The sequence below is a fragment of the Triturus cristatus genome, chromosome 7 (assembly GCF_964204655.1).
Source record: "Triturus cristatus chromosome 7, aTriCri1.1, whole genome shotgun sequence".
Lineage (NCBI taxonomy): Eukaryota > Metazoa > Chordata > Amphibia > Caudata > Salamandridae > Triturus > Triturus cristatus.
In genome coordinates, this window is record NC_140590.1 from 1,127,481,998 (window position 1) to 1,127,626,176 (window position 144,179).

The following is a 144,179-nucleotide window of genomic DNA, read 5'->3' on the forward strand; positions in this document are numbered from 1 at the left end:
AGAGTACCAGCGCCCTAGTGAGACAATATTGAAAAAAATGGATGGAAAAGCCTCACCCACAGAATCATGACATGCTTCATCAGAGGCGATTGCATCCCACATTGTTGATATATTGCCACCAATCTGGTCTCAACCTCGAGTTGAGGGAGATCAAAAAGGTTTTTTAGATAAGTGTAGGCTCAAAGTAGTACAATAAAACTACATAGGTGTAACCCAAAGAGTATCTCTTTACATTGTGGGTACATTAGGCAGGGTTAAAAACAATAGTGGTATGTGTCTAGAGATATCAGGTCTCAGTCATCTTTCCTACCAACATGTTTTGGCCTCTTTCATATCCAAATCATAGATTAGTAGACACACAGCCTCAGCCAGTACGTTTTGTTTGAACATCGAACTTCATCAGGGCATTTTATGTTCAAGCAATCTATTCTTGTCCTCCATTTAATACAATAGGTGGCATAGAGGTTCCAATATGGTTAAATTTCATAATCGCATTAAATTCAGTTGTAACGTCTCATATTCAGATTCCATATTCTTCAATATTTATCTATATGTTTTGGTTTTGAGGAGCATCATGGAATGACACCAATGACACCAGAATCTGTGTCAATAACAGGCTCATTCACTGAGGGTGTGAGTGTGCTACTTCTCAGGTCTACCAGCAGTGGTAAGTCTGGGAATGAGCCAAAATCCATGGGTGGATGCGCCAGAACACTCATGCTCTACCCATGGAATGCCTCCCTGAGGCAGAGTAACGCAATTCAGCAATTTGCGCTGTATTGCATTACTCTATATTTATAGGTGGCCTTGCGTGGCTTGATAAATCGAACTTGAGTTGCGTTGCTCTTGCCCCCATCTGCATAGCGCAAGGGTGACGAAAGTCTTCGATAAATATGCCTTTAAGATTATAGGCAAGTCGGGGAATTTCTAAAGCATTTGGTATCAACAAATACAGAATCGAAGAGGAGCTCAATTAGGATCAGAAGAAAAGCTCTTGCAAACATCTAAGCAAGCAGAAACATTAGGAGAATTAGCCTCACGAGATGAGGGAAGACTTCCGCCTGCAAAAGTGACCATGGGCAAGGGCTCTCAACTAACTAACAAGCTTTGTGCAGTTAAAACACAACAATCTCATCTAAAAGTTACAATCCTTAGTTTCCCACCAAGGAATGACCTATCATACCCCAGTGTTCTCCCTGTGCCTGTTGTTGGCCTCCTTCTCATTGAATATTACAATGCCAACTCTTTCTTCCACTGTGACCTTTAGGTTAGCACACAAAGGAGTATTCACTCCTTACCTTTCTTATCTGCTGCAGGTGTTAGGGTTTTTGTCCAAACCAGCTAATCACTAGAATACAACCTTCAAAGTGCGAGCTAGCAAAGAATGACATTTTAATGAGCACACAATGCCTTGGTATCTGAAACAGAAAATATTATACACAGCAAGAAGAAATACAACATTTAATTCAACATGTAGTGGAGCACCTAGGCCCTCTAATGCTAACTTTAAATGCACTTTGGATAAATTAATCAAACTGTGTGTATATTGAACATTCTACTAAATGTAAAGTGAATAACATGAGGCTAATAAATGACCTTATTATAGTACTTAATGGCTATATCATGGGTAAACCATGTAGGCCATCTTTGAACCGGGTTAGAGGTTAACATATTATCCAAGGGCAAATAAGCTAAATCGATTTCCCCCATCAAAACTCAAGAACACGGAGTGCATTGAAAACAATATGATTTAAGGGATACTAAACAGTCACACCCTGTTCCTCTCCCCTCACGATGTAAACATATGTATTTATTGTTTTGTTTGGACACCCTGGCTTTTTGGCGTTCAGGGGTGGCAGGGGGAAATACAATAGAATACATCTTCTTTACTGTTTCAGATTACTTGAAATCATTACAAACAGTTAAATCTATTTCATTAGGTCGATCTCTGGCTGATATTCCCTGTGAAGTAGTATTTGCTTATCATGTCTTCCATAAATTAAGCAAAATGCTAAACTGTCCCTAAAAAGGTGACATCATCTAGTGATTCATACAGTATCCTATTACAACTCGATAATTGTCTCTGAGCATATATATCATAAAGATAAAATTATTGAAAATCTTACATCTGATAAATACAATGTTTACAAGAAGCAATCATTTTGGGAAATAATATATTTTGATGACCAACTAGCCTTCGAACATAGGGCATTTGTAACCTCCCTATTTAGAAAGTTAGGTGACAAGATTTCAAGTCCACCATGCTTCGGCACACTAGATTGCCACTGTGCAACATGCTGTAGCGAAATATCTCTGGAAAGTCTAGGATACCGTGCCAAATACAGACCTTAAATGTGTAGTTTATAGAAGGGGGATGTTAAGGGCCTCCCTTCCTAATACTATATCGCAATGGTATGTGTTAATGTTTTGCGACCAAATGTGGTCATAAAATATTTGCATTTTACGTCCTACTTCAAGATGGTGGCAACCCATTTGCAAACGGTATGGGGACCCCAAGGGACCCCCTTCCCCTTTGTGAATGAGTGTAAAAACATTTTTTAAGAGCAAGCAGTATTTCCACAGACCACTGCCTACTCTTAAATAGTTAAAAGAAAACCTTTAATTTTTATTTTTTGAAAAGCATCCTGTTTTCCTTTAGGGAAAACAGGCTGCATTTCAGAAACCCCCCACAATAATTGCTTTATTTAAAAGCAGTCACAGACATGGCCACCGTCCCTATGATTTTAGCGATTCCCCATGAGTTGCAAACCGAGACATACCTCATGAATATTAATGAAGTATGTCTATTTGCTACCCACTGAGATTCTCAAAATGTGTGAAACACACACATTAGTAGTAGTACATGGGTAATTGCGATCCCCAAAACGCTAATCACAAAATTTGCTATTTGGCAATTGCAAAACCAGACTTATGTACATCTGACCCTAGATACTTACTTTACAAAAGCGTCATTTTTAAACCTGTGCATCGTTTTGAACTTGTACAGAAGGAGCATTTCAGTGATTAACAGCAATGTTATGTGCTTGTTGTCTATCTTTAATATCTTTAATAGACCATGTCAAATATTAATATGCATAATCACATACTACCCGACCTTGCAACTGCCTCTTTGCTGCCATCAAAGCCTATCCACATTTGTTTTGAAACAGGGTGAGTCTCCTCTGCAGCACAGAACAGAGTACAATGACTTGCCATATTTTGGCCATTGCATACATGAGGGTTCATACTGTCCCATGGATGCATGGCTATTTTTCAGAAGTCCAAAAGGCCTTTCAAATAGATCTTGCGTCCAAACAAATAACACTGAAGCATTACAGTGAGCAGCCAAATATTCAATGGGCACGTACTGCAAATTATTGGTTACAAAACACAAAGCAATAATGAGAGATTACTCCAACTGACAAACTGAGAATAGTCTAGGAAATTCTATAGCTCAAGGTCAAAGGTTCAACCAATAACACAAACAGTCCTGTAGCATCACAGATCTGCTCCAAGATGAACAATGAGGTAGACTACCATATCTATTTATTGTTACTGAGATATCTATTTATTTTACACAGCACGCACATCATAAACCTAGGGCTTTAGAGTGCTTTGCAAAGAAGCAGTTAGAAAGCAGTTCTGTTGAACAAATACAAACAAAAAGCATGGGTTGGCAAGATAGAATCCATGATCACCTGCTGATGGAACATGAGGGTGGTACTAGTAAAAAATCAATCTATAACTCAGCGCCCCATGATCATCCATAAGAGGATACTCCACCCCATTGTATGCGGCACATAATGTCAGTGTCTAGCTTTCACAGATGGACAGGTGTCACCAGGGACACCATCTCCAAGTCCAGCTGTTGACTTTTACTCTCGGTGACAAGCTCTCTTTCACTTCAATTGATATAATTTGACTTAAGCACCGAATGACAGTAGTGCATTTTAATGTCGGACACACGACCTTTGTTTGTTTGTGGTCTATCAAAGTTTTTATCATGGACTTGGTCCATTAGAACAAAAAGGCTTGAACAAAACGTTTAATATGTATTTTAAAGTTTATGGTCAAATTGTGTTTAAATATCGTCTATTTAACCTAATTTTATGTAAACAGCTTTTTAAACCTGTCTCTGTATATATGTGTAAATGCAATTTTTTACAATGTGATGCTTTTAAGATATGTTTACTATCGAATAAAGCCTTATTACTAGTAGTGTGTAAAAGTAAAGCTCGGGTTCATAACACTGTATCATTGCTGAAGCACAGTGATTTTATAGCACCATTGTGTACCATGATAAACCTCGAAACCCAAACCTACACCTCCATGAATTTATATATCCTAACTTGACGCAAGCATAAATATCACTGCTGTTAGGTTTGTAGGTTAATCAGTGAGATTCAGGGTGTGTGAATCATAAATCCCCACTAAAAATCCAGAGGGTAAAAGTGTGAACTGATTTGCTTTAGTTTGGTGAACAAGTAATCTGTTGCAATGGTGACAGAGTACCCTGTCCATCAAAAACTCAAGGTCTGCCTGCCCAATTTTGCGTCAGGCGGACAGCAAGTTTTACAGTGACGGTATGAAATGTTCTCTGTCATTGTAAAACTTCCTTCGACAGCCCAACAGAGTAGGTAACATCAGAAGTAAGGTTCTGACACTACTACCGATTTAGATGGATGGTTAGATGCCCTTTTTTTTTACTGTCCATCACTGCCGGGTATATACTGGCCATGAGAGAAAACTGGTAGGGGTTTATTAGCGTTTTTTGTTTTTTTTAAACACACTCTGCTTTGGGAGTTTGTATTTGAAAAAATTTAAGAAATGGAAAGGTTTGACAACCAGCCTATCATATTTGATTGAACCATCTACTAAACTTTTTTCTAATGTGACAGGAACTGTATTGAAGGTGGTTCCTGCCGATGTAAAGAGATGTACATCAGGCTGGCAGACATCTCTTAATTCGGAGGACAGAGTAAATGAAGTAAAATCCTCCACCACTCTGTCTGCCTTTACTCTGTCTACCAAATACTAACTCAGGTATTCTGTCTAGAATGGTATAGTGGGCAAAAAACAATGGTTTGTAATGATAGCGCTAGGATTGCCAGTGGTAAAACTATTTGCAAACATTTGTTGCACTGCCTTTTGGGTATTTTGATTGCTTGCCATTAGTGTGCCTAGAAAACTGATACTGGTGTAGCTTTTCAAGTTTACAACTACCAATGTTTGTGAATTCGAAGAAGTAGTAAAGTTGCATGCATTCAATGAGTACTTTGGGTGCAGAATTGCTACTTTTTTGGTATACCCATCACTAAGGAGCATATTTACAAATAAGTGGTGCAATATAGTGCAGCAAGAAAGCTGCTGCTCTGTATTGAGTAACCTGAAGAGAGCAGCACACATCATCACTTTAAAGAAATAGTGCAGTTCTGCTCTCTCCATGAGCCTGGCCACTTTGGGCTGACTTGCCCTAATGCAGGCCCCCTTGCACCTCCCAACCGCTTCCATGCAATCATGGAACCGTTTTCCTATTCCAATTTCCTGCCCAGGCAGTAGCGACATCACGATTTGTGTGTCATCAGCGTAGGAGGTGAGGCATAAGCCAAAGGAGTCAATAAGGGGGGCCAAGGTGGACACATACACATTGAAGAGTGTGGGACTCATCGATGATCCTGTGGGACTCCACAGGGCAGACAAAATGGTGTGGCACAAAATTCACCTAATGAGACAGTTTGTGATCTGTCCGATAGAAAGGACTTCAATAGTTTCCAATCTTTACCCTGGACTCCGCAATTCTGCAACCGGTCCACCAACAAATCGTGATAGACCGTGTCGGAGGCTGCATAGAGATCCAGCATAATCAAGGCAGCCTTACCTCCCCGATCCAGGGCTATGCTGATCTCATTCATAGATTTTATCAGTGCAGACTCCATGCTGTGCTCCAAAGCCATATTGGGTGGGATCCAAAGCTTGAGTATCTCGCAGATAAGTACTCAATTGAGCATTCATTATTTTCTCAACCAATTTTGCCGGAAAATGGAGACCTGAGATAGGACGAAAATTGTTTGGATCCTTAGGATCCAGACTAGGCTTTTTAAGGAGTGGCAATATTGATGCATTTTTCCAGGCTCCAGGAAAGTACCCCTCTCTGAGAACATTGCATTAAACAGAGAGGTGAGTGTCAGGGCAATAGGTACACTGTTACCAGACATGGGTCATAAGGGGATCCTGATTTGGTGGACATAAGCAAATTATAAGTGTCCAAGGCAGATAGTGGTGCAAACTTGTCGAGAATAGGCCGTGGGCTAGAAACTAGCTTATGACATTTTCTTGGGTCCAGTGTGTCCTTCGTAGTTGAGCCTTTGAACGTAGAACAGATGGCCTTGACTTTTTCCAGGAAAAACCTGGCGATTTTGTCACATTAAGATGTTTGCTGGGCGAGGGTGTGTCAAACTAGTTACTTTTTTGAACAGCTCTTTGTCTGAATTTTTAAGCTAGGTTAATTCGATTGGTGAAGAACTCCTGTTTAGTCTTGAAAAGTAGTTGTTTATAAATCCTAAGGCTTTGGTTATAGATACTTTTTTCTGATTCTTTGCACTCTTTCCAACAATTTCTCTCCAACCGTTTACAACACACTTTCTGGTCTTTGGGTTCCTGCGTGTACCATGGAGCGGAGGGTTGTGCCCTATTTAGAGACAGGATTTTCTTTGGTGCTAATTTATTACAGGCTGCCTCCAACCAGTTAGTATATAGCGTAGGGTCTTCCTCCACGTCTGGGAGCATTAGGTGTGCAGTGGCGGTGAATACTTCTACTAACCCCGAACCTACCACTTTATTCCACGCTCTGTATTCCCTCTGTCTCTTGGGGGATCTACCAGTCACACGATGGTCTAAAATGGCCCACTCGAATAGCACTGCCACGTGGTCTGACCACTCTAAGGGCAACAGACCCATAAATGCAAGGGATGGATGGTTAGGAAAAAATGCCCTCCAGAGTATGGCCTGCCACATGTGTTGGCCCAATTACTTTTTGCCCAAGGTCGGCACTGTTCATCAAGTCTATAAGGGTCATCGTATCTGGATCCGTATGCGCCTCAAGATGAAAGTTAAAATCTCCCAGTATAGTATAGGAGTTTGCGCACATCCCCTCTTCTAGCAGATTTCCCAATGATGTTACAAAGCCGCTCCTAGGACCCGAAGGTCTATATATTAGGGTGCCTTTAAAAGTGTAGTGTGAGGCAAAGGAGAGGCTAAAAATACAATGCCTCACACACTGTATTTGAGGCCATGTGAAAGGCTGCATTAATTGAGTCATGGTAAATTACAGCTAGTCCCCCCCATTTCCTGTCTCGCCTTTTCACGGTATGGCAAAGATATCCAGGGGCATCGTCTGTCTAAGTTTCAGGAATGAATGCCACCTTTATTTCCTCATCCACGATAAGTGAACAACATTCAATGCTGTGTATCACCAAAGATCTTGAATTCAGCAGTGTGCACTTTGATGTGTGCTTCACTTGATCGACTTCAGCTGACTTTCACTGTTTTCATGGTTCAATGAACCCATACACTAGTTCTGGAAGGATGGTATTACAATTGGGACAGATCATTAAGCCGGAGGGGGGCCTTCTATTAAAAGTAAAACATAAGCACCCAATAACTTTACCCGCAAAACTTCTATGAATTGTCCCGTAAACGTCCAAATCCATATTAGAAAATCTGCAAAGAGACTGCAATGCTTTCTATTTAAAAAATTATATATGAATATTCCCCGAATATTTCCAACTTGATCTCATTGCAGCTGCTTGGAGACCAATTCACAAAGGCATGTGGGAGTATTTAAAATAATATTACAGAAGGACCACTTTACATACTCCAAAATGCCTTTGTGAATAGGCACCAATATGTGCTAACCCAGGAACATCATACTTGAAATCTTTAAAATGAGACCAGAGAAGCAGATTTACCTCACATTAATGGAGGAGAAGTTTTGATTCCAGCATATCTTGGAAGCACCAAGAGGTACAGGTTTCTTTTTGCTGTGGTCAATAGCATCGACTAACTCGTGCAGGAAAACCCAGCATTAACAATGTGCATTTTTAAGAAAGAAATTGCATGTCAGTGAACAGGTAATCTGGCATTATTACAGGACCTATTGTAAAATGTGGCAAATAATGCAAGCAAATGTGGCCACTTTTCATTGGTATGAACCTAAAACACAAAATAAAGGATGTAGAGTACTTACAGATGAACAGAAGAGCAGTAATTATGTTCATTTTGGCACGTGAGGCAATCTTACACATCCAGGTTTGCTCTATCTACATTACCAATCATTTTTCTCTTTTACAGCAAGTGATGTGAAGCAAGGTTAGTTGCCATAAGTAATCTACAGAAGACCTTGATTTTACTATGAATCTGTGGGAGCCGGCACACATTCACTCACAACTTTTTTCATACTAAAGCTATTGCATTCCGCCAATGCACCTGCTGTATATAGATGCTTTTGCTCATACTACAGCCAGTACCTGCTGACACTGCTTCCCTCTTTCTATTCGTACTTGAATTACTCTGAAAATACCCAAACACACACCCTCTTCAACCTCATTGATACACTCAATATGGTACAGTGTGTCACACATACAACACATGCCAAATGCCACATCCTCTGCCCTGTCTTCTCAAGGGGCCACATACCAACATAACATCACCAACAATCCAATGCAAACCATGCATACATCTGGACTAGACCAACTACTTTCCCATCCCTATCTCCATGCCTTTGTCCTATCAACAAACCTAGGTCAACAAAAAAGAGAAGACCAAGCTTTAAGAGCCTTCAAAGACTTTTCCATAGACAACCAAGTGTTTGAACTCATCTCTCCCCTTATCAACTCACCGTCCGATGCCAACACCCTTCTAAACAACTTCAACAATGTTTTAGGAAGCAATATAAACATCCACACCCCAATTACACCAAGAAAGTGCAAAATAAAGCCTTCAGCAACCTGATTTGCTAAAGACCTCGCTGACAGTAAACAATCCATCGGCAGAAGGGATAAAAAACATAAAGTAAAACTGAACTCCCTCCACTCAACACACAGACAGCTCATCACATCAACCAAAGCAAAGTACTATACCAACATGATCAATGAAACCACCAACAGAAGCAGAACGCTGTTCAAGACAATTATGCACGATATCAATCCTCTCCTGGACCCATCTATTTTACACCACACAGAAAAGTGCAAAGCTACCTACCACTTCTTCCATTAGGAAATACGGAAGATATGAAAGCACATCAACAACACCAAGCCGGCTTCAATTTTTACACCCACCCCTTCTTGTAGAGTCGTGCAAAGGGTGAGCCTTTAAAGATCTATTCCTCCCAGATCTCGCTAACATACTAGCGCCTTTCGATCAACCTTCATTAAAGCTCTCTCTGGAGACACTCTTGCCTCCACTTACCATTGTCAATGCCTTCTTCACTTAATGCATCTTCCCAGAAGCTCTCATTAGAGGCCAGATCCTCCCACTCCTAAAGAAAAATACACTAAACCCTGAAGACCTCGCCAATTACTGGCTTATCACTCACCTACCAATCATCTGCAAAATCATTAGAAAAGCCATCTATGTTCAACTCCAGGACCACATGAATGCTAACTATCTCTTGCACAACTACCAGTCTGGCTTTAGATCATGCTTCAGCATGGAAATAGCCACATTACACATCGTAATCAATGTCCTTTTCCCCACAGATGAAGATGACCCCTGTCTTCTGACATTGCTGGATCTCTCAGCTGCCTTCGACAGTCAACTATCCCACCTGCATATGCACCCTGGAGTCTCATATGGGATTCACTGGCCATGTCCTTCACTGGTTCTCCTCATACCTTAAACCCAACATTGTTTTTTTTTTCACATGGACACGTCCAGGCCACAAAAGATCCCTATCACCTGTGGAGACCTCCAGGGCTCCATACTGTCTCCTGTTATCTTCAACTATTACATGGAGCTGGGCAGTGCTCTAGTCACAGATTACAGCATCAATATTCACCAATATGCTAATGATACACAACACTACATGAAAGACTCCTCTGCTACAGATATCCAATATCCCAAACACTTCTTGCACATTATCCAGATCTGGGTGTCCAGCACCTCCTTGAAGCTCAACCAACCAAGACAGAATTCCATTTTTTGCCAAGAACAATAAATAAGATACAGTGCAAACCTGGCTCAATGACATGAACCTTGAGGACTTCGAACCACAACTTTCACTGAATGCCAAGTCACTTGGGTTCATCCTAGGCACCAACCACACCCTCTATGAACACATTGGCAAAAACATAAAAGACTGCCTGCCACCAGCTCTCTCTTCTACAGAAAGTCAAACCACTGATTTCAGAACTGCTGTCCAAGCCCTCGAAATCTAGCATCAGGATGGTGGTAATGCTTACTCTACTGCCTCCCATCCTCAACGCCTCCATACTGACACCCCTTTGGTGCATCCCATATGCTGTAATATGTCTCATCATAGGCCTGAAGAAATATGATGTCACTCCTTCACCCGATTCGGATGGAATGCCACTGGCTCCTTTTGCTGGTCCGCACCATCTTAAAAAGCAGCAGCATAATTGAGGCCATTTCCATCTATGCACTCAGGAACTGGAGCAACAGTACTGTATCAATCAGGACTGCCCCAAAGTGGCTTAAATGTTGGAAGAGTTGAAGATTCACCTCTTTACAGAACACCACACCAAAATGTTTTAACCACGGACAAACCAGTTTCCTCTCCTTCTGCTCTCTGACTTTATTCTTGTCTTTGACCATGTACAGCACTTCGCTGCCTTTTCACTAGTTTGTTCTGTAGAAGTACAATGTACCTACATTTGTGTAGTTCTGCTCTGGTTGAGGTCAATCTTTTCTCATCCACATCTATCCTCCTTCATGGAATGGATTTGTACAGAAGTAGAAAGTGTCCCTCCCTGTCAAAAATAAATAAAGAAATAAATGTTGCATAGCTACTGTTTATGTCACCAATTCCCATACTTGCCTTTTTGGTATCCTTTTACTCATTTGTCAGTATCTGTCCCTGTCGTGCCATAACACGATAATCACACCACTGTGGTCATCATGCACAAAATGAACATCTCTTCACATACAGGCTGAAAACAGAAACAACTACCCCTCAACCATATACCCAAAAAGGTGTAGCTTGCTAACTGTGTGGATAAGTGGTTTAGTGCCACCAAATAGGGCAGTAAGTGCCATAACATGCTACAATACAACACATTTTTTACATAAAATTTTCCAAAGCCAATATTTTTAGGCATAGAATTTGTCTGGAAATTGTTTTTACAGAAGTTGCTTCCCATCTTTTGCAGGATTATTTTCCTACAACATGACAAACTGCACATTTTTAAAAACAGAGGGGCATATTTACAAGCCCCTATCGACATAGGAAAGCCACTTTTTCAGACGTTCCTGTGGCGTTTGGGGCTTCGTCTTACCCATAAGGCGGGGTTAAGCCACTTAACAAAGCTTAATGCCGCCTTGTTAATTAAGACCCCATTGACGCTCCACTTAGCGTGAAAGGGGCATGCAATGGATGTTGTGGTGGGCGTTCTGCTGCACTACTTATTGATTTTGATGCTGCCCTACATTTACAAGGGTGGTGTAAACATGGGGCAGTTCCAAAATAAAGACCAGGGAAAACCTGCTCTTTAACATGGCGAAATGAGAAGAAAGGCTTTATTTCTCCTCATGTTTGCTGTTTCTTTATGTGCTGCATTGTGCAGCACACATACAAACAGCAAAACGCCATTGATTGTTTATGTGCAGGAAGGTGTGCCTTCCAGCACATCAACAATCATTGAAAGAAATTACGAGTTTCAACTTCTATGTATGCTGCATTCTGCAGCACACGTAGAAGTTACAGAATGCCATTACTGATTGCTTATGTGCAGGAAGGGACACCTTACTGTACATAAACAATCTTCCCCTGCAATGCAGGCACCCTTGCACAATGGTGCAACAGTACCGGCCTTGGCGCTAGATGCCTACATTTACCACCACAGCTAAAGGAAAGACAGGGGTGCACCATATTCTTGTGAATATGGTGAATCCCTGCATTTGGAAACTGTCGTAGTGTGGCGTTAGCCTTCTTGGCTAAACGCAGGGCTCCGACAGTTTCCTCATAAATATGCCCCAGTGCTTTACAGAGTTTGAGGATAAATGTCTTTGCAAAAATAAATAGTCTGGGGGTGGCACATTTTCCAAAAATACACACAACGCAGCACAGCACCCAAAGAGGCTCCATTGTATTGCGTGAGAGGGAGGGAGCAGGACAGCACCATATCTTCAGCGATATGGATCTCTCCTCTCCTTGCCCTAGCGCTGGCATTGATTTCAGCTGCTGAGCGCCACACACACAGCTTGGCGTCATAGCACTAGGGTGTGTGTGCGAGTCTACCATAGGTTTTGTACAGGAAGGGTACCCTTCCATGGACAAAATACCATACCTGGACAAGTTTAAAAGCTTTCCCCACTTTGTATGTGTGCTGCACAGTGCAGTACAGATGCAAAGTCGGAAAAGAAAGAAATTAAAACATTCTCCTATTAGTGCCTTTGAAGTGGCATTAACTTTTGGTGCTAAACCCTGCATATATACAATTTCTTGTAGATAGGGCCTTGCGTCAAAGGGGATGGGTGGTTGCATGGGAACGCGCATGTACCACCCATGTAATGCCCCCTTGGTACAAAGTAGTGCAAAGCAGTGCTTCGTGCTGCTCTTCGCTACTTTTAGGGTACTTCCAACAAACTTTGCGCTGGAAAGTATATTCCCCCAAAAACATTTTGTGCTGGTTAGAGTCACTTTTGTGACGCTAACCGAGCACTAAATGTTTGAAAATCTTCCCCTCAGTTTGAACATGGCAGTGCACATAGAGAAATTCAATGGTACACTAAGTGCGTGCAATAAAAAATATATTCCCAGAAGTTTAAGAATGCACAAGGTATGGCAGTTTTCCATGATGAAATTACAGGGATCCACTTCTCTTTTACACACGTAATTTCCTCAATTTTAGACTCGATAATTATTACTTAGTGCCCCTATACAGCCGCATTAGAGCAGAGAAATGTTTTTTCTGCATAATTCAGTTAGTTAACTATCATTCTTTTTAAATATTGCATATTCCACAGAACTACAATAAAATGCAAATAGATACCAACGATTCTAATTATACAAACGATGGCAAATGTTGACCGTGTGCGATAAACAGAACAAGGCATAAAAGTAATTCGTCACCTCGATTCGCTTGGCAACATGTTTGATCACCTCCCAATATTTATGGCACAATATTTCGTCTGTTTGCCAAAGAGTTGTATGCTGATAAACCGCCCTGTGGCTGCCTTTGACAAACAATCTATATGCGCTGGGCACCTGTCCTTCTCGTTGCTTTTCTACCTGATGATCAAAGATGCCGAAAATCCAGTGTTTAATTTGTGAAATATTAACTGCCAGGGCTCTGACCAGGAGGCCACTGCAGCTTGCACCGTCCATCGTTTCTGTCATCGCTGCCAAAACAACTACTAACCATCTCTCTTGCATGTTATGGCGACAGTTCAGATTATTCCAGGTCCCCAAAGCTAAAGAAATGGCTGGAGGGGTAGGTATTAGCAATTTTAATGTATATTGTATTCCTAAACAACCCTTGCTCTGCTCATCTCTCAATTAGATGAGCAGCGCCACCATGTGGTAGACTGTTGTTAATATGGTGTTGAAAATTAGGTGCCCAGCACCGGAAACCAATTAAGTACCAGTGCTGAGCACCGAAAAGCAACGGCTTAAATTAAGCATTGAGAAAATCAACACCCACAGCTAGTGGTGTAAGGCAAAACGATGGGGCCCTGCAGGTCTCATAGATAAATATAGGCTTTAGGCTGAATAAGGGTCCATGAAGAGCAGAGACCCGCATGCATTACTGGGGCTGCTGGAAACTGCTTTACGCCCCTCCACAGAGTAATACTTTGGTTTGTTGTTGTTTCTTTAGGAGAAGTGTGAGTAGCACAGCCTTTAAAAGCATCCACATATGTGCACAGCAGAATGTGCAGCCATCTCAGGGGCTTACCCAGAATACATATCAAGTCCCAGATATACTAACTCTTTGAACCGGGTTGTAATGCAAAACACTGAGCAAGCTTTTGTGGTGGTATTTACTTTCCAACTCAAATCAGGATTTGTGTCTAGCTGGCCAAATTAACACAAAGCAGTGCTTTGCAAGCTTTGTATCAAGGGGGCGTTCCATGGATGGTACATGAACATTCAAAGGCACGCACCAATGGGCTTTGACGCACATCCCTATCTACTAACAATTGTAGGCAGAGATTTGCAGCAAAACCTTACGCCCAGGCTTGGATACGATAATCTGGCGTGATTTGAGTACTATAGGTAATTTTTCATTACTCTTAATATGAGAAATTCCTTTAAATTACGCTGTAGTGCCCCACCACATAATTATGCGTCATTCATGGCAAAGTTTTACTTCAAGGTTCTGTGAGGGCAATATGTGGAAATGCACACTAGTTTGTTGTTTGTTTTTTGTTTTTGTCAGGAGCAGATTCTCACGTGGTGTCAACCAAGCTTGTTTCATGGATCGTTTCAGCAACTTTCTTGGATAACCCCTTTATTTAATTTTTCTTGAAGCATTTCGGCTTGGAGGAAATAATCTTCTCTCCTTGTGCAGTCTCTGCCTATGCGCAGGAATTGCCCATACGGCAAGTTGTCCTGTAGGTTTCTTGGGTGGAAGATTTTATAGGGCAGTGATTTGTTTTTATCTGTGGGTTTTCTAAATAACATTTTTTGCAGTGTACCATTGATAGCTCGTACTTCAACATAAAGAAAAGTCAGGGTGGATTTACTCTTCGTCGTACTGAATTGTTCCTATTATTCAGCCACTTATGAAAGTCAATCAGTTGTTGTTCATCTCCCCTCCACAGACACCACACGCTGTCAATATACCTCAGCCATTGGGCAATTTGATGTGAAAAAGGATTGCTGTCTTCAATAAACTTCTTTTCAAAGAGTGCCATGTAGAGGAACGCCAACTCCGTTGCGAAGGGTCATCCCATGGCAGTCCCTTTCACTTGGATGTAGAATTCCTATCCAAATTTAAAATAATTCATTTTTCATGCCAGTGTAGCCAGTTTGAGTATGAATGAGGTAAGGACTTTGTGAGGTCTGGGGCGTGATTCAATGAAAATTTCTATTGCTTCAAGACCGTCATCTTGCGGAATCTGGGTGTACAGTGAAACAACAGTGGTCATCCATGCTGTATTCTTGCCCTTCAATTTTGTTTTTAAAATATGTGGTGTCTGAAAGATATGATGGGACATCCTTGAGGAACGGTTTTAGGAAGATATCCACGTACTGCGCTATCGGCTCAAGGACTGAATCGCATCCAGCATTGATAGGGTGTCCTGGGAGGGCGCTAGCATCTTGTTTGTTAAGTTTTGGCAAAAATAGATTACTGGAATCCTAGGATTCGTTTTCTTTACGTACTCAGATTCCTTTAGTCCCAGAATATCATTGTTGAATCCTTCTTGAAGAACGAAGAACATTTCTTCCTTGATCTCTTTTGTGGGATCGTGGGCCATGTGGTGATACCAGTTTGTATTGTCCAAATGTTTCTTAGTTTCAGAAATATATTTGTCTGTCACCCAAACAACTACTGCTCCTGCCTTATTTGCCTTTTTAATCACCACAGAGGTGTGGCTTTGGAGTTCTTGTATGGCTGCCACCTGTCCTTTCGTTATGTTACTTTGAAAGAATTGCCTCTTATTTTCTAACTGAGTGCTGGACAAACAGGACCGCTTGTTCAAATGTAATGAACTCCCTTGGTATAGTGTGTGGTGGGTGGCAGAAGGCGGATTTATTCTTTAGGCCTGATGGCTCTTCAAAGGTGTTATCTTCCTTGTTTTGGAAGAAAGCTTTCTATCTCAGCTTCCTGAAACACCAGAGGGCTTCAGTTTCACTGCATCTTGGAACCGATGCATCGCTTCGACTGCACAACGCATCTTCAATGTGGATCCATGCAAAGCTCCGCAACTATGATTTAAGGTACTCTGATCAGGCCTAACAGGCTCTCTTTAGTCGCCTCGTGCTCCATCTTGGTCAGCCTAAACTTGTGAGCTTGTACCAGTTTGGCACGGCCAGAACTCCCCACTAGTGATTTATGCTTTTTGGCACCATTTTCACTGAAAGCTCTAAACTTCAATGTGTCCAATTCTACTAATTGGATTTTTGTTGTTTTGGTCTTGTTTTATTCACTAAAAATCACTCTAATGTTCTATATAATTTATGAGCTCCTTTTGTAGTGTGATTTCACTGGTTTACTGTTTTACACTTTGCCCCTGAGTTAAGCCTGACTGCTCTCTGCCAAGCTACCAAGGAGGTGAGCATAGGTTCATTTAGGGCTTGCTTATGCCTTACCCTAACAAGGACTGTGGTTGCTGCATGACGAGAACTTGCACCACAGTCAACCTGAGTCAACCAACAATACCATGTCTTACAAACATAAGTTACAATTTTTCATTACAATTCCGAAGACACCAAAAATTAAAATGTTATCTGTTCCCATTTGCAAATTACAGCTTATTAAATGTAATAATGTAACCCCCCATTGTATTCCATGGGAGAGGTGGGCCTTGCAGTAGTAAAAAATGAATGTAAGAGTTTTTCACTGCAAGACAAGTAAAACTTAAATGTACATGCCCTACTTTTTAAATACATTGCACCCTGGCCTCTGGGCTGTCAATGGCCTACCCTAGGGGTACCTTTTGACTATTAAAAAGGAAGGTTTGGGCATGGTAAAAGGCTTATTTTGCACTGTCGAAATATCAGATTAAAACTGCACACAGCCTCCAATGGCATACCTGGGGAATGTTTAAAGTGCCACTTTAGTGGGTGGTAAAATCAGTGCTGCAAGCCCACTAGTAGCATTTAATTTACAGGCCCTGGGCACATGTAGTGCCACTTTACTAGGGACTGATATGTAAATTAAATATCCCAATTGGATATAAGCCAATATTACCATGTTTCAAGGAGAGAGACAGGCACTTTAGCACTGGTTATCAGTGGTAAAGTTTGCAAAGTGTTAAAGCCAGCAAAAATGAAGTCAGCGAACAGGTGGTTTGAAGCCAAAATGTTAGGGCGTAAACAACAACAAGGAGGCCAGGTCTAACAGAAACTATAAATACCTACATGTACATGTTTGCACTATGATCCTCAGCATAGAGTCTCCTAATGCAGAGAATTGGAGACCCAACTTTAACTGCAGGGGTGTTGTGCCTCAGTGCCCGAGCACCACAAACAAGGCTGACAGAGGCACAAAGCTCCAACTCTATGAGTGGTTCGGACCATCAACTCAGGCAGCAGATAGGAGTGGAGTAATTGACAGGAAGGGGCTGTCTGCATTGTGCTACATTTAAAATCTAATGAGTGCCTTGATTGAGCGCTGGGCCCTGTCTGAAGACACACTCTATCTTAATCTAATGTTTTTTGATGGACAGCAGCAGAACCCTACTGGCACTGCCAGGCCAATATTAAGAAAATATTTGGTAGGTATGTCCTCCAACTAATTATATGCAGGATTTAAAATCAATGCTCGTTGCCACACAGGAGATAGTTAACAAAAGGAGCCCTTGGTGCAGGATGTCTTGGTTAATCGCTCAGAGATAACTAGGACTTTCCATTTGCAGGGTACTTTTCTCCCTACTTCCAAGCCACCTCCTAATGTGAGTTCAATATGGTCAGTAAAAAGAACTAATGACTTGTCAGCCTTTTCATTTGACAAACATCCTGGGTTTCGAGGTGGATTTATGTAGCTAGGGGAAATTAGTTACTAATATTGTGGTTAATATTGTTCTATTCATGTGCCACTAAATCTTAGAGAAGCACTACAACAATACAAAGTCTCCTTCCTTCAGACTGTGCTGATGATCTGAAAACACTTTCAGTCTCAGTGTAGTCATTAAGCAAAGATTCAGGTATCTCCTACTTACATAGAGTGTATGTAGAGGATTTCCACAGACTCATGTGGGTCTCATGTTAAAATTACTTTGCTAATATTCGTACACATGCAGGTCCCCAGGAAAAACCCACCTGAGATATTCTTGTAGGCAAGGTCCCCAAACTAAGAATCATTCACTACTCTAGGATAAAGGTGTGAATCTCCTAGACAGCATGAGTGGGCTATGTGGTACACCTACTGTTGGACTTGGCCCTTTTTGCAGGGTCATCCCAGTATGTTTTGCCTTCTTCTGGTATTTTTTTCTGACCTGTTGTTGGTGGTTTTAGGACTCTGGGCACTTTATCACTGCTGTTCAGTGCTAAAGTGGATGTGCTCTCTAGGGCAAACTTGGTAAGATTGGTCTACACCTGTTTGACATATTTAATTTACCTATCAGTCCCTTGTACAGTGGTATCTCACATACCCAGGACCAGTAAATTAAATGCTCTGGTGGGTTTGCAGCGCTGCTTGTGCCACCCACCAAAGTAGCCTTTCAAACATTTCTCAGGCCTCTCCCACTGCAAGGCCTGCACATGCAGTTTACTGCCACTGTGACGTGGCACATAAAGTGGTTGCCCCGTCTGTGACTCCCCTTTTACTACATATCAGTCACCCCTAAGGTAGGCCCTAGCTAACCCTATGGGCAGGGTGTGGCATAGGTTAAAGGTAGGACATGTGTCTTAACTGTGTGGCATGTCCTGGTAGTGACAAACAGCCTATTTAGTTTCTCACTGCTGTGAAGCTGCTGCCCTCTCATAGGAATGCATTGGGGATTCCCTAATATGTGCTTTAGAAGTAATTCCTGACATGAGAGGGGTAGCGTGATCAAATTTAGTATGTTTGGAATAGTGGTGATAAATGCTGCATACTGGTGTTCGCAGATTTATTATCACTATTTTAGAAATGCCACTTTTAGAAGTAGGGATTTCTGTGTGCTATGTGTCTTTGTACCTGCCTGCCTGCCTGTTGTGTACTGACTGTCTGGCGTTGGAGTGACAGGGGCTGGGGAGCTGCAGTGGCTCCAGAGAGTCTGGGTGAGTCAGCGCTAGGCTAAATAGGCCTGGTCTGCATTTGGAGTGGTGGGAGGAGTAGCACCTGCATCAGAATAGGGCCACAATGCCCGCTCCGCCCCCCTGTGGTGTGTCTGGGGCCACGGCCTGCACTTTCAATAGGGAGCGTTGTGCAACTTGATAAGTGCCCCCAGAACTGATTTGGACTGGGCTCAGAGCCCTGTGACAGAGGGCAGAACAAATACTTTTTACAATATAAGTACTGGGGCTGTGATCCCATTTCTGTTGAACTTACTGAACTGAGTTTACTTGGACCTGGAGAACCCTCTACCAGGAGGAACCGCCGTGGGACCCAGCTGCAGCCTGAAGGGAGTTGAAGGGGCTGCCCTCTGCTGGGGGTCCCTGTGTGCTGATCTGCCTGTGCCCAGCTCTGTCCTGCATAGCTTGTGCTTGGGCTAGTGCCAGGTTGAGCGCTTTAACTTTTGTTGCCCTCTCAACAAGCCCTTTTCCTGCTGTTGGGGCCAGGGTGCTTTCACTTTGGAGAGTGCGGTGTGTTGCAGCCGGTTTGAAGCAGGCACTTGGTGGAGGCTAAAATTGGTGCCAAAGTCCGAGATGCGGGCTTACTCGCTAAGAGGTCAGCAGGAGATGCCGCAGATATGGCTTTTGGGTGGGAGCCTTCCCCGCATTCTGTTGCCAGGAGGAAGTCACAGCTGTTTGCCGCTACAACCGAAAGCCAGGCATGATGTTGCCTGGTTATTGGCGGAGCGACTGAGCTGGAGCCTCGCAGGCTCCTGTGGCCACAGGAAGGAAGTCATGACGCTGGTAGGAGCAACTGAGCCGAAGCCTCGCAGGCTCCTGTGGCTACAGGAAGGAAGTCAGGACCTCCACCGCCATCCCCCATTGCTGTGCGGACTGGGTGGTCAACGAAACAGAAGTCAGGCGGCTGTTGCCTGGTTGTGGGCGGGGCCCACAGCCACGAGCCACCAGTGGAGAAGGGAAGCCGACGGAGGATTCTCTCCATGTTCTGGAGACTGCCTGGGAATTCTGGCTCACCCAGAGTGAGGGTGAGTCCGGACAGCTGCCATTGGGGCAGTTGCTTTTGCGGGGGGGGGGGACCAAGTGAGGTCTTCCTGCCCTAAGGGGCATTGCGCTGTCTCTTGGAAGTATTACGGGAACTACCCCGACATCGAGTCCACGAGACCCAGAGGGGTCTCCCATGTATTTAGCTGACCAGTAGCTGCACCGTGCCCCTCGCGACAGCTGTCGATGTGGGGCACTATCCGGGGCATTCTTCTTCAGAGACAGGGTGAGTTGCACCCCCACCTCTAGGCTAGTGGCATTGTGCCCCTGAACATGGTGAGACCTCGACGGAGGTCCCCGGGGACAAAAATTGCCACCTTTTATGATATAGGTGGGCACGTGGCCAAAAAGCATATTAAAAGGACACCAGGTACCCTAAAGAAGAGCACAGGTGTCGCACTGACAGTGGGGCACATGTAGTGATGTGTACAACTTACAAGTGTTTATTGCACTGTACTGCTGATGATGTTGTGTATGCATAACCTATTGTGTAGTTTACGCCTAAGAGGGGCCTGATGTACTTATGGTAATCCAGGATATGTGCTCAGCTGCAGGTGCTTCCTATGGTGGACTGCTGATGATATGTTAGGCCTAGAGGTGGTGTGCTCAGTGCACCCTTACCAGGAGTTACTGATGGGTCTCACAAACTGTGATATATGTGATGATCTTGGCAGTGGCCGATTGGCCTATTGGTGTTTAAACAAATACCTGTAAATACATGATAAATTCCTGGTTGCACAGTGTACATATGTGATATTTTCTAATGTGTTTTATGGATAATACAAAGGCTATTTTTGTGTAACCTTGTGTGAAGTTTCTTTTGTGGAGTGTCTAGTGTGTCGCTGCTGTGTGAGTTTGTTGCAGAAATGCTTTACACATTGCCTCCGGGATAAGCCTGACTGTTCTGCCAAGCTACCAAGGGGGTGATCAGTGATTATCTTCGGTGTGTAACTCCCTTGCCCTGACTAGAGTGGTGGTTTCTGCCTGGCTTAGGCGCATGCCCTATCCAACCAGAAATCCCATTTCTAACACCTACCATACTATAACCTAAATGTTTTCATATCACAATATCAACAACAAAAATATTGTGTCAGAAAAATAAAAATACTGTGCATAATAGTACTGATAAGTAATACATTCAATTAAATTAACTATAATATTCAAAATACAAATATTACTATAGAAAATATTGTTGAAATAACATATTTTTAAAACAACATTGTTTAACAAATATTGGTTACAAAAATATTGTGATTCAGAAAATGCTATAAAAATAACCAAAATGACCAAAATATAATATAGCATAATATATTCAAAATACATTTTTAGAAAAACTAAAACACCAACACATTTTTAGAAATAATAAGAAACATTATAATAGAGTTAAAGCATAAATGTATCATTTGAAAAAACCTTAGCAGTCCCAGGCTTATTAAAATTGTTTATCATTCTGGGATTTGATATCTGGCTACGTTAGAACCTAAAACATTATGTGAACAAATAAAAAATAAAAAAATAAAAAACATCCTACACCTACTCACAAGCAATAACATCTTAACATTTCACTAGAATTCGATACAATAAATTTATAATAAACATATACTAATTCAAAAAGTAGCATCAAACTAATGAAACAGCTCCAAAAAAATTTGAAATAAATTCTTGACCAATAACATTTTGGCAAAAATTATTAAACAAGAAACCTTAATTAATGCTGAAAGGCGACAAATGTAAAAAACCAAAATAATACTTACTCAACCAAAGCCTGATCAAGGGGACAAGATATGCAGCAGAAAATTAGTGAAGAGAGGAAATTCTACTACCCATCATACAGACATAAGATAATGGTCTTAAACACTGCCTATATAAATTAAACAAAGGTTAAATAAACACCTAAACAAATAAAAAAATGAATATTAATTTGAACTCAATGTACTTCTATACATTACCTTCTTCAATTAGAAAATAATTCAGCAATAGAAGAAATATTGTACACAAAACACAACATTGAAAAAGCATCTACATAAAAGGAATAACAACCAATAAGGTAAATGGTATTTCATGAGTTATAAAAAATAAATAGAAAAGATATATTGGGGTTGAGCTTGACCGTGGAGAAGATGGCCACTGTCTAAAATAGTTCCACCTATCAATGCTGATAAATACATAGGTCGGCTATGGAAATGGGACCTTGCTACACAAAAGGAAATAGGACATAATTTGGAATGAAGTGGTGAGCAGGGTCATAAAACACCATTGCTAGTCGCTCAAACACTTTTTATATCAGCGAAGTACTGCTCTGCTCTCTGCCACCACTGACCCTGCCTCATTAGATCAAACATCCCAGAAGACACTAATTCATCTAATCAAACTCAGATGAGACAGTAAAGTTGGTGTTTCTTTGCCCAGCGAGACATGTGAGCCTGTGTACCGCCTGAGTATGGCAGACAGGTGGAGATGTGACCTGTAAATGAGACCTAGCAAGATTGATGTAGTTTGCTGTACTCGCAGCAAAGAGAGACACTGGCAGTGATAACACTGACAGAGAAAGCCATGGGTGACATTAAAAGAGGCGAGGAGACCACAAACAAACTCCACCTACCACAAAAGATTGTGGACAAGCTCTCATCACTCTCAGATTACTTTGAAGATACAATGAATATACTGATCTGCCCACAAGCAAGCACCCAAGTTCCACATCTCTTGGTGGAATATCTACAGCAGCACACAAAAATAAAGAATCCACAACTAATAACACCAACATATAGTGGCAAATCTTTGTTAAAGGACCCAAGGTAAAGTTGTCCAACGCCTTACCAATTCATCGAGATACTGAACCAATACCATAAAAGTTCATATCAAAAACTATCAAACCTAAAATCTGAAAAAAAATCAAATAAATAAATGCCCTTCTTTCAGAAATGGTTCTCTTGTTTGAGAGTCTTCATGGTATCGTCTACTTACAATCTAAAGCTTACATACTAATATAAAAGAACATCTGGAAAGAACAACAATAAAATAAACCAAAATGATTTAAAGTACCAAACGTACTATACAAAGAAATATAAAGCAATACATAATAAAATAAAAAAAGAGCATTTGTCCATAAATAATTAAATGAAAGAATTACATTAAAAAAAAGAAATATGAAAAACTATTTTCATTTATTACTATGTTGCCCCAAGTATGCCTTGTAAGTCCATGGTGCTGGGTGCTTTATTTATCAATTAAAAAGTTGCACACTACCTTTCTGAAATAGTATAACCTCACAGTGACTCAATTGTCAGAGCTCCTTTCCTTGTGCATGTTACTCTAGATTCTCCAGGAACAGTCCTAGTTCAAATTTAAAAAACTTAATTTATGTCTTTGCTTGGGAAAATGCTGGAAAATTGATTTAAAATATTTTTTCCCACAATTTCAAAAGTCTCAAATAGATTTTTGGTAACTTTACTGGAAATCTATGCTTAATAAAAATTTACTTTGTGTACCCTGTGCCAAACCGGCATAAAACCAATTTTACTATTCACCCAACTTCCAGAGGCCCTATACTCAATCTTGCTCTCCTGAGGGCTGACCAGGTCTTGGGGCCAAAGAAGTCACAGGTGTAGCTATCTGTAAGGAGGAAATAAACAGTTGACAGAAAACATTATATCCTACACACTACTTCTTCTGACTTCAAGATGCCAAATGGGCTGACAGGATTTGCTCCTATTTGTCAGAGCCCTCCTAGCCTTTTTGGCTACAGTCACAGACATTGAAAAACAGTTCATGGCACTGAAAAAGGGGGAGACCTCATCTAAATAGAGGAGTGGTTTTAGAAGAGCCAGAACCCCTTCTAGTGGAAGAAGTGTTTAGGAATTTCCTATTTAGAGCTTCTTGGATTTTTACAGTAATCCAAAGAGAAAGTGCCGCAAAAGAAGATGGGTGAGAAAGTAGACAGGAGTGATTGGAAATAAAATCATACGTTTCTGGCTATTACACAGGCTAAGACTGGCACCTTGCCAACACCTAATCAGAACATTTCTGGATCTGGGAAGACTACATTTGAAGAAAGAAGGTTTCATGGCTTGTGACTTCTGTTGACACCCAGGGGTGGAAATTGCTGTCCAAAAATCAGTTCACTGGATTTATGTTTGCCTGCTCCAGGTACATGAAAAGCAGGACTCCTGACTCCAGAAGGTCCCAGATTACAGCAAATGAATGGACCTTGCACGAGCTCTGGCTGGAGAGAGACTCGGTGCCTAAATGTGTGCCATGAACACCTGGTGACTATAGGAATGACCAGAAATAACGTTTGCAGTACCAGCAAAATGGAACCTAGTAAATTTCCCCCCTCTATAAGACCAGGAAAAGGGGCCGAAGCATGCCCAGGGAAGACGCAACAAAGCAATGTAGGCAGGAAAACCAGGTTTATCCCACTTGGAGCAGCTTTGACCCACTTGAGGATTTTGAGAACCAAAGAAGTGAAGGCAAAAGATTGGACCATGGTGAGATTGTATATTTATACCAGCAGTGACCTCAGTGGCAACACAATTCAGCTTTGTCCTGTTCAGATATTTTGACACCAAAACCAATGGCTTCAGCAGGTGCTTGATGAGAAAATATCTCTCCTCTGACTTCAGTCTTGGACCATACCCCATTTAAAAACTTTGACTTCCAAAATATAGATAAAGTCAGATGGTACAAACTTTGATGGACCAGTTTTGAGGATCTGATCTTTTTCTAGGCACTTTTTGGACTTAAAAAATGTATATCTATGGTTTCTCCTATTGTTTTTGATAATTTGTGTCTTTTTTTGCTTATCAAAGTTTTCTCTTTTTTTGCAATTCAAATTGCTAGTGAGATGGAGGAAAACTAGGAGATGGAGAAATAGATGTAGATCGATCACTGGAATTAGCAAAAAAAATCTTTCTCTCAGCTAATCTTAAATCCCAACACTATAGAACTATATTCAACTTGTACTATACGCCCGCGAAGCTATTTAAATGGGGGGAAACGTGAAAACGATAAATGTCCTAGGTGCCAGAATAGTCCTGCAGACATGTTTTCCACATGTAGCAAACTGACACCCCTAAAAACTGGCATAGAAGAATTCTGGTTACAATCAATTAATAATTTTTTTTATTTAACCTCATCATTAATGCTATTCGGATATGATAATAGACTCGGGCTGTCCTCATCTCAAGTAGATTTCCTATTTATAACAGTGGCTGTAGCTAGGTTACTGATCGCAACAGATTGGAACGATATAGAAGTGCCCAGATATCTAGCATGGTTCTATCGACTTCAGAATATATACACTCAGCAGATGGTACTAAACGAGATCAAGGGGCGCCGAGCCAGGGAGAAAGGATGCAAGCTATGGGCTCCTATGATTAGATGGCTGGAAGATAGGTGGAAGAGTTGGTTTAGAAGATTTTGAGAAACCAAATTTTACATTAATATAAACATTGTAAATAATGCGAAGAGAACTGGGGTCTGAATCTGAAATAATGGAAGGCCGAATAGCATGGTGAAATAATATCAAATATTTTAAATAATGTAAATAGGATTTAGGTTGTGTATATAATTTAATGGATTAGCTATTTGTTATATGATGGATTTGATTAGTCCTCTTACTGTATTGGTATTAATAAGCTACCTTTAGGATATGTATGAAATTGATATGAAATGCTTAAATAATTGATTTGTCAAATGTATCCTTGCTCAATAAAAAAAAAAAATTGTTGCCGCCTCTTGAATTTACCACACATTTCTCTGGGCATTGCCTGCTGCTTGTGCTATAGCTATTAGATGTTGAGCAGAGATTCTCTCAGAACTGTGCGTTTGCCTAAATACATCATGTTTATTAAGTTGATAGTGGTCATTTCCATTCATTTCATTTTATTTAGTTGTCTCATGGGATAAAATCCATGAGCAAACATAAAGAAATATATAATAATAATATATTCATCTGAAGAACACAAATTAAGACATAGGTAAAAATGGGATTTAAAATAAATCAAGTCCCCCCTTAAAATACAGAGTAGTCAATGACCAACAACTATAATCTGGGTTGATAACTCTTTCCTCACATGCCAAATTGAGTCCAGATACTTTGAAGCAGAGTAAACCACATGGGGATTAGTATCAAATGTGCAAAACCTCCATTTTACTTTATAAGATCCTATTCCCTAGAGACGAAAAAGCGGAGTAATCCATTTTTACCTTTGTCTTTAATATGCAGCACAGAAAAACAATAAATGTTCCCTGCTTTCCTCATCTTAGCAACAGACGAGACATTGTTTAGTCTCTATAGTTTGGAACCACGATTTGATGGTAAAAGGATCTAATAGTATAATTCCCAACCTCAATATAATGTATAGAGATGTTTTTCATATTTTCGAAACAATTTTTTAAACTGGGCTCATATTTCATCATTAGGAAGGAACTTGTCAATCTGCCCATCAATGAAGCTGATTGCTATTTCTACCACTGGCAATGTAAAAATCTTTCCTTTGTCTTGGTTTGCAAAGTAGAGGCAATAAAAGGGATATTGTACCAATAATCTCTTAGTCCAAGAGCGCCCAAAGAGGACTTGATATATTCCAAACAAGGGGCATTGGATGTGCGAGGTCTGTGTAAAGGAGACACTATGGGTCTTATTACGATGTTGGACCCCAGGTCCACTGTTCTGACCGCAGTATTTTGATGCAACCGCCCATGGTGCAGTTGCAAACCTCAATTTCTCTATTGAAGCTTGTGCGGTGGGCATATAAGGCCAACAGTACAAGCTTCCATCGAGAAATGGAAGTTTTAAAACATCCCTGCACTATGTGGTAAGTACCATGGGATTCCTGCAACACGGTGTGGGGATGTTTAAGGGGACACCATAGGTGCCCCTCAGGCCCAATTGGCAGGGGGGGCTGCTAAGGGTTCCCTAATGTCACTTTCTGCCTGCCTTTCCATGTTGGCGAGGCCGACATGGAATGGCTGTCGGAAACCGACATCTCAATCCCGACGGCGGAGCCGCTGACATTGAGAGAATATGCAGTCTGTTCGACAGGCGATTCATGTTGGAATCCCCCTGCAGGTTTACGTCCAATCACCGGCATCCTAATACGGTGGCAGGACTGTAAATCTACCATGTCGGGCAGAAAGCCTACGATTGATGGTCAGGGGATTTCTGTCTGTCATCATAATTGGGCCCTAAGTGTTAAATGGTTCTTAAGGTGAATCAGGCTACAGTTGCTAAACTACGCTTTAGCAAAATTACACTCTTGGAAGTTTGTGATTGCTTGGAGTGGAAATCTAATAGCCTAACATCAAGTTAATCAAACTCCGACACTCTCACGAGGCTTGTCCCATCCAGTAATAATTTGCCCCTGAAATTCTTGTGGTGATTGATTGTTATAAATGTACTTTTTGTGCGGACAATCTGTAACCCATGTGTGGGGCAGAAGGAGGCAATTGCTCTAGTAGGATATGTTTTTTTACACTTGTGTTTTTGAAACCAAAAGGGTGTCATCAGCAAAAAGTAGGGCAGGAATTTGCAAACCATCCTGGGTAGGTGAATCATTATCACAATCAAGTAGATATTTGAGACAGCCATTTATAAACAAAAGAAAAACAGTAGGGGCAACCTTGTTCTACCCCTTTACAAACTGCTGTTGCCCAGTCAGTTTGTCATTCAAATTCCAGCGTGCCTGGGCAAAATTGTCTGTTTGTACACAAATTATTATGTTCAGTAAGACCGGCGGAACATCCTGCATCTTAAGAATATCCCAGAGAATCCCCCTTGGCACCATTTCAAAGACAACCTTAAGATCATCAGAGGGTATACACAAACTGCCTCGATTGATATCCACTTCTTTTTATCTAATCATTAGAAAACAGAATACCTGATCTCCCATGCTGGTCCATGGTCTAAACTCCAGCTGGAAGTGGCTATGAATGTTCTTTTCTAGAATGCAGGTGGCAAGTTTATCAAGGACTTGTTTGGAGTGTTGTGAGAACCCTTCTTGTGTATAGGAATGAACTCCATGCCTTTCCATGATATAGGAACTAGTGCTCCAGTAGCAATAGCATTAGAGAAAACATTGATGTTTGGTACCCATATAATAGGCTCTGGATAGGGTAAATCAGCAGGGATAATGTCTAGCCCCGGAGTCTTCCCTCGTCTCCGGGCACTTGTGTGTCGCCCAGTGAAAATAAAGGGTCTTGGAAACTACAAAATGCAGATTCTAAAAAAGGTTCTATCCTAGGTGTCTGTGGAGACTTATTTAAGGTTACTTTTGGATCCTCAATAATATTTCCTTCCGGGGAGGCTTTGCAGAGTTCTGAGAAGCATGTAACACACTTGTAGGGAAATGTGGGTCTCCAGATTCATACTCTCATCACACACCCCATGAGCTAATATGTGCCACATTAGCTTGGTGTCTTTGGATCTAGCTGCTTCCAAAATGTCCTTCCCAGGCAGTTTTAGTCTCTTTAAGCTTATTTTTACATGCAATTCTAGCCTTGGGTATACCAATTTTATCTTCTTTTTTAATGTTAATAATTATTTGACTATTGGCCACTCAGAAGCTGTTGTTAAAACATGAATGAGTTCCTTGAGGATTATTGATACTTTAAAAAAAAATCTTTTGTAAAAAAGAATTATGTTAGCCCACAAGAAATATTTGGTATGGGCTTTGAGCAAGAGCTATCCGTTGCCTAGATTCTGTGTAAAGAAATGGAGTATAATGATTAAACTACTGTATATTGATGCCATAATAGTTGGAAGTTGTATAACATATCCCATTTTAGGTTCCTTCTGTTGTTGGTATTGGAAAGGGCATCCTGTCTTTTATTAGTTCAATCAAATATGTCACTAATCAAAGTACTACTCAGATGGAGAGACCAGGGTTCATGTTTGCCTTCTTGCCTTGAGCTCACAGTCCTATAGATCAGTTCACTCCACAACCATATGTCTAATAATATATAATTAGTGTAATTCTAAAAGTGTCCCTTTCGAATGTGGGGATTCTGTTTATGTCTGAGGGAGAACTACCAAAATGTAATCCATGAGACAGTGTGATGTCTATAAGTTGAACGGCGGACCTGGAAAGGTGTTTCCTAGGTGTGCCCATGAGCTCAGGAATAGCCCAATATGCATCCTCTTCTCTAGTCAAATCCTGAGGTAGCATAGATAAGTCAAAGGTCTTTTTAAAATTGCCCCAATAATAATATTAGAATCCTTACTGAACGAATCTAAAATATCAGAAAGTATTTGCAGCATTTGTGATTCTGAGAGGAATTGTGTCAGTATCCCACGCCTCCCAAGGGGAAGCGTAGGAGTGGTGCAATGTTTCTCCTCTTTTTTACCTCTTTCTGAGTGTGCTGCATACTGCATATATATATATATATACTGTCAAAATGGGCAACATCATGGGAGCTCTCCCCAGTTGCTCCCAGGGCTTGGGATCTGTAATCTGAGAAAAACCCAGTTATGCCCTCCCATCCACAGCACACAGCACACAGCACACAGCAATTGTCATCAGCAAAGAGAGTAAGTGGATGATAGAATGCAGAATTGGAAACTTATTTGGACATAAAAGAAGAGTGCCTGCTTATGAGCTCACTGCCTGCATGTGTTGAGGAGTGGAGAGGGCGAGCCACTTTTCTGAGTTGATGGTGACTCCTAGGATTCATGATTGGTGCTGGGGGAGTTTGAGACATGCCTGATCAGTGGGAAAATCAGCCGGCAAGGGGTATGGTGTGCCTCGTGTGTGGATCGAGGTATTGGTGCTGGCTGGAGCTTTGAGTAGAAGGAATTCTTGGCCAAATATATGGGGATCGTGGATCGGCTCCTGATGAGTTCTGCAGGGTTTCCGCACCTAAAGGTGCCTGGTTCTGTTCTACTGCTCTGAACTGTTGACGGCTGGTCAGCAGTCTGAGGTGCTGGTCCCAGCGTGCAGTGGCAGGGCCTGTAGTTTGGTGGCCTGCACTCCCTCACCCAGTGTACTTGACCTGCATGTGCCCGGACGTTCCCCACTGGTGCTGCAGTATCCCAGCTGGTTCCCTCTTTCCCCAACTTCCTGCTCGGGAGTAGTAGGTTGTGGCTGATTGGTGTTCTCTCGCTGCAGCAGACTTGCTGTGAGGACCCTCCTCTCAATGTAAAAGACACAAGATGATGGACGGAATGTTGCACATTGGCAAAACATTCACCCCCAGTCACAGATCTGTGTTTAATCCATCGTTATTTTGCTCACCACGCCACCCCAGTTCAGACATGGCCATCCTGGCTGAAGAGGGGTGAAACCCAGAAACCGGTCCTAGGATGCTTGTTTACAGTGCAGGGAGGACCTGGCTTGGCAGTTCGGGCTGGACTGTTCCCACGAGGCACAGGGTCAAGACTGATTTGCATATGGCTGGGTTCAAACTGGAACGGCATGGTGAGCAAAAGCACGATGGATCTAGGCCCAAGTCTCTGTACTGGAGTGAATGTATGATATTGTTCTTCATTCTGTCCATCAACTGTTGTTTTTGCATTTGTCTCCCTGAGTGGGAAGGGTATGCGCAGACGTGAGTCCCGTGCTCTCCATGCCACTGGAACCAAGCTATCCTGGCTGAAGAGGAGTGAAACCCCGAAACCCGTCCTAGGATGCTTGTTTCCAGTCCAGGGAGGACCTGGCTTGGCAGTTCGGGCTGGACTGTTCCCATGAGGCACAGGGTCAAGACTGATTTGCATATGGCTGGGTTCAAAGTGGAACGGCATGGTGAGCAAAAAAACAATGGCTCTAGGCCCCGATCTCTGTACTGGGGTGAATGTATGACATTGTTCTGCATTCTGTCCATCAACTGGTGTTTTTGCATTTGTCTACCCGAGTGGGAAGGGTATGCCCAGACGTGGGCCCCGTGCTCTCCATGCCACTGGAACCAAGCTATCCTGACTGAAGAGGGGTGAAACCCCGAAACCGGTCCTAGGATGCTTGTTTCCAGTCCAGGGAGGACCTGGCTTGGCAGTTCGGGCTGGACTGTTCCCATGAGGCACAGGGTCAAGACTGATTTGCATATGGCTGGGTTCAAACTGGAACGGCATGGTGAGCAAATAAACGATGGATCTAGGCCCAGATCTCTGTACTGGGGTGAATGTATGACATTGTTCTGCATTCTGTCCATCAACTGTTGTTTTTGCATTTGTCTCCCCGAGTGGGAAGGGTATGCCCAGACGTGGGTCCCGTGCTCTCCATGCCACTGGAGCCAAGCTATCCTGGCTGAAGAGGAGTGAAACCCCGAAACCGGCCCTAGGATGCTTGTTTCCAGTCCAGGGAGGGCCTGGCTTGGCAGTTCGGGCTGGACTGTTGCCATGAGGCACAGGGTCAAGACTGATTTGCATATGGCTGGGTTCAAACTGGAACGGCATGGTGAGCAAAAAAACAATGGATCTAGGCCCAGATCTCTGTACTGGGCTGAATGTATGACATTGTTCTGCATTCTGTCCATCAACTGTTTTTTTTGCACTCCTCCCAATGTGGTCACTGATGCCATGTGGCCTTCAGCCCACTGCAGGGCCAGGTCTTCACTCTGCCCTCATATCTAAATAGCCGACGACTGGAAAACAGCCTCTACAGGCCTGAGCACTGTGTTGTCTGGATTTGCTGCCTCCCTTTATCCTGACCTTTAGCCTGACCCGCAGGGTGTCGGTCGTGGGCTCACCCCTGCCTGATCGGCTTCAAAGTCTCTGGGTTCTGAGCTGAATGCCTTCATGAGACCACTGCCCCTTGCTGGCTTTGGTCGCATTCCCTGAAATACTGAAGCGTGCAAGGGCTGTGATCTATGCTGGGTGTTGAGATTCACTCCTCTTGCACCTGTGTGTGGGGTCCGCCTCCTCCGCTGCCTTTTTCCTGCTTATGGGCAGCCCTCCTGCCTCTATGTCACGTATAATTTATAATGCTTAAACTGAGATAGGACGAGCAAAGCATGGTGAGCGACTGCTCCAACTCCCATATTCCCATACCAGTTCATGTTAATGGCTGCATTGCATAACATCGCACCGCACCTGGTGCCCATGTTACAGTTGAGGGCCCTTTCTTTTTTTGCATGAAAATAGGGGAAGAAGGACGATTCACGTTGTTGACCCCCACAGGAATCCAGTCGACATACTTTTTTTGGAATACAGTTGGTATCTATGATGATTGCCCCCATTTTGGATTTGTTTTCCCTCGTTCGTTTCTCCCCCTTGGCAGCCATTTTCCCTCTCTCCCTACAATCTCTACCTAAACAGTAAATGGACTACCCAATCCAAGATCTCTTTAAACATGGAAAAAATCAAAGTGAACTTTGATCTTTACCTAGCCTGGAGCTCCACCTAGTGGCCTTCAATATGAACAATGTTCCACATTATAATTAGGACTCCTGGTTTTTAGGTCTCGCCTGAGCACATGCGTTGCACTGCGAGACTTTTTGTAAGGGGCTTCAAAAATCTGACCACACCCTCATACGTGTGGTCAGATTTTTGTCACAGGCTATTGGCCTTTGCGGGCGTCTTTCTAGGAAAGACAGCACACAATTGGGCAAAGGCGGGTGCATGTCCCACCTTTGTTCCGCCCATGGCCTAATGCTTGCGGTTACCTGCACGGGCAGCATCTGTTTTGAATTAACATGCCCAGACACAGGCGCGATAATTGAAAACAGATCGCTCGCTGCGCACCACTCGTTGTTTGTTTTAATGGACTTCGACGGCTTGTCCTTCGCGCCATGAAGATAACGGTGCCCGTCTTAACCTTCAACAGAGGCAGTCACGAGGCACAAGTCACTCCATGTTGGAAAGGCCTGCCCGTGTCTATGCTGCTAAAGTAAACAGTGACCAATTCTCTCGTCAGTTTTCCTCTTTAATCATTCTTTTAGGCATTCCTGTGCTTGGGACGTGTTCTGCTTTTTTACTCGGTTCCTCACTGCCATCTAGCGGTGAATGCTTGGCAGATCAGGTGCTGACGCCACAGCTCAGTTAACATTTCTTGCTTTCTTTCCTTCATGGACGAGCAGTTTCCGGAGCTGATGAACATGCTCTGGACGCGGATGTTGAAGGACAATCGGAAGAACTGGCAGAGAGTTTACAAGGTGAGTGCCATGGGAGGAACATTGGTGGGCAGATTACATAGTGAATGCACTTGATGATCGGAGGCAGAGAGTTTACAAGGTGATCGTCACTACATGGTGTGCGCAAGCGGAGTGCCCGAGGTGGAGCGTTTACAAGTTAAGTATTATGCCAGGAACATGAGGCACAGGGTCAAGACTGATTTGCATATGGCCATGTCTAAACTGGGGTGGCGTAGTGGGCAAAAGAACGATGGATTTACCCAGATCTCTTGACTGGGGGAGAATGTCTGCATTGTCAGCATTCCGTCCATCATTTGTTTGTTGTAACGCTTTTCGCCCTAAGTGGGATGGGTATTCCCAGACGTGGGACCCGTGCTCACTACGCCACTGGAGTCAAGCTATCCTGGCTGATGACGGCTGATAGCCAGAAACCGGTCCTAGGATGCTTGATTCCGGTCCAGGGAAGACATGGCTTGGCAGTTCGGGCTGGACTGTTCCCATGAGGCACAGGGTCAAGACTGATTTGCATATGGCCATGTCTAAACTGGGGTGGCGTAGTGGGCAAAAGAACAATGGATTTAACCCAGATCTCTTGACTGGGGGAGAATGTCTGCATTGTCAGCATTCCGTCCATCATTTGTTTGTTGTAACGCTTTTCGCCCTAAGTGGGATGGGTATTCCGAGACGTGGGACCCGTGCTCACTACGCCACTGGAGTCAAGCTATCCTGGCTGATGACGGCTGATAGCCAGAAACCGGTCCTAGGATGCTTGATTCCGGTCCAGGGAAGACATGGCTTGGCAGTTCGGGCTGGACTGTTCCCATGAGGCACAGGGTCAAGACTGATTTGCATATGGCCATGTCTAAACTGGGGTGGCGTAATGGGCAAAAGAACGATGGATTTAACCCAGATCTCTTGACTGGGGGAGAATGTCTGCATTGTCAGCATTCCGTCCATCATTTGTTTGTTGTAACGCTTTTCGCCCTAAGTGGGATGGGTATTCCCAGACGTGGGACCCGTGCTCACTACGCCACTGGAGTCAAGCTATCCTGGCTGATGACGGCTGATAGCCAGAAACCGGTCCTAGGATGCTTCATTCCGGTCCAGGGAAGACATGGCTTGGCAGTTCGGGCTGGACTGTTCCCATGAGGCACAGGGTCAAGACTGATTTGCATATGGCCATGTCTAAACTGGGGTGGCGTAGTGGGCAAAAGAACGATGGATTTAACCCAGATCTCTTGACTGGGGGAGAATGTCTGCATTGTCAGCATTCCGTCAATCATTTGTTTGTTGTAACGCTTTTCGCCCTAAGTGGGATGGGTATTCCCAGACGTGGGACCCGTGCTCACTACGCCACTGGAGTCAAGCTATCCTGGCTGATGACGGCTGATAGCCAGAAACCGGTCCTAGGATGCTTGATTCCGGTCCAGGGAAGACATGGCTTGGCAGTTCGGGCTGGACTGTTCCCATGAGGCACAGGGTCAAGACTGATTTGCATATGGCCATGTCTAAACTGGGGTGGCGTAGTGGGCAAAAGAACGATGGATTTAACCCAGATCTCTTGACTGGGTGAGAATGTCTGCATTGTCAGCATTCCGTCCATCATTTGTTTGTTGTAAGGAACAGAGGGGAGAGCTTACAAAGTGGATACCACTGAGGAATTTACATGGTCAATAACATCTTGTACAGAGTTTACATGCGGACTGCAATGTGAGGAAAATAGGGTGAGACATTACCTAGTGCCACGCGAGAGACACTGGTGGAGAGATTACGTGGCAAATGCCACTAGTGTTTGATAGGTCGTTTGTAAGGCGAGTGACACTTAAGTGCCTGCGATGAGGAAGTTTGCTAGATATCTGCCTCTCGAGAAACGGAAAAGGAAAGTTTGAGATGAGCACCACTGGATGTAGCGAGATTTCAAAAGGAGTGTCTCGGAGGTTCAGTGAAGAGGTGGGCAAACCACTAATTAACAGGGAGAGCCGAGAGTCTGGATGGAGTCCAAGAGTCTATGCACCACCCGTGCCCTTAAAATGTTTGGCATGCAAACTGTGCAACAAACACCATTAACAAAATATGATAAGGACTCTTCAAAATTAACAAAAGCTCATTTCTATAACTAGCAGAAGCATTTCACCTTAGTACATTGGATTATATCACTGCATTGTGACATGTTTTTAGGCAACAGTTCTTGAACATGAACTTAAAAATATTCATACCCACTATCCCCCGCCATGACTAAAATGGCATTAATGAATTAAGAGGCAAGTCATTTGTCATGTGCACCCTACATGTGGCCTGGATTCTTACAGGGAGCAACATTATAGACAATTTACATTGGACACGAGAAGTGCATGTATGGCAAACACTCTGAACTCAAGTATTCCAAATTCCGTTCTACTGCTATAAAGAACAAGCACTGAAAATGCAATAGGTCTTGCCTTTGATTAAGTTAAAGCCATTTGCTTTGCTAATGGTATTGTATAGCAAAGCAAATGGCTTTAACTTAATGAAAGACCAGACCTATTGCATTTTTAATACTTGTGATGGTAGTTATTTCCTTAACGTTTCCATCTCTATTTACCCATATTTACTGTTTGTCCATCTTATTCGTTTTTTTATCTATATTTATCTGATGTTTTGATGGTGAATCAAAATCGACCTGCCCTTGATATCCTTCACATGAAGGAGAATGGAGTCAGTTGATTATTAAAGGTCTGATACTCTAGCACTTCCATACCAGATAAGAGCAGAGACTTAGCGAGTTACATCAAAAACAATACTGATCTAATAACGGTGAAATTCTTTATTGTTTAAGCTAATTAAAACCATAACAATTTCGATAAAATGACACAATCCCTAGAGAAAAATATAATATGCATATTAAAATCATTAATTGCCATTAATAAGGTTTACGGTTTTTGATAAAATCATATCAAGACGGTATTATCACCAATGTGATGTACATGTTACATTTGCTGATGGTCCACCAGAGAACCAATTACAAGTAGATAAAACAATATTAAACAGTGCATCAAGAATATTCCTCTTTTTGATAAAATACCATTTAAATACCAATTCAAGTTAATTTCTCATATAAAAGTAAACATTTTACCAATTTGCCGTTAAGTTGGGGGTCAGTTGGATCAAGACACCTTAGTATGGCAGATCTACAAGTGCGTATGCCCCTGGCACTAAAAGGATTTTTTAGCAATAAAAGACGATTTAATTTTAAAACGGGACATATACAGATCAGATGAACAAAATCCTGCTTCGGAGACCACATAGAGTGCATGACGTCAGGCCACTATATTTCCAGAGTGGTTGATAAGCATTAGTTGGTAGTGACCCAAGACATATTGCTAGCAGTTTCCTTTTTAAATATATAGAGTACGTTATGTTCAAGTAAGACGATGGTTGTAAGATCGTATAAGATTTTAGTACCATCCAGGCATGAGAGCACTTGCTGAATTTAATTTTATCCTCCGTTAACGAGTGTCTTTTTGCTGCTTTATTATTTGTCGAAATGTTGTGAATGGTAAGTTCAGATTCCATAAGTCCGACATCTTCGTTAACTTTATTGATAGCTGCAAATACGTATGATAGGCTGAACAAGGATTATTCTTCTGTACTTCCAAGATGGCACTATTTAGCGGGTTCTGGCAATTTAACCGGATTTTGTACCATAGTTTTATTGTCGCATACATTCTTGCTAGACGTTGCTGCAATAAACCAAATTCCAGGAGAATCTGCGCTGGGGAGGTATTTCTCGGTAACCCAAAAACTGTTTTATATGTCTTCATTTGCATTCTTTCAAGGACTACTGTTTCCTTGCTGTATTGAACTTTAGTAGCATAAGCTAGAGTCAGCAAGAGCTTCACTCTAACAACGGCCAATAGTAGTTTAAACGATGGACCACTTAAGGTCTTCGCTCCTACGCAGAAAGCATGTATCAATCCATTACCTTTCTTGATCAAACCATCATTATGTGTTCTAAAATTAAATCGGCTGTCAATATTTAAACCGAGATATTTATAATTTGTGACTCCCTCCAAATTCACACTGCCTAGTTTAAATTGTTGTCATACTTGCAAGTGGTGGCTTTTTGTCATGACCTTTGTTTTCGCTACATTTATTTCCAATAAGTTGTCCTTCGCGAAATCGCTCAATATGTTAATCCCTCTTTGAAGCCCACTTTTGTTTGACTTAACAAAAGTATATCGTCCGCATAAGATAAGTGTGTTAGTTGTAAGGGGCCTAGGCGTGGTGGGTGTAACTTTGCGTGGTCCAACTTAGGGGAAAGATCGGCCATACACAAGTTAAACAGATGAGGGGCTAGAATGCAACCTTGCTTCTGGCCATTTTCTGTTTGTATTTTCCTAGTAAGTCTATAACCATCTGCCACTCTGACTCGCATCCAGGTGTTTGTGTATAGCTGCATTATGGCTCAGAGCATATGTGCTGGAAGCCCCCATTGCCTTAATTTGTTCCATAGAATACCTCTGTCTACATGGTCAATTGCTGCTTTGAAATCTATGAAGCATACAATAGGCTTTTCCACTGTTGTATGATCTTGTCTACCATTGAGCCTAAAGCTAGGATATTCGTAATTGTGCCTGAACCCCTACGAAATCCAGACTGATTAATGAGAATTATGTTATTAATATCCGACCAATGTACCAAGTCTCTAAGAACTAGGGAGGCGTAATATTTAGCTTCTGAGTCCATTAGCGAGATCAGTCTGTAGTTGCTGGTTCCTCTAAATTGCCTCCTTTATACACAGGATTGATTATGATGCCTCTCCAGCTTCCAGAGCTGCTCACCTTTCTGTATAAATGAGACAAAGGAGTGGCCCAAAAATCCGCATCCAATTTAAAAATTGCCTGTGGGATGCCATTTGGTCCTGGAGCACCATCAATTCTGCCTGATCTTATTATTTTGTAAACATCATCTTTTGTATATTGTATTGGCAGGTCTTCAGTTGTGCTGTTTACGGTTGCTTTTACATCCTGGAATTTTCCTGATGTCTTGCCAGTGCTATAAGGTGGATTATTCTGCCCAGTTTGGCTATATGCATTCGGATAGATAGTGTCCCTTATTATTAGTTCTGAAGTTACATTGCCATCCTTCACTGGCAAATATTTAATGATGTTTATAACTTAATTTCTCTTGTTTTCCGCTTTCCCAGAGGTGTTTATCAAATGATGTACCCAAACTTGCTCTGAGAGACAGGGAGCGTTGATTATCTTTTTTGGTCTCGTTAGGCAGTTGACCTGTTCCCAGAAAGCTTTGGCATTTAATTGGTTCTCGTTGAAAAGCAGCTTGGACCAGAAGTTATCTGTTTGCATCTTTCTGTCCTCCCAAATATCCTTTTTATACTGTTTTTTAGGAGATTTTATTTTTTCCCATTACTGATCTAATAATTTGGAAGTGCATAATGGTATATCTCCATAGCTTCTGTACTCCTAGTTGACAGGCAAGTATGCTATAATCACAATTGAAGTGCCCATGCACTTCAAATTAGCCAAAAGTATTTCTTACTGTGAAGTGTTATTCCTTCACAGTGCCCTTACCAGCCTTCAAAGCCTTCAATTCTCAGCACTTCCTTACTTCTCCTTATCTTGCTGGACAACTGTGACCAGACTTTGAATGTCTCAAACAATGTTCCAACCCAAGCCCCTCAACACTGCACTTGCAAGATATGGCCCCAACTCAAGGAACATCAATTATCCTAAAAATCTCTCTAATAATGCAAAACAAAATCAAACACAGCCTATTGAAACAACATCTGGAAACACTAATAGCTGATGCCTACCACAGCATGAGCAATGGCAGAAAGAAAACTGACTTCTTCTTCTACTCCAAACACCCTGCAAAGTAAAAAACATCTTCCTTCTCGACCTACAAGTTAATAAATCTATCAACATTCCTTATGGAACCAAACTCACCACTTCCCCCTTCCTAGCCTTTAGATGGGAAATCGCTATTTCTATTTTCAGGACAAGGAAAATACTTATACAAGCTACAGACCTTCACCTCACTATCTTTGACTGACATTTCCTGTCACTTTTCACTTCATTAACACAACAGGGTCTTATGCCCCTATAACTCTTCCTTCCCCTTACCCCCGACCATCAACCCAGAACCGTCCCTCCTCCTTTTCTCCACTGATTAGCTATACTCTTCTGCTGCACCCTCTGACAATCTAAGCAACTTTGCTGCCCCCATTGACACACACCTTTGACAACTTTTCACTAGAATGACTTCAATTGCACCCACCCTAACCAGCAAACACACGTTAACAAAACTCGATGATGCACACCCCGAGCCAGATGGCGCTAGACCCAACTCAAGACCGTCAGCCACCTAACCACCTCTGGCCTTAACCCTCCCTACCAATGTTAACCCTTCTCAGCTCACACAAACTGTCTACATTTCCAGTCTCAATGACACTGATTTCCCCATAGCAAACCTCGGTCCCATGTCGATATATGGAACTGATTATGCAATTACAGCAACCGGCCAGAAACAGTCGGAGCAATCCACGCCAGTACGTGTCCTGGGACGAGGTTTGCTTAGACTGGGAGTCATCATACACCCATTCATTCTTTCCTTTTAAATAAAGGTGTTAATTTCAATCACCTTATATAACATATTTAGAGATGGAGGCATCTTAGCAGTCTATATTCGACTTACTAGGTTCCCCATTTTTCCTAATGGAATCAACATTGATGATTAATTAGCCCTGAAGAAGTCCTTTTGATGAGAACGAATCCAGTCGTATCTCAATCACCTTGAATATGTTTGAAAAAGAGACTTAATTGAAAATAAAGGAAGAAACTTGGAAGATTATTTGTAGACATGGATTCTATATAACTCTCTGTCTAAATTGTTGTGTGGGGCACCTGTGCTGTTGTGTTAAAATTGTTATATTCCTGCATTAGAATAACACTGTGACAGTGGGTGTTTGTCAGCGTGCACACACGTTTTTGGGTAGTTACAAAGTATACATATATACATTAGGGATAGCAAGTTAGGTGCTGAGTTCTAAAGGGTTCCACTGTCCAGCCTCTCTTGACGATTGAGAAACCATCCGTTCACGTTTAGGAAGCTGCCGCTTAAGTAGAAAATTGACTCAAGTGGCAGAAAGTAGCAGCACCCCCTTGTGCTGTTCATGGTGCCATCCGTGATGATTTTCAAGCACAGGACAAACCCTTCCCAGGCCTAATGACATCTCATATCTAAAACAGGACCTCTCAAGCCAGGCCAAGGTATCCTGCTCTCACACTCCTGGTATTTATAAGTTGTCTCCCACTACAGGTTCTCCAACTGTCACACAGCACACCCTCGGCCTTCTATTCCTTTGAGTTGTTTGTTCCAAAGACCCCGCCGAGCTCTCAGCCCCATGTCCACTCTGGAAGCTGATGCTATCAGCAAATATTACTTCACAATGAACGAGAATATGGTCCACAAGCCTCCCTCCACAATCCCAGTAATCGTGCACACAAATAGCATCCCTTGAAATATCTCCTGACCCAGACCTCCTACTCAATACCCCACCATTCAGACACTACATACCACTAACAATAGTCCTATCCCTCTAACATGCATGTGCCTCAACTGTGTATCAGCAGTTAAACACGCCACAGATATAGCCGAAGCCATACCTGGTGAAGAAATAGAGATTGCATTCCTCACCGAAACCTGGTTTAATGATCACTTGACCCCCATACTAGACCTGCCCACACCACCTGGATACACCATCATTAAACATGACAGACCAAGGAGAACAAGTGGCAGACTAGCAATCATCCACAAAGAGGAACTCTATCTTCTCATCTTAAAGACCTAAAAATACTCGACTTTTGGCTATCTCGGAGTAGAGCTTACAGCCTAAGACTCCTCTCCTATCAAACTACACCCCATCTACCATCCACCTGGTGATCGCACCTTCTTCTCAGAAGAGTTAACTGACTTAATAACACGGTTCTCACTAACTGACTCAAAGGTCATGTTCTTGGGTGACTTCAATATTCACTGGAACAACTCAGAAGACACCACAGTCCGTAACCTTACAAACCTTTTTAAAATAAATGACCTAAAACAACTCTGCAATGAACCAACCCATATTAACAGCTCCACTCTAGATGTTATTATCACCAAAAATGAGTTTGTCCCACTTAGCTACATCTCACCCATTGACTAGTCAGACCACCATCTCATTCTGTTTAATATCAAAACCCACCCCAGATCCCACCCAACCTCAACATACATACATACGCACTGGGCTAGGAACATCAAACAAATCACAATAACTACATTGGAACCCAGGATCCATGATCAACTACAGCATCAACCTCTCACTCACACCATTGATGACCTCACTGCCTACTATAATACAGCAATGACTGATGTTCTTGACCAAGCAGCAACACTCAAACTAAAACAATTGAGAAAAATCTATTTAAAATCCTGATTCAACGCAGACCATAACGAAGAGAGGAGGCAACTCAGACAATCAGAAAGGATATGGATATAGAACTACTCAACAGTGCACCTTGCACTCCTAAGAACCACATGGCTTTCCTATTAGAAACACATCCTTAGAGAAAAAGCCACTTTCTATTGCAATAAACTTGGCCGTGCAAAGAACAGACCCAGGAACACTTTAACATCATTAAACAACAAACTACACTCACCTGCCCACATAAAATAACAGCCATCAGAGACCACTGTGAAGAAATTGCCAGCTTATTCACTAATGAAGTCGCAAAAATTGAGGAGTTCCTCGTCCAAGTCACAAATCAGACATCCCTACCAACTTTCCCCACTGAATCACTTCCCTTAATTGTAGCCACCGCCTCCAGAGCTAACTAATGACAGAATGGCCCCCAAAAAACTAAAGTCAACTATGATCTCAATCAACTGAAAGTCGATGCTAATTGGTCTGACTTCAAACCCATGACAGAAAATAAGTCTTCAATATAAATGCAAATTGAAGCCTACTTCCAACACTACGGATCCCCTCCCATCCACAATAGTACAAACCTCAACCATATAATTGCACCGTTCTGGACAAAAATCATCAATACATCTCTCTCCTCAGGTTGTGCACCTGACTCACTCCAACTAGGACAAATCACACCCATACTCAAAAAACAAAGGCTCACCCTAATGATCTCAATAACCTCATACATATCTCCAACCTCCCGTTCCTAGCCAAAACAATAGAGAAATGCATCCTACATCAACTTAACCAACATATAGAAAAATTCAACCTCCATGACACTTTCCAATCAGGATTCAGGAAAGGTCAGGAGCACAGAAACTGCCATGCTCAATATCTGGGATAACATCCACAGATCCTTAGATGAAGATGACGCATGCCTACTTATCCTACTTGACCTATCTGTGACTTTTGAGACCATAAATCACCCAGCATTACTCAAGAACTGCATTGGTATTAATGGCACAGTCCAAAGATGGTTCACATCTTACCCGCAACATCGCTTGCAACAAATTAAAATCAACCACTGTCTCTCAAAACCTACACTAGTTATTCTTGGTGTACCCCAAGGCTCATTTCTCTCACCATCCCTTTCCCATTTCTTCATGGAACCCCTTACTGTCATCCTGAACCAAGCATGGGTCAAATAGCACTTATATGCTGATGACACTCAACTCTACTACAAAGTCCAATCCCCCAGTGACATCCTACATCTAAACACCACACTAATCAAGATAAACTTGGCTTAACAGCAATCGCTTAAAGTTGAACCGCAACAAAACTGAACCACGACTTTTCTCCCCTAAAAATAACCATCTATCAATCCAAGCCTGGCTCAAGAACTTAGATGCCCTCATTTTTTCTCTCACACTGTCTAACTCCTTAAAGTCCTTAGGCATTACTCTGGACAGAAATGTATCTATGAAGTACACATCCAAAAATCAGCCAAAGGAGCACTTTACACACTAGAACACCTCAAAGAAATAAAACCATTCCTTCCCCCGATGATTTTAAGATGATAGTGCAATCTCTGGTCCTCTCAAAACTGGATTATGGGATAGCCATCTTCACAAGAACGCCAAATATTCATCTTGCCCTCCTAAGAACAGTTCTCAACACTGCGGCCCAGCTTTTAACAGGTTTTAAAAGGTTTGAACATCTCACACCGGTCCTCAAGATCCTCAATCGACTTCCCATCAAAGGAAGATGTATGTACAAGACTGTTTGCTTCACCCACGAAGCACGTCTCACACATAACCACAACTATCTTGATAACAATCTTTCAGAAGCAGGAAGAGCCAGAACTCTGAGACGCTCTATCTCCCTTCTTCTCATACCTCGCAAACTGAAAAAGAAATACAACCAGACATGAAAATTACCCTTGGGAATGAAACTAACTCCCAAGAGATCTACGCTGCAACCCCTCCTTTTAGTCCTTCAAATGAGACCTGAAACACCTTCTCCTCAACAAATACTTTAACCCGCATGCTAACTGAGCTGTGTTCCTAAACCTCACATTCAGTCTGACAAGATCCCTTGCAATGGTCGGTTGACTGATTGTTTCAGGTGTCTACTATCTAATTTACTCCATTAAGTCATACTGTTCTGATGTCCTTATATTGTAACCACCTTAACTGCCTAACGATTCTCTTTGTCTCTATACATGCATGTACTTTAATCGAATGGTCTTGCATTATATGTAAAGTGTTCTGATACCTTCGGGTCTAGCTAGTGCTCTATAAGACTGATGAATAAATAGAAAGAGGAAAATGCCATTCAAATTGCAAAGTGGTGGGGCGGGGAGGGTGTAACAGAAAACAAAAAAAACATAATTATAAATAAAGAAAATTGCACTTACCTTGCTCGGATCACTGACGAAATATCGAGAAGGAGAATATCGAATTGCCAAGATATCGAAGGAAAAATATAGAATGCCAAAATATCGAAGCCCTATCTCCAAACAGGTAAGTACAAAAATATAGAATCCAAAATATCGTTGTAAAAAATATAGTTAGTCACAATATCGAATTATTTTAAATGCCTTAAAATTAATGTAAAATTAATGAAATAAAACATATAATCAACTGAAACATACTTAAAAATACTTAAATAACTTTAAAATTAATAAATAATTAATATAAGTTAAAAAAATAATAATACATATACATTAACGTAATATTAATTTTAAAAAATGCCATATTTTTTGCGTAGGATAGCGGGCGGGTAAAATTTACTATTACCACTCCAGTCAGTGCAATAGTAGGGAAAGAGTTGGATAGCGGGAGGGTAAAAATTACTATTCCCACTCCAGAGAGTGCAACAGTAGGGAAAGCGTTGGATAGCGGGAGGGTAAAATGTAGTATTCCCACTCCAGTGAGTTCAACAGTAGGGAAAGCGTTGGATAGAGTAGGGCTAAAAACTACTATTCCCACTCCAGAGAGTGCAACAGTAGGGAAAGTGTTGGATTGCGTAGGGGTAAAAATTACTATTTCCACTCCAGAGAGTGCAACAGTAGGGAAAGGGTTGGATAGCGGGAGGGCAACATTTACTATTTCCACTCCAGTGAGTGCAACAGTAGGGAAAACGTCAGATGGCATAGGGGTAAAATTTACTTTTTCCCACTCCAAAGAGTGCAACAGTAGGGAAAACGTTGGATAGCATAGGGGTAAAAATTACTATTCCCACTCCAGAGAGTGCAACAGTAGGGAAAGCGTTGGATAGCGTAGGGGTAAAAATTACTATTCCCACTCCAGAGAGTGCAACAGTAGGGAAAGCGTTGGATATCGGGAGGGTAAAAATTACAATTCCCACTCCAAAGAGTGCAACAGTAGGGAAAGCGTTGGATAGCGTAGGGGTAAAAATTACTATTCCCACTCCAAAGAGTGCGACAGTAGGGAAAGCGTTGGATAGCGTAGGGGTAAAAATTACTCTTCCCACTCCAGAGAGTGCAACAGTAGGGAAAGCGTTGCATAGTGGGAGGGTAAAATTTACTATTCCCACTCCAGTGAGTGCAACTGTAGGGTAAGCGTTGGATACCGTAGGGGTAAAAATTATTATTCCCACTCCAGTGAGTGCAATAGTAGGGAAAGCGTTGGATAGCGTAGGGGTAAAAATTACTATTCCCACTCCAGTGAGTGCAATAGTAGGGAAAGTAATAATGTATTATTTTATTAAAAATAAATAAATTATTAATACCAAAAAATAAATATTAAAATTAATTACCAATCACACAATATTTAATATTTAATGTATTATACATACCAATATTTTTTATTAATAACTAATTACCAATCAATTAATTTTCAATCCCAAAAAATAATAAAGAAAATTAATAACAAGTAATATTTAATTAAGAATAAATTAATTAGCAATATACAAATATTATTTCAATAATTAATTATTTACAATTAAATTAATTCCCACCATATTCCCCTATAAACCCACAACCAGCTACAAATAATAAATTAATACAATTAACATAATTATCAATTAAACAATTAATACAAATTAATTAACAATTAATACAAAATATTTACCAATTAATAATTAATCAACAACCAATTAATTTTCAATACCAATTAATAATTACCTAATAACAATTAAATTACTTCCCACCCTATTCCCCTATAAACCCACAACCCGCTACAGAAGTAAAACGCAAAATTAAATTACAAATAATTAATAATTCCTAAAAATTATTATTTAGGTGCCGATTCCGATCCTGTAAAACCCGGGTACGAATTGTCGTACGGAGCGTTTTCTCTGTACGACTCGTACCCGGGGAATGCACCTTACAAACCAGCAAGTACGATACGTACAGAAATACAATTTCCGTACGAATCGTAAAAAACACTGTGCGACTAAAAAATACATACAAGTCCGAGACAGCGCGTACGTGGCATTCGCACGGAATCAGGCAGCGTTTTACAGACCAGCAAGTACGAACAACAAAGTGGTATATTCTCAAGAACGTGTGATAATCATCGCAAATTAGCCTAACGCAACTCTCAACATTGCAGCCAATTGCAGGAAAATTACGCCGTGCCAACCAAGTATTCACAACGCGGCGGTAGCATACGATAGTCACCAGATAACACCTCAAATGGCCACGCAAATTTAAATGCCATGCCACAAAAATGCAAAACGCAAAAAATGATGCGATGAGGCCAATCGCGTTACAAAAAGCAGCGAAAACCAGCCACAGGCCTGCAAATCCCACGTGTCTGGTGGGAAAATGCACCATAAAAACCACAGAAACAACACACCAGAAACAAGCCAAAGCACGTTGCAAAATGGATGCACCCTGACCCAGCACAGAGGCCAACAGGAACCCCACAACCCCCACAGACCACCAGCAAGGAACAACGGGGTCGGGGAAGGCCAAGGAGGAGAGGGAGAGGAAGACGGGCTGCAGACTGCAGGAAAACAAGACCAGCGTCAGGGAGGTGACAGAACACTACCAGCAACTGACCCACAAGCAGACCAACTGGATTTCAGTCGGAGTGCCGAGGAGGCCAATCGAGGAGGAAAAGAGGCGGCGGCATATTGTGACAACCTAAACCAGGCACAAGCCTGCTGCCAACAGAAAGGCAGCAACGGCGACAGGAGGTGGCAGTCCTGCGCCACAGGAGGAGCTGGCAGAAACTGAGGCCACAGTCATCAGTGTGGAGACGGTGCAAGGAGTAGGGAGTACGGACACAGCTCGAGAGGACCTGACACAACATCAACAGGGAGAGTAACAAACAGGGACTGCGAGAACGGGGGAGATAGGCACAATGGCACACATGCACAACGAGGTGTAGCACACTGCACACCCACAATTACCCAGGATCATGTCCCTGATCCCCTTGGCACACTGCAGCACACACACATAGCAATAACAGCACACCCACATTGACGACAACGTGGTACAATGCGCATAGCTGACACTGCAGAACAGAGGACACAACTGGCTTCACACATGCACAGAAACATGCCTACTACATCTGACAGAGCTGGAAGCTGTGAAATGGAAATGTACGTGTACGACCTCACATCCGTCATGTAGTTCAAATGTAGACTGTCCCACAGAAGAATCCAGCACCTCACAAACAGTCACAATGTACATTGTCATACAGTCTGCATGTAAACAAGAACAATGCGCCAGCATACATGTCAACACAATGTCAACATGCATCTCCCCTTCACATTGCAGAGGGGCACACAACACCTCCAGCAGAGCACAGAAGACCACCACACTGTCGACACCGATGCCCTACAACAGCCCATGGATATACCACGCAACCCACCACCAGGACCCGGGCAGCCAAGCTACTCAGAGGAGAACACAGAGCCTACAACAGACCACACAGCAGGAAGCACCCGCAAGCACAGCTGGATCGTGACACTTCACCCACCCACACATGGCACCCCAATGCCATGTGTCAGCACGCCAAAAGGAGGTGGCCCAACAGGTGTGGGTGGGATCCGAACCCATGGAAGGCGAACTAGATCACATACGTTGCTGTCTATCACCCTTCAGGGACCACCTACACCCCACAAAGGAGACCCACACTGCCATAGAGACACATGCAGATGCACATTCACAGTACAGAACCATGCCCAGGGGCACGCAAATAGCAGTCACACACCCACGTTGGCTCTGTGTACGATGTTCTGGCCACTCCCCTTATGAATTGAGTGGGTGACGACGACGCTACATGTCCAAGCTCCAACCCGCTGCCTGCGGTGACATGTCTGCATCCGATGTACACAGCATAATGTAATGTCGTAGGGTCCAGGGCCCTCATGCATACAACAAAACCACAGGGACATACGCAGACATTATCTTGTACTGGCTACGGGCACGTGCGCCCGGCCCCTTTATTGGCAGGGTCACATGTACAGTGACGCCTGTGCTGGATGTGAGTAGGGTGAGTGTAAGCCAGCCCGCACGGAGTGCTTGATGCTGGCAACCACTTGAACAGTGGACACCAGTGCACGGAAACTGAAAACACCTGTATAACAGTGTCAACTGCTGAGCAACATGGAGGGAGCCGGAGCAAGGACAGGCGTCACCCAACATTCAAACCGAAGTGTCTGTGAGTTGCAGTGCACTGAGGTTGGGGCACCAGAGATGAGCGCGCTCATGTGAAGAAATTACTAGGATTGTGTCCCTTCGGGTTAGTTCTGATGCAGATGCAGTGGGGTGTATTACACCTGCATCAACTTCCTCATCAACGTCCCAGGTCTCCCACTCTGCCTGAGGTGACATTGCTGCACAATCTCTCCACAGCACAAAACTCAATCAGTAACAGTCCGTGGGATGCGGTGCACTGAGTCAGTGGCACCTGAAGTGCGGAGCATTGGATCAGGCATATAATGGTATCCATGACAGGTCTGAGCAACTCCGTCAGTCTGCCAGTGCTACTGTTTCGACTCTGGCAGATGGTGGATGGAGTTGGCCCTTGAGATGGTGGTGTGTGCCTCCTGCGGTGATGCGACGTCCGGCCCGATCAGAACTCGATTTGATGTGTGAGCCCTGGTGGTCTGCAGTTGAGACCGGAGGAAGCAGACAGCGCAGGGACACATGCACATGGCGTTGATGACCCCAGGACCACCGTCACAGAGGTCATCCAATATTCATTCAGACAGGGTTCCTGACGTGAGCTGCACAGAGTTAGTGGCCCCGGATGTACAGCGGTCGGCACAGGCACACCGCCATGGGACGGTGACTTGCGGTGCACTGAGGTAGAGCCGCGCCGACTAGGTGGGTCCTCATCGAAGTCCGAGGTGAATGTGGCAGAGGGTTACGGGGTACAGTGGAAGGTGTCCTCCAGAGCATGATGCAGAGGTATGATGTTATTCAGAAGCAGCAAATGGAGGAATTGAAAGCGACAACCAAGTCGGTGACAGACAAATGAGGATGGAAACTACCCCCTAGTCCATAGACTCAGACTGAATCAATGTACGACCACAGAGTCTCCATGAATGTCAGGGAACAGACATAGTGGCAGCGGGGCTGGGAGGGGCTGCAGTCTGCGATGATGCCGGTACACTGATATGAACTCCACTATCTCACTGAATCAAGACTCTGTGAACTACTGGACCGCAGTGTAGGCCGGAGGCAGCGGTCAGCAGTGGCCCACAACCACGTGTCATTGGCTTGTGATGCACAGAGTTAGTGAAACCACGGCAGTTGTCTGTAGTGTCCGATCACCTCCGTAACAATGATCCTATTCCCTTCGAACTGCAACGCATCATCCTCTTATGCCTCACCTTGCATGCAAAGATATGTATTCTGCCTTTGAATAATCGATGTTCAGTTCCAATTCTGTGACCTACTCATGCGCAGCGTAGGCCGAGGGCAGTAGTCCGCGTAGGTCCAAACACACGTGTGGTTGTGAAGCTATGCACAGACTTGGTGGCACCACATCGAAGGGAGTATAGTGACATGAACTCTACCTTAAATAATGTTCACTGCCATGGTGTAATCAAGACTCAGTTCCAAATGTGTGACCTACTTGACCGTAGTGTAGGCCGGATGCAGCAGTAGAGTACGTCAACGAGAAAGGACTAATTCGGGCCTGTGGCGTGTAGGCCGTGATAGTATGAGGAGGCTGCCAAGATCGCGGGCCTTGGGCTTGAAGCTTGTGCCGCCTCGTGGTGGGTCCACCGTGATACATGCCGGTGTCGGCAGGTGATCAGTGTGGCCTGGCTGCGCAGGGGTAGGCCTGATGGGTTCGGGGCACATTGGGCCGGGGTACGGCAGGCACACAGGATCGCAGACAACTCCGCTCATGAGGATGGTGTCGGCCTCGTTGCGGGGTGAGAGGTGCCGCCCTGGCAGAGACGTTGGGCTTTCCGGAAGAGGACCACGCCCAGGGCTACGTGCTTTTTATTCACACCCCTACCCTGGCCTGGCGTACGCCGGGCCATCCCACTCTGCTCATGCTTCCAGGGGGGACGTAACAGGCAACATTTCCACAAACTCCCCCACTGGCTGGGGTGACATGGTTGGGTCCACTGTCCACTACACTCCATACACCAGAGGTGTATGTCGCCATTGATATTGGTGTGTTCTGCATACTGTGGTCTGTCCAGCACATCTCCGCCCCTCTTGGCATTGTTTACTTTCCCAATCATGGTTCTCCTACCTCCTTCACACATGCCTGGTTGCCACCTCTCCCCACATTCGGCTCCTGTGTGGCTGAGGTGCCATGCCGTTGATGGCTCATGTTCAAGGCTTGCCCAGGTTACCATTGTGAGTTGCTCTGTCGTGTCTGGTGGGTGGTCATGTTGTTTTGCATGTTGGTTTGGATTTTGTGATGTGAGCATTGCCAGAGTTGTGAATTGCATGGTTGTGGAGTTGGGGTGAGTGGGGTGTTCATTTGGAACTTGCTAAGGAGCTGTGCATTTCCCTTGGTGCCATCCTGGGAACGCTGGTTGCTGATGGACTGTTGGGGGATGAGGACTCATGCACACTGGCTGGGTATTTGGAGGCGGCATTGGTGGAGATTCCATGGTGTTTGGTTGTTGCCTGCACATTGATGTGACACGTGGGTTTTCTGTTGTGGTGATTGTGTTCTGTGTCGTCAGGGAGCACAGGTATGACATGTGTGCTGTGGATTGCCCCCAACATGTGTGTGCATCCACCTATGGCGTATGGTCCTTGCTTGGTGTCCAGCGGATCCGGCGCATTGTGTTGGACGTATAGGGACTGGGGAACCAGGCCGATTGTGATGTCCAGGACAGGTGTGAGGGACTTGGATGTGGCTGGCTGTGTGACTCCTCTGACTCTGGTGGGTGTTGGTTGGGGGGTACCAGGGGCCAACAGGTGCAGAATAGCCAGCAGCTTTGTGTGGGGTGGGATGTTGGTTGTCCGCTGTGTTAGTGCCTTTGGCCTGTTGAACGTTGTTGGTCAGGATGCGCATGATGGTTGTCCTTATGAGTCTGTAGTGGGCAATGACATTGTCAGGAGTTGGGTCTATGAGGCTGGTGCGTTTCCTGTGGTGGTCGGGGGGGATGTTCCGGGTGGGCTGGTGGCGGTGGGTGTTGTGGCCCTCTTGGGTGTCTGGGCCGCATGACCAGTGACTCCATGACATATGTTGCCCTTCTGATGTGGCTGTGGGCTGTGTTCCCTTTTGTGGTGCAGGCTCTTGTCTCACTTTGCACCAGGTCAGAGCAGGTGTTATTTTCCTGCTGCTAATGTGCCTAATCGCCTGTTTTGTGTCCTTTTTGCAGTTCTGGGTGGTCGTTGTGAATGTTGTGGAGTGGTGGTGTTGCGGCGTTTGGCACGGGAACGCCTACTCTGCATCTCATTAGCGATAGTTGCGGGGGTCTTCTGTGGCATTGTTTGTTGCAGCTGCTATCGCTGGTAAACTGGTGCTGTGGGCTTTTAACCCCAGTTTGTGAATGGGGCGATAAATTTTATCGCAAGTTTGGCTGCAATAAAGTGCTGTTAACTTGACAATAGATCCTTGTGACTATTCCCCAAAGTTTTTACGACAGAGCTAGTTCCCCACATTTTTTTTATTATGAGTGTATTACTTATTATTTCAATTAGTACAAACTGTTTTTTTTCATGAACACCATTACAATGAAATATGCCTGTAATTGAACAACTCGTGAGAAATTAACGTTAAACATACCGCTTAAATCGTATCAAGTTCTGGAAACTTAACACTGAATCAACTGCAGCCTGTATCTTAAGGTCATTTGATCCTGCATGTTAAGGTTGCTTGATCCAAATGCATTGAGACTGTGAGGGGAAAGCCTGGTAGTCCTACCTTTCTTTCGTACAAAATGAAAGGCTACTTACCAATGTAAAATGGCATGGTTTGAATACTAGTAATGTTTTTGGAAATACAAAATGTCTAAAAAAAGACACAAACTTTCTGTCATTTGTGAATTTGTTTTTAAAATATCAATCCAAATCATATTTTAGTAATCAAAAATAAACATCTTTACAAAAATGTGTAAAAGAAAGCTGTCCACCATTTCGTGATAAGTTGCTGTCTGCTGCTGAAGAACACCAGACGCTTCTAATAGGTTAGCTGCGGAAAAGTTTTGTTAAAGGAGACAGTGCCGCCTAGTGGTTTTGTTAGTACTTTTTTAAAAACCTAAGCAATACCTTCAAATTCAAACAAGTGGGAATATGATTTAAAAGTAAAAAAAAAAAAAATTACAATTGTTTCAGTCTCCTGCATAGTTACTCCTATTCCTGTTTTTGGAGTTTGAATTCATCTCAACAAAACACCAGAGTGAGGACTTTCAACGTTGAATGGCATATTTTACATGTTCGCAGAATCTTTATAAAGGTAACATTTATGAAGCAAGCATTTTCAATGCAATCAATCTCGCCTTTGGGACCTTATATGTATTTAGCTATGCAACACATTTGCCTGGGTGCTGAAACATCTACTGTTCTTTAACATGGAGGGAAAGTAAGCACCAAACTGCATGACACACCAGGTATGAGAACACATGGAGAGAAATATTGCCTTTCAGCGGGAAATGGAATAGTCCAAAGCTCTGTTTTTAATATATAATCAGGACCTTCAATGGTCATATCACTGAAAATACAAGATTTGAAAAAAGTATTATTGTCTACGGGTGCACGTGGAAGAATATTTCTATGGACTGGAATTTAGAGAATGCTAAAATGATTCTGGTATTTTACTGACCTCTGCTGGTCGTTTTCTATCAAGAAAGTTAAATAGAGTCAGTTGCCAGAAAGATTAAAAAAAGAAAGTCCCTCAGCAGAAAGAAATTCTGGTATTTTACTGACCTCTACTGGTTGTTTTCTATCAAGACAGTTAAATAGAGGCAGTTGAACAGAAATAAAGGTCCCTAAGCGGAAGCAGAGAAGTCCTAGGGCTGATCTTCAGAGCCCACAAAGTACATACACATATCAGTATATACTAAAGTATATACAAGAGGTTTCAAATGCTTGACCTAAACAGGTTAAATATGTATCATAATTATGTCCTGTAGATTATTGTGCAGTGCAAACTGTTGACAAAAAAAACATCACTATATAATTGAACATATTAATATCACGTAGTAAAGAGTCCCAGAAGGGAACTAATTAAGGTTTATAAGCAATCAGAGGATTTTTCATATTGCTTGAAATTTGCAGTATCTTTTTGGAACTACACTTAAAGAATATTTATTAATGCCACTTTTTCCCACAGGGGAAGTAAATTGTCCAAATGCTTTGTTACAAGGCGAACAGGACTGCTACTCACAACAGTTGAATATAGTGCTGTCTTTGTAAATATTAAGTAGTAATAATTAGGAAACAAACATGCAGTGTATTTTCTATGAAAGAGATTAACACATGTTTGACCATTTGTATTATTTTCGGAATATAAGTAATTAAAAAGCAGCTCACCAGGCAGGTGTTGACCAGTGCATTTGGATTTAGTTTACCTGCTGTAACACAACGAGTACCTTCCTGAGATCATTAGCAAGAGTGTGACAGGGGTTTAAATAACTATTCTAACACTGCTGTGGGCAAAATACAGTACAGGTGCTGGACCATGACAGGGGGCATATATTACTATTCTAACTCCATTGGGGACAAAACTCAGGGCAGGTGCTAGACCATGACGTTGGGCATAAATTACAATTCTAACACAGCTAGGGGCAAAATTCAGGGCATGTGATGGACCATGATGTGGATTATAAATTACTATTCTAACTCTGCTGGGGGGCAAAACAAACTCAGTATAGGTGCTGGGCCATGAGAGGGGGCATGCATTACTATTCTAACACAACTGGGGGCAAAGCTCAGGTCAGGTGCTGGACCATGATGTGGGTTATAAATTACTATTCCAATTCTGCAGGGGGCAAAGCTCAGGGCAGGTGCTGGACCATGATGTGGGTTATATATTACTATTCTAACACCACTGGGGGCAAAATTCAGGGCATGTGCTGGACCCTGATGTGGGTAATAAATTTCTATTCAAACTCCGCTGGAAGCAAATCTCAGGGCCGGTGTTGGACCATGAGATACCTGTGGTATACCTCAAATCAGGGGCTGGAATCTAACTGACTCCCACCTTCATATTCTAAATATTCTAGATCCTTTTCTTGGCACTGTTGTTGAATTGTAGACTATTTCTTTTCCTAGAACATGTGCATAAATACAAAACTTGTTCTTTTGGTATATTGATTTTATCAAGTTCCAGTGTCTCCAAAAAACCACGACCCGCTTGACAAAACAACAAAGGAAGAGTTGCACCTTGCATCTGCAAACCTGAAATTGCAGCTCAACAGCCAATCTACCTTCAATATGTTTACAAATCAAAACAATTGAATGGTAAACACAATACTTAACTCTTTAATTTTTAGAACAAAAATTATTTGCACTTTCCTCCCAATCGACAATTAGGAGGTATCAATAAATCTGAATTTTAGCGTTCCACAAACAATTAGTTTTTTTACCATTTTCCATCTCATGCATATTGTAAGTACTTGTACTTTTTTGTCTCTTACAGCAGATGAAAAATTAAAGGAAAACTGAAATGTTAATTACATTTCTATAATGTATTTATTTTGTGTTAGCAGAGGTGAGCAGAATGGCATCTTCCCATCAAGCAAGTTACGTAGAATCCACGTGTGGAAACAGGCTCTTGAAGTACAATGGCTATCTTTACTGTAAGGAGAAGATAACTGAGCCCAGGAATTATTGGAGGTGTGTGCATTATCACTCATCCCATTGCACAGGCAGAGTGGTTACTCTGGAGCAGACTGATTTTAGTACAAAAGAGCATAACCACTCTGCCTCTTCAATGGAGATTGAAGTGAGAGAACATGTTTAACATATAAAAATGCCTGCATTCACCTCCAATGATCCCTGTGGCTAAGTTTTGCGAGAGGTATCACAAAACATTCCAATGCATGTTGCTAGCAGTATGCCTTCCATTTCTTATTTCCGTAGAACAGCTCAAATAAGAAAACAGGCAAGTAATCTGCAACATATAGACCCACAAACACACTCTGACATTAACATACCCCTTGAACTAACTTTAACTTTTAGTAATGAACCATTTCTTCTGCATGACAACGAAACCCCTCTTAAAACAATGCTAATTTTTAGCACATGCCATAATCTAACATCCCTAGAGAATAGTTACATTTGGATGATGGATGAGACCTTTAAGTCTAGTCCAATCCATTTTTCCAAATTTACATTATTCATGCAAATGTTTAATATTACCACTGTACCATTAGTATAGTTTAGTCTCTGATAAGCAATCCTCGACCTATTTAGAATTTTTGTCTGTAGTTAAAGCAAAAACTATGCAAAAAAGTCATAGGAAGGTGATATTTGACTTTGCATTAACAATGATAAACACAATAAACAAATTATACACTAAATGCCAAATATAAGGATGTGGTTTTTTTCACTTTTCTCAGGCATATTGGCATAAAATTCTAAAAGCATCCTTAGTTGAGGATTACTTTTCAAACAGTAAACTTCAATTTGAATTACGAAAGGTAACAGTGTTAGCTTTTGTGCCTCCTGAAAGTGTGGAAGTACACTGCAATTTTTCTGAATCTGAATATTTTATTCAAAATGAAGAAAAATTGGTGCCCTTACTAAATTACTTTGAGGATACCAGGACTGGCTCTCTAAGCAGGCCATGTCGCAGGAGGAAGCCAAAATTTGCAATTGAATGGTGGAACTGCTACACTACCTGCTTTGAAGGAGATGCAAAAACTAACAATGAAATTGAAGGATGGCACAATTCCTCCAACAAAGCAATCAGCAAACATTATCCCAACCTGTACCATTTCTTGGAAATTCTGAAGAAGGAACAGAGTTTTCAAGAAATGCAAATTGCGCAATCACTCAAAGGTAGCCTGAATCCAAGTATTTTTTTTTAAAAAGCAAGGATAAGTCTGAATGACTATTGGCCAAATTAAAACAGTTTTCATTGATGGTAGCTTCAGACTACCCGGAGAGTCTTACATACATCCTATATTATTAACACTAATACCCTTATCAGTAGAATACTTGCCTGTTTTCAAATTCCCCCACAGTTAAAATATCATCGTTTACATTTTTTTAAACCAAATTCAGATTTTTTATTGTTTTATTAGTGGTTTACATCTACTCTATAATATTTTAGTTCTTGTGTGTATGCATTGTAAAAAAAGTCATTTAACTCAGTTGTGTGGCTGAACTGCTACAACATGCATGGGATGCTACTTTATGGTTTTTGACATAATTCACATATTTTTATATCACACTGACAAGCTAAATAATTCCACACTTCTGCATTACAGTAAAGATAGTCAGTAATGTACTATAATTATGTGCCCAATTACTTTCTACCCTACCACTACTGTTGTTTGTCTTCCAATTGTTGCTAAAAGCATACCCTTTTGAAGTATATAACGATTATAGGTGTTATTGAGGCATGTTTCAAAAATATTAGTTATCATTTGATGCAATGTAACTATTTTTCTTTTAAAATACATTTTTTAAATATTGTTACATTTTACATTAAATGTTCACTTTAAATGATAGTGTTCTTTCATGAAAATAAATTACAGCTGTCTTTTTACTCCTACAAAATTATTAGTAGAAAAAAATGGCTTGCAAACCAAGTGTTTTTTTATGCCAAAAGTTGATGATCTTCTGAAAATGTACTTGTTCTTGTAAATATAGGTATGTAGAAAGGATAAGTTAATATTAATTAGTATTTAATTGTGGAAAATTGTGATTTATTTTGCCTTTTTTATACTTTAAATTTAAAGACTCCTAAATAAATCATTTAAGTAATTTAAAAAGGAAATTGTTACTGTTTGTAACCATCCAAAATCCTCTCCAAAAATATCCTGACTCGGTACATAAGCTGAGACTGATTCATAGATTAACAATGGCTTACTTTTGAAATCATAGGTAATAATTAATTCACAATAATACCCAGGCATTTAAATTAATACCCAGGTATTAATACACTTCCCCACCCACCCACAACCCCTTTTTCCTTTGGCATCCTAAAGGCAAGTATCTCAACCTTTATAGCAAGTGTTTCCATACATTTTAAAAATGTTTGCTCTTACTTTAATTCTAGTTTTAAAGCCCAACAAAGTATTTGTTAATACACAGGTACAAAAATAAATACCCACGTATTAATATACTTCCCCACCCCAAACCTCTTATTCCTGTAGTATCCTGCCTCTAAAAATAAGGGTCTAATATGTTATAGCAAGTGTTTCCTTTTCATTAACATTTAACTACTCTCTTTATTTCGGAATTCCTTACCATATGAATTTTCTGAATAAAACCTAGGTAATTACATTAGTACTCGAGTATTAACACACTCCCCCACCCAAAACCCCTTTTTTCCTCTGGCACACGGTCCCTAAAAGTAAGGATATAAATCGTTCTAGCCAGTGTTTACAATAAACTACTTTATTTGTAAATTCCATGCCATATAAAATTCCTGCTTAATACCCTGGTTTTTAAATTAGTACTCATATATTAATATACTTTCTCACCTTACACCCCTAATTCCTCTCACATCCTATCCCTAAAAATGAATGTCTACTCCCTTAAACCAAGTGTTTTTTAAAACTATTACCAATTTACAGGTTTTTTCAATAACAAATTCTAAGGAGAGAAAAAAAATCAGTTTAATACTCAGGTATTAAACCTACTACCGTGACACGGAGTAGGGGGAAGTGCGTATGACTGGTTTGGGCGACCCGAGAGGGACGACCAAAAAGTCGTTGCGCACTTGAGAGGGTTGCACCACTCCTACCCTACTCTTCAACCCCGCCCCCTCACGCAAGCTGCCGCAGCAGGAGGACAAAATAAAATGAAAATAACATTACTCATTATCATTTTATGTTTTCCTTTCTTTTCCTGCTCTACGAAGGCGTGGCATCACTCCTCCGCCTTAGAGGAGGTGCCGCCACTGGTGTGCAGTGAAACCGAAGGGGTGAGTCCACGAGGGATGGGGCCTGTGGGACTGGCTGTGCTGCAAGGAAAACTAGACTTTTGCAGGTTTTTCCTGAGTGTGCTAGGGCATTTAATATTAAGGATTGATTTCGACACAAATGAACCCTTTTTGCAATATTAGGATAAGACTGGGCAAAAAACATGTAGCTCTAATATATTCCTAACAGTGTGCATGGGTCTGTTTGCATGGATCTCTCTGACAAAAGTGATGACCCATTGACCTATTTCTAGTATATGCTCTTTGTCATCTAAATGCAACAGGTTCATTGCAGCAGGCATTTTAACCCTCTGCTACGATGAGTCAAAACTTCCACTACCAGACAAAGCTCCTGTCTCTCTCCAGGAAGAACATTAGTCACCGGGGCAATCTTGACATTTTTATTGATGCTTTAAACTTTCTGGGGTAAGGAACAAGGACCCTGGGGCTTTAAAAAAATAAACATAATAAAAGTCACCGTTCGCACGGTCCTAGAGCATTTTATATATAACCTCAAGGTAATACGACGTCGTTGATATGCCTGGTGGCGTAGTGATGCCAGTCGACATAACCACTGGCGTTACAACCACGTCGTCATAATGCCTGACGTGATATTCCCGTTGTCGTTGTTTCGCTCTCGAATGAAAGCCTTTGTCGAAAGTGACGTTTCCCCTCTATGGTAGAACCATAGCTACCTTCGGGGACAATGGGCTGTATAACTCTATGTTATGACCCCGTTTGATGAACAACTTCGCAATTTTAGGTTCTTTGCTTGGGAGCTTTCTACTGAGAGCTTTCTCAGGGTTTAAACTTGATTAACCTCCGTAATTAGAACCTCTACATCTCTTAGGGTACAGTACCCGCTGTTCATTTGACAGATTTATTTTTTATTACACACTTCTAAAGATTTCCCTCTCCATAGATTTTAACTCTGAGACCCCCATATGTTACAGCAGTTAATAGAGCAGATCTGTTAATCATTGTTGTTGGCAAGGTTTGCGGTGGTTGATAAGGGCAGGGGCGTAACACAGGCCCCCGCATCCCCCGCGGTGTGGTGGGGCCCCGAGCTGCAGGGGTCCCCCTCAGCACAGTACTAAAACCTGAGCGCTCCCTTTTAAATTCGGAGAGGGGCCCCTCCATGTACATTGCAGGGGGGGGGGCTTAAACTTTCGTTCCGCCACTGGATAAGTGACGGAAAACGCGATTGTATTGCTGGGCACTGAAATACTATTAATCAGATAACTTCCTAATCGGGTAAATAGCCATACAATGTAACTCACTAAACAAAAGCTGCATTAAATATTGTGTAGGTCTGCTGTATGGTCTTTTGCGCCGGTTTTACTGTTGATTGCCTTGATATCACTACAAACATTGGGGGAGATTTACAAGCCCCTTGCGCCACTTTTGCGTCACTATTAACATGGGGACAAGTGACATAAAAGTTGCGCAAGGGGCTTGTAAATCTGCCCCATTGTCTGCAACAAACACAAATAAATGCAGCCTCCCATACCCTGAAAATGCGGATAGGATGTGTTTTTTTAAGTTAATAACTGCCCTGATTTGCAAATGTGGGACATTTTTCTTGCTGGCTGGTTCGCTAATAGTGGCTGCTTTTATTTTCCAGGTCTATTTTTATGTCTAAGTCCAAACCTGACAACGCCACAAGTTCGCTCAAGTCCAAGAGGGGATATTGAAGTAAAAAGTGCTTTCTAACTTTACAAGTCTCCGTTGTAAAGTTAACTTGAAGAGCAGTCCACGGGGCACTCAAGAGAACCCGACACGCACATTTATTAGTATGACTTGTACTCGCCAAAAATAAGAAACCCCAAAAATGTATATTAAACAACCTTCGAAAATGATTCCATATTATAAACCATAAAACAAAAAACCTGCCCTCGGAGCCATAAAGATGTTGAATTTAAACACTACACAACAAAACCTGCAATATCAATCGCAACCTATCAAACATTAGATAACAATACTAAAAAATGAAATGTAATAAACTTGCTTATAGAGATCAGGGCCATACTGGGAACACAAAGCAACCCTGCCAATTTTGTCGGACCAGCCTTGTGGAGGCGCAAGTTCCAAGCACTGCTGCCCCCAGCTCTGCTGATTTTGTTGGTGGGGGCCAATATTGCAGCATTCCTGCAAAATCGGCCCCCAGTAACTAAACCGGCCCCCCCAGCTCCAAAACTGGCTGTAAAGTGAAGACAACACTCCTGGAAGTTGTACTTGAAGATTAGATGTTTATTCTGGAAGCGCAGTACAGAAGCAAACCGCCCACAACCGGTCATCCAACAGCTCTCCGAGTAACTGCCTGAATGAACAGTTACAGGCAGCCACAACGACAACCTTGAAATGACCCGACCATATCAAAAGTACACAGAGCGCGGGGAAGACGCTTGAGAAACTAAAGGGTCAGCACGTGAATAACAAGTCGCTCTTAAAGAGAAAGAGCGACTTGTTACCTTAACATCATTTCCCCTTTATTAAACAAAACAAGAAAGGAAGTAAGACACAAAAATACATAAGTACAAAAAAATTATTAGCATCAATAAACTGAACATTTGACTAAAATAGTAAATAACTCATTACTGTACTACTAACTTACATTAAATAATAATCCTTAAACCTTTGAGGAACAGAAACATTACGATGCGCAACTCTAGAAGTGACCGCAGCAGAAGGAATATTGGGTGAAGATTGAACACTGGGTAAAGGATCATGACACATAGCAGTTTCAGAATCAGTAACATTAGAACAATCATTATGCAAGAGATTTTCAGACACAATGCTGTTTCTGTCCAAAGGAGTCAAAGGAAAGTTGTCACAGAAAAAGTCCATACCAAAATCAAAACCATCAAAGTCTGAAGTGCAAAAACTCTTCTTCTTGGTGGAGATGATTTTCAAAGCTTGATCATCTGTGATTTTAACCAGACTTCTCCTATTAAACCACCCCCTATCATTTAATAAAATAGCACTTTTTGCCACTTGAATAACCTTGACGGGTAGTGTGAATCTGGACTCTCCTTTCTTGACTCTCTTTGGTTTTTTAAATTAGTACCCAATCACCAACAAAAAAACGGGACATCTTTGGTGTGTTTAGAATCATGATGATGTAAAGAAACAGCATCATGTTTACACTTTACATGTTCCTGAACTCTCTTTAAGTTTCCCACATGAGTAACATCAGCATTAGTAATATCTTTCACCCAATGAGGACACAAATGTGAAATTGGTACTCTGTTGCGCAGCAGTTTAAAAGGAGAAACATTTGTGTTACTGTGGGGAGTATTATGATAGGTCCACAGTTTCTCTTTTAAAAATTCCTCAACTTGTAAGCCAGAAGACAGAGCAGTCTGGACTCCTTCCTTAAAGAACCTGTTGATACGCTCAACTAGTCCATTAGAGGAAGGAGAATAAAGTGCAACTGTGAGGTGTTTGATTTGGAAATCCTCCACAAATTTTAACATCTGATGGGACTTGAAATGTGTTCCATTGTCCGTGACAATCTGCCTTGGAGGGCCCTCAATGTCAAACACCTTTCTCAAAAATTTGATAACAGTACTAGTATCAGGGGAGGACACCAAATCAAAATAGACCCACTTTGAAAAATAGTCGATCAATACCAAAAGATATCTCTTACTAGCAGGAAGCAGATCAAATGGACCCGCAAAGTCTAACCCAACCTTTTCCCAGGGCGACCCAGGTAATGGGACCATATGAATGTTAGGCTCAATTGTCCTCCAATGCTTATCAGAAACAAGACAGGTATTACAGTCTGATATCCACGTTCTCACCTGCGAATCTAGGCCAGGCCACCAATAAAACTGCTTCAGGTTACGAATAGTAGCAGACACCCCCATATGTCCTTCATGACTCTTCTTGAACAAAAGATGTCTAAAATTTGTAGGAGGGACCAAAAAATCATGCCGGAGCAAACATTCATTAACAATGGACAGTTCATCCGATACCTGAAAATAAGGTTTGATGTCTGCAGGTGGATTTCTTTCATGAGGCCAACCTGATTTGATATAAAACATAACAGATTGAAGAATAGTGTCACCAGAGAGTGCAGCCAACCAAGAATCTTTGGTAACCAAAGGATTCTCCCTTAAAATGTCATCAATCAGGGCCACAACACACTCCACTTCATCAAGTGTGCTTGATGAGGTGTCATCAATGGGCATCCTCGATAGACAATCTGCCCGACCATTCTTACCCCCAGGTAAGTATCTGATGGAGAAATTGTATTTATGCAATTTTGAAAGAATTCTCACTAGTCTAGCTGAAGCCTTCCCTGTGCCATTCCCATTGAACAAATAAATAAGGGGTTTATGGTCAGTAAAAATGTAAAAATTAGTTCCCCAAAGAAATGTTTTGAATTTTTCTATTGCCCATGTGCAGGCTAGTGCCTCTCTTTCAATTGTACTGTAGTTCTTTTCTGGTGAAAGGAGAGATCTCGAGGCATAGGCAATAGTGTGTTCTTTACCTTCATAATGCTGTGATAAGATGGCACCTAATCCTAATTGGCTGGCATCTACAGTTACGCAGCAGGATTGACCAGAAATAAAAGGTGCTAAGATAGGTTCGGAGGTAATTAAAGTTTTGATTTCACCAAAAGACTTGTGTGCTTCTTCAGACCAAACAAAAGTATTTCCCTTGCGCAATAATTCTCTCAGTGGCTGGACTATCACAGAATAACCTTGAACGAACCGAGAGTAATACTCGCAAAGTCCCAAAAAGGAACGGAGGGTGTCCTTGTTTTTTGGCGAGTTACTATCTCTGATAGCAGCAATGAGAGAAAGTTTGGGTCTAATACCATCTTTAGAGATACTATGGCCTAGATAATCCAACTTGTCCACCATGAATCTGCATTTCTCCTTTCTAAGAGTAATGCCAACATTTCTAAAGACAGACAACACTCTCTCTAAAATAAGATTGTGTTCCCTATTGGTTTCTGCAAAAATGAGAACATCGTCCTGAAATGCCTGCACTCCAGATATGCCCCTGAGAATGGTCTCCATGAATTTTTGAAACACGCTTGCCGCAGAGGCAAGACCGAATGGCATGCGCAGATATTTAAATGCGCCAAAAGGTGTGATAAAGGTTGTCAGGTCCTGGATCTCTTTGGCAAGTGGTATCTGATGATATGCTGATCTAAGATCAAGTAGTGAAAATACTTTGCTTTGCCCAGATTTGCTAAGAGATCATGATCCTTGGGTAAAGGATGACAATCAATAACAATATTTTTGTTGATAGTGCGAAGGGCCACACATAAACGAATCTCGTTTGTCTTTTTCTTCACGATTACAATTGGACTGACCCACTCTGATGAATCAGTAGCTGTAATAATACCCTCCTTGCACATTTTGTCAAGTAAGGTCTTGAGATCCTGCCTAACACTAAGAGGCATGGACCTTACCTTGTGTACAACCGGAGATGCATTCTCCTTGAGTTTAATCAGATGCTCAAACTTTTTTATGTTGCCAATGACATCACAAAATACTTCATTAAACTTGTTGATTACATTAGTAACATCATTATCAAAATCGCTCTCAATGAAATTGATAGATTGTTCAGCGAGAACAATTGGATTTTCAGCTCCAGGGATAAGCATAATGCCTAATCTAGCCAGGTCCTTCCAACCAATTATGCTTTGCCCTCTGATGGCACGGACCGCAGCTGGTTTGCAGCACGCTCTCTACTGAAAGCTTTCTGGTCTAGCATGGCCCATTCTCTGTTTTTTAATTTGGGCTATGATTTACAGTTATCAGTTAAAGATATTATGCTGGTACACAAACGTGGCATTAGCCCCTGATTATCTGGGATGATATCTATCGCGATTAGCACTGCCTGACGTTGCATTGCTAGATCTTGGGCTAATCCTACACCCCCTATGGTCTCTGAGTGGTGGGCACTTTTCAGCCAGATTTTTGTATTTGAGTCTGCTATTCTCAGAGCCAAAGGCACTAAGGACCATGTATTTTTTTAATTTATCTGGGCTGGCATGTTTGATTGTTGAGGTTTTGTTGTTTCTCTTAAATCTTTTATTCAACATGCTATTTTTATCAAGGTTGTTTTCATAAATTCCATTGTATAATGTCAAAGTGATTTTTTGTGATCATATGTAACTCAAATAAAAAACATAAAAAGTTACCTAAAGCTCGAAGCATTTGTCATGTAAACTCTGTACGGGGCCCAGGGTCCCTATACAGCAAAATTCCTTAGGTTAAGGCTTTGTTTTTACCACTTTGTGCACCTTTTTTTAAATGGCGAACAAACACAATCCGAAGGTATTGGAGCGCTTTACATAAACATTTGTCACCTTGCATAAGGTCACCATTCATTGCTTTCAGGGATGGGGAAATTAAATGATTTGCCTGAATCACAGGATGTTGAACCAACACTGACATTTTCACCTGGTTTCCGAGGTCCAGAGTCTACAGCACTGGCCCTAACACCATACCCAAGGTATGAGAAACAGGATGACAGAAGCCACATGAAAGCTTGGCAGGTTCTGGGCTGAAGGCTTCAACTGGACCTCGAACTGAGCCAGAGCTGACTTCAGGCTCGAGACGGGCTCAAGCTTTCTGTGGGTTCCCCACCTCTAGGCATACAGTCTTTGAAACTTAGAAGAGGATGTCAGCTGTTTTGGGGAGGCATACAGAGGACATGGTTGAAAAAGTGTGGCACATCCTTTCACTGAAATACAATTAATTTCTCATCATCTTCACTTTAACAGGCCTCCTTCCCCAAGTTGGCTAAGAATGGGAAACAGTGTTTACAACGCTGTACACACAACGAGGTAACTTTACAACACGATTGTTATACGACCGCGTTGTTACCACGCGTGTCATCACATCGCAAGTCGTATCAACGACTTGCTCTAGGGGGCGTGCAACACCAGGGAATGTGTTGGATTTTAAATCCAACACCTTCCCTGCTGTTGCGCAAACTGGAGTAGAGATAGTAATTAACACTATTTCTTCCTGCGCAAAATCAATCCTCAGAGGCTTTTTTGTCTTTCTTTGTGTGCTGCAGAATGCAGCACACATAGAAAGAGGGAAAACAAGGAGAAATCAAGATATTGCTCCTCGTTATGCCTCCCCTGGGAAGGTGTAGCATTTTGACACATACCCAGTCCTACCGCTAATGGTAAATATGGGAATGTGCCAAAATCCAGGGGGGGGATGCATGCGTATCCCCAAGTTCCACCTGTTGAAAGCCTCCATGGGCAGAGTAATGCAAGGCAGCAATTTGCGCTCTCTTGCATTACTCTAGATTTATCAAGTCATGCGGGGCCACACAAGGTGGCCATGCCTGGCTTGATAAATCTCACTTAGGTATTGTGCATCTCTTACGCCACCTTGTATGACGCAAGGGCGACCCAAAACCTTGATAAATCTGGCCCATAACAATCTAATCACTACCCAGATAGGCAACTCCTGCCCGATACATTCGGCAGATGTGTAGTTCCCTGATGACTTAACATAACGTATAATTGCAAAGCGCATGCTCACCCAAGGGTATCTTGGCGATGGATAACAGATGTTTATTGTTTACTTCTAATCACTTTACAATACAAAAAACATGGTGCTACACAAACATGTAAAGTTTTGCTACAATCGTGGATAATAAAAAAAAATACATAGACATGGAGGCCCATGTTTATCAAAGTCTCGCGTCGCCCTTGTGCTGCGCAAGGGGACGCAAGGATGACGCAAAACCTAAATGAGATTTATCAAGCCACATAAGGCCAACTTGCGTGGTCCTGCGTTGCTTGATAAATCTAGAGAAATGCAATGCAACACAAATTGGGTTACTCGGCTTCAGGGGGGCGTGCCATGGGTGTGGTGTGAGTGTTCCCATGCATTCAGACAAACTCTCTGATTTACCAGCATTGGTACACCTGGAAATGCATCAGAAGTGTATGCCTCCCCACCAGAGGTGCAACGAGGAGAAATAACTGTGTTTCTCTTTGTTGTTTCCTCTGTCTAAGAGGGCTGCATTCTGCATCCCACTTAGAAAGAGGAAAATGCCTCTGAGGATTGTTCTTGTGCAGGTAGGATTCCCTTCCTGCACAAAAACAATCCTGCCTACAACGCAGGCACCCTTATACCATGGTGCAAGGGTTCCTGGGTTAGCGTTAGGCGGAGGTTGATGCGCCAGCGCAGGCAGAGCAGGAATGCGTCATATAATATTAAAAATGGCGCATTCTCGCCGCCCTCTCCCTTTCAAGCAGCACAGCAAGGTGGCTCGCTACATTGCGGTGCCTGAAATATTGAAAAATATGGGTCTGAACTGACAGAATTCCCTTGATGACTCCCGTCTTTCTCTTTGATGTATAAACATGGACTTGTACATTTAAAGACATGGACACGTTGTTCCTCGCGGACTGTGTCACGTGGTTATTTGTTCTGTGAGTATCAGACATATGAAACCGTAACGTGTCCTTCAGACTAGTTTAAGTAATGACTGGCTGACAGTTCAGAAGGTTTGACAGATGTTTGCATGATTACGCATTTTCCTCTTAATCACGAGTTCAAAGTCACTTCAAACTGCTTAGTTAATGGATGACAAAGAAACCGTGAAAATGTGATCCAAGTGTGTCTCAGAAAACCATATATAGGGAGAGCTCCCGAGACCTTTTATCAGTCGTAGAATTTCAGTCCTCGAAGCACACAAAAAATCAACACAGGAACGATGAAGGTGGCAGGGGTCCTGCTTCTCCTTGTAGCGTTTATCTACTGCGTCACAGGTAAGGCGTCGAAATAAGTGACTCTAACCGTTGACAGCTCTCGAGCTAAAAGAGACTAGAATTTAATTAAATAGAGATGGTTATGTGAGCCAGTGCTTAATTGATTGAAAAACGGCCGATTTCTAGAGGCGATTTCTCATAATCAGGTAGTTAGTCGCATTTAAAGATGAAGGGAAACACAGTGTTGTCTTCCGTGTGAGGAGGATGGGGCTGAGGTCCTCCCACAGTTAATGTTATCTATGGAAAGCTTGGTGTGTATATATACACACACCCATATGTATGTATGTATATATATATAATCTTTTTTTTACACACACGCCCACAACACACACATACCTATTCACATTTACATGGCTGCACAAAAACCGGGGCAGACCAAACATAAAAGTAACAAGAAAGACTTTATTCCTACTTTTATGTCTGACCTGTCCCGGTTTATGCTTCTGAAAATCTGCTCACCCTGGCTATGCACCATAGTGCAAGCAGGGAAAACAGCCCCTGGTCGCTAGTTGGGTAGTAAAAAATAAATAGCAAAAACAGGTGGGGACCCACAGTCATCTAGGCCCGGGTACCACTGCACCTGCTGCACCATTTGCAGCTACGAACATGGCTGCTTTCATGAGGCAGAATTCAATGTGCTATTCTTGTTGGCTTAATGTTGACATTATATAAATATGCCAATTGCTACTGCTGTTTGGCACTTGTGGAGCAAACACTCGGCCTATAGTATGCATCTCCGCGCCTATGCACTCCTCATTGCCAAGCCCTGATGGACATATAGTATGGTACAGTATCATACTATAAAGTATAGTATGTTAAGGTATGGATCTCAGATGTGATTTGGCTGCAATCCGTAGGGGGGCATGCTATGGGCTAGCCAGGAAGCATGGCATGTATAGAATGGGGGGTGGGGGGGGGGATTAAAAATGAATGGTAGTATAGTGGCATTTTCTCAACGTTGACAGTGTCCGTCTGCCCTCCTAATTGTATCCTCGTCTCAGTTATTTGCAAGACACAATGGGGGTATTCACCACTGGACCACCAGCTCCCTGTCCTCGGAAACCCTGTCTAAGAAGGGACGTCCAACAATGTTTCTTCCAGCCTGGGCCTGCCAAGCATGAACCCCGGCAGGAAAAAATACCACTATGAACCACTGTGGAAGAAAAGTCAGAGCATTTGGGGGAATTTCATGTTTTTTCTGTTTTTCAAAAACAAGTCCTGCTTTGGTGGGTTTTCTTGGAAAACCATAACTGGCCCCTTGCAGGCCTGCAGTGGTTTTCAGCCTGATTTCCCGGTTGTACAGTCGAAGTAGGGTGGGCGTTGCGCGGCTTGGGTGGCTGATGCCATGCCACCAGCACCGCAGCCTGTAGATACACCTGATCCTCACAGAATCCACGGAAACATTTTTTCAGACAATGGTTACAGGAGAAGTGTGGTATTTGTTGTTTCTTTATGTTCTGGTGCCTTTTATCTTGTAGTGTTTCTAGATGCCAGATGAGGTAATAAGAATGTTCCCTGTTATTAACAGGCAGTGTTCATTTTTCTTGACTATTTAAGGTGTGTAAATTATTTACATGGCTTATCTACGATGCTATTAATAAATGTTTAAATAACAAATGCAGTCATCGATAGTGAGAGCTGATCAGAGAGCTTGGGGAACTGAGCATCTGGCGAATGGCTTATCTTCCAGTGTGAGAAAACTGTGTCTGGTGATAGACCTTCAAGGTTCACAGGGCGCGTGAACACAAAATGGCTTCCAAGCAGACAATAATAGTAAGGAAGCAAACCAATGAGTATCGTTCTTTCACTTGACATGCGCACTCTTATGAAGACATGACACCGTGCTCAGTGGCTCAGCCAATAGCGGAGTAAGTCACCAGGCGTCTATTAAAAAGAGACAAAGGGGCTTATTTACTATGGGAAAAAGTGATGTTCCAGCGGCGCAAGGGGCTTGTAAATAAGCCCCAAAATCTCCTCGCCAAGTGAGAGGGAGCTCTCTGCAGATCTTACACTAGTGAAAATCCTACAGGATTGGGATCAGAGTGACTCCTCTGTAGAACAGTAAAACAAGTCATGGAGAAACAGGGCATGCGAGGAAATCCCCAGTAGAGCTTGGAGTTCCATACGGCATACAGGTCATATAACGCTTTTATATAGCATTTACTTCCCCTGTGTGGTGTGTGCAAGCCATTGAATAAATGGGGGTAGCACTCTACACTGCACGGAGTGTGTGGTTAGAATTGTGTTGTTGTTTAGAACCTGTGTGGGAAGTGTTTCCATGTGTCGTGCATGACGATCATTGATAGATTTTCACAGATGTGTGTACATTTATAATGTGTATATATATATATATATATATATATATATATATATATATATATATATATATATATATATATATATGTCCAAAGACTTCTCCCACCAGCCTTGAAGATCCTCCAACTGCCAAGGAAGTAAGTACACGAGCCTGCATATAGTGCAATTTTTTTATTCAATGCCCAGAGCGACGGCCATAACGTTTCGGCTCCGTGGAGCCTTGTTCACATGACAGCGTGTAACTCGTGATGTCACATATTTAAAGTGATACTGCTGGTCACATGGGGGGAATCACATGGGTATGAAGTCATAGACAGCGAAAAAGTACAATCAGCCACATGGCAAAAAATACAGGTAATCAAATTACAGGCTAAAACATTGTGCATATCTCTAACCTTTCCAAATATAGCATATGTATTTTATAATACCGGCATGAATGCCTAATGCCTTTAAAGAATACAATGTAAAACTTATGGCATCTCCTAAGAAATAAACAAGAATTGTACCAGTTATGCATGAATAACCTAATTGCCGACAAGCGGATGAACAATATATATATATATATATATATATATATATATATATATATATATACACATGTATGTACATATATGTTTGCTTCTAGCAGCGTTGAAAAATACGTGTGTACCTCAAAACACGTGTTGGCTGTGTTAGAATTTGATCCAAATCTTAATTGCGAATTAATTGAAGTACATTGTTCATGTTTTATGAACACTTTTGGATTAACTGTGAATAATCTACTTTTAGGAAGATTAGTTTTATGCCACAGCAGTGGGGTTTGATGTTGGAGATTTGAGGTGTTGGGCTTATTGTCACCTGACCCCTTTTTTTGGGAACTTTAAAAAAATGAAGCAATACTATCAATAAATGTGCTGAGTTATTCTGCAAATTTGGGGGAGTTCCCCTGCCATACATTTCCAGTGGCTGTAGTCATAGGACACTTAGCTGGTTACAGCGCAGGGGTGTCCATATGAAGACTTTTAGTTTAGAGTTTATGGTTCTGAGCAGGCATAAACTTGGGGAAGAAAAGGAGGGGAGACCTGCCGGGATGGACTTTGTAAGTATGATACCGTACCTGATTGTCATTTTTAGATGGCAAGAAGCGGCTATAGTATGTAACTTATTGAGACCATCATTGGTGGTTTCATTAACAGTCCTCTGTTTGTCAGCGGCGTGTAGCAGATCTCTTCACTTATAAGAAGGTGAGGGCAGAAAAGCTCAATGCGGAGGGAAATTGAATTATTTATTTAGTTTTCCCTTGTCATCCTCCGTCGAAATCCCCCCTACCCAGCCCGACTGCCCCACCGCTCTTATCTGCACCGGCCGCGGCTGAATACAGGGTTTATAGATCACTTGGGTCATAAAGGAGGTGGGAGTGAGCTCCTTGCAGAGTAGAAAAAGGAAAACGAGTCATACAGGGATGATGGGAGATTACTTCCTTCAGAACTTGCAGGGTCACATCATAAAGGAGAGGAGAACTCACTGCAGAGCATACCAGTGCTGAAATTGTAAAGCAATACGTGCTGGGTGTAATCTATCCTTAGAAGCTGCCAACTGCCCTGTGCAGTGGAAAGTAATGATGCCGAATACCAAGGTTGTGAGGTCTTGATTAACCCTTATGCATCCTTAATCCATCACCAGACACTCCCTGCCCCTCAAACTCACTCCTGCACATTGGGGCAGATTTATATGAAAGTGACGCATCTGTACAGATGCGTCACTTTCCCTGCGCCACCCTTAGAAACCCTTGCGCTACCATAGATGCGCCGTATTTACAATACGGCGCACTATGGCGCAAGGATTGACAGATGCGTCAGAAATTCTGACGCATCTGTTGGCGGACAAGTCACGCATTGCTGGAGTCGTGTCGCAAGCACGACGCAACTCCAGCAATGCGTGTTGAGGCCTATCCCCACTACACTGCGTCACTACTTATGCCTGCTTGAAGCAGGCGTAAGGTTTTGACGCAGTGGCGTCCTAAAAGTGGCGCAGTGAAATCTTGTAGATTTCACTGAGTCCCTTTTACGAGGCCTTCCTGCCCACCCTGCATACAATATACCTGACGCAGGTATAATGTGACGCAGGGCTTTACAATGTGACGCATCTCCCTAGATGCGTCACGTTGTAAATAGGCCGCATTGTTTGCGCCGCTGTCGCATCAAAAAAGTGACGCAACTGCAGCGCAAAAGTCACGCAAGGGGCTTGTAAATCTGCCCCATTATTTTTAATTCCTGCTTTTCCCCTTTGTCATTGTTTTTCCATCTTTTGCTTTCTTCTTCTTTCCTCCTTTTGAGTTTTTCTCTTTCTTGATCTGTGTCACAGTCTGATGAGGAAATATAAGTGTGGATGGCCATAAATAAGTGCTGGTAAAACCACTAGCTCAAAGTTATGCAGGAGGAGTGAGAGATGCTCTCTATAAAACGTACAACTCTACGAGTCAAATAGGACGGGAGAACTGTCTGCAGAGTTCACAATGGAATGAGTCACAAAGTTGGGAAATTACAGAGAAAAAAGTCATACAGGAGGGTCATGAGAGAGAACTCCCTGAAGAACTTACACGTTAAGATGAATCGCACTGCAGAGGAGAGAGATAGCGTCATGCATAGTGACACGATTCGGACAAGAGGAGTAAGGGAGAGGTCCATGCAGAGTGTACAGTGCCACAAGACACAAAGTAGGGACGAAAGAGAGAGTTCTCCGTTGAACGTGCAAATACACAAGTCATACAGGATGGATGAAAGAGCACACTTGAGTGCTCACACTTTAACTTAAGCTGCACAGAAGAGGTGAGAGAGAGCTCGAATCAAAGTGACAGACTCACAGAGGAGAAGTGAGGAAAATCTCATTGCAGAGTTTAAAATGACACAAGTCACATAGTGGTGAGAGAGTGAATTCTCTGCAGACCATAGAATGGAACATCACAAAAGAGACTTGGGGCCAAATTTAGAGTTTGGCTGATGGGATTTACTCTGTCACAGCAACAGAGTAAAGAACTGAGTCGCCCAGAGAGAGTAAGCCGCTCACTAAATTTAGAGATGTCCGCCGGTTCAGCGGACACCTCATGCATTGGCAGGAACCGCTGTCACGGTGGTTCCTGTCAATGCATTGAAAGTATTATAGATGGATTTGTCAACATGACAGAGCCATACGGCAAACTTTCCCAAAATTTTTTTTCATTTTTTAAAAACAAAATCCCAGAGCAATGAACCCCTGCCCCTTACTGCCAGGTTTTACATGGCGATGATGGACAGTGAAAACTTTCCATTTGCTCTCCCAAACTAAACAGGGCGGGCAGAAAAATGGCATAACTACTGACGGCCCTTACTCTGTCGGGTTGTCAGAGAAGTAAGTCATCGGCGGAGACAGAGTTGTCTCCTCTCAAAATACTGAACTCTAAATGGGGGCAGGCGGACCTTCTGTTTGGTGGAGAGGGTATTCTCTGAACTTTGCTGAAGCTTTAGTAACACATCATACAGGAAGTAAGGGTGAGCTGCCTGCAGAACTTACATTGACACGTCATATAGGAGGGACTGAAATGACATGAGTCATACTGGAACACAGACATACATCTTCCAGTTGAATGTCATGTCTCCTGAAATTATCATAAAAATGAAAATAAAATGAATATAAGGAATGATCTCTGAAGAAATTTTATAATTACAAATGAATTCTGTGTTCTTAAGTTTCTCGTGTGGTGCACCTCTCTTCTGTTGGTATATACTCTGATTCCTAAGGGAATAGGCATTGTAACAGTGGGTGCCACTGAGTGTGCACACGATTTTCCCTTAAATAGAGGGTTAGTACTGGGAGAGTTACATTAGGTTAGGTGCTGGTCAATTGAAGGCTCCACTGTTATTGCTGTTATAAATACATCTTCCAGTTGACCTTCACATTGCATAGGCCAAGGAGGTTGCAGAGGAGTGGTAATAAATACTCTATGCAGAGCTTAAAGCGACCTCACAGTTGCAGGGGATTTAGGGCCAAATGTGCGACCATTAAGTTTAGCGAGTCGCTAAGCTCAATGTACAACCGTGTCTCAGACACTGTTTGCCATTCCCAATGGGGTCGCAAATTGCCTGCCTCATGAATATTAATGAGGCAGGTGCAATTTGAGACCCCATTAGGAATGGCTAGCACTCCCAGGGATGGTGGCCTGCTTGGGTCAGCAGACCACCATGTCTGGGACTGCTTTTAAATAAAGCAGTTTTCTGGTTTTTTTAAAATGCATCCATTTTTCCTTAAACGAAAACGGGATGCATTTCAAAAAGAAAAGTTACACTTTTCAGTTTCATTTTTTAAGGGCAGGCAGTGGTCCCTGCGACCACTGCCTGCTCTTAAAAAATATTTACGCACCCATTCACAAAGGGGAAGGGGTCCCCTGGGTGGTTTACCACCTACTTGAAGTAGGTGGTAAACTGCAAGTGTTTTGCCGCTGCAAAACAACAGTACATGGCACGGTGACTCGATATTTGGAAGGGACAGCCCTTCCAAAGAGCGAGAATCGCAAATGCTATTTTGCGAGTCAGTGAATCGCAAAATAGCATTTGTACATTCCTGGAACCTTTTTACGGTTGCAAACGTACCGATCTCCCGTTTGGGCCGCTCAAATGGGTTGCACATCTGGCCCTAAGATGGTTAATTCTGCTCCTGAGTTCCTGGTGTCATAATGAATGCAGGCATCGATCTGTGCAAGAACCTGCTTGCTTAGTTTTCACTACCATGTCAAGATTGGTCTTTCTGCCTTAAGGAATTTGAACAAAAGTTAATGTATAAAATGTATAGGCAGGAAGAAGGAGTTTCATGTATCAGACTGTTTACAATGTTGGACTGCCTTCCAGAATAAAATATAGTCATGTGTGACGCAGCACACTTTTCTCACTGCACGGTCTTTTTTTTCTTCCCTGTTTCACGTGCTATTTTTAGATCAGGCCGGAGCTGCCAGCAATGATGAGGCGGAAAGGGAGGTAAGTTATTGATTAGAAATCTGTGCATGACGCAGGCAGGTGGTTCACATAACACGACGTACTCAGTGACGTAAGAATCAGTCTGAACGGAATACATGACATGCTCATGGTATAATATATCTGGACCTCGCGCCCCCTTAGAAAGGGACGTCGTGGGTACAAATCACGAAGGTATTTGTAAACTTAAATACGTATTTTTGGGGGAAAAATAAGCTATAAAGGTCCTTATGTATAGAATTTTTGAATGGGAAAAAGTGCACTCACGATGGTGGAAAATCTGCTATTGTTGATTTGCCTATACATGTTTAGCCCCTTCGCTGCAGCGGAAATTCCGCCGCAGCGCTGGGGGGGTTTGGGGGCAGCGCGGTGGCGCTGTGCTCATGACGGAGCCACTCCGTCATGAGCCACGGTTGGGCTGTGCTCATGACGGAGTGGTTCCGTCATGACTCCGCCCACGGCGCTAATCGTCCGCACAGCCGGGAATTATCGCCGCGTGGGCGGCGCGGCCGCCAACGGCCGCAGCATGACGGAACCACTCCGTCATGAGCACACGGCAACCGTGGCTCATGACGGCGTGGTTCCGTCATGAGCACGGAACGAGTTAAGGAGACGTACGGGGAAGAGTACACTAAACAAGGGGCCCTGAAAAGTCAGTGAAGTCCCAACAACTTGCAAGTTGATGGGAAATCCCTCTGGATCCATTTAACAGTGGCGAGTTTCACTTGCTTTAAAAACGTCACATGCAATTAGAAATTCCACATCCTGATTCAGGGATTGATTTTTTTATTTTGGGGGTTGGGGGAAATCCCCCAAAAAGTCACCAATTCACTACATACATTGGAGCAAATCGAAAGGGGCAGATTTCTGAATTTTGTCAACAGTTCCTTGTGAAACGGACCTTGTAATGAAAGCTACATCCACAAGTACGTCTTAGGAAAATTGTACGACACAAAAATGCATCAATTCCCGAAACTAACTATATACACCTCACAAAGAGACACAATTGGTCATGTGAAACTAAGATGGAATTCTATGACTCATATCTCAAGGAAATATTTCGTGTTTAGCATAATTTGGGTAACAAAAGAGGTGTACGAGCCAACACATTGAATGTCACTCAACTTTATTGAGAGACCCTAAAATGGCGAATCCAGTGGCTCTTCGCCCATAAGATACAGGCTGTCCTATCCTGTGCTATCCTATGTTAAGTTCCTTTGCATGGATATCGTCGGGGAGGAGATATGGACACGGTTAGGTGCTACGGCAGAAGGCGGACCTTGATGTAAGTTTGACTAAAGGGGCCTTCCCTCCATTCCTCCTCCCATGGAGCACGTAGGTTGAGGCTCTTGGGCTGATTGTGAGCCCTTTGAAGGGGAGAGTGACAATGTTCACCCCACCCAGTGGTACCTTCTTACCACGAAGTTGGTTAGAACGGAGCCCGATTGATACAGGTCCTGATGAATGCCCGCGTACCCCCTTGGGACACCGGGCAGAAACATGTTGACCCTATTCACTACGGTGAGGGGACAGTAAATTTCCCCACGTCACCGTCCAGTTTTTTAATACCATACAGCTGCTTACCTTATTAAAATTAATTTAGCAACTGTAATGTCTTTTAAACTTCACTCACTCCTCACGGGCCCCCACTTAGTTTAGAAGGGCATCCCTGTCTTCAGGTGTATGCCCTCCCTCTATCAAACTGAGTTTTTAGAGGGCGAGGACTGCCGATGATGAAGCATGACATCAGGTGGTGTGTGAGGCCAGTCCTTCACTTTTTGTGAGATGTCCACACTCACAATTTATTTTTGAGCACCTTTTGGTCAGTTTCCTGGGAGCAGCCCCACTTGTGTTGAACAATATATTGGCGATGCCAACAGTCTGGCTCTATGATTTGTTGGGACCATGGTGCTCGTTTAGAGTCCGGAAGAACAGAAGCCAAACATGTGGTTTCAAGGCCTCATTAAGAGTATAGGGTAGGATCACCGGGGATGGAATCTATTGCTGTTCACGTGTAAGCAGGAAGGGTACCTGATGCATTCCCACTATATCGAAATCCCAACCTCCGGTCACACAGTAATTTAGAGATGAAAACATTAAATGACAGAAACGGTGTGAAGGATTTTGCCACTGCAACAAAAGTATGTGAAAATGTGCATGCCTTCAGAATATACATTTTGGTAATGTTTTTTTGTATTTTATTTCTGCTTTGACATTATTTCTTACTTATGGCCAGGTCTATTGGAATTATGAGGCTTGGGAAAACCAAATTTTGCGTCAGGGTTGATTAAATTATGTGGCAAGAAAATGCAAATTACTCAGTGTAATGTGGGACATTTTGTGATAGCATTACATCATTATTTTTTACATTTATACACTTTAGCACTGTCCTGGCAAAAGGTTGTACCAGTTTAACACCAAAATACATTAATAGGCAACTAAAAGGAATGTGGAGAGCTACCAGTGAAGAGCAGATGTAGGGATGCAAAAGTGCCAGGCCTAATTACTCACATACGTGCACCCACTTAAGCACATGCACATCCCTCTTTCTGTTACATACACAAAACCGTTACCCCATAGACAGCAGCAGTGAAGGTGAGGCTGACGGAAGAGGGTTAGATGGACAGTCCAGTGTGCTTTGGAGAGAAGGGAAGGTGAAGCAGAGAGCCAGGAGCAGCCGCGGCCCGTGCAGGTAAGAGCGGTGGGGCTGGGTGGGGTGGATTTCAACAGAGGACGACAAGGGAAACATATTATATATTTAATTTTCCCTCGTGGTCGTCTATCGAGTCCCCCAACCCGGCCCCACCGCCCCACCACTCTTGCCTGCATGGGCCACGGCTGGACAGGAGGGTAATAGGAAGGAGGCTAAGACAGGAGAGAGGATAGTGAATAAAGGAGGAAGTTGAGGGGGAGAGAAGGAGGACTTGTCATATAGACAGAGGAGGATGAGCAAGAGTGAGACGAGAGCAAGAAACAGAGAAAAGGTAGAGGAAAAGCATGAAGGTGGAGGAAGGGAGAGAGAAGGGTGAGGTGGAGAGATAGGGGGAGATAGACGTAGAAGGATGAATTGGAGTGAGAGTAAGTTGACGCACAGTGAGAGGATGGCAATGGTCAGGAGAGAGTGAGAGTGGGAGAAGGCGGAAAGAGAGGAGGGTGAGGTGAGGCAAATATGAGGGTGAAGTGGAGAAAGAAGGACACCGCAGGAAATCAGGCGGATAAGGCAGTGAGAGAGTAGGATTAGGTGAAGGGAGGGAGGTTGGGAAAGGAGAGGGTGGGGTGAGCGAGACAGCAGGGTGAAGGGGAGAGAAAGGAGGGTGAAGCTAGCGAGAGAGGAGCGCACGACAGAGAGAAAGAAGGGTGAGGTGAAGAGAGCAGAAGAAATCAAGCCCATAGGTCTAAACCTCTAGAAATACACAGTTACAACTAGTAGACTGAACTTGGCAGTTGGTATGGTATGCAGCTCACATCCCTACCAGACCGTCCAGCATGCCTAGTCCCGGCTCTCAGACACCTGGGAGGCTCGGGACAACCCCACTCCCAGATCCTAAACTCGAGAGCAGGGCCTGATATGAGTGTGTTAAATTGCGTTAATCTTTGGCAAAAGTTTGTGAAATGTCATCACACTTTCAGAGTGGGATATGGTTAGCTTCTGAAGTAGCCTTTTTCACCCCAAGTTCACATCTTAGGTAAAATAGTCCCTTCAGGCATTATCAGGAGTCTGGTTTACACATAAGCTGTCTGACTGCCAGACATTTAATGAACAGCCAGTCTACCGAGGGTGAAAACTATACAATGTCAATTTCTGAGAGATTTTCCAAATTTCACAGTACACAACATTCAGGAATTTCACCAGCGTAATTTTAATTTTACCCAAGCCTAGAAGTGGGACGTTAGTCTGTGGTGGAGAATTATTTGACTGGGCTGGTTTAAATGAGATTATGATTTCATATAAATGTGAGTTGAGTAGTTTGTAGATTCCCATGGGATTCTGAGACTGATCAGATTCATATTCTAAATCCAGTACTTGACATATGCGAAAATGCTTTTATTACGGAACGTATCCATATTGTGTGGGTGTGCGGAATACTCACCTGAAACATGTTCAAATCAGTAGTGAAAGCCATTGGAACTGGAGGGGGGCATCTATTTAGTTTTAGTAATTTCACACAACAGAGTAGCGGAATGAATACATATTTGATGCCAGAGCTTTTTGTATATTTAAAATGAAAATTCTTACAAAACCACGAGATGGCGGCATTGCGCCGTTGATGAAAAGTACACGGACCGCAAGCAAGACAGAAAGCGTTTGCCATATTTCTTTCCACTTTCCTAGCAGAGGTCAATTTGCATATGAATAAGGTTGCCTAGTTATTTTGAAGTAAGAACGTGCAAGCGTGATTGAGAGAAGAGACGAGAAAGGTAAAGCACAGATTATTTTTCCTTTACACTTCACAAGAGCTGAGGTAGTGTTCTGTCCAAGATCAATATGTGAGGCAGTGGAGAAGTAAACATCCTGGCATAGATTTACTAAGGGCTGGGCAGGCACTCGTATGGTGCTGCGTAACTTTGTGCTTTTAATGGTAAGTAAATCGGTTCAATGTTTTGCGTTGCTTTGCTCCATGGAAGCACGGAACAATAGCGAATTGCTCATCCCACCTTAAAGTTAGTGCTACTGCCTCAAGAATCAGTTTATCCATACGTATTTACCTGTCCATCCAATACAGAATAGCAACCACATTTGCTTTACTGTGTTGCACAAAGGAGACAGCACAGTCGTCGCTACTAAAATTGGCCAGCTCCTTCTGCCATACTCTGCCCTAACGCTCTAACAAGAGGCACTGCCTCAGGCTCACAACATGGTGCGGAGCTGAGTGTGCTTTACCTACCATAGGATTTGTGCTGGAAGCATACTGTCCCCTTGCAAGGAAAAGGGCATGTACGCCTGCTGCAAGTGACCCAACAGCAAATGGATTTTCATGTTGGTCTTGTCACACACAAAACTGCATGTACACTGTAGGCCTAGGACCAAAATTGACATTGAGGCCTACAACCTGACCCTGAGGTCATGGAGGTGGGCCAAAATTGTACCCTTGGCTGGACATATGACATCTGTCTGTGACCCTGGCCATTTCTAGTTAGTGGTGGTGGCTGCACACCGTGTTTTAGTGATCCATAGCTGAACAGGCCATTTTACTAGGGGTGGGCGAGGAATCCCGATCCGCCGGCAGAGTTTGCTGCGTTTTGCCCACTCTGCGCTCCCCGTTTTGTGCGGAGTTCTGCAAAACTCTATGAAGTGACCTGGAGCCAGGAGCGTAACACAGGCCCCACAACTGCCACGGTGAGGGGGGGCCCTAAGCTCCAGGGGGCCCCCTCTGCACAGTTCTCCGGACAGAGAGCTCCTGATTGAGTCTGGAGGGGGCCCCTCCATGTTCCTTGCAGGGGGCCCCCTCAAGTTTTGTCACGCCATTGATTTTCTCTCACGCACGGCTCAGCAACGTTAAGTTGGCAAACGCTCACAAGACAAAATCGTGTGGGAGACCTCCTCCTGGTGAAATTTCACAACGTAGCAGGTTGTGACCTCTCACGTTGGGAAATCTGCCGCTCACGTTGAGGAAGCTGCTGCTTGAATAAAATGTCTACCCTAGCAGCAAAAAGCAGCAGCAGAGTGCCATTCGCACTGATTTTACAGTGTGGGACAAACTCCCGGCATTTAAATCAGTGCGAGCAGAGTTCACTGCTGGCAGAACACCGCAGCATGTGGCTTATTGTTTGCGGCCTTTGCGGAGTTCCGCAGAGTAGAACTCCGTGAACTCTGGCCAGGCCTACATTTTACCTGTTCAAGGATATGGGCACCATACCTACAGGCCTGCACAAGTAAAGTTTCACTCATGTGTCATGACCAGACTGATATGGCAGAAGATGGAAGTTGTGAAACAGCCCCAGACATTGTTGCCCACATTTCTGCTGAAGATGTAACCATATATGAAGAGGTGTGAAGGGTTAGAAACAGGCCAGTCAGTAGAAAGTCTTTGTAACTTTTTTAGCAAAAGATTTCTGATTAACTGTTCCTGACCACTGCCATCTGGGTAAAGGAGGTTTACTGTAATTTCTAATTGTATTTATATAGCACTTACTACCCCTGACAAGGCATTGAGTCACTTTTCTGTGAGTTGGTTGCTATTCCGGAACAAACAGTGGATTTGTGGTGGACTAGTATAGGGAAACATAAGTTGTTAACTGGAGCGGTGAACATGTGAGTCTGTTAGTTGCATTCAATAGGATAAAGGAGGGATATAGAAGAACGAGTCTATAGGGTTATTTGGGAGATCATAGAAGTAAAATGAGGTTTTGGAGGAGTCGAAGAGTGGAGGTAGAGATTACATCGAAAGAGGTATAGGCTGAGGCATTGGTGGGCTGATTACGATGCAGCTCGGAAAGCTCCGAGCGACAGTTGGAGCCTTCCGAGCTGCATCGTAATGGACTTCTCGGTTTACTTTCGGACTGCCTAATTAAGATAGTTGAAGTCTGGGTTGCTGCCACAGCTGTAGGACTTGTTAGCTGCTGTTGGACCTTGAAGAATCCGGCCAGGCACAAGTTGAGTGACCTACAATTGCAGGACTTTCCAACAGGTCAGCAAATGAGTGGCTGAAAGGCATTATGTTGAATGGAAGATGAGATTGTGTATAGTGAGCCTTGGAATCCTGAGTCAGGAGCTAGCAAAAGGCTAAGGGGTCTTTCAGGGCACAGGGTTCTCTATTCGTCAGTGGCCCATGAAATGGGAGTGGCTTTAGCAGGAAATGTGGATACCATGGACTCTTTGTTTTACTGGCTGTGTATGTGCCAGGATACAAGGAAGTTATGCAGAATGTATTCAGCTCGGCAAATGAGTAAGTAAAACCATGACATTATTGGTGCTACTGCCTGTAGTAGGTCTATCATTTTATTGGGTGAAAATTGACATTGTTTGTCCATGTGAACCCGCACCCCACCTCAGTGTCAGACAGCACGTACCTCTTGGTAGTGGTGGACCATGCCACTAAAGTTCCAGAGGTGGGCACTGCAGGAGGCAAGGTCACCCAAGGAAATATTTTATAGGGTTACATTTCCAAAGACTGCGATTTCTGACAGAAGGACCAATGTGTCATCTTCTCTTATGAAAGAGATATGGGAGCAAGGTGGTAGGACTGACCTCTTCTCCACAGGATACCAATCACTAGTCAGTAGTTTGGCGGAAAAGTTCAACAAGGCCCTTAAGAGCATGATGGGAACTGATCTAGAGAACTCCAGGAGGAAGTGAGATCTTCTTTTGCCAAGTCCCCTATTCATCGATAGGGCAATTCCAAAGAAAATAGTTTGTCTCAGTTCCTTTGACTTCTATTTGGGCACTTGTTGCATGCTCATTCACCTGAGTTACAGAAGGGTCTTAAAGAACTTCAGAGGCAATCAAGATGGGTGTGGCTACTTATGTGATTGCGTCAGGGGATTAAATTGCACAATATATGAGTCAACCTGCAGACAAGTCAAGAGCTGATGAAGGAATATTATAATTGGAAAGCAATGTTGGCTAGGTAGGTACCAGAGGGTCAGGAGGTGTTGGTGCTGAAGCCAATTTGTCTTAATGGAGGGTAAGTACTGTGAACCAAGCAGGGCAATCCTTAATATTTCCGACTTGAACTACATGGTGGACACAGGAGTCATAAGGGAACCCAAGTGGATTTTCCATGTGAACCAGCTGAAGCCATACCTCTGGAGAAAGTTTACTGTGAACATCCTGGCAATGGCAGAAGAGGTTGAGGATGACAGTTAGGGACTCCCTGTCCTATTGCACATAATGCACATAAATGAGAAGGATAGCTCTGTAAAAGGGGAGCAGCTTGCCCTGAACAGCAAAAAAAGCAAAGAAAAGTTGTGAGGTGATTTTCCCACCTCTTCTTGATGACTTGAGGGTTTGACACCCATCTGTGCACATGTCTTAGACAATGGGGATATTATGCCGGTGAAAAGCAAAATGTACAGGATGTTGGACCTAGTCTAAGAATGCATCAAGACACAAGGGTACTTAAATATTAGACATAGCTGTAATTGATTGTTTCAGTAGTCTATGGGCTAGCCCAGTAGTGTAGGTTTCAAAGTAAGGGTCAATGAGTTACATTTTATTAGGTCTGTTAGGATCACAATGAGGTGGCCAATACTGATGCACACTCAATCCCTGAGTTGACAAACTGGGCACGATAAAGGCCAGTCTGCAACTGTCCAGCACTAAGAAATATGGTCATTCACCCTCCTGCCACCACCATGCTGTATCCCTCTGCTCCCTCAACCCCAGCCTCTGCTGCACATGATGCTCCCTCACCACACCACACAACACCAAGGCAGCATTCGCCTGTGCTTTTCGCAAGTTTTCCTGCCCATACCCACACCCAACACTCACCACACCAACAGCAACACAAACAACTCATTCACACTCAATCAATCCTGCAACGACCCACCCAACTCTTCACACTTGAATGCATGCTGGCTGAACCTTGCATCAGCACCTGACATCACCACAACCTCCCCCCCCCCAGCTACAAGACTGCAAGGCAAGATAGACTTCATAAGCCTGGAGGCATAATCACCATCATCCCTAAAAACACCATCTACTGAATCACATCCATGGACACGTCATCCACCAAAATGTAGCACCTGTCATTCAAGCTCCACATCACAGGCAACTTCACCCCAAGTGGCACTTTCATCTACAGACCACCAGGACCATGCACCAACTTTACTGTCACCATCATGGACTTCACCGCACCACTTGCCCTCCATGTCAGCTATTACATCCTACTCAGAGACTTGAACTTCCACCTGGAAGACCATGCTGACCCCACCTCAAGAGCACTCATTGAAATCTTGGAAGTCTAGGCCTCACCCAAAGTGCAAAGTGACCTATTCCTCATTGCCAGACATTGCCAGACACATCCTTGACTCCATTTCCACCAACCTCTGAGTCGAGGAGTCAGGACAAATCCCCAGGAAAGACTGAACTCTTGTCAAGTTTATCATCCATGTCCCGGTCCAACACACAGACACACCACTACCAGACCAGTCCACCGACACTCAAACAGCTTCACTGACGAGGACCGGAACACTGCTCTCAACACCCACTGAGAAGAACACAGCAACCGCCTCACCAGAACCATCAAGAATTTCCACGATTGGATCACCTTCTGCGCTGACTGCCTGGTCCTCCTTAAACCTGGAAATACAACAGGATTAAGACAACAGGCCGCAATACAAGAGTTTCAATACCCCAGGCCAGTTGGTACATGAAGGAACTCAGACTGATTAAAGGCCAATGCAAATAACTTGAGAACATATGGAGAATGAGGCAGGGCAATGAAAACAGTAGCTCGTTCAAATATACCCTGTGACGCTACCAGCAAATGATCCTGACCACCAAAAAGGCCCCTCTGGCAGACCACTTCGATGCCAGCCTCAACAGAAGCAAAGAAGTTGTCACCATTGTGAAAGATTTAATCTCACCATTGGCCATCTTCAACTTGTTCACCCCCTTGCAGCACCTTTGCAACAATCTCGCCCAATTTTTCAGCAACAAAATCACCATAAATTACAGCAACTTTAGTCTGCAACCAGACCTGAATTGCCTTGCCGATTGCATCCTGATCTTATTCACAGAACCAATGCTAACCATATGTCCCATTATGACCCCATAAGAAATTGCTAGGACCATGAAGTCCATCCATTAAAGGGGCAAATTCAGATCCCTACCTCCCCCACGCCTACACCAGAGGACTATAACCCTTCAGCACCATGCTCACACCTATTCTGAATGCCTCTTCCACAACCCTCTCAGATGCTTGGAAGCATGCAACTGTCTTTCTATTGCTGAAGAAACACTCTACAGACCATTCAACTCTCGCCAACTACAGACCGATCTCCCGGCTACTATTCCCGGTCAAGGTCTTAGAGAATAAAACCAACCGACATATCAGTTAATAACTCATTGACCACCAACTATTCAACAATACTTAGTATGGTTTCAGACCCAACCACAGCATGGAAACTTCCCTCATCACTTCCTTGGGTGACATCTGCATGACTTCGTACAGAGGAGACACAGCAGCCCTCATCCTCCTGGACTTCTCCGCAGGATTTGACCTAGTCTCCCACTCCATTCTCATCTATCGCCTACACGACATCGGAATCCAAGGATCATAGACAGAGTTCTGAAGTTTATAGTGAAAAGGCATGATGTTCAAGGTCTAAATATTTTATTTACAATTTTAATGAACACTAAAGCAAAGCCAGCATGTGTTTTGCGGCTTCTAAAATTATATGCCACTTCTTCAGGACAAACACTGGGAATTTTTATAAGTGGGGGTAGCTGTCTACTAAAAGTGAAATAAAGGAGGAATGTTTGAGTGTATATTTGAGCTTTAATCATAATTACTTATGCATTTTTATTCAGAAGACCACCTAGCGCATCTCTGAAGTGTTGCTTACGCTGTGTGTATCCTATTAAGTTCTGCTCTGTTTAAAATTCTTATCTTTGTCTAAAACAACAAACATTGGACTGGAGATTACATTACTGCCTCTAGTTTGTGATTGTGTGAGTTCTGTATCTCGATCACCCCATGCTGCCACTGCGAGTTACCTCGGACTTCTCTCCTTCACTACTCCAAGGGTGTAGCCAGAAAATTAAAGTACCCCCCCACTTTGAAATAAAAGCTCTGATGGCAAAAAGCAAGGGAGGCAAATGAGCTGACTGTTCCTGTCTCTTCCTTCCAGACATCTGTCTATTCATCCTTTTACCCTTCCATCCACTGGCCGATATCCACTATTTCACCTTTATGTTCTTACATCCATTCATTTTTTCATGCATCATGCAATCTTTTCCCATTCCAGCAATCTATTCGCTCTGCTTATCCACTGGTCCATCCAACTGCTCTGCCATCTATCCATGCACCCATCTATTCATTAACTTTGCCATTCCTCCATCCATTCACACTGCCATCCATCCGCCATCCTTCCATCCACTCTGGCACCTATCATTTCACTCGGGGGGTTCACTATGCCCCTGCGCTATCCTAACAGTCAGGTGCGGAAACAGTGTACGTAGCCCATTTTGCAGAGCCATGGTACGATGGCCCCCTGGACATCAGTGGCAAATAACTTCACCCACCACATTTGATGCCTCTGTTTACTCTCTGCCACCCTCCCATGCAGAGGGTCTGTCAGAGGGCCAGCTGTAGGGCAGTGGAACCAGTGCCACCACACCGGGTGCTGACTTCAGGGGGCACAGTGTTTGCAAGTGTATTTTGGTTTTAAAATCACCTGCTACCACGTTCGTTGCCTCCAGCAATTTCCAGGCAACAGTAAAAATGTCAAAATTACTCCAGTGATTAATGTTCTTCCTGCAAAACGATGGAGTTGTGTCTAGTTGAGGTTGAGGTTTGACTGCTCATGAAATAACACAGAGGATTAATACACCTGCTGCAAAGAAGGAGTATCATGCAGATCACAAAGTACATAATGTAAATAGCTCAGTGGGTTACTGTGTTTCTAAAATACATCCTTTTGTTACTTGCAGTTTATCAGTAAAAATCCTAATATAGAACAGTGAATTATTAACTGACATCAAGGAACTGCATTCACTCTGCAAAGTATAGATTAAAGCATGGATTAATGTTGCAAAAATTGTTAATTTGTGTAGAAATCAATTATTATTAATTGAGAACCCCCAACTATAGTGTTCCATTTTTAATTATACATTTGTGCTCCTCCAGACCAAGCACTCTTAAACTATACTGTCTGCCAGTACGGGTGACATGTCACTCCTACACCTTGTAGTCCACTGGCTAATGGAACATTTCCTATACACTGATTTACACAGGTATGATTGATTGTCTCTGTTTAATGTACCTATCTCTGGACTCTAGACTTTTGGTTCCTTCCTGAACTCATAACACGATGTTTCCTTATGTTAGTGCTAGACCTAGTCTTTTGGCCGATGCCTAGTGGAGCTACCTGATAGCTATAGAGGAGATGGCCCCCTTGGCCGTCACCTACCCAGCCGGACTTTGGACAGATTTTCCTTCCCACCCCATTACCTTACCCCCTTTCCTCCTCTATGCTCCATTTTCTCGTCCCCTTCTTAATGTTCTTCCGTTCAGACCTAGCTATTTGGCCGATGCACAGTGGAGCTACCTGATAGCTATAGAGGAGATGGACTGTGGACTTCCCCCTCGGCCGTCACCTACCCAGCCGGACTTTGGGCAGACTCTCTCTCGTCTCTCGATCCTATTTCCCTCCTACCCCTTTACCCTACTCCCTCTCCCTTCTAAGCTCCTTTCATCTCATCTTTACGCTCTTGAAATGTTTTTCTAGTAACTGATGTAACTGGTAACTGATGTAATTTTGTAAGTTTGTGGAACCTTATGTAAAGCGCTCTGATACCTCCGGGTCTAGCCAGCGCCATATAAAACTCAAATAAATAAATAAAGTGCTCTGACACCCTACACTGGTATGAGTGGTGCTATATAACTAATTAATTCCATCTGAAAGAGAGTGGTTATGGAGACTTGAAGGGCACCGTTAAAGGTGTTAGTGAGGAAATCCGTGGCGGTGATAGTCATTGGGGGTGCCAACAAACATTGTTGCACCATGCACCATCAGCGCTAAAGCTGGCCCTGGTCTATCACACACACTTATCATACAAATTCATATGCTTAGACAAACTCAGAAGGATTGGTCACATTGATGTGTGCTGTGTACTACAGAAAATATGTCATGAGTCTTTTATTTGGAGAAATGAACACATACCCACTTGTTTACTCATTCTCCAAGTAGGCGTTAGTTTTTTATGCAAAGACTGGTATGGCTATCTTACTAGATCGGGCTTTGTATCAAACCTATAGATGTTTGTGCTGATCCACCCCAGTAATGCCACCTTGAATGAAAGCAATGCAGGGTGATGCAGAGCTGGGAAAAACAGTGTTTGCACAGACAAAAGGGCACCTTTCTAGAGCAAAACCCATTTTGCACTGTATAGCAATAACTGCTTTGCATTTCTTTGCATCACTTTCCAGTAGTGCAAATCCTTAGTAGATTTGGGCCACAGAGACAGGGTTAGTGCTACACTAGGAACAGTGCAGACAGCTACTTTGCAGCACCATGAGGAACAGCCAGAAGAAGATTCATGATTATAATAAAAAAGACAAAACAATACAGTTTGTTAGAGGGTGGGAGTGGACATCAAAATTCAATTTTGCCTGGATGCTCTGGAACCCCTTTTAAAGGACCCACCATGAGTACTGGAATGTCTTACTATGATAATAATTCTTTGCTGCCTAGATTATTTTGTTTGTACTGGTTTTGTAATTCTAAATCTAACCCTGATTGTCATCGTTTTAGCTCTTGCATTGTATTCTTTCAGAATCTTAATATGTTTTTCAGCCTTCCTGTGATCGATATCCGCTTTTAGGATGTCCCAAAGTGTATGATCCTTACTGCGGCACAGATAAAGTAACATACCCGAACGAGTGTGAGCTGTGCCAGGAAAATCGGTGAGTGTCAATCAGGAGCGAGTCTGGGTTTCGGCAGCTGTTAAAGAATAATATTATGATATAATATTAATGTTATTTGGGTCTGCAAAAAGATGAAACAGCTGTGAATGAAATGGAAAAAAGACTATGGGAAATTACCACTGTGAGCAGTACCTAAGGTTCTAAGGAGGAGGTTTGAGGTGGCACAAATAGGCCATGCTGAAATTCGACACATAGGTTGCCCCGGTGAAACACACTTCAGCAAACCATCGCGTCATCACTGAGATGTATTGGCATGCTCTTAAAGTTACATTAACGTAACTTCTCAAAGGCATCCTGCATCAATAATGGACAGGGTCAACTTCTCAGAGCTAGTGTACAACTAATGGGCTGAACTGGAACTTCGTGTCAGGACTGCTATACATTTGTTGGACAGTAGCAGCATTTCTCCCCAGATCTGCTATACTAGTATTGAACAGTATCAGTATTCTCTCTAGGTGTGCCAGTTCATTAACGGGGCAGTTCCTGTAGTTTCCTGCAAGTCTGCCATGCATTCAATGGGACAGGGACATTTTCTTTTTGCAGTGTTATATAGCACAAACTCCACCCAAAGGTATTGGAGCGCTTTACATTAGCAGCAGTTACGTTACACAAGGACACATTCATTTTTGGTAGCCACGGGTAAATTAAATGATTTGCCCAGAATCACAGGATGTTGAGCCGACGCAGAGACTTAAACCTGAATCCCCAGCTCCACAGTCTGCAGCTCTGGCCGTTAGGTCATATCCTCACCCCATCATTTTTTACATGACTTCCATAACTTTAAGTGCCAGTTTCAGCTCTTCTCAGCTTTGCTGCTGCAATACTAATTGAACAGCATCAGCACTGAGCAGCAGGTTTGCTATAGTTTTTCTGGAAGGTGCACGTTTTTTAAGTCTCGCTGAGTCAGCTCGGAGAGACTTTAGTAGGGGAGTTTTCAAAGTGCTACCCACATGGTTTTGCTGGCTACAAGCTTGAGTGCACGATGGCGTGCACGTGCACAGCTTCTCCCCGCATTCCCCCCTCCCTTCTCGCCCAGCCCTTTGATGCTCTGCTGGCATTTCCCTCCTCCCTTTTCGTCATTTTCATTCTGGCTCCTTTTCGTCAGTTTCATTCAGGCTCCTCACATTCCCCTCTGCTCCACGCATTCCATCCCTCCCTGCTCGCCCAGCCCTTTAATGCTCTGCTCACATCTCCCTCCTCCCTTTTTCTCACTTTCATTCTGGCTCTTTTTTGTCAGTTTCATTCTGGCTCCTCTGCTCCTCATATTCCCCTCTGCTCCTCACATTCCCCCCTCCCTTCACGGCCAGCCATTTGATGCTTATAACATTGTGTTTCATTTAGGGCATTAAACATAAAGGAGCACTGGCAACGCTGATAAAATGGATTTCATTTTGTGTAGTGACTAAAAATTTACCCACACACATACAACCACACACACACACAACCATAAGCGCACACACACACAACCACACACACACAACCACACACACACAAGCACACACACACACAAGCACACACACACAACCACAAGCACACAACCACACACATACACAACCACACACACACCCACAACCACGCACACAACCACAACAACCCACAAGCACAACCACAACCACACACAAAACCACAACCACTCAGAACCACACACACACAATCACACACAGCCACAACCACACACACACACAACCACAACCACACACACAACCACACACACACCCACAACCACACACACAACCACATCCACACACAACCACAACCACACATAAGCACACACACACAACCACACACACAACCACACAACCACACACACACAACCACACACACAACCACACCCACACCCACAACCACACACACAACCACAACCACACCTACACCCACACAACCACAACCACACACACAACCACATACACACAACCACACCCACATACCCACAACCACACACACCCACCCACAACCACACACACACCCCCCACAACCACACACACAACCACACACGCAACCACACACACACACAGACACACAACCACACACACAATAGCACACAACCACACACACAACCACACAATCACACACAACCACAACCACACAACCACAATCACACACACAACCAAACACACAACCACAACCACACACAATTGTGCGCAACCACACACACACACAAACACACACACACAACAACACACACAACCACAAGCACACACACACACACAATCACACACACACAACAACACACATAACTACAATCACACACAACCACACACAACCAGAACCACACACACACAACCACACCTCCACACACACACATACACACACACACAACCACACACACAAAACCACCCACACACACCCCCACACACAACCACACCCACCCACACATATGCCCCCACCCCCACACACACCCCCACACACAACCACAGACACACAACCACACATAACCACAACCACACACACGACCACACACAACCACAACTGCATACACAACCACAACTACCCACAACCACAAACACACACAACCAAAACCACACACACAACCACACATACAAAACCACAAACAAACACAACCACAACAACTCACACACACTACCAAACACAACCACACACAACCACAGCCACACACAACCACAGCCACACACACACATAACCACACACACATACAACCAGACACAACCACACCCACATACAACCACAAACACACAACCACACACACACAATAACACACACACAACCACAACTACACACACAACCACAACACACAACCACAACCACACAACCACAACCACTCACAACCACACAGAACTGCACACAGAACCACACACACTCAACCACACACACACAACCACAACCACACACAACCACAACCACACACACATAACCACACACACACACACACACAACCACACACAACCACACACACACAACCACAACTACACACACAACCACAACCACAAACACACACACAACCAACACACCCACACACACAACCACCCCCACACACACACCCCACACACACCCACACACACAATCACAACCACACACACAACCACACACACACACCACACACACAACCACAATCACACACAATCACACACAACCACACACAACTACACACAACCACAAACACACACAACCACACATAACCACAACCACACACACACACAACCACAACCACAAACACACACACAAAACCACACACACACACAACCACTCACACACACAACCACACACAACCACACACACACACAACCACACACAACCACACACAACCACAAACACATCCTGCCACATCCTCGAAAAGGCCTGGCTCCTCGACAAAACCACCGACAACATGACCGCCCTCAAACACGCCACCCGCAGACATCACCAGCTCATCCGCACCACCAAGAAGAAATCTCTGAAGGAACGACTGGACAACAACGCCCATGACAGCAAGGAGCTCTTCAACATCGTCAAGGAGTTCTCCAACCCCAGCACCGGCAACAACGACTTCACTCCTTCACAGGACCTCTGCGACTCCCTCGCCTCGTACTTCCACCGCAAGATTGCCGACATCCACAACAGCTTCAGTGCTCCACCCCCGCACCCATCGGTCGAACCCGCGCACCCCGCCGCCACCCTCCAGACATGGACCGAGGTGACCACCGATGACACGGCCCGCATGATGAACACCATCCACTCCGGATCTCCGACCGACCCGTGTCCCCACCATATCTTCAACAAGGCAGACTCCACCATCGCACCCCACCTCCAAGACATCATCAACATCTCCTTCGACACAGCCACCTTCCCGGAGAGCTGGAAGCATGCCGAGCTCAGCGCCCTGCTGAAGAAACCAACAGCGGACCCGACCGACCTCAAGAACTTCCGCCCCATCTCGCTCCTTCCTTTCCCTGCCAAAGTCATCGAGAAGGTCGTCAACAAGCAACTGTCCGCCTTCCTTGAGACGAATGGATCCCTCGACCCATCGCAGTCCGGATTCAGAGCCAACCACAGCACCGAGACCGCCCTCATCGCAGCCACCGACGACATCCGAGCCCTACTCGACAACAGAGAAACAGCGGCGCTCATCCTCCTGGACCTCTCCGCAGCATTTGACACTGTCTGCCACCGCACCCTAGTCCAACGCCTCAACGACACTGGCATCCAAGGGAAGGCTCTGGAATGGATCACCTCATACCTCGCCGGCAGAACACAGAGAGTACGCCTCCCTCCGTTCTGCTCCGAGGCCACTGAAGTCATCTGTGGCGTCCCGCAAGGATCGTCGCTCAGCCCCACCCTCTTCAACGTCTACATGAAACCCCTCGCCGCCATCGCACGCCAACACAACCTCAACATCATCTCCTACGCCGACGACACCCAGCTCATCCTCTCCCTCACCAGAGACCCCGACACCGCCAAAGCCAGCCTACACGAAGGGATGAAAGACGTCGCCGAATGGATGACCATTAGCCGCCTGAAACTGAACACAGACAAGACAGAAGTCCTCATCCTTGGACCATCACCCTCCTCATGGGAAGACTCCTGGTGGCCCCCGGCCCTAGGCACCGCACCCAAGCCAACGGACCACGCACGCAACTTGGGCTTCATCCTGGACTCCTCCCTATCGATGACCAGACAAGTCAACGCCGCCTCCTCGTCATGCTTCCACACCCTCCGCATGCTCCGCAAGATCTTCCGATGGATCCCGACCGAAACCAGGAAGACGGTCACCCAGGCCCTCGTCACCAGCCGACTAGACTACGGAAACACCCTCTACGCCGGAACCACAGCCAAGCTTCAGAAAAGACTCCAGCGTATTCAGAACGCCTCCGCCCGACTCATCCTGGACGTCCCCCGACGCAGCCACATCTCGAGCCACCTGAGAGACCTGCACTGGCTCCCTGTCAACAAGAGAATCACGTTCAGACTCCTCACCCACGCACACAAATCCCTCCACGACCTGGGCCCAAGGTACCTCAACGACCGCCTAACCTTCTACACGCCCACCTGCCAGCTTCGATCCGCGCACCTCGCCCTCGTCGCCATTCCCCGCATCCAGAGAGCCACCGCCGGAGGAAGATCCTTCTCCTACCTGGCGGCTAAGACATGGAACTCCCTGCCCATCCGCCTGCGGTTGACCCAGGACCACCTCGCCTTCAGGAAACAGCTCAAGACCTGGCTGTTCGAGCAGTAGCAGACCCCCTCCCCCAAGCGCCTTGAGACCCTTCCGGGTGAGTAGTGCGCGATACAAATTCCTGATTGATTGATTGATTGAACACACAACCACACACACACACACACCAACACACACACAAACAGACACACACAATTACGCACACACACACAACCCCAACTACACACACAACCACAACAACACACAACCACAACAACACACAACCACAACCACACACACAACCACAACCACACACACACAACCACACACACAACCACACACCACACACACACAACCGCAACCACACACACACACAACCACACCCACACATCCACAACCACACACACAACCACACCCACAACCACACACAACCACACACACAAGCACACACAAGCACACACACACACAACCACAACTACACACACACAATCACAAATACACACACAACCACACACACACATACCCACACACAACCACACACACAACCACAAGTACACACACACAACCACACACACACAACCACACACACACAATAACACACACACACAACCACACACAATAACACACACACACAACTACACACACAACCACAACTACACACACAACGACAACAACCCACAAGCACACACACAACCACAACCACACACACACAACCACAATCACACACAACCACACACACACACAACCACAACCACACACACAACCACACACACAACCACACAAACAACCACATCTAAACACAACCACAAGCACACATAAGCACACACACAACCACACACACAACCACAAGCACACACCACAAGCACACACCCACAACCACATACCCACACCCACAACCACACACAACCACAACCACACCTACACCCACACAACCACACACACAACCACACACACACACAACCACACCCACACACCCACAACCACACCCACACACCCACAACCACACACCCACAACCACACACACTACCACACACACACACACACACAACCACACACACAACCACACACACAATAGCACACAACTACACACACAACCACAACTACACACAACCACACAACCACACACAACCACAACCACACACACAACAACCACACACAATCACGCACAACCACACACACACAAACACACAACCACACACACAACCACACACACACAACCACAACTACACACACAACCACACACACCCACACACACAATCACACACACACAACCACACACATAATTACAATCACACACAACCAGAACCACACACAACCACACCTCCACACACACATCCACACACACAACCACACACACACACAACCACACCCACACACCCACATGCACACAACCACACACACACACCCACACATATGCCCCCACCCCCACACACCCCCACACACACACAACCAAAAACACACACACAACCAAAACCACACACACAACCACACACAATCACAACCACACACACAAAACTACAAACGCAACCACAGCCACTCACACACACAACCACATATAACCACAACCACACACAACCACAGCCACACACAACCACAGCCACACACACACACATACAATCACACACAACCACACCCACACACAACCACACACACACAACCACACACAAAAACCAACACACACAACCACACACAATAACACACACACACAACCACAACTACACACACAGCCACAACTACACACACAACCACAACACACAACCACAATCACACAACCACAACCACACACACACAACCACACACACACAACCACACACAACCACAACCACACACACACACAACCAAACACACACACACACAACCACACACAACCACACCCACATACAACCACACACACAACCACAAGCACACACACAATCACACACACAACCACACACACAACCACACACACACACAACCACAACTACACACACAACCACAAACACAACCACAAAAACACACACAACCACACACACACAACCACCCCACACCCCACACACACACCCCACAAACATAACCACAAACACACACACAACCACACACACACAACCACAATCCCACACAATCACACACAACCACATACAACCACAACTACACACACAACCACAGCTACACACAACCACAAACACACACACAACCACACACACAACTACTCACACAACCACAAACGCACACACAAAGCCACAAACAAACACAACCACTCACACACAACCACACACAACCACACTCACACACAACCACAAAAACACAACCACACACAAACACCAACACACACACAATAACACACACATACCCCAACTACACACCAACCACAACAACACACAACCACAGCAACACACAATCACAACCATACACACAACCACATACACAGAACCACACACACAGAACCACACACACACACAACCACACACACACAACTGCAACCACACACACAACCACACCCACACACCCACAACCACACACACAACCACACACACAACAACACACACAACCACAACTACACACACAACCACAACTACACCCACACAACCAAAAACACAACCACACACACACAACCACACACACAACCACACACACACAACCACAAACACAACCACAACCACACACACACACACACACACACAACCACACACACACAACCACAATCACACACAACCACACACACAACCACAACCACATAAACAACCACACACACAACCACACACACAACACACACACAACCACACATGCACACAATCACACACACACACAACCACACACACACAACCACAACCACACACAGACCCACAACCACACACACCCACAACCACACACACCCCCACAAGCACACACACAACCACAAGCACACACACAACCACACACACAGAACTACAATCACACACAACCACACACACAACCACACACACACACACAATAACACACACACAACCACACACAACCACAACCACACACACACATCAGTTGCATACCTAAATACTTATAAGGTCCCAAAAGCGAGACCTATTGGCTATGCCAATGCTTGTTTCTGTAGTGTGCTGATATGCTGTTGCGACTAAGTTAATGCATCTGTCCCACACTTCTAGCACTTACATGAATCAAACCTAAAAACTTACTACAAATCATTTGTCCTTACAGTTCACAAATCATCAAAAGTTAATAATTTATATTCCTTCAATGAAACATCATTATCCTGTGATGATGATCAAACTGGATTGGAAAGATTACTGGTTCATCCTCAGGAGGTACCATACAGGTTAGTGAGGACCTCATACCTCTATAGGCACACTTGCTGGTCTGCAGTCTTCCCATCTCTCTGCCCCGGCCCATGTCATATGCAGTAACTCTAAGCAAATTGTCAGTGGCGGCCAACATGGATCAGCGGTGGGGGTGTAAAAAATAAGACAACAATTTACCTGATTGTCTCTCCTCCATCTCTGCTCCGTCGTCTCTCCTGGTCGGAACAGGAAGCAGGAAGCACCCAGGCCCATCATAGTCAATCACAATGCAGTGTTGTGATTGGTCTGAGTGCCAATCAACAAACCACTCCTCCCCCTGCTCTGAGAACAGAGCAGCCCCGCCCACCCTGCAAAGCTTCCACACCAGGAAAACATGTAATGATAATAACCTTGAGATTATCAATGGCCCCCTTTTCTCTTTTTTTATATTTGTAAATTCATAAGAAGTTATTTGACTGCACAATGACACTTTAAGCATACCCTAAACTACTGATAAATCTGCCAACCCCAAGTTTCTATCTCCTTTATAAATATCTTAGTGTCTTTTACCATGTCTCATCTTCCATCAAAAGCTTTTTGAAGATCCAGCTTTTAATCTTTTAGGTTTCAGTGGTATCATGATTTTTAATCCGGCAGCAGCATGATCTGAAAAACCATTAGGGAAGAAAAGTGGGTCATTACTTTGCAGGGACTCTGAGAGGAGAAAGAAATCTAGCTGTGCAGCTAACTTATATGTAAGAGATATACTTGTAACCTCTTTTTTGTCAGTCGGTTTGTTGCTCCAGGAATCATATAGATTCAAGTCTCACAAATATCTATTGAATACGTTGTTTTTTAAATTTCATCTGCAATTAAGGCTAGAGGAATTTTGCTGGAGTTTCCAGGTAAAATTAAAATCTCCCTCAATAAATATTTAACCTGTCAATGAGTTTTCTGTAATTGTGCAAGGAGCTCTAGGATTTACTGTCCTGTTCTTCAGCAATCTGTGGGAACACATTTTTGTAACAACCCCGCTCAAAAGCAGTTAAAATTAACTTTTCTGTCAGCTGATCTAGTAGATCACTTTCTGGAATGGACTCCATTTCATCATGTTCTGTTTTCTAAGCCTTTCTGTTAAGCTTTAAAGTTATTCATTTCTGTTTTTCAATTGACCATTTGTTCTTTCCATATCTTTATCTCTGAATATCTTTCAGATCTGAAGTCTTTTGTTCCATATGGTCTTAACGGAATACTGTTTATTTCATTTTTTTTGTTCACCTGCCCAAGACTGTCTTTTATTATTGCCACAGAACTCTCCCATGACAACATATTTCTCCTTGTGAATCTCTTGCAACCTTTTACCGAGCAGACCTTCTTGATATCCACCCATTTGGGCTGCCAGAATGAAATTCTATTGTTGCATGGTATCAAACCGTGGAATCTGCTTGAAGGGTGTCAGTCATCTCAAGGGGAATGATCTACTGCATTCAAAGTGTCTATTGTCTGTTCAGGCAACTCTAGTCTTACATTCTTCATTTAATCAGCATTCAAGTTAATAGCCTGTGTCTGTCCTGGCTATCTCAGCATCTTTTTGATTTGAGGCCAGGCCTTGTTTCTATCACTGCCGTACGTTTGTCCAATTGAGCAATTTGTCTGCGCAGGGAACAGACTTCATTGGCTCAGTGGACACTTACCTCTTTTGGTAAGTGGACATTACAAATGAGCGATTTTTGCTTAACATCATGAAGAGAAGGGTAATTCTTACCATCCATATAGGTGTCCAGTTCCCTGAAAGGCTGATGTATCAGTTTAGCCTCCACTTCTCATCTTTGTAAATTTCACTGGGCCTGTATTGTGCTACAGTGTGTACATTTGCTCTCATTTCACTTTCCTCTTTCTGAGGCTTCAGCTACAGTATCAGAGGCCCTCCATATGTCTGTCTCGGTCTCACATTGCCCTCCATGGTATGATGTAAGTTACCATACCGGAATTCACCAGCACATCTCTGTGGTCATGTGCATGGGTTGAGGTTGCTTACTTTCACCATCAGAAGTCACCGGCTCCTCACAAGATGCCTGATGACAGTGGCCAGTTTCCTTGTGCAAGGACTAATTACACAGCGTCCCTCATGTGGCTCAATGGTTAGAGCGGCGGACCCTGATGCAGAGGTCTGGCCCGGGACCAGGGTTCAATTCCCCGCCTCGGCGGGTCTCGGGCTCAAAATTCCACGGACCTGACAATTCTCGCCTCGGTGCCTATTCCAATCATGGAGCCCCACTCTGCAACTCTGGGGAATAGCTTGCTTAATCTCCACAACGGCCCCCACAACGCTAAGGATGCCTGGCCTCCACCTTGGAGGTGCCCAGGAGTGGACACCTCACAGGGAAAGCCAGGATGGGTTCCACAGCGGTATTCGTACAAGCGCCTTGAGACCCTTGCGGGTGAGTAGTGCGCTATACAAGTATCAATTTACATTTACATGCAGTCAGGCTGTGCCGCCAGTGCTGACCCCTCCATATGAGCACTCATTCTGGCGTGGTCTATTGAAGTAAAACCTATAGGTCGAGCAGCTTCCTCATCCAACCCATGGAACAAGAAAGAGCAAGACAACGCACATAGCTGTGCACTCAGGGGCTTTCAGAGTGGGTGGTCAACACCAAAACCATTGCCTGCAATGGTAATCCTTGAGGTTAAATGTAACAAAATACCTTCCTACAGCCTTGAACATCCATTGACTTTAACGTATTTTTGCACAATACTGTCATGCATATTTTCAAGTGCACCGATAACGCCTACAGCTTATCAGCATAACCAACCCAGACTTACAATTTTAAGGGTGAGGTTTCCAAAAAGGCAACCATCAGGCACACAGTTTTTAAATTACAAAGGTATACAAAATTATGTTTGGCTAGGGAAAATACTATTTCTCATAGGAGGGCCTAATAAGGATGCTCAAAGAGTAAATCTTCTATATCCATGATTTGTCACAGGGGTAACCAACATCAAAACCCTTGCCTACTACAGTAATCTGTGAGATTCAATATAGACGAAATCCTTCTCTGCAGGCTTTCATAAAAAATCATAACAATTCACCCTTTAATGGATTGAATGGTGATATCTGGTTCACAATAAATGCATCAGGCCCACTGGCTTTATCGTAGCATTTCATAATAAACAGATCAGATCTTTAGTCATGATTACTGGTTTCCCACCATACCCAACTCAGTCATGCTGTAGAGAGAATAAGCTTTACACAAGCGAACAAAAGGGCAATATAAGCATCCTTTACAGTGGAAACACACAACCTTGGCCCAATCAAATCCTCTTCTCAGCGAGATGCAACATGTGGTTGAAGTATAAGCTTCTCTTTCAACAATTTTCTGTAATCTCTCTTTTCACATAAGGTCTGGTCAGAGTTGCATTGTCAAAACAGGCCAAAAGTTTGTTAGGGTGTTCAAATCCTGGTGAAGGTGTGGTTTCACCTACATATGAATGGAATGGTGGATTTGTGGAAAATTAAATGTTTTCTCTTTGTGATTACGACTACAGCAACAAATTAATTTAGAAGATTTGGAGGATTAAAAAATCATTAATGTGTCCTAACGTTTTCAATATCACATTTAACAAACCTAGCTTTACTTAGCAGTTTTCATCAATTTACAATTTCCTGTATGAAGGAATCTGAGGGCGGGATTTTGTGCCTGCCATATAACGCCTGCCATCCTAAGCAGAACCGGATATTTTCTTTTGTAGTTAAACATTTATAGTGTTAGTATTGCTCACGCTGTCCTCTATTACATTTAAGAGCAAACTATTTACAGTATGAAAGTTTCACTCTGATAAAAACAAAACACTTCTTGCTCACCATCTTTATGTACTTGCCTCAAGCACTTTGTCTTACATTTTTTTAGCCTATCAGGATGAGATAACTCAGTATAAGAACCCACAAATGACAGACTAGAAATAGCTAAAATGTTTACTTCATCCTAAAATAGATATTGTCACAAGCACATCATAAGATCTTTTCCAGGACTTTTCTACAACATTTGTAAACTAAACTTCCAATCCCCTTTCTGAAGGACGCTTGCTTTCATCATGACTTGCAATGATCAAGGAGTTTGTGCCCCATTGGTCCAGTTGGCTATGATTACTCCTCAATTTCTTTCTCACCTCAAGTTCTAGTGCTTTATTCTTTGGTAGTTGTATTAAAAAAATATCTAAAATAAACTCAGCAGAATTTGTCCAGTAACCTTCAGACTGCAATCTCTTACCACTACAAACTCCACGAATCCATTCAACTTCAAACCTCATTTGAGGACAACAACTTAACAATGACAACAGGTGAATGATCACATTAGTTCTTATAAGCGTAGGAAAACCCATAGATGTTAGTTGTGTAGAAGTCCTTATTCTCTTCCACATACTAGAGGTGATGGGTGGTCATTTTATCACTTGTAGTATATTGCATGACAATGAAATTAAATCCTTTACATTTTAAGATAAGTACTTAATTACTATTCTGACTTCCACTACAAATGGTCTACAGTCTCAGCTCTTTTTCTTGTAATTCACAGGGTATGGTATTACTATGCAATGTAATAGATACTAAGCCACGAGCAATCATACTGTGAAGCTAGAGATAGGATTCAGAAGAGAGGTGAAGTCACTTGTAGCCTTTCACAGTATCTAACTGATCATTGGCTTTCAATACATGATATAGACGAGAGCAGGAAGTAGTCACATATGTCTCACAAGCACTATCTGTTCTCCTTAATGAATAAGGTGATACTTGCCCAGCAAGTGTGCACTGTCTCACTGTAAGGCTGGTCTTCTCAACTTCTTCAGATCATCAGTGGCTTGATTCAGTTCACCATTAAGAGCATTGTGAACACACAAAACCTGACCACTCTTTCTTAAAGATGCCTTCTTTCCACAGGACGTTGCCGCGAAATCTCAGCAGTGCAAAACCCCAAAGACTTAAAATTGTCAAAACTGGGGGGGCGTGGCCAACTGCCAAAGGGAATGGCCGCACGGTAGCCAAGCTCCGCTGCGCCACTCCCAATAAATCCGCATTACAATATCTGCCCCGGCCAGATTCTCTATACAGAGTGCCCAACTATACCTGTGACTGCTGCACGATGGTTGAGTGAGGTTTGCTTCTGATCATAGAAGCCCCCGCGGGGCTGTGACCTCCCGTTTGCCCTGTCTTCCGCTGCTGTGCTGGTGAGGAGTGACAGATCCTGGGGAGGAGTCATACTCGACGCCGCGGCTTAGGCCTGCACCGTGGGCCATCGTCGCTGGAGCGGCCGCGCGGCGCCCTGTCTTCTGCGGCACAGGTGGTGCAGAAGATGCCCAAGTGAATCGTCCTGTGAGATCGAGACTGTCCAGAGGGGCAAACGCTGCTGTCCCCGCTGGATCCTGGTGCCTACGTGCGTGTGGGGGCGATTCCGGAGCAGGCCAGTGCCGGCTTGTCACAGCATCGTGGTTGCCTGCCACTGCACTGGTCATTGTGTGTGGGGGAAGGGCTCCTTCGACTACCAGATATACCTACCGCCCGGAGGACACCCAGCCTGGCCCATCCTCAGCCGGAGCTATAGGCCGTTGTTGTGACTTGCGAAGGAAGGTGAGGGCGCCTGGTGCGGGGGGGCCATGTTCAGGGCTCCCATCACTGGAGCAGAAGGTGTGTGTACCGTCCCGCACCCCTGCCCCCGCTACACGCTAGACTACCCGAGGGCTTTGATGATCCTGGCCAATACCCAACCCACTCCCTCTATCTATCGTTGGTGAAGCTCCTGGCAACTCTGGACATAGCGCACGTATTCTCCTGCTGCGAGGGGCAAAGGGCGACCCCTCCACAAGACCACTGCGCCAGCGCCCCAGGGGCTGTGTGGGTTAGGCACTACAGTTTTGTTGCCTGTCCAGGGGCCGTGCATAAAGAGTGGGTGACGTGGACATCTGGCAGCCAGCGGAGAGGATTGGGGCCTACTTATCGATGCCCACCCCGGACTACATCCTCGATATAGATATAGACGGTCTGGGACCTCTGAGGTGTTGCGGGGTGCCGGCTGATCATACAGATGCTTAAGGTTGGGGTGCTACTAGCCAAAGCCGATAGGCCGGGTGGGAAGACCCATTGCAGGCAGCGGTGAGTAGCTGATGCGTCCCGGCCCTCCGTTGGACCCTCCCTACCGGCGACATCATGGCAGCGTGCCGCAGTGGACGCAATGCTGTACAGGCGAAGCTAGACAAATACACGTGGCAGAAGAGTCAAGAGGAAGACCATAACACCGCCACGACCCAGGGTGAAAACCCAGACCCCACAAATAAAGACATTCTAGCGACAATAACCTCTGTGCAGACTTCCCTCGAGACCCGAATAGACACTGTCGCTACGGAGGTCTCCCTGATCAGAGCAGACATGCGTAAAATGGCAGATCGAATCAGTGCCATCGAAAATGTCACAAAAGACCTGGCGAGCGACTCGGATCTCCTCAAGAGACAGGTGACCGACCTTCAAACTTCCCAGGAGGTGCTTGCTTTGCAGCTGGATGACTATGAAGGCCGGAACGGGCGGAGGGGCAGGCCGCTGACCTTTTTGTTGAAGACCTGGTACTAAAACAGCTTCCACCACGGGGCCTTTCCAAGTAGTCCTCCATTGAACGAGCTCATCGTGTCCCTGGGGGCAGGCCTAAGCCGGGAGCCCCCCCCCCGACCACTTCTCTCTAGAGTATTTAACTTTTGGGACCAAGATGTTATACTTCAAACTGCACGGGCGCCCCCCCCTGACAATTGAAAACAGTAAAGTAACCTTTTTTCCAGATTTCACCCTGAGCGTCCAGAAACAGCGTTGTGTCTTCCTGGACATGAAACGCGCTCTAAGAGACCAGGAAGTCAAATATGCCATGTTGTTCCCAGCAAAACTCTGGGTCGAATGGGATGGTACACTATGGTTTTTCACAAGACCCGAGGATGCCTGGGACTGACTCGAAGGTTGGCATACAGTGGGCAAGCGCTCGCACAAATCAACAAATGAGGCAGGCGAAGCCGGCTACTGGCGACAACGGCAGCGGTCCCCACCTAAAACCAGCTCGGGGACATAGAAACCGATGGGGTGATGAAAGACGATTGCCAAGTAAGAGGGACTAACTGCTGAGAAACTGACTTTCAGGCGGTGGGTTGGGAGATAGTGCTGTATTCTGGGTGCCACAAACACACGCATGTTCTAAAGGAACTGAACTACTTATTTACCATCCGTACCGCCCCGAGTTTGTGAGATGTACTGGATATACTCCTCACTATGTAACCTGCAATTTGTTATGATTATGTTCCAGCCTCAGAGTTTGTTGGCTGGGGCTACTTTTTAGATTTATGGATGAGTGCCCCAGGGAGTGGGGTTGTTCACGTACCCGATGTTGATGAGGGAGGGCGACAGGCACTCTGCAAGATGGGGGTGGCGGGTGGTTCTATGCCCGTCGTGCAGGGAGGCTGGGTGGGGGGTGGGGTTCGAATTGGGGAGAATGCAGGGTTTTGTTGTTTTTGTTTCTTCATGTATTACATTGGTACAATGTCATTCTTGATTCTCTTGCTAGGCAATGGGTTCCACTGTCCCAAATATATACACACTTCAATTGAGATGCTTTCTTTCCACCGTCAGGGTGTGGCCGCATTTAGGTGGGGCTCGCTAGAGGTCTATTGGTTGCTTCTTCCCACTCGACAATTTCCTATCCTAACGGACCTCCACTATGACTTCACATGCAGTTCTTTAGTTCTTGACCTGGAATGTCAATGGCCTGGGTGACAAGATCAAGAGGAGTATTGTGCTGGAATATTTGAAGCGACAGGCCCTAGATATAGTATTACTCCAGGAGACACACTTGGTTGGGAATGCCTGTAGGACACTGAATAGGTGGGGATATAGATTGGTCACCCACTTGGTATTTTCCTCAGGCTCACGGGGGTGGGGGTGCTCCTCCGCAGAGGTTGCTCCTATATGACCCACAACACCTGGACTGACGCGCAGGGCAGATATGCTGCTGTCTCGGGCACCTGGGAAGGACAGGTTCTCAATGTTGTCTCCGTTTATGCCCCCCCTGGGTTGCAGCACTCAACACTGCGAGACATAGGAACTCTCCTACTTGACTTGTCCCTAGGAGTCCTGATACTGAGGGGCCACTTTAATTTAACGATGGATGGTGCTAGAGATCGCCTCCCGCCACGCAGAGATCTGCTCCAGGGCTCCCGGCTGCATAAGTTTGCTAACGCCTTGGGCATGATGGACGTCTGGAGATGGCTTAATCCGACCACTAGTCACTTCACGTTCCATTCTGGGGCTCACAACAGTCAATCTCGCATAGATTACATGTTCATACATGCACAAGGCATCCATGCTTTTACTACGTCCCGATGCCTGGCAGGCGGCATCTCTGACCACTCCCCTATTCACATGACTTTCAGCTTGGAACAGGTCAGACACCGCACTACCCTCTCTATTAACCCATGGGCGTTAAAGATACCTCACATTAGGGAGGCGCTGCTCAAGGATACCGACTATTACTTTGCAGAAAATGTAGGATCGGCCAACTCCGCAGAGATACTTTGGGGGGCGGTTGGTGCCGTCATCAAGGGCCGCGCCTTATCATTAATGGTGAGACACAGTAGGGAACGTTCCAAGCGGGTGGTTGAACTGGAAAGGGATATCCTAGTCAGGGAGGAGGCCATCGCATGGGCCCCCGAACCTGATGCACAACACACTGTGAACATGATACTTCAAGACTACCGGCAGCTTCTTTCAGAAGCCGCCATGGCGCGCTCTTTAAGTACCCGTCACAGAATCTACGAAGAAGGTGAGCGCACGGGCAAACTCCTGGCATGGCTGGAATAGAGAGAGCAGGCCTGGAGATGCGTCCACGCAATATCTAGCCCTGACGGCACACTTCTCACTGATCTCCAGCAAATAGCTGATACATTCGCTGCCTACTTCGAGTCAGTGTACAGGACTACCAAGACCTCTCAGGCCTCGATGGCAGTGGTGCTTCTTGCTACTATTGAAGTAGTGAGACTATCCCCACAGGATAGTGACTCCCTAGAAGTAGACATCACAGAGACGGTGGTCCGGAACTCAATACAGGATGTCCGTTCAGGCAAAGCCATGGGTTCCAATGGGCTCCCCACTGAGCTTTTCAAGCCCATGGCCTCTAAGCTATCTCCTCATCTCTTGCGCATGTACACTGAATGCTTTGAATCGGGTCTCCTTCCGGCTGACATTAGGACTGCCTGAATTGTGGTCAAACACAAACCAAATAAACCAGCGGATGACTGTAAATCTTATCACCCCATCTCCCTCCTCTCCATGGAGGCGAAGATATTGGCCAACAGACTTTTACCTTACATCACTGAATTGATCCATCCGGATCAGTCCGGGTTTATGCCAGGGAGAAATACCGCCCGGAACCGGTTGAATGGGGCCCTCGGTAGGCTTAGAACTAGCAGGGAAGAAGCGATTATGTTGTCGTTAGACGCCACTATGGTGTTTGACACCATTAAATGGGAGTTTCTCTTTGCGGTTCTGGACCATATGGGCTTCGGACCCAAATACATCAAATGGATTGCGCTCCTTTACACGCTACCAATGGCGCATGTTACTGTCAATAACCACATCTCTGCTACCTTTCCCCTGCGGCGAGGCACGAGCAGGGATGCCCTTTGTCTCCATTGCTCTTCGCCCTCGTATTGGAACCACTGGCAGTTTGGATTAGGGGTGATCTAGAAATAAGTGGACTGAAGTGGACAGAGGATTACGAGGATCGAATTTCGCTTAACGCGGATGACATCCTCCTTTATCTGGCCTCACCTTTGCGATCCCTATGGAGAGTACTTCACACATTTCATATATTCAGCGCCCACTCCGGCTATACGATAAACTGGTCTAAATCTGAGATGTACGTGCTATGGGGTGACCCCCACTCCAGCCCTCGGGACTACAACATACCGGTGGCCGCTCAAGGTTTTAGATACCTTGAGTTCTTCGTTACCCCGGATACTAACCTCTTCTATGAACATAATCTGCTGGGGCCCCTGACACGTTTGCAATTGGATGTCCAACATTGGCAGTCTCTTCCATTCACCCTCCTGGGACATGCGGCGCTCTTTAAGATGCTTGCGCTACCACGTTTCCTGTATGCACTACAGAACACCCCTAATACTATCCCTGATGCCTATTTCTCTAGAGCTGATAGCATTGTGCTGGGACTACTATGGGGAGACCTGCACTGAGAATAGCCATGAATAAATTCACTATGGGATGGTACGACGGAGGCATTGCTTGCCGGACATGTGACTCTATTACCAGGCTTCACAACTGATCGCAATAAATAGGTGGGTGTTTGGGGAACATGATGATCCCAATTGCTGCACAGATCGCTGGCTCTTGGGGCGGGGGGGCTACAATAGGGCACTCTACACAAACCCCCGTAAGCTTAAATTGACAGACCCCACCGCCCGCACTGTGGAGGTCTGGCATAGAATCACAAAGAAATGGGGCTGGCACAACCGATAGACAAAAGCTAGCCGCTTTAGGAACCAGATACGTTAGGCCAGCTTAGTAAATGCCCTGGCTTTGACAGGTGGGACACGATAGGCATCTCCACAGTTGGGGACATGTGGGTGAAGGGAAAATTAGCCACGTTTGCTGACCTCCAACTGGCACACACTGAAACCTTCAGATACCTTCAGATTAGTCACGCCATCTCTGCGGCCACGCCCAAGGAGCTTCCCCTGCCTGCGTCTTCCCCTCTAGAGGACAGGTTGGTACTCGACCCGATGCCCCAAAAAGCAATATCCCTCACTTATAAAAAGCGAGTCAATAATCGTCCTCACCCTATGCAACAGCTGCGCGAGGGTTGGGAGTCAGACTTAGGGAGCATAGACGATGAGGACTGGCGCGACGCACTAGTTTCCCCTAAGGAGGGGATATCTGCATCTCCCCTTCTATAGAACTACAGCATGAAAGACACTCTTTACCAGCTCAACTAACTGTCGATGAAGAGCCCCCACCCCTGCATCCTTAATGTTTGTATATCCATGTGACCTCACCTGGTTTGTATGTTATTGATGTATATAGATGTCCTAGCCTTAGGATTCATCGCCTGGACTGTGGGAGATCACCCTGGCTCAGTTTGGTGACAACAAATGTGATCATTCTCATTTTCTTGTATAGTATGTGGAGTCATTTATTGTGGACCCGACCATTGCTTTGCCATTGCTTTGCACCGGTTTCTAATTTTTCGATAAATAAAAACTGTTTACAAAAATTGTCAAAACTAATGTTCCACGTTTGCTTCCAAATGTCAAATAAAGGCCTCTGATTTACAAAATTTCCACGCAACTTTGTTTAGCACCCAAAGTTGATGTGCTGTAAATGTAAATGTAAATGTAAATGTAAATGTAAATGTAAATGTACGCTGTGTTGCGTGAATGAGACAGAGCAGAACAGCACAATATTTACTAAATTGTGGCACCATTTATTTTTTTCCCTGCACTGGTGCACTTAAGACTGCCTTGTGCCAATTTCACAACATTGAACCATAGTGCAAAGGTGTGTGTGATGTCAAGCATAGGTTTTGTACTGGAAAGGCTCCCCCCAGTACAAAATACTATGGGGCTTATTTACAAGCCCCTTGCACCACCGGTCCGTCATATTGGGTGACGCACAACCGGCGCAACCTGCTGCACACAACACTTTGCGTGTTAGGGGTGTGATATGGGTGTTGTTGTGGGTTTACTGCAAACTTCACAAATTTTGAAATGCGTCACAACCTCTCAGCCACCCCAGGGGTGGTGTAGCGAAGTGCAACAAAGAGAAATTTTTTCATTTCTCCTCGTTTTTTTCCTCTCTCAATGCATGCTTCATTTACAGCACACATTGGAAGAGGAAATCACCTCAATTGATTGTTTTTGTACAGGAATGTGCCCCTTCATGCGCAAAAACAGGGAGGCAAGAGAACAGAGATGCGACATATTGTTGTAAATATGTTGCATCCCTGTGCTCAGGAATGAATGCAGCGCAGCAAAATGACTTGCGGTACTGCGCTGCGTTAGTTTCTCACAAATAGGGTCCTATGCTTTGACATAGTTTACAAATTTTTCCACTTTGATGTGTGTTGTACAGTTCAGCATATGTGCAAAGTTGGAAATGTTTTAGAAAATCCCAAAGTTTTCTTAAATTTTACACTTGCTTCAATGTAGCATAAATATTTGGAACAAATCCTTGACTCCCAATTGAATGTGATAGGGATTTGCATCAAAACCCATGGATAGTTGCCTGGGAACAACCGTGTATCACAATGGAATGCCCCCTGGACGTAAAGTAGCACATAGCACTATTTTGTATTATTTTAGGCTATTCTCTAATGCAAATCAGGATTTGCGTTGGAAAGTAAATCCAAAAACATTTTTTTTTTGTAACACAAACCTGGTGCAAAGTGTTAGTAAACTTTAGCCGTGGAGTGGGTCAGGGTTCTGTTGAAACAGAGTAGAAGGTATCTGTGCTAATGTAGCATCGCAAGCTTGAATCTCACTATTTGGATTGATTAGTAGGACAGCATGAAGACAATCTTACATTTCAATTTGAACACCACCTATTTTGAATGATATTTATTTAAAGAAAAATAAGCACTGTGACTGGCTACTGTTGCAAATTGACTAAATATGTTACTGTTTTTGCCCTTACCATAGGAAGAAGAATGCTCACATTCGAATCAAGAAGGAAGGGCCCTGCTAAACATTTATGTCAGTGTCTTCCAGGAAAAGCTTTGCAGTCTCTGCCAAGTGTCTTCCCTTCTCCCAATAGCATCTTTCAGCATCTCTTTCATTTAATAAAAGCATTTGCATCCTTCATCTAAGTTTATTTTTGCTCTGTTTTGGTTGTTTAATTCAATTTTGTAAACAAAACGTGTTAACTGGTTTCATGATAGCAATCATATAATTGTAATAAGAAAGAGAGACAGGTGAATTGCTTTTGATGCCCAGGTGGCATTTGCAAATAAAACATATTCAAACCTGGTCAGATTTGTTTACACTAGGCTGACTGTTGCAAGCTGAGGGACAATGTGGTTAGTTTTGCTGCTCTCAAGGACATTTGCTGAAGAGCAAAGTTACCCAGGGATAGAGTCTGTCAGTTTTTTTCCTCTCAATCTCTCTATCATTGCTGGCAGTTTCAGATGAGGAGCATGGCCAGTACCGATTTGCATAAGGTAGCTTCTGTCTGTAGTGGCACAATGGGTGAAAAACAATGGGCTGGAATCACCTTTTGTTTTTTTGATCATAATGCCTGCTGCCTGAGCCAGCAGCCAGAGTGAAAGGCAGGCCACAGAACATAATTACAGCTGCACTTTAAAGAAAGGAGACAAGAACTGGATTTTCCTGGTTCTGATCTGTTTTTCTAAAAAGAAAGGAGATATTTATGTTAACATGTTTATTTTTTGCACACTATGGCTCAGATTTATTAAATTTCGTTGCGCGGGCTGCATCGCATTTTGCGATGCAACGCGCGCTACGAAATTCGTTTTATTTGTTTAATTGTTTACTTACCACCAATTATCCATATTCCGGTTTTTAGTACCCCCCAGCCTGCCCCTCCCCCGCCCCGCCTTTCCGCCCCACGGAACTCCCTCCACGGGCCGCGGCGGCAAGTAAAGTGTCTTGATTTGTTTTGATCCTATTAAAATATTTCTTTCCATCACACGTCAGAATAACAAAATTCCATGTGTGCTTTCCTAATTGCTGAATGTCTACAGTTCATTCATGTTTGTGTGTTTAAAAAAATGGCATTGTATATCCTTTCCTTTCAAACTCCCTGTACCCCAGCAAGATTGGCAGATAATTAATTTTAATTTCTTTCTCTAACTGTAAGGTGAGGGGAGTTTATAAACACCTATCCTCATGTTAAATAAATAAGCAGCAATTTGTCAGAAGACACAGCCTGACATTAGATCTCTGTCCTTGAAGCACAGCCAATGTGACAAGATAAATACAGAATTTAAAGGCATCTTTATTTATTGGGTGGATTTTCATGACTCACCATTACATCAACTCTCACAGTTTGGGAAACACTGGTCTATAGGGGCATGGGACCTCTCATTCAATATCCTTTTAATGTACTGCAGAGGTACATCTTCCCACATATATTATGATCTCCAATGTATAATGCCTCTTTTTCCTCTATGTTGTTCGAGCTGTTCAGGTTTTCTGCTTACTCTCCTCTAGGTCATGAGCTCTCTTCCTTCCTCTCTATAGGTGCTAAGGGGCCCTCTGCATCGTACCCAGGAGGCTGAGTTATCCTCTTGTTACCTCCCCCTCCCCAAAGTCTTATGTTGTTTGAAATGTGTCAACCTAATGCAATTACATCTCCAAACTCGGGGATCGGAGAGTGACAGATATCAGTAGGTGAAACCTGCTTAGTAAAGGATCTCTCTGGGAGTAGGGGGAACAGGAATAACCTGCCCACCTGCCCCCGCACATAATAAAGTATGTGTTACTTGTTGGTTGATTTCCCCTAAAACTAAAATTTATATTTCTAAGAAATGCCCTTCTACACATCTCTCTGCACATAGAAACCTTCCTACTCCCCTTTTACAGGCATCTTTTGTATTTTTTTCTTCACACTTTTTTTCTCTTCACCTCTCTGGACAAACCTATTGCCTCTATTGCCTGTTACTTTTTATACTGCCACGGGTCAATCGTGAGAGGAGGCGACCCATTTTTTCTCCGGAGGAACCACACAATACACCCCCTTGCAGTTTTTTAAATCATGAAATATGAAAAGTGTGACATTGTACGAAAAAATAAAAAAAATAAAGTGTTTTTATCTTGCAATGAAGAGACCTGGCACAGTGTTGATACAAGAAACGCACCTTTCAATCTCTGACGCTTATAAATTTAAGGGGGGCAGGACAGGGTCGGACTGGCACAGAAAATAGACTTAGGCATCAAAATAATATTGACCCCCCATTAGTGATCTAGACAGCTAAGAAAGTGTCCCAGGTTTGCAACTTTGGGTAGTATGAACTTGTAATGACATGCTGTACAAGTGTTTCACAAGGTATGGAAGATTACATAGATTTTAGCTTGATGCAGGCAATGTTTGTTTTAAAATCAGGGGCATCAACATTTAACACGCCATAAAACAGCCCCACAAACAGCCAAACAAAAAGGCCCACACACTCACCTTTTAGACCAGACCATCGGGCACTGCCTGATTGCCATATAGGCAGTCTGATCTTGGGACTGGATGGGCAGGATTATTCGCACTCACAACAAAGGTTAGGTAAGAAAGAGATCCACTGCCCTTGGAACATTTCAGAAGGGAGAGGTATCTGTCCCAAATTACAAGTAACTTCAGCATTGTATACTGAGCACTTGGATTTTCACAGAAGGGTGATCTGTCGTTGTTAAATTGATGAAATGAAGAAAAACAGTGGTGGTGGGTTTGAGACAGACTCCAAATAGAGACAAAGAGGAAATTCTATCTTGACTGTCCACTATGGTTACAGAACTAGGGACGTTCAAACCAGTACAAGGTGGGGACTGGGATATGACTATTGACCCACTACTGGACAGGTCGGGAATACCAGCATTTTGCAATGCCAGAGACAGCGATATGATCAAGGACTGAGTCCAGGAGCATTCTCTGATTGAAGTATGGCAACTGTTACACCATCACAAGAGAAAATATGTGTTCCTTTTGTACGGAAATCTCTTCCATTGATTGTTTTTGTGCAGAAATGTGTCCCTCTTTGCACAAAAACAATCCTCCCTACAATGCAGACACCTTGCACCATGGTGTAAGTTTGCCTGCTTAGGGGCATGGCAGCCAATTGAGCGCCAACGCAGGGAAAGAGGACAGGATTGCAACATATCTGATAGATACGCCACATTCCTGCCCTTTTCTTTTGCCACAGGGCAGCGCAGCAGGAAGGCTTGCGACACTGCCCTAAGACAAAATATTGTAAATGAGACGCGAAGGGTGGCAGGAAAGGAATACATGTAAATAAGTAATACAGATAAGTAATAGAGACAACTACATTCAAGTAGAAAGCCACGTTCAAGATAAACAAATAGATGTATTGACTCTCCTGCCCAGTCCTTGCCACAATAAAATTCAACTTAAATTATATATTTACATCACAGGCCGAGTATGCATTGTCATGCATGAAATGGAAATATTATGGACTGCTGGAGAAGGGGGCCGCTCACTAGCAATCCAACTAAAAAGAAAGTGAAGCTTACTCGGTCCTACTGGCTGTTAGGAATGAACAGGATTTCTCACAACCACAGCCAATTGGCGTTTTTCAGGAAACTTGCCATATATTTTGAGAAACTCTCCACAGTTACCTAATTGCTGGCACAAATTTGCACGCCCACTCGATCTCACAAATCCGGGGCTCCCTAGCAGCTAGGGAGGAGATTCAAAAGGTAGAAGAGATGTCTACTGGGTAATCACCTGGACTCACCGGCTTCCCCGTAGATTGTTTTAAATTAACACTACAAATATAGATAGCGGTATTTTACAAAGAGGCAGTGGAAAAAAGAACTCTGAATTCAATATGGCTGTCATAACATTGATTTCAAAACCCAGGAGAGATCCATTGTTGTGTGATTGCTATTGTCCTATTTCACTGCTCGATATCAGTGCATAAATATTCTGGCCAAGGTTTTGCCAACAACACTGAACAAGATTCTACAAGAGTTTCATTGTCTGGTGGGATATGGCCAAGGCTACTCCTAAGGGGACAATGTGAAGTCCATTTTGCACTTACTACTGGCAATCTGCAAATAAGTAGTGAGAATGTCTTCATCTCCTTAGGCTCTGATAAAGTGATGGTATAGAATGGAACTACTTGGTGTGTGCCTTGGAGAGGGTGTGTCTGCAGCACGCTTTGTAGTGGAAGTCTGTTGGCTATTTGCCAATCCCATAGCCAAGGCCATTTGCTGCGGTTTCATATCTGTCCAGTTTCCTTCAAGAGAGGGACTAGACAAGGATGCCTGTTATTTACCCTACTTTTTTTAAAAGCGCTAGAACCATTGGTCATAGCAATACATCAATCACTGTTCACATTAGGCCTTCAGTCCTCGGCTGTAATGCAGAATATATTTCGGTGTGCAGACCACATCTTGATCATATTGGCTGACAGATCTCATTGTATTCCTGATTTGATGTCTAGTCCTTTCTCATGTTTCAGGCTTCTCGAAGTATCATGAAAATTGGGACAAAGAGAGAGTTATGCCCTCTCTGCTTATACTAGGAGAAAGAATCTGGACTCTTAACTTTTCAAATGGGTTCACCATAATTTATAAATATGGTAAACCAGTTAACCGAAAACTAAAGGACATGGTATGGCTCAGCCTTTAGTCACTTCTACAGAAAACACTGCCTGCTTTGAATCAATCTTTATGGGGAAGACAGCAGAAGATCCCGATGAATGTATGGCCTCAATTCAACTATGTCTTCAGTGTGCTTACCTTGACAGTCCCACATTTCTTGATTAGAGGAATAGATATAAACATAAGGATCCTATGATAGAAGCGAAAATACCGTGTCTCGAAATGTTTAAACTGTTTGCTGCAATGACTCATTGAGGGGAAGGCTGCCACATAGATACTCATACTACATACCACACAGATTGGCACATTGGGCACATATATTTCAGGATGGGAAGCAAACCCTTGTGTATGGTTGAGATCAAGTAACACATTGTTGTGGCGAAAGAGCGATCAGAAATCAAATACAATACACCAATGCAACCACATTGAACAGTCAACCTGGTCATTTTCTCTCCTATCAACTCTTGGAAGTCTATAAACTTTCTTACCTTCATGCTGTAGCCCTAATATTTAACAAATATTTAACATAAAAAGCTTGAAATTGATGATGCACCCTTCTACTGGGCACAGTGGTCAAGGTTAAGCATTACAAGTATTAAAGATTTATTGCACGTTAACTGCATTAAATGCCTCACAGAACTGCACACAGAAGATAGGTTTCACCACTTTCAAGTATTTACAATGGACTCACTGCTTATATAAGGCATTGGGGCCTGTCCCATTGATCTACCACCCTTGATTATTTGGAAATATTTTTCACTATGGAGCCAAAATAAAGGGATTGTATTGCGCTTATATAGCAGTAACATATATTTACAAGCCCCTATAGCCACCACAATGTCACTTTTCCCGATGTTGTGGTGGTGATAGGGGCTTCACCATATTCACAAGGAGGCATTAAGCCACTTAACATGGCTTAACGCTGCCTTATGAATAAGGCAGCCTTTCACATTATACTTAGTGTTGAAAAGGGTAGGCAAAGAGTGTTGTGGTGGGGTTCCACCGCGACACCCATTGATTTTGACGCTGCCCCAGATTTACAAGGGTGGTGTAAATACGGGGCAGAGCCAAAATTAAGACCAGGGAAAACCTGGTCATAGCCTGGTGCAATGAGGAGAAATGTTTAATTTCTCCTCGTTTTTGCTGTGTCTATGTTTTCTGCATTTTGCAGCACACATAGAAACAGCACATCCCCATTCAAGTGGATCCCCCCCAAATGTAGAAAGACCGTCAACCATGCACTCATAACCAGCAGACTGGACTACAGGAACGCCCTCTACGCCAGAATCAACAAAACCCTGCTACACAAGCTCCAATGCATCCAGAACACCGCAGCCAGACTCGTCCTAGGAACCCCGAGACAAAAGCACATGACCCAGCACCTACGAGACCTCCACTGGCTCCCCATCGAGAAGAGAGTCATCTTCAAGCTACTCACCCACGTCTATAAATCCCTCCACAACATCAGACCCAAATACCAGAAGGATTGAGTCTCCTTCCACGCACCCAAAAGGAACCTCCGCTCTGCCGACCCCACCCTGGCAGAATCCCCAAGCATCTGCAGAACCAGAGCAGGTGGAAGAGCCTTCTCCTACATCACAGCAAAGACCTGGAACGAGCTCCCAGTCAACATCAGACGCTCCCCCACTCTGCACACCTTCAGGAAGAGCCTCAAGACCCGGCTCTTTGACTGATCTGGTGCTGCAACCATCCCCCCCACCCCCCCCCCAGCGCCTTGAGACCGTCACGGGTGAGAAGCGTGCTTTATATACCCGTGATTGATTCATTGATTGATTGGTTGTTTATGTGCAGGAAGGTGGCCCTTCCTGCACATAATGAATCTTTTTTTTTAAATGACGTTTTGCAACTTCCATGTGTGCTGCATTGAGCAGCACACAGTAGTTTCAAAACACCCTTTCAGATTGTTTATGTGAGGGAAGGGACACCTTTCTGCACATAAACAATCATTCCCATTAGCTCAGGCATCCTTGCACTAGAGTGCAAGGGTGCCTGCATTGACGCTTGGCAGCTAACTTAGCGCCAGTATAGGGGGAAACGCAAGGCTGCACTGTATTCTTGTAGATACAGTACATCCCTGCGTTTCAGAAGTAGCGGAGTGCAGCGTTAAGGCAAGGAGGCTCACGCCATGCTTGGTGCGACCTCGCTCCTTTAAGGGTACATTATAGTGCAACTGCTCCTGGGTTTCCAACTCAGTCCTGCGTTGGATCATATCAAATCCTTTAACTTGATATGCTAGATACCAACAACACACAGATTATCTTTAAATAGAAAACAAAGGGATCTTGATAGAACGGAATTATGCAGCCATCCCTTTGTAAATTACAGCTCAATGTTAACTTACCATCTTAAACACAATTCATTCCAGCAGAGATCATTACAGTGGAGGTTCGAAGAACTAAAATCTCTCAACTGTCTGGCAATAGGAACATAGTGAACCACCAGAGACATTGACAGAAGTGAGAGACCTAGGCATAATCATGGACTTCATCCTTTACTTATTTCCCAAGAATTCCCTGACAAGAGAAGTGCATTCTACATTTAGGGTTCCCATATAAATTGTAGGTGCTCAACTCCCTCCATATCGCAGGTCTTAATGAAGAAAACAGATTATATAAGGGGAGGTTACTCTAATTACTGGGGTGCAATATCCCATCATGTGGCAATATCACATTGGCCCCAGGAGCACATCATTGGCTAACCATTATTAGACATTCAAGTTTCAGGACACTGTGCTTCACAAATTGGACAATCAAGAGCAAAAGCTCAACCATAATCCAAGTAAAGCTAAAATTATATATTCATTGAAGATAATTTTATGCTCCAGGCTAGCAGAGCAGCTGCACATTCAAGTCAGCAAGAGAAAAAGCATCAACTGAACTTCTTTCTCTCTACAAATGACTGAACTCTCTTCCAGCATAGATAAAATCCATCGACAATGATCTGGAATTCAGGAAGGCACCTGGATCTTTCAAAGATGATTCCACACGCAGAAAGAAAAAAGTAGAAGGAGAACATAAATTATAGCTGAGCCAAAACACTTGAAGCCATAAGTCATCTTGAGATCTCTGCAGGTGGGATTACATCATCCATTCTAGCTCAGGTAACAAAAACTGAAAGGAATCAAACATTTCTGTGCATCACGCAATAGCTGGACCTGGTCAATAGATCTACGCTCGACTCTTGCAGGCTGTCAGTGGACCTCTGCACCTGCCTCTCTCTACACACACGATGTGCCAATGTATTGAAAAGGCTTGTGCAGGTAAAAGCAGGCCCCTAATGCCTAGGCAGGATATACTCCGATCAGCAGCTAGACACTGCGATCAGCATCCAGCATCCATCGGTAGTCAGGTCTTTTGTTTGGACCACAGCAGTGCTTCCTGCACCACAGCTAACTTTTTTGCATGAGTTCACAGGAACAGTCCTACAGGCAACGTGGCATATCCTCTGGGAACAGTATCCATTCCGGGAGCCAGGCTTCGCCTAGTGACCAGATGAGGGATGGAGAAGTAGCCACAGAGCTCTCAGCTCTCATGTCACTGCTGTCCTGCATAATCAAGCGGCTACCTTGAATCAATAAACTGCTGAGTGGGCTTCTGAATCCTCAATTGATCTGCTTCAGTCCAGAGGCTTCATCCAACACCTTCGGATCGCCATATTCTTCGGGTGCCAAAGTGTAACATTGGCCTTGGGCCAGAGGACATTTTGTAACTGGACTCTGGCCCTTTGCTAGCTTCACATTTTGTATTTTTTTTTTATCTTTCGCTACATCGACCATGTATTCCCTGTATCTTGTTTTTATTTCTTTACACAAAGCATCATGTGTTCAATTTGTTTTTTTTTACCAACAGTTCTTCATTGAATAATCTTTCAACCATAACTCTTCTCTAACTTGAGCAACAGATGTTGGTTCTAGAACATTGGGGGTAGATGATTCCAGTGTTAAAGGGACAAGCCAGCGAGGGGTTGTGCAAAAGATATCACACACAGCTCTTCCTGGATAGCATGAGGAGGACTAACAAATGAGAGAGCTTTGTAAATTATCCAAATTTTGGAGGTATGCCTTGGCGCTATCTGTCAAGAAGGTCTGCTGAGTCATTTTCTTAAATGCACAAGGAAAGGGCCTGCTACCCTTAGCAGCCACAAACTACCTTGCACAGAATAGTATATGTGAAAGGTATCAAGTGTCTCTTTAAGATTGTCTTGGTTATTAGCAATCATTTAGAAAAGAGGAAAGGCACCCTTCCTATTCTTGCAGGTCTGGATTGAAGACAAAAATGAATACTGACGTAAACCGCAAAACTTCAAACTTGCTCTGACATCAGGAAGGAGAAAAAAGTCAAGCAAGAATCCTAAATTTAGAATTCCAGAAGAAGATCAAACTGCCAGAAGTAAAAGTCTGGGACAAAAGTAGTAGAAAGGAGGGTAAAGAACCCAACAAGATATAAGATAACGTTTCTGTTGTGAAACATCTTCTTTTCTTGATGGCATATTTGTGTCTCTGGTTTAAACAAGAACCTGGTGTCAAAGGAAATAGCTTACTTTTTCTTGGATTGGAAAACTCGCATAACATACTATGAAAAAAGCACTCTGTTTGCAGCGGATAGTTATATGACTTGTCCACTCCCACCGCAGCAAGTCATCTCATTCATTGCATAGACAAGGGAGAAGATAAGATGTGGCATTTTTCATTCCACGGTGGATTCCAGAGTCCTGTCACCACGCTTTATGCATGGCGATCCAGGCATCTTGTTGCACATCCCTCCAGGTGACCATGAGCGTGGACGTGGCAGAAAGGTCCAGGTGTCGGAGGCACCCAGATATGCGCTCTGCGTTATATCCTAGACCCTACCTATAAGCAATGCTTGAAGTCATTCTTTCCTTCTTGATCATGGATAATCTTTTGATCTAACAGTACTCTATCACATTTTCATGCCTCAAGGTGCACAGTCTCTTCCCCAATGCTAAGGTAATTAACCAAACTGCAAACAGCGGAGTCTGCAGGATTAATGGAGGATTAGTGGTGGGTGGATTGGAGCGCCAACAATCAACAGGTATTTTGACTTGCATTCAAGTCACGCACCTCCATTTTAACATCATTATTTTGTTTACCTCTCATTTCAATCAAAGTGAAAATCTTGACCTGCCCAGGTCTCTATGCCTTGGTGGCTAGAAGACTATTTATTCTGTTCAAGACTTTCTAGAATTAAATGGATGCGAACTCTTTTTATGTTTAATGCTTCCAAGTGTGTAATCTGTAATTACTGATCTACCACCATTTCAATAATAACATGCCTACACTCACCTAAAATGAAAGATTGGACTCTAACATGCCTACACTCACCTAAAATGAAAGATTGGACTCTCACATGTATATGTTTTGAATCTGTTTGGCAATCATTTAAATTAAAGTTGTGGATTCCTTTGTCAGTGTTAACAGTACAAATGGTGTAAGAAGTCATTGCTATTCTACAGGTATTTCACCATCGAATCTGCCTGCAAGCCATCATAACTGAAACGTATGTCATCTTCTCACCTTTGTGTAATTTGCTGTACAACTGTCCACATGTTGTTTAATGCCTATTCAGTGGTGTAACAAACCTTGTTGGGGGTTGTGCCCCCGCAAAGTACATGAGGGTCCCCCCCACTCAGGAGCTCTCCGTCCAAGGGCCCGCCGCCCATGCAGAGTGCCGGAGGGAACCCTCTGGAGCTCGAGCCTCCGAAGTGCAAAGGTTGCGGAGGCTAATGTTACGCCACCGTGCCTATTACTATGGGTTCATATATTTGAAACCTGGGTGTGCCCATCAAGGCCCAATGGATAGTAAGGGGTAGATTTCCCATTCTTTCACGTAACGCAACATAGCAAGTTGCCATGCTGCATGGCTTTGCGTGAAGGAGAGAGAGCAGAAATGGTCCCTATTTACAAAGTTATGTAGCATTTCTGTTCTCTCAATGCACTGGCACACTGTGTGCTGCCTAGAAACAACACACACCAAAGGTACTTGTGATACAGACAGGGTTGTTTTTGCACTAGAAGGGACAGTGCCTGCACGAAAACAATTCTTAGATACATTTTCCTCTTTTTAATACAACACCCAAACACTTTCTAGACAGACTATCACACACAGTCTCTTAATGCTTCAACTGGCAATCACTCATTCCTTTCACCTCAAATTCATGCATGAGACTCAGTGACAATCATGCAATAAAAGTACAGCTTTCACCCTGATGCGTGACATCATACACTGCCCATACAGCCCACACGTCATACACCTATTCCTCCATTCATAACACTAGAGCTCTAAGTGGAGCAGGGCCTGCCAGGGCTGAGTCCAGGAAAAGAAACAAATGGAACCAGCACCACAGTAAGCCCTCTAGTTCTGTCCTTTGAATGGCTTAAGAAAAAGCTGTACACGCTAACTGTCACATGCGATAGATGCAAGACACAGTTAACGGAATTTTCCTTTGAGAAACAGAGACTAAAAGACACTGGGGCATATCAACAAGGCCCCGCGATAAAATTATCGCCGCTTTAGCGTCCGTTTTCGGACGAAAATCTGCGATAATTTTATCGCCCTATCAGCAAAGACATGCTATTGCGTGTTTTCATGCCTCTGCGCCAGTTTGCTCAACGCCCAGCTTTGCATCGCTAATGAGATGCAAAGTGGGCATAACACACAGAAATTACCAAGATTATGTCGCTAAGCGACATTACTCCTATTATCAATCTGCACGCTAACCTGTGCAGTGACGACAAAAGTAGAGCTAACCGCGCTTATCACAGGTTTCCTTATGCCTGCTTTTCATCTGACTAAGCCATATTAGCCTATGGGTGGTGGATTATAAAGCTGAGACCACCCAGCCCTATCAACAAGGTTTTGCCTATCGCTGTGCGATTATCGCTGGATTTCCAGTGATAATCGCACATTTCGCCGTCATCGCTTGAATTTATATTGCATTGGAGATAAGCGTTGTTGATAGCACGCTATGTCTGCGATAAAATTCAGCGATAGCTGGCGAAAATGATCCTAGCGCTAAGCACGCTTAGCGATAATTATCGCCGGCTGTTGTTGATATGCCCCACTGTGTGGAAATTCCTAGTTACCACTGATATCCCAGGCTAGTACTTTTTCACTCCAATTGTATAATCAAGCTACCTGCTTTGTACACATGATTCTTTAATGGCAACAACAGCAAGCAATCAAGGTGCTGCTTACCTTTTTAGTTTACCTCGTCAAGTGTTCACTTGCGTATGGCCCTGCAAAATGCACACACATTTATAATACATACATACAAAATATAGCTATAAAAACTGTTAAAATAATATCTTGCTGCCTAGGGATTTTGGTTATTACTTGTCCAGCAGGATTCTATTTATGAATTTTTCAAAACACAATTCTATTGATTTGTATTAGTCAGTTCCCTTATTTCCATAGGCCACTCCTTTTGTAGGGCTTTCTTGACATGCTTTTCAGGGCATGCCGCATTTCATCTATCTTAAAGCATTACGTAGCACTCCAGAAAGTACTGTTGCCCATCCACAAATGTGCCACTGCACCTCTCAGAGATAAAACGTGCCATAGAAATGCAATTGACCCTAGAAAAGTCCATTTTTAGTTTCTACATCAGGGACTAGGGAAATAGATTATTTCAGACCAAAGGGCATGATCAAATTACAACCTATTAAAGCTTTTAATACTTTTTATACACATGATTAATGAGCAGCATTAGCAGCATTGGAACAGGAGCCAGCGTGGGCAACATGATTAGACAAAAGTGCTGGCAAACTGATTTAATTATGTGGAAAATGAGGAGATGAATCAGTCTCATCAGAGCATTCAAGTGACACTACAGAGATGCAGGCACTGTTATGTCGAAGCCTGGTACGTGGGTAGCCACACATCTAGAATTTCTCTCTGTGTAACGGGCCATCAGGAGCATGCATCAGAAATGGCACTCCTGCTGATGAGCAGGAGAGCTCCTAAACTGCTGAGTGGCGAAAACAAACTAGAAAAGCAGCAAGAAAAAGAAAAGCAACACAAAGGGAAGGATAACTGCTTGTAGTTGGTTTAAGCCCTTACTTCCAACTGTAAAAGTCATTTTAACATGTGCTAAAATTGCTATAGAATTTGATCACTTATTTGACATGTTTTACTTTATTCTGATATGTTATAAAAACAATAAGAAGTCAAGTGTAGGTCTGTAAAACTAAATGAGAAATATTGGCTTTGGCAACTCATACATTAAAGTGAAATCCGTTTTAGCTTAAAAACATGCTCCAGATAAGCAACTTTCTGCACAACATGCCAGACAATAATAAAATGCATTAAAGACACCCTGTACTTTAATGAATCTGGGTTGATGTCTGCTTTTATTGTTAATTTGGATTTCATTTCTTTCTATGTGACAGGACGAGGAAAGATCAACCTTCCTAGGCTACAAGAGCAACCCTTAGACCCACGGGAACCTAGGTATAAACGTTCTCATGCAAGAAGTGTTTTCCTTGGTATCATTTTATGCAGGATAATAAATCACGAGGCTAAATGGCCCTAATGCAATGAATTCTAGAGTGAAGTAATGCTGCAATTACTTACCAGTAATAGCATTACTCTGAGTCCTTCTCTCTCTGTGATGACTCACATAGTGAGGCCCCTGTGCCTCCAATCACAAATCTTCCCAACGCATACAATTTCCCTTCCTCCCGCCTTACCTCCTGTTGCGTACCAAACCCAACACAACACAGTTGGACTGGGCGAAAAAGGTGGGAGGGAGGGCCTGAATCGCCACGGAGAGAGAAGGGCGGGAGGGAGGGCCTGAGTTATCACAGTGAGAAAAGCTACTACTGGTTAGTAAATGCAGCATTACCCCTTCGTCTCTCTCCCTGTGATGACTCACATAGTGAGGCCCCTGTGACTCCAATCACAAATCTTCCCAATGCATAAATTTCCCTCCTCCACTCCTTACCTTCTGTTCCTTTTTTGTGGGTCCAAATGACTAACACAGTGCGCAGGCTCCAGCATCGTTCGGCAGCTCCTGTCATTGCTGTATGGTGCCGGTAGGGTTGCGGAGTCCGCGCGGGCCTTCTTGATGGCGGCCTTCTCTTAGGGGATTAAGATTGTCAGCTGCTTCAACTTGTGAATCTGCTGGCGTATACTGCGGGACCATACAGCATTTCAGTAGGAGCTGTAGGTAAGCGAGTCAGCCAGTGATAAGCCAATAAACAGATCAGGACAACTGCACAGCAAATTCAGAGGTATAACAAAACAGAAAACAGGTTATAACATAGAGCTCAGCTCTTTGGAACCCAACAATGCTGGAACCTCTGGACCCTGGACCACCCTATAATGGGACACAAATGTGGAAGGAACTGCCCAAGTGGCAACCCAAAAAAACTCCTGCAAAGAAGCCTCCTACACCCCGGCCATAGAAGCAGCCATGCCCCTAGTAGAACTGCCCAGGATCCCCAGAAGAGAGGATGGACCAAAATGTGTATAACCCAGCAGAATTACAGACTTGATCAATCTGTTCAATGTCTGAGTAGAAGGTTTACCCCCCTTTCAAGCGGGACCAAAGTTGACAAACAACGCAGACGAGACCCGAAAGTGCCTTACCCGTTCTAGGTAAATCAGTACCACCATCGCACATCCCAAGAATAAAGTTCTATCTCCTCAGGAGACTGAGGGCCCTGACAAAAAACTGGAAGGATCACCTCTTGCTGTCGGTGAAATCAATAATTAACCTTGGGCACAAACCCAGGACCCAGCCGAAGAACACGTGGATCCTCAAACACCTGCAAGAATGGTGACAGACAGGACAATGAGCCCAACCCCCCCCCCAATTGGCAAGCCAAAGTGTCCGCCACCAGGAAAAACACTTTCAAGTTCATAAGACGCAAACTCACAGAGCATAGTGACTCAAACAGAGTAATTTGGGAAGCCCGCAGCACCGGAGGTAAATCCCAAGAAGGATAAATCCCTTGGAAAACCGGGCGCACAGTAGAAAAGCCCTTAAAGAGCTGGGAAACCCGCCCCTGATCATCCATAAGACCTCCTCAGAGAGAACAAAAAGCCTTAATCACTGCCCATTGCACTTTAAGACTGTCAGAACTCAGACCAAACTGAAACCCATTCTGAAGAAAGTCCAGCACACTTGAGGGAGAGACATAGAAAGAGGAGGCACCAGCCGACGACCACACCAGACTGTAACGTCTTCCAACGCCTCGCATAAGAAGATCTAGTAAACATATGCATGGATGCCTGCACAGAAGAAGAGACCGAGGCTGAAAGACCCTGCAATGTCAGCCCCCCCCGTCAACTTGAGCCTGGCTGGGGACAGCACTTGGAGACACGGAAATCCCGGAGGAGACAGAACCACCAGAAACCTCCACTCCTGACCCATCCCCATCTCCATCAACACAGAAAATCAAACAGAACCAGGCTATGCTGGAGCCATCAGAACCCCCTGAGCCGTCTCCCTCTGAACCAGAAACCTCAGGATCAAAGGGAATGGAGGGAAAGCAAACAGCAGACCCACTGCCCAATGACACATCAGGGCATCCATCCCTGATGAGGATTCCTCCCTTCCATAGGGAAAAACCGGGGAAGATGTGCATTCCTGGGTCCACAAACAGATCCAAAAGAGGGGGCAACCCCACAATTTACACACTTTGGAAACACCACATCCGACTGAGCCCAGAGAAACAATCTGTTCGTAATCGCTGATCAACATCGAGCCCTTGTCCCCCCTTAGCAATTGTCATAGGACTAGGCTGTGGTGTTGTCTGTCTGTACTATGACCACCTTGTCTTTCAGAAGAGGGAAAAATTGAAGGTGAGCCAGCTGAATTGCATCCAACTCCCTCTAATTGGATGACCAGGAACTCTGGTCTGCCTGCCACAGACCCTGAATCACGAGATTCCGTCACCAGACTCCCCAGCCACTCTTGCTATCATCTGTCATGACAAAGACCGGCTCCGGAGACCACAAGAACACCCACTTCAAGATATTGGATGGGAATAGCCACCACCCTAGTTCTTTTCTGATCACAGGGGTCACTGTTAGAAGACATGTAAAATCCTGCACCCTTTGCACCCACTTGCTCAGAATGAACCTCATGAGGATATTGAGGTGCCACTGAGCCAATGATGCCAAAATATCACTGTTGCCGCCAGGTAGCCTTGTACCTTCATCCAAAGAAAAGCAGGGTGAAAGGGCACTGCCAGAAGATCCCGCAGATATGCCTGAATCTTCAGCACCCTTGAGTCTGGCAAAGTGACAATACCCAGATCCATCTGGAACTGGGCCCCAATGAAGATGTGATCCTGATAAGAAGCCAGTTGGGACTTCCTTGCATTCAACAAGAACCCATGGGACAACAGGGGATCTAGAGTTCACTGAACGTGCAAACAGGTCAAGGAGAGAGAAGCACCCTTGACCAGACACTCGAGATATGGTGAATGAGCAATCCCCTGCAGATGAAAGATCACGATCAGAGTGGCCAACACCTTTGTGAATACAAGAGGGGCTGACTGCAGGCCAAACCCAGAACTGATAATGCGTCTCCATCATAGTGAACCACAGAAACTTCGGATGACTGGCATGCACAGGCACATGAAGGTAAGTATCTTACAGACTGACAGCAGCCAAGTAATCCCCTGGACACACCAGAGAAATTAGTTGTTAGCGAGACAGCATCTTGAATGAAATGGACACCACACATTGGTTGAGGTGCTTCAAATCCCAGATGGACTGAAACTCCCCCGATGCCTTCTGCACCAGGAACAGAACTGAGTATACCCCTTAACATACCTGATCCAGTAGCACCGGAATAGTATCCCTTTTCTTCAACAAGTCCTTGACCCCTGCAACCAGTGCAGCCCTCTTGTCCAGATTCAGGGGGACAGGAGTAGGGATGCAACCCATACCTGGAGGCAGCGAGACGAAGTTGACAAGATAGCCACTCTGCACGATGCTCCTCACCCAGTTGTCAGAGACAGACAGCATCCATGCCGCCGAGAAGGCTTCCAACTGTCCCCTCCACCTATTGTGAGTGCATAGATGTCCTACAGTCAGGATCGCTGACCGGAAGGCCCCGCATTGGGGTGACATCTAGTTGTTTACCTCCTCTGGGCTGAAACTGTCTCCTGCAAAAGAAAGAGGAACAGGCATCCTTGGGAGAAAACTACCTACTGTCACTGGGATATGAACGACTCCATGGCCTAGAAGACTAGTGAGAAGAAGACCGATTGGAGCAAGTATGTTCCTTGTCCTTGGAAGACTTCCGGATTAGACCATCCAACCGCTCACTGAAAAGCTTACTTCCCTAAAGGGCAGATTCAGAAAGGAAGCCTTCTCTGCCAGATCCATCTTCCAGTCCCGCAACCACAGGTTGCGCCTGGCTACTATGACAGATGAAGACGCCACAGAATCGGCCTTGATAACATCAGCTGACACACCCGCCAGAAACTTTGCCTGTTGCTCCATGTGCACCAGAACCTCAGACTAGGCCTGGGCTAAAATTCCGTTCTGCTTGCGGAAATTGAGATAATTTGAAATTTTCGCGTTCGGCGGAGAGCGTAAATGTCAAAATTTCCGCAATCCGCATTTTAACGGAAATTTTTTGCTTGCTCGCGCTATAAAATAATACATTCTCGTGTGCGCGCGGTCGCCTTACCTGAATCCCCGCGTTCGCCGACAAGTTTTCCCGATCCGGTCGCATTCTCCATGAGATGTTGGATTGTTGGTAGCCATTTGCGCTGTCTCGCGACAGTTCGCGCCCGCAGTAACGTCATTCGTCGCTCGATCACGTCTTTCTTCTTGCGCTCATGCACCGCGAGACAAGTGAAAACAAGATGGCCGCGCCCGTGAGCAACTGCATGGGTAAGTTGGCGAGCCGCGACCACGCAGAAAAGACCGCGAACGGGCGGGAAAAAAACTTCTGCATCTTCACGATATTTCCGCGTGTTTGTGGAGATTTTTAACATTTTCGAGATAATTTGCAAAAGTGAATTTCGCAAATTCCGCCCACTCAGACACACTGGCACCCTCCTGCATGGTTTGTGCCAAGGCTTCAAAATTCTTCACCAAGGGCTGAGCCTTCAAGGCTCCATAGGAAGTGGCCTGGAGCACCAAATTAAAGGCTGAAAAATACTTCTTAAGTCAACCATCCACTTTGTGATCCACCAGATCTGGAAGCAAATCAGTCTTGTCCCTGTTCCCTAAGCATCCTGTGACTGGTTTTGGAGTATACCCCTCATCAGCCAGGCTAGCATTCTGTCCATCCTTTGTTGCTGTAGCACTTTTCTCCCTAAGTGGGATGGGCATGTCCAGATGATGGTCCCTTGTCAGCTGTGCCACTGGATTCAAGCTAGCATGGCTGATGAGGGGTGGAACCCCAAAACCTGAGCCAGGATGCTTGTTTCCAGTCCAGTGAGGGCTTGGCTTGGCAGTTCGGACTAGACTGTTCCCATGAGGAGCAGGGTCAAGACAGATTTGCATACGGGTGGGTCCAAACTGGGGTGGCGTAGTGAGGAAAAGAATAATAGATTTCACACAGATGTCTTGACGGGGGGTGAATGTTTGATTTACTCAGCATTCCGTCCATCATTTGTTGCTGTAGCACATTGCTCTCTTAATCAGCAACAACAAGGTTGTTGAACAACAGACTAATGGATAAAGTCTGGCTGTAAACCCCTATAAAGAACTATGCTAATGCATAATTATCGTACAATTAAAAAGAACCTGTCTAACATCAGACCTAAAAAAACAGTTGGCTGCCAGACTGTTTGCCTTTGCTAATGCTGTTGTTGCTTCTGCTAATGCTGTTTTGTAATATTTTTGCAAAACGTTCTCACAAATAGATGGAGAAGCTTGCAACAAAAGGTAGATAGGCTTACAAAGACAGATAGGCATAGAGGCTTACAAAGACAGCTAGATAGAGAGGGTTGTATAGTTAGATAGTGTTCCAAAAATAGATTAATAATGTTGGATGGATGGATGGATGGATGGATGGATGGATGGATGGATGGATGGATGGATGGATGGATGGATGGATGGATGGATGGATGGATGGATGGATGGATGGATGGATGGATGGATAGATAGATAGATAGATAGATAGATAGATAGATAGATATAGATAGATAGATAGATAGCAGATCACAAATTAGTAGTATAATAATGTCCATTTAATCAGGACAAACAAGAACACACTAGAAAGCCATAGAAGCAGGACATACAGATTAAATTGCTTTACAACAATAACTAACAACATGACATATAGGAGTACATTTTTAAATGCACTTCATTGCAAGCATACTAAAAAAAAAATCACAACTTAAAAAAGAACAGTTTCAAATTGACACAGATACGCATGGGTTACTCCAAAAGGAATTTACAACTACATTAGCAGGTGACAGGAACTGATAAAGCTGGAATGTGTCTTGTGCTCACATCTGGGACAAAGGGTCCTAACATCAGACTTTTAAATACAAAGGCAGGAATAAAGTAAAAAAGAAAAACTCTGGCACTGAAGGGAACTTCCTTTTGAGTGGATCTACTTCTAGTGAAATAGCAATATGCCGTCACTCAATGTGAAATTAGCCAGTGGCTGAAATAGGCTCACCCCACTGCCCCATGCTGCATGATATAGTGAGTGGAAACAAAATAAAAATGACACAACAGACCAACAGCTGCATGAAAGCCCCTTTCACTAAGCATATAATATATATATATATATATTTTTTAATCAAAAGCTCTGGGTAACAGCAGACCTAAAAACAAGGTGAAATGAAAACATTTCTCCATGTTACCACTGCCTCTGGAAGATGCAGTATTGTGGCACAAATCCCTGTACAATTCTTTGTAGATGGGAATTTGCATCAAACCCATGGGTGGTTGCATGGGAGAATGCCCATGTACCACCCATGGAAGCCCCCTTGACGTAAAGTAATACAAGCCAGCACACTGCGCTGCATTACTTTGGGTTACAACCCAACGCAAATTGTGATTTGCATTGGTTTGTAAATCCCAGCAGAAGACTTTGAGTAGGGATGCGTTAAACAAGTAACGCAAACCTGAAGAAAACGTTTTATAAATCGTGGCCAAATATGTAAGGTTTCCAATTTTTTCTGAGATAATATCGCACATTTGCCCACATGTATGAATTCTGGAAAGGCTAGAAGCGGCTTCTAAAATAAGCAGATGAATTGCAACCCTCAATATTTAAGACCCAAGTGTTGGCATATCCAATGAGTCTGGCCTTGGTAAGGTGGCACAAGTGTAATTTTATACAGTTTTATTAGGGCAAGCATATGCATCAGAACTAAAAACACAAAAAAAGAAAAAACATGCCACCTAAATGTGATGGCATATGCTTGTAATAAAAATTGTAAATTAAAACGAAAAAATAACTGTTTACATATAGTTTAAGTAGAATACTATTGATGCTTCCTATCAAGCGGGTAGCTATACTTAGAACAGTTGAAGAAACCCTTTTTAGTTTTAATGACATCCCAGTTAAATATGATTCTTATTGGTGGAAAGAAAATGTGCTATTGGCTTTGAGTTGCTGTAACCTGAAGACATAGTTTAAACACACAAGCATAATTAAGAAAAACGCTTAAGAATGAAAAGAAAAAGAATTGGCAAAGCCAAGTATCAGGCCATGAGCCTTGGCACTGAAGTTCAATTTTTAAATCAAGATCAACATGCTATCAGTCACCGTGACTTTATTAACAGTGCGAGAGCCAACACCTGGAGTTCTGCATGCTGTGATGAGAAGAAAAAAAATGTTAAACACAGTAAAAAAGACCAGTGTATGATGAGGGATGACCCAAAGACTGTCTATCCAAGTATCTTTGTATTTTATATGTCTAAATTATGTTCCCTATATGAGTGTGGTGAGACTTTGGCAAAATATTTTTGAAGTGATCCTTGCTTGTATTTGTTACATAAGTGTATACTTTAAAGAGGAAGAGTTCTGGCTTTCTGGAAGTTTTAACAATTTTGCCTGCTTGGACATAAAAACACTGTCCAGGTAAGAACCCCTAATACACATGAACATGTGATGCTGAAATATGTAGGATTGCTGCTTTCATAAGATGATCTCATCTCTCAGGGGTCCTGTTCCTATAGCACTATAAAGTATTATTACATCAGTCCAACCAAAAATTAATTTCTACATAGTCTCTTTTCAATGTGCCTACTTGAGAAGGAGCCCTAGCTCGATGCTAATGGCTCCATCCACTTACAGAAGAATGTTGTGCTGCCAAAGAAGCTGTGGGTCTCTCTTACGCCAAGCCTCCCATGTAGTCAGAAAACGGGGGTGAGTTGAGTTCCTTTCCCAAGCGGGAACTGGGAGTCACCCTATAGAACAAGTTTCCAGTAGGCGAGTCGGGAGTACACTGAGCGCATAGAATGACACGGCAGTGCTCCCCGACACATCAAACAGCAACCTTAGATCCTCATTGCGCCAAGTTTTCCTCCTCTGCTGAAACCCGCAAATAACAGAAAAGAAAGCAACTTCCTCTATGGGTGATCTTTTGGGAAGGTCGCCAAACAGTCCATGGAATGATACATCCCAAAGGATATGCAGAAGAAAGTAGGGAACATGGTCTTTCTTACAATGCTGGACCATGTAAAGGTGGAGCACATCAACATTTTTTTTATAGTTCTTATATACCAGTGTAATGGTCTCACATCGTACGGGGAGATGAAAGCTATCTTAGAGACTAGCCATGGGGACTAGCCCCAGTACCTTAAGGTCCAGAAGTCGATCACCACAGATGGTTTAATCATCGGAGAGAGGAAGATGATATGTCAGTAATCTGCTGGGTTTGCATCGACTTCAGCTTTAACCACAACTATTTGACCTCGGTGGGACATAGAGCTAACTCCCAATTAGTTATCGCTACCGCAGCTTTAAGCCAATCATGATGTGTGGGTGGGAGGGATTATATCCACTCCTGTCATATCTCTCTCCTTGCAAGGGGTATCATGAGAAACAAAAACTTCACCTTGGACTTAGGTAGGGAGGACACCGCTTTGTTTTCCATACTGAAAAAGATATGATATAGGCATTCCTTAAATGTTTGGTCCAAAATTTCTGACTGGGTACCACATATGTCTTCCCAGAAGTTGGCGAGTGTCGGGCACATTATAAACATGTGAATATCATCAGCTTTCGTTTACCCACACCTCCAACAGGTAGCAGGGCTTTTAATGAACTAGCTCATGGTGCTTGGTGTCATGTAAATGCTGGGGATGGTATAGACATAAGTCTTCTTTAAGGTACTAACTGTGGCAGTATTATAAGGAAGGTTTAAAGATACTTGCCATTAGTTTGGTTGCTCAGGTGTTGGTAGGAATCCTCCCCAGGTTTGCAGCAGGCTCTTTGTATTTCTGTTGTCCGCTTTAATAACTCCCACTTCCATAATGATATCTCCTTCCTAAAAGACACTTGTTCCTGTACTCTTTCTTCAAATTTACACTCATCACCAACTGTTCCTGTTATTGTGTTGTACCAAAATTTAGCTGGAAGTTTTTAAATCTTTATACACTTCCCATTGTAATCTCTGCTAAGGTTTCCCACGCCAGTACCTGTGAACCGTCCGACAACTAACCCCAGCGGAGCAGCCCAGCCTTTCTTAATGGGAGGCTAAGCTTGTCCTTCAAGCAGGCTGGGGTGCCTGGCGAGTCTCAGTTAGGGGCATATCTCACGTAGTACCAGATCCCAAGTATTTTTCTTTGATTAAACCATATTTCCAATGAGTCCGAAGGATTTTAAAAAATTCATTGAAAAAAAAAGAAATTGGGTCCCTAAATGTATGTAGGGAACAGTCTTTGTTTACCATATGTAGTAATGTGGAAAATACTGTACCCTTACACGAGTTGTTCGGTTTGGACAGCAACGTTCCACAGTTTGTGAATTGAAAAGCTAAACAATACATACATAAATCAGGGAGATCCAAACCGCTTTTATCTAGTTTCCTTCTCAGCTTATTACAGCTAAGTCTGGTTCCCATGCTAGCCCATATAAAACTACTCAGCATACTCTGTATCTTTGCTATGCTTCTTTAGGGAAGAACAAAGGTATGTTATTAAAAAGATATGTCAGTCTTGTCAGTATCCCCATTTTAATCAGATTTGTACGTCCATATATTTTCAGGGGTAAATTCACCCATTTGTTAAGAATCTCTTTGACTTCACTTGCTGTCCTTTTGATGTTGGTACTGGGTAAGTCCTTGAGTCTATTGGTAACTGTGATGCCCAAGTGTCTAATTACAGATTGTGCTTTACTTGTATAGTTAGGTAAGTTCCAGACGATCACCACTGTTTTTGCTTTATAATCAAATTGCCTGAGAGAGCACCAAACTCTTCTGTTATTTCTTCCATTAGTGAAATAGTTAAAGCAGGGTCTCCAGTATGGAATATAATATCATCTACATATAGGGCTGTGTAATTCTCAAACTTCAAGGGCAGGAATGGGGTAATGCCTCTGTCTGTCCTAAAAGCTTGTGCCAAAAGTTCTATGTATACCCCAAATAAAACTGGAGAGAGAGTATAACCCGGAAGTGTCACTCTAGAGATTTTAAAACTCTCTGTAAGGGTGCCATTAACCAGTGTCTGTGCTAATGGTGCCATAAATAACTTTTGGATGCCCTCAGTCAGGGATGGAGGGAGCCCAAGTACCTCCAGGACTTTCCATTGGTAGACCCAGCATACTCTTTCAAAACCTTTAGCCGCATCGACTGTTACAACAACTAATATATCTTTCCTAGTAACTGTGAGATCTATGGTGGAAAAATAACAGGTGTGATAAATCGTACATTTGTCTGCCAGGGTGTAAACAGGTGGGATGAATCAGTCAGAGAAGAAAGATTATTTTATGCTTGTATCTTTATTTGTTAAGGTTTCAGTTGGAAGTCACTGTTTCTTCTTCTTTTTCTTTGTAGAGCGTCAAAGATTACAAGGACCATGGAATGCCCCTCAGAAAATAAAAAATGCCACAGGTACGTGTTCTGTTCACAATTACCGTAGACTTAAAGGAAGGAAGTATGGGAATTAAAACATCGAATACCCGTCACCAACAATTTGTGAACTAGACAATCCTTCTGTTTTACACACCAGAAGAATAAAAGCTACTCTCTGCTATTTTAGACTGTTTGGGGATTGAAGCACAAAAGGTGTTGTGCCTTCCTAATGGGATCTTTCGTTTCCACTCAGAGTAGCTATGCAAAGGAGACTCACACGTATGAATTAAACAAATAGTATTGATGGTTCTTTGGAGTCACCAGCTCATACTCATGAGAGGGGTGGGACAGGTTCTTAAACGTGAGTACCTCTGGTAGTAAGGGATCCCTTGTTACGCTCCCTCCCCGTTTTGACTCCCCATATGCAAGCACGTACCTGGGCTAGCCACACTCCTCCTGGACCATCTCGGCACAGCTCACAGTTATGGTGGTTTTCTGGTCTTTCCGGTGGTTTGTCTGGACCTTGTCGTTATTCAGTGAGGATACAATTCGGGACATCTTCCCGTCGGTTCTCTTCCTCGGCGTCCACTTCTCTCGCTTTGCCTTCTATGCCTTCCCCTTTTGAGAGTACCTGTGCATATCCTTCCGGCTTTATATCCTCTCCGATTGGTTCAGCTGTTGGTGAGACACAATGCAGAGGAGCGACGTAGGTAGAGCCACTCTCGTATTTGAAAGACCGGTATTCCTTTAATTTCTTCCAATCATAGCTCGGTGACAATGAGTCGCTCTGCTCATTACTTGCCCTTGGTGTTGTGGATATGTGCTGTAAACATAGAAGCTCCCATTTCCGGGATTAGGCCTGCACGACACAGGGAGAAACTCTTTCTGTTCTGGCATATTACCTTCCTGACTGCTTTTGCTAATCTTCTTGCTAATATGCCTGAATATATTTTATAATTGAAATTAAGTAAGGATAATGGATGGTAAGCCTCTGCATTTTGTGGTTCTTTATTAGGTTTTAATATGAAATGTATAGGAGCCTCATTCCAACTAGGCAGGACTTGACTTTCATTCTTGTATATTGACTTAAACAATTTCACCAATTTAGAGATTACTGTAGCTTTCAAAACCTTGTAGATCTCCGCTGAGAGAAAATCAGGGCCTGTGGCTTTCCCACTACTTGAATAGTTAAGCTTCCTCTACCGTTATTTTGCCATTTATTACCTTCTTGTCCCTGTAGTCTAAGGCTGGTAGTTGCCTATCTCTTAAACACTGTCTTATTCTATCCTGTTCATGTTTAACAGTCTCTGCACAAAAAGTGCAAAAAAACCTTCATAGTACCTTGCTTAATTTCCACACCGTTGTCCAAGATATTCCCGCTTTTATCTATAACCAATTTACCAATATGGTTCTTCGGCCTGTCTGCTCCTGCCTTTTAAGCAAGCAACTGACCACTCGTAACATGCCAACTGGGGCACTTGCCATTTGGCTTTCACTGGACCCTCGATGAGTCCCTTCAAGACCTCTTGTTTCCCACACAACTCAATTTGATAACTTTGAACTTCCTCTGGAGAATCTGTTCCTATAACCTCTTTCTCCAAGACTGCAATAATTTCTTCTATCCTGGTAACTTCCTGACATAATGTTCTCATGTTAATAGAGCCTACCTTAGGAACGATCCCGCTCATATACACCTTGAAGGCATCCCACACCATACCTGGAGATGCTGAGCCCTCATTTTCCTTAATAAATAACCTATAATGTTCTTTCAGCTCACGTACCACTGCTTGATTGGTTAGAGGTGTTCTAGCTACTGTCTAGCTCCCTTTTCCTGGTACTTTCTCTAGTTGTAATGTCAACAAAACATCAGAGTGATCTGAGCAGTGTGGAGGAATATGGACATCTTTAAATTGACCTTAAAGAGCATTATCATCCAGAACCAAATCTATTTTGAAGTAGTTTTTTTTTACTATAAAACGTGTACCCCTTATCTGAACTTGCCTTCGCTCTCCAAGCATAGTCTTCCATCAAGATTGTTAATGACTTAGCGATCTTCACCATGCTAGCACCTTTCCTCACAGGTAGTATCCAAACTCCTGTCTAAGATGATATTAAATTCCCCTCCAATAATCTTTGGAGCTAGGAATTCTGCTATATTCAGTCAGAGTGTCTCAAGAGGTCCTGGATCATCACATTGTGGCCCATAGAACTCAGCACAGGTGAACAAAGTCAAGCCAAATCTAAATGTCCCAACTACCCATCTACCTACTCCATCTACTCTATGCTTCATTAAGTTCACTCCAGAATTCTTCTTAACTAGTACTGTGACACCCTTAGAGTTGATCAGCTGATCGGTGCATACTATATGCTGTATCCATTGTGGCTTCCCAAATATCCCTTTACTTTCACCTAACGTAAGATGTGTCTCCTGTAAAATTATGGCCTGTGCCGAACTTTCTTGAAGATATTGTAGAATTAATTTCTGTTTGTGTTTTGTATGCAGCACATTCACATTCCAAGTTAGTATCCGGCTCATCCTATCTCTTAGAGCTATAGTCATAGCTTTTAAAATGAGGCAAAAGCTGCATCTGAAACTCTCCATGCCTCCCCCATTGTACAACATAGGATTAATATTTTCTATCCACTTTTACGTGCTACCCAGCCCGCTCCTGCTTTCCATGTTCACAATGTTCACACACACTGATTTTTTTTATTGCCCACGTTTCCTCCATTCCCCCTAACCATGTTAAATGTTTTATTAACCTTAACACTTCCCTCCACGTTCCTCCCAACCTGCTCCACCAACACCTTACACCGGTTCTGTGTCTGCACATGGTGTCCAACAGGGTTAATTTCTCACTCTGTAGTACCTGTCTCGACCCCTGCCAGTCTTATATAATTACACCCAAGGGAGGCAGTTCGCTGTGATGGCAATTTATACACCAATTATTGTTCTGGCGTGAGCCCTTGCAGGGGGTGCAGAATGTGTTTAGAAACCTGCTCTAAGCCTACTGGATCCAATATGTCTTTAGTTGAGGCACTCCCTGCAGACATGTTTCTATGACTCTAAAAAGGGAGTTGAGGGAGGGTGTATGTTTAACTATAAGATTTGAATTTGTTTTCCCTCACCTCACTGCCTTTTGGCACTGGGCCATGAATGACATTTTGCTAGCTAGGTGGTGTGAAAAATTCAAGGTGCCAATTGATGACCAGTGCAAAGTCAAGTACTTACAACAATGGCCTCCTATTTTGGCGTCCCTCCGTCTTCAGGCAAATGGATCTTTGCTGCCATGAATGGAAAGGATGTGTAATAAATTGCATTTCAAATAGAATCATCAGCTTTCAATATCTTGAAATGATGAGAGGTGTGGAATTGTTTCAAAAATTTATTTCTCATTAAGATATTAGTATTGTTTTTGTCATTTTTATTCAGATCACTCAAATTACAGAAATATCGAGAAAGGTTTTGTTAGAGTTAGCATAAAATAAACAGTGTGATCCATAAAGAAAATAGTCCCTATCTTAATTTAAGAGTCCCAACCTAGAAAAGGAACCCATGAAAGTTCTGTTTGTGAAAGAGCAAGATTCTGGAGCTTCTCATTAGTCAAAGAATTAACTCCCCATAAAGAGTAGTTCTCGAAACCTCGGCCGAGTTCTCAAACAAGTTGCATTAGCTACTTGTTATAAATCAAAAGAAATGAATCACAGCTGAAGCTATGATCAACATGATGTGGAAAGTCTTCCTGCAAAGGGTCAGAGTAAAAGGAAATCGCTGATTAGCAGTAGCACATCGCAATCTGGGCAAGAATCAGGGAAAGCAATACATAAAGCATCGGGGGAGCATAAAAAGCATCAAAAATTCGACGCATATGGCCTCAATGGATAGAATTGAAGCTCTCTAACAAGGAAAACCTATATATGAAAACATAAAACATTATTGCAGCCTCCAGCATGGTTAAGACATCCTTGTTCAAAGGAAACGGGTCTTCCAATGGTCTGTCGTCTCTCCACCCATTTCCCACGGTAAGCATTCACACCGGAGAGCAGTTATCTAAAAGTTTCTAAATGTCTTGCACTAGATACATGAGGGAAGGTCTCTTGTGAACCATTGCAGGACTTATTCTGTTAGCTGTTGTCATTGTCCCATTGTTTGGACAAAGGGCAAGTCTAAAGCAAATAAACATTTCTATCAGTAAGTCTTGATGAGACCATGCAAACAATATCTTCAGTAAACTTAACATTACTAATACTCTATTCTTGATAAAATATAGCGAGATACATTGTTTGGTGTAATAAGGAAATCATATGCTTTGAACAAGCATTTCTCTTAGAGCAGCACATTTTAAAGTGATGAACGATTTTGCAGTCAGATAATTAGGTCAACAAATCTAAAAAGCATTTTATTTAACTGCCAAATAGAAGTCAAAAGAAATTTTTCGGCCAAGTCGTAGCAGCAAATTAAGTATGAGGGCCTACTACTTTATTTAAATTGCATGCTTATTTTACACATGCAAGAAAACATCTTCTCTTACAGTCTAAATCTGCATGTTTTAATTATCATTTTTAACCCCTTGTGTGCCCCGCCCTTTCCCCGCCCTGTGCCGGGCGTTGAATTAGCGGGCGGGGTTCATGACGAGATAGTCTCGTCATGGGCACAGCGCAACCGCGGCCCATGACGAGACCATCTCGTCATGGGCACTCAAGGGGTTAAAGAAGTATTTTCTATGGTTTTCACTATGGGCATCACAAAGATAAACACATTTTCTAATGTCAGACACATTTTTTTCAACGTTAACCGAGGTCAATTTTCATGAAACATTTTGACTTCAACACTCTCTAGCTCGAGGTTTAAGAGATGTAGCTGATGATCTGTCCGGTTGGGGTAACAATGTTATCTTCGTCTACCTGGGGGCAGTGACAGCTCTTCCGCTAATGTGGAGGAGTGCCGCTCAACTGCAATATGCGATTACCTAAATGCAATGCAGGAAGCAGGTAAAAATTCCGACCTTGCTTTAAGGAATCGCAGATTACCACCAACTTCAAGTTGGTGGTAATTTGCAAATTCTGAGAAAAATGCCAATTTTTGAATTTTCTTAAGTGCCATGTGGCACAAACACATGCCCTTAGGGCATGTATGTGTGCCACATGTGCATACTTACCTTTTTTTGGGGTGCATCAGGGTGGCCTTTTGGCCACCTATCACCCTTGTAATTGCATTCGCAATATGTGATTACCAATTTGGTAATCGCAAACTGCGAATGTCTTCCCATTCATTGTCTTGGGCCTCTAGGCACGTAGGAATGAATGGGAAGGCATTCCTTAATAACGAATCAAAATTTGCGATTTGCAATTAAGCAATATGTTTGAATCGCAATTTTGTTTGGGAAACCTACATACATTGCATTTTGCGATTCCATAATATTGAATCGGTAGATTTCGCTATTATGAACTTGCAAAATTCAATGTTGAAACATCTGGCCCTTATAGATCAGCATCATATTAAATGCTGCCATTTTGATATTTTACAGAGGTGACAAAATTTCATATTCTATCAGATGCCATTTTTCAGAAGTCTCAAATTTGTCCCATCATTAAAATCTGAACCTTCTCCCAAAAGATTAGTTACAACCGGACTAACGTGGCAAATATGTCAAATGATTTACAGCTTGCGATAACATGGTAGAGGATAAGTGAGGGATAGTAGCTCCATACATCAAAGCATCTTTAGACTATAGCTCAGTATCATCCTAATGATTTATGCACTCCGGGCAAGAAGTACTTTGGGGGCCCTATGTAAAACAACTTAGAAGTTTACCCATTTTTTGCTACTTCAAGTCCTAAATTGCCTAACAATATTGAATTATATGTCACAGATTAAGATACAAAAATACACAGAAGTGAACTAGAGAGAAAATTCACTTTCCCAGGGGGCCCTTGGAAGGTGGGGCCCCTGTGCAACTGGCCACTTTGCCCATGCCTTAAAACATCTCAGTTATAGCTTTGAATGCCAGATTTGCGGAATGCCAAGGCCTCATAGCTTGATATCTCATCAAGCTTCTTATCTTCTTCGTTCTAATTTCTCTGTCTCTTTACCTCGCTCTTGCAGGTTCTTTTCCATCCTACCCTTCTCCCTTTTTTTTTATTATTTTCCTGTTTTTCTCTAACTTCTCTCTTTTTTTGCCTTTCTTTCTCCTGCTCTGGATCAATGTCTGATGATAGCAAATAAGTTCTGGTCCTGAAAAATGAGTGCCACACACTCAACCACTAGCATTGAATAAAGACCCTCCTCCATCATATAATCCACTGAAGGATCGTATCCCAAATTATGGCTTGAATAGGCATGTGGAGACCTGTACAGAGGCTGATCAGGAGTGTCCCTGTGGTATACATTTATTAAATCCAAGGGCAGAAGTATCCCCATTAATGATTTAGCAAGTATCATTCAGTTCCCAGATTATATTAGAGGGCCCTCCCAGTCCTTCTAGTAGGTCACAAAATGTAGAGCTTCAACCAGGAGAGTTGAGAGATGCTTCAACTGCAGCTCAGAGTGAGGTAAGAAAATATGCCACCCCTAATGTTGGTAACCTTTAGGTTACAAATCTAATGTTCTGCTCCAAACTCCACAGTATGGAGCTAAAAGACCCCAGGACATTTTTTAAATGGGGCAATTATTAAATGCCCACACAACATCAGTTGATTTTCAATGCATACAAGCTTTTAAAAACACTTTGTACAAAGCCACAAAAATCACATGGAAGATTAAAGCAGGTGCAGACTGTGTATAGACTGCCAGAGATCGTTTTGCCCACAGGGACACCATACACTAGGCACTTATGAGGAATTGGCGTAGGGTGGCATTGCAAGTCTTCTTGCTGCGCAACCCCAATTTGAAATGGCAGAAATGCACCATATTTGTGAAATACGGTGCATTCCTGTCCTTTCCCTCTGCGCTGGCACACAATTTGCTGCATAGTGCTGCCATTGCAGGCAGGATTGTTTTTGTGCAGAAAGGGGCACCTTCCTGCACAAAAACAATCCTGAGAGGCATTTTCCTCTTTCTTTGTGTGCTGCAGAATGCAGCACACACGGAAAGAGGAAAAAACGAGGAGAAATACAAATATTTCCCTTTGTTATGCCTGACCTTGGGAGGCTTAAGGTTTTGACGCAGTGGTGTAACACGTTCCAGGGGGCCCCCTCAGCACCGTACCCTGCACAGAGAGCTCCTTAATGGGTCCGGAAGGGGCCCCTCCACGCATCCTGCAGGGAAGCCCCCTCAAATTCAGTTACGGCAGTGTTTTGACACTGCCTCAGGTTTATGTGATTAGGTCAATCTGGAGCAGTGTCAAAATCCATGGGTGTTGCGTGGGAAAACCCACCAGCAACACCCATGGAACACCTCCCAGTGGCGGTTGGCTTGGTTCGAGGATGGTGAGCGGGGGCATACAAAATAATAATAATTAAAATAAACTAACCTTATGTTGCAGCTCAACGTCCTCCTCTCTTGTGTGTCTTCTTTCCTCACAGACGCTCGCAATGCAGGAAACTGCATTACCCAATCCTGGCGTTTCTTTCACAGCATGAAAGCAGCAAGTGGATTGGATAGAGCAGCCTCTCCCCGCACTCTTAAGATTACTGTAGGACTGCGCTTTCTCTAACCCAGCTGTCTACGACAGCTAGGTTAGAAAACTTTAAATTGTGCCTGTCTGGCTGACCTGCCCAAGATGGCTGGCCAAATAGACATGCACATTTTAAAGCGCATAACTCTCTGCTGCTGCCACACGGCATTGCTGGCCCCACCCCGTCCTGACACTTAGTTCAGGATGGGTTTGCGAAAAATAAAATAGTAATACATTTACTTCATTACCATTTTATTTTTCAGCTCTGGGGCCTGTGGGGCGACGCACCTCCGATCAAATGGAGGAGCCGCACCTGACGCCTCCTTGACGCAAAGTAAGGCAAGGTAACAACTTGCTCTGTTTGTCTCATTCCATATCTATAAGTCAAGCAAAGCCACACAGAGAGGCTTTGCATTGCCTCATGGATATGATTGAGAGGCTTGCACCGTCGGAGCATCAAAAAAAGTGATGCTCAGGCAGCACAAGCGTCTCATAAATAAACCCCTTGGTATACATTGCATTTTTACTTTCTGCATCTATGGGATTAGCTTGGAAAAACAGCTACCCAGTTTCGCTAAACCAGCTGGAACTGAAGTGTTGGCTACTAAAGAGAAAAAATAGGATGAAGCTATAAAAAGTTCACTACAAGATAATTTGAGAGTGAACTATATAGCTCTAGGCAAAGGATGTTACATTGTTTCAGAAAATCCTTGAAAGAGATTGGCATCTACCTTAGGGAAGGACAGTTGGGCCCTTAGAAAACACAATGAAGTCTAGCAAACCATCACATCAAAGTTAGTTTATTTGGGGTTTAACCCCTTAAAATATACATATAAAACAGTAAAATTCATCACCTATTTACAATTACATGATCGATGTGGCAAAGTATAAAATACACTTAGGGACTGATATCATAAAAATCCAATAAAATATATAGACATGTTCAGGTAATCTTTCTCAACTCTGAAATCTTTTTCTCATCATCCATACAGCATATAAAAACCCTACTAAGCTATGAGCAATCCCTTGTGTCGGATCTAAGAATTCTCATTGGTATCAGATATTGTTTAACCCCAAGTAACCTGCAAACTGGAACTATAAGTATGCATGTTTACGCAACGCCTGCAGGGTTTCAAAACACCTAAATAAAAGGCATTGTCATTTACAACTTTACAATGCCAATAGCTCAAACTCTCACAAATGCAAGACCTATTGCATTGAAATGCTTGTTCTACATTTGGATGTGTCCCATTTGCTGTGTTCAGTTGGTTTCTTCCAAACATGTGTATGTGCCAACTTCCTGCCCCAGTTTCTGCTGATTCCTATCGCATTTTGTGATCGGTTGGAACATTATTGTCTTTGGAAGGGAGGCACCCAAATCTCATGCATCTGACACCAACGTGCACAAATTTCCCTGGAGGCCGAATGCTTTTGGTTTCATTCTTAGTGCTACTGAGAGGTTTGATGTAGACTGCAAGTGTCTTTAGGCTATGGGCAGTCAGACCTCAGGTGGCATCGGAATGGAATCCACCGCTGCCCTGGAGCCCAGTTACACAAAGTCCAACCAGCACCGGCTCCTCCAGTGTCCTGGTTGACAGTGTAAATAATAAAGTAAACAGAGGCAGGCAACGGGTGACCCCTGGTGGTGGCGGGATTTGCAGTGCGAGGTCTCAAAGTGGGCTCTCTGCCATGAGAAACCCACAGCTGTGTGTGTGCTTAGACGTTCGGGGAGGGCTCTGAATGCAGTGAAGGAGGGGGAAAGCCAAAAACAAAGACGCAGTAACCAAAGGGAAAGTTAAGGTGGCATTAACATAAAACATAAAGCGCGGCATCCATGAAGCTGTGCCGATAGACCAGCAGACGGAAAGGAAAAAAGACTGCTGAGGAACACACATCTATTAACAAGCATTTACAATGCAATAGGTCTCGCATTATTAAAGTTTGAGCTATTGGCATTGCTAATAATAATGCAACACCAATAGCTCAAACTTTAATAATGCGGGACCTATTGCATTGCAAATGCTTTTTGGTATGGTCCATAAGAGGCTTTGGCCTTCAGACAGCGAATAGCTGTATGCGAGGCCTAAAAACAGAGATAGAAGTATCAGCTGCGAAATCTTTGCAGCATGAAGACACAAATAAGGTACCATTGGGTAACGTGGCAGCTGCAGCAATCTATGTCCTACCTGCAGGTCACCGGCTAGTTACCCAGAGACTGACTTCGTTTTTCATCCTCCCAGGATCTATAAATTATGTACTAGTCAACGGCATAGTAGCAGCAACTAATTAAACAAACATTTCCTGGAACAAGTTAAAATCTATGCAGTCTTCCATACCTTGTAAAATACATATACAGCAAGTCTTTACAAGTTCGAGACTGCCTTAGTTTGCAGATATGCGCCAATTGTTTAGCTTTCTAATTCACTAATGGGTGGCACACTTAATTTGTTGCCTGGCCTATTTTCTTTGCCACTCCGACCCTGGGTGCACTGCAAACGCTTCAGCATCCCTTATAAGGGACGTAAGTATGCTTTCTTGAGATACAAGGAAGTTCGTTCACCACTGTAAAGTTGGAATATCTTTTCTTGTACATTCCTCACCCTTGCTTGCTGTGTTTGATATTGTGTTCTTTCTCGCCTTCTATGGTTTTACCCTACCTCTTCGAGTCGCCTGTTTATTTTTGTAACGTTTTATTTTGTAATATTTCTTTCATGTAACGTAACTGGTTCTATTGTACAGCGCTCTGACACCTTCGGGTAAAGTCCGCGCTATATAAAAATGCATTAAATAAAAATAAAATATAAATAAAAAATACAAAGACATGCTCTAGGGAAACGAAATGCCAAGTGCAGCCACTAGATGGCAACAATGAGCCATTTATGCTGTGGCTGGTTTTTGCAACATTGCAGATGGAGAGAACATTGTGTGTGTTTAGTTTATTTTCCTACCCAAATCTGAGTACACAAAAGATAAACTCATTGATTCGGCTCAATGAATACTATTCGTACATTCTCCTGAACCCAAATCATTAATGCTAGGCTTTGTTTTACCAAAACAATTCTGTTACCTCCACGTAGAAAGTATTTTGCCAACATTGTGTGACAGCATTGCTTACCCTTTCAAACCACTCTTTACATGCCGATGACGTAATGGGCAATGACACCACCCAACATTTGTCCCAATGGTAACCTCAAAGCAAATCACATGATATGGGAGCGCAAGCAGAGAAAGGGAATACGTGGCTTTCGACTCAGATGGCATCATGGTAAGTGCAAGTCGTGACATAAATGAGTAAACTTTGTGTATTGTAGCCAGTTTTAACTTTACTAACACTTCTCTTCGTCATCAGCTTAACACTGCAGGACACTGATGCCCGTAAGAGTAACAGCAGTTTCCAGGTACGCGTTCATTAAACTGCACAGCTTTCAGACAATGAAATACCTTCAAAGTAAAATAACGACCGACATCGGAAGACTTAGAAAATGTTCAAAAGGCGGATATATTTGGGCAAAGGGAATGAATGGGCAAGACCTTTCTGCTTTGTACACATGTGTCGAATCTGCAGGTGGCGGCTAGATGGACAACATGGGTATCATATCCTCTATCTACACCTGAGTTTTAATTGTAAATAACAACTGGTGGATGTAGCAAATGCAATGCTCAAAATCCAGCAGCCAAATTCCCTTTGGCAACATTTAACCTTCCAAGGTTTGTAGTGCTTAATTTGAGGCGGTGGTTTCCGTTGCTCCGCACCGGCACTTAATTGCCAGCACCGACTCTAATAGCAGTGCACCACATTGTGGTGCTGTCTGTCTAATTTTGAGATAAGCAGAACAGTTTTTCATGAGTCAATATATGTGAAAAATGAAGAACACCTGCTGCTCACGCCATTATTAAAGCTTTGGGTGGGGTGGGCTGAAATAGTCTGAATTGTCACACTTTTACGAGTGCAATAGTCAGTAGTTGTGTTGGTACTGTCATTGGCGAGGGCAATCGGCAGGCTGCAGTGGCCTCCAGAGAAGTGACCTGGAACTTTTTTT

General features: G+C 43.6%; 1 protein-coding gene across 1 annotated transcript; it reads left to right on the forward strand.

Moving 5' to 3' along the window:
- The first annotated feature begins 66,771 nt into the window (after window positions 1-66,771).
- On the forward strand, window positions 66,772-109,050 carry LOC146811216 (serine protease inhibitor Kazal-type 1-like). Its single transcript, XM_085618257.1, has 4 exons — window positions 66,772-66,926; window positions 74,187-74,227; window positions 87,686-87,795; window positions 108,889-109,050. Exons 1-4 carry the CDS (start codon window positions 66,872-66,874, stop codon window positions 108,932-108,934), a joined length of 252 nt encoding a protein of 83 aa, XP_085474383.1. The 5' UTR covers window positions 66,772-66,871; the 3' UTR covers window positions 108,935-109,050.
- Window positions 109,051-144,179: the final 35,129 nt, after the last annotated feature.

Coding starts and splice junctions, on each gene's coding strand:
- LOC146811216 (XM_085618257.1), top strand. CDS start 66,872: ATGAAGGTGGCAGGGGTCCTGCTTCTCCTTGTAGCGTTTATCTACTGC. Junction 66,927..74,186: donor GTTTATCTACTGCGTCACAG/GTAAGGCGTCGA, acceptor TGCTATTTTTAG/ATCAGGCCGGAGCTGCCAGC. Junction 87,796..108,888: donor GAGCTGTGCCAGGAAAATCG/GTGAGTGTCAAT, acceptor CCCTTACCATAG/GAAGAAGAATGCTCACATTC.